This window comes from Erithacus rubecula, assembly GCF_903797595.1.
Source record: "Erithacus rubecula genome assembly, chromosome: 1".
Classification (NCBI taxonomy): domain Eukaryota; kingdom Metazoa; phylum Chordata; class Aves; order Passeriformes; family Muscicapidae; genus Erithacus; species Erithacus rubecula.
The window spans coordinates 104210902-104355080 of record NC_136658.1 but is presented as its reverse complement, the minus strand read 5'-3'; the positions used below and the strand labels follow the sequence as shown (position 1 = coordinate 104355080).

At 40.3% G+C, this 144179-nt stretch overlaps 3 protein-coding genes across 9 annotated transcripts; 2 read left to right on the top strand and 1 right to left on the bottom strand.

Annotated features, from left to right (window-relative positions):
- Positions 1-29983: 29983 nt before the first annotated feature.
- OTC (ornithine transcarbamylase) lies at positions 29984-68429 on the bottom strand. The gene is made up of 10 exons (XM_079327259.1): positions 68372-68429; positions 65638-65776; positions 65023-65104; positions 57349-57436; positions 41843-41996; positions 34181-34303; positions 33349-33402; positions 33088-33237; positions 32438-32575; positions 29984-30257 (listed from the first exon to the last, which is right to left on the bottom strand). The coding sequence occupies exons 2-10, from the start codon at positions 65755-65757 to the stop codon at positions 30198-30200; spliced, it is 969 nt and encodes a 322-aa protein (XP_079183385.1). The 5' UTR covers positions 65758-65776; positions 68372-68429; the 3' UTR covers positions 29984-30197.
- Positions 68430-72821: 4392 nt separating this feature from the next.
- LOC306812027 (X-linked retinitis pigmentosa GTPase regulator-like) lies at positions 72822-125808 on the top strand. Of its 7 annotated transcripts, none has more exons than XR_013776780.1 (18): positions 72822-72894; positions 75021-75146; positions 82004-82096; positions 84631-84693; positions 86228-86386; positions 87794-87943; positions 92826-92984; positions 99978-100133; positions 100664-100788; positions 101917-102096; positions 102949-103114; positions 104415-104521; positions 105966-106031; positions 120380-120652; positions 120875-120941; positions 121315-121396; positions 122206-122294; positions 123237-123284. XR_013776780.1 is itself a non-coding variant. In XM_079326239.1 (18 exons), the coding sequence occupies exons 1-18, from the start codon at positions 72855-72857 to the stop codon at positions 125787-125789; spliced, it is 2223 nt and encodes a 740-aa protein (XP_079182365.1). In that variant the 5' UTR covers positions 72822-72854; the 3' UTR covers positions 125790-125808. The 7 variants fall into 7 exon arrangements, 5 of the variants coding, with proteins under 5 accessions (XP_079182365.1, XP_079182364.1, XP_079182367.1 ...); XM_079326239.1 differs by lacking the exon at positions 121315-121396 and adding an exon at positions 125710-125808 and having other exon boundaries at positions 123237-123360; XR_013776779.1 differs by lacking the exons at positions 121315-121396; positions 122206-122294 and adding an exon at positions 125710-125794 and having other exon boundaries at positions 123237-123360.
- Positions 106576-112358, top strand: LOC306806967 (uncharacterized protein; the record flags this gene model as incomplete). Its single annotated transcript, XM_079316138.1, has 2 exons — positions 106576-106608; positions 106866-112358. 2 exons carry the CDS (start codon positions 106576-106578, stop codon positions 109512-109514), a joined length of 2682 nt encoding a protein of 893 aa, XP_079172264.1. The 3' UTR covers positions 109515-112358.
- Positions 125809-144179: the final 18371 nt, after the last annotated feature.

Below are 144179 nucleotides of genomic sequence, written 5' to 3'. Positions count from 1 at the left end.
GTGGCATTAGCTCATGTTTTTCTTCATCTTCCATCTCACCATGTAATAAGACTAGGGGGTGGAAAATGTGCCTTGAATGAAAACAGCTTTGGCTCTGTGCATTCCTCAGCCCCAGAAGATCTGGTTTTGTCTGATATGAGAGGATGCCAACCTCAGCATGGAGGGGAGCCAGGGAGGGAGCATGGGGAATCCTCTGTCCCTCCTGTTGGCAGGGGATGCTTTGCAACCCTTAAAGGGGTCTAGCTCCCAAAGCTCACAGGAAAGTCAGCAAGAGGGAGTCTGAGTCTCATCTGGGAAGCAGCAGAGGCTCAGTTCCCTGCAGGGTGTCAGTAATAACAAAAGCAGTCACTGAGCAGGACTCAGTGTTTTGGGACAAGTCACTGGCTGCCCTTTACTGGGGCAGTTTTGCTCTTGCCCTTTCTGATTCTTCTTCCATCACTCACCTTCCAACCAGAGGCTGCTCAGGGTAATCAGAGACATTCTTTGCATGTTCAGGTGTCTATCAGAGCAGGTCCCAGGGTTGTACTCTTCCTGCTCAGGTGAGCACCAGAAAAGCCCCAGTCTGCAGATCTCCTTAAGAGCAAGCACAAGAAAGCTTGGAAAAACACCACCCCTGCACTGAGACTGACTGAAAAGGGAAAGCACAAAAGAAAAAGCACTAGGACTGGGTCCTGGTTTCAGCCACAGAAGTTCTGGAGCAATGCTGGCCCACAGAAGAAATTTACCACATATTCCTTCCATTTCTTTTGTGCTTTAGCAGATGATATTAACATCTGTATTTCTCAAGTTAGCATATACAGTTTAATTGCAAAGGGTTTTGTCAGATGGTAACCCTTGCTGTGGCAGTTTAAGATGTTATTGCCTCCAGCTGTCTGCTCTACCCCTCTGTTCAATGTTTTAAGAGTCAGCAGAAGGAGACGTGCACCCACCTACATCTGCTCCTATTCCAAATCCTGCACATTAAAGCCTTCAACTAATGCCATGGATCAAAATTTGGAGCCACCAAAGAAGTGACATTTCTTTCACCTCACATTGCTAAGGGGGTGATAACCTTTGCAACTGGGAGTGAGTGACAGCTGATCTGGTCACACATTAAAGCAGTTGCTCAAGTTACTCCTGTGTGGCAGTCGGAAGCTGTGCTGGCCCTAGAAGGACTTTTCTTGCGCAGTAATTCAGGTACAATGATTTAAACAACTCAGATTGTTCTTGGGTGTGTAGCTGTTTCACCATTTCTACTCTTTGGGCTCCTAAAGAAAGCAAAGCTATATTTTATGAGCAAGCCAAACTATCCCAGAAAACACAAACTCTCACCAGCATAGCTGGATCTGCACCAGAGGCATCTGCTGACACGCTTTAAGACAGTCAAGGATTATTCTGCTTTTCTCTCCTATCAACCCAACAGGCTGGAAAAATATCTGTTGTAGGGAGTGGAATAAAAGAAATCACAACAGATTGTCTTGTCTGTGGTGCTCCAATTTAAACAGGATCACATGGGCAGCATCCGTGGGTGCAGCTTTACTGCAGAGATCGATTTCAGCACCCTGAAGAATTTGACCAGTGGTAATGTAGTGTGGCTTTAAAATTAGAAAGCCCGATTACAGCCAGGCTCTGTCTGCACAGCTTCTGCTTTGATGGTTGGGGCTACCAGCCTGTTCACATGAGGGTGGGAACCTGCCACAGATGTCCCATGCCAACCTCTGAAAACAAAATATTGGGCGTGCACATGAAGGGGAGCACCCAGTTACACGTAGCTGCTGTGCTGTCTGCTTGTACAACCATTTTTTACTCACAGAGAAATGAGTCTGGCAGAGTATTAATGCTGCCATAACAGTTCTGAGAGCACTGCTGAAGGAGAAATATGTGGTTTAGCAAGGATGGCTAGTGGAGCACTTATGTCACCTCCTCACAGGCTGATGGAAATATTGTATCATTACCAACCTATCCTAGGAAATGGAAGCTCTCCATCATTTTCCTTGTCCCTGTGCTTTAATAAGAAGAGTGGTGGACCATATGGTGTCCTCTACAGGCTAAGAATCTTTGGACAAATTACTAAATTCATTAAAGCCAAGCAGATAAAATCTTTATCCTACTGCCTTCAGTGGGGCCTGGATTCTACTTTATATTCACAAACTTTTCCCTGTGCATGAAGTCCTTTTGTACTATGTTCTGATCTTGTGTAATAGTTAACTTATTTCCCAGTATTAATGTTTAACATAGATTCTTTTCCCCCAAAAAAAGTATTTTTTAACATAGAGCTAATTGACTCCAGCTCTGCCTGAGTTGCTGGTAACTGAACCATACTTCCTTTGCAGAGGGGTGATGCATGGGGATCTTATTATCTGACCCTGGGACTGGGGGGCGAAGAATCCACTGTGTCACTGCCCACCATTCCTGCAGCAGTGGAATGTTCCCCTCTCCCCACTGCTGACAGGCTGTGCCCACCTCCCAGTGGAGTGCAGAAAGCCCATTCTGCTGGCCAGTGGAGATGTTCAAAGACAGCCACTTTCTCATCTTGCTCCTTCTGTAATTCCTCAGTAGCCTTGGGCACTTCACTTATTGTCCCTCCCCCTTTTCGTTTATATATTTATAAATGAGGGATATTCATACAGTCTTTCAGCTGTTGTGATGGCTATTAATTACTGTTCAGGCACTGCCCTGAAACTAATGTATGGTGCAAGTGCTATGTGTAATTTAATTATTGAATTTCAAGATTGACTCTATGGGTTATTTTTAACTCTTGATTCTTAATCTGTCTAGAAAGCAGGCCTATTTCTTTCAGTCTGCAAAAGTCTGTGTTAATGGCAAAAGGTACCTATGGCTTGAAACTGGATGTTACAGAAATATGAGACTTTTTGGGTAGAAACCAGAGTAATGTTTGCACCATCTTCTATACCCACTACTGCACCTTCTTTCTTCCTGTCTCTTCTCTTCCTTTCTTTGCATTGAATGGTGTGGTTTTCCCACCAGTTGCTACATTAAACCTACCTGGAGGTTCTGCCTATCTGGAAACAGCTTGATTTTAAGATTGAACTGCCCCTAATCTTACCTTCAAAACTCATTCAATTCCTGTCTTCTAAACTCTTGACAATTTCTTAATTTCTTTTCAAGCTAAGAAAAATAAATTCTGGGTTTTTTAATGATTTATGACTGAAAATCTTTGGGGATTTGGCTGAACTCCATGTGGAGGGCTCAAATAGAGGATTTGTATATTGTCAGATATGTCAGTCATGGTTGAATTGAATGAATGTTGCTTGGTCTGTGTCTGTCTTCACTGATTCATGGTATGGATTTTTTTGTGTGTGGGTGCTTGTGGCAAGAGGCAGAGAGCAGAACTTCTCTCAGTTTTGCCCTGGTCCCTCAGGAGCGTGCAGGAAAAGCAGTGCCTGTGCTGCAGGGACCATGGGGACCTGTATTTGCTGGATTCCCCATGAATTTGCTGTATTCCCCATTGTCATTATCATACATCCTCTGCCTGATGTGTGCTGGGTTGTTTCCATAGTCTAGAGAAGAGCAGCCCTTATTCTGTGCAGAATTCAAAAGGATCTCATTCCCAATGTCTCCAGCAGACAGAGACAACAAGATCCTAATATTTGCAGCCAACTAAAAGAAAAAAAAATCCCAACAAACCAACAAAAAACCAACTCATATTCCAAAAGCCATAGCAAGGATTTAAGGGAATGGATGAGAGTTGCATGCTCAGCTGCTCATCTTTAAAACCTGATGGGATCAATGTTCAGACAGCAAAAGGTTGCAATAAATTTCTCTACTGGATATTTCTCTTCTACAAACAGTTTTGGTGAGTCTATAGAGGCTAACTCAAGAAATGCCCACAATTTCTCAAATTCTCAAATCTGTGCACTGCCAATAACTATTCGGGGAGCACTGGGTAATATCTGAAAGGTTCAGTGAGCACCCTCTGACACACAAATAGCACAGGAAAAGGAGACCAGTGTGTTTATAGCAGAGTGGAGGAGGAGTAGGAGTCTCCTCAGGCTCTCTCCTAACCCAGCTGCTGCCCCTGAGATCCCCCTGCCTCAGGGGAGGAACAATTCAGGGTGCCATAAAGCCATGGCCCCAGGCAGTATCTTTTTCCAGAGGAGCTGTAGGAAGAAAATATAAATGTAGAAACTTAGGGAGCAGAGCTGTCAACCAGTTCCTCTGATCTAGTCCTTGAGGAAGAGGTCAGAGAGGCAGACCCAGACAAATGACAAATTGCTCCACCCTTGTCTTGATTTATGCAAAGCCAATAGTTAGTTATTTTCCTGTGAAAAAAAAAAAAATAATAATCTGTACAATATTGTTCCAGAAAAGCCAAAATACCTGGAAAGGGTTTTCTTCTCTCCACTAGAAGGGTGGTTCTGAGCAGGCTGAGAATGGCAAGACTGGGGAGAAGAAAAGCCTTCAACTATATAGGAGTAAAAATGAGAACTGATGGCAGCCAGCATGGCTCTAAGCTTGTCAAGAGAAATGTGTGGAAAAGACAAGAACAAAATAGGAAACAAAAATAGCTGTACACTGTACCCAGTAGCTGCAGAAAAAAACTCCAATACTTTGAAACAGTAAAGCTTCTGTCTTGCTGGCAAGATAAAACCAAGCAAAAGGGTTTTATACCAGAAAATGAAGGGATGACCAGTTGAGAAGAGAGTGTCTTGGATGCCATCATGTTTTTTTCTTGGTATGACAGTTACTGTGTTGAGCCTTGAGGTATGAATCAGGCTGCAGCAGGACAAATAGTTAAATGGGTCTGAATAATTAAGCAAATCTGAACAGAAAGGATGGAGTGCTGGAGACTGAAAAATGGGAAATTGTCATTCCACAGAGAAAAGGGTTTGAGTAACAGTGAGAGTGACTCTTTATACATTCCCAGCATGTCCATGCAGCAGCTTCAGCAGTAATGTAGTAATCAGTTAGAGTCAGGGTGCATTTGAGCTGTTACAAAATACATGGTTTGATTTGGTTCCATACCACAGCTCTTCTATTGCTGTTATGGTTTTCCATCAGTATATAATATTCTGTCTAACTGTATTTTAATAGCACACTATGGGCAGCTCTGTGCTGTGCTGAAAGCAAAATATTTAAACAAAGGACTGTGAATTTTTAACCCATTCATATTTAATGGCTAAGTTTATTGAATTTTTTATAGCACTCCAATAGTTTTCTGCAGAGGTCACAGTGGCCTTTTGCTAATGAGCAGTATAACAAGTTGATCCCAACTTGTAATATGGCCACATCTTCCAAAGTCTGAAATATGGGAGCTGAGAAGTAGAAAGGTAGGCAACACCAGGGATTTTCCCAGAGACTTTTTGAGGGGTCAGACATTAATTATTTGTAACACAGGCAGGAATATGCAGAGGTTATTGCTTCAGCTTCATACTGGTACCTGAGTGGACTCATTCACTGTTTGGCCTCAGCCCCAGCAGAGTTCAGCACCACACAGAGATGAATTAATGGGTCATTCCAGCTGGAGCACACTGTCCAACCCACTTCCCACACACCTCTGAGCTGCCTTCCAGCTCTGAGCTTGTAGAGGCTACACTTGAAGAAAAATAAAGCCATTCATAGCTGGCATGCTGAGGAAGCTTGGAAGACAAGAACTCTGTCTCTGGCTGCTGTGCCACTGCCATGGCAGAGCCACGAGCCTGCTCCAGCTCCTGCAGAGCTGCTGTGCAAATGCCCAGCAAGGTACCCAAAGCTATCATTAGCAGCACTTAAACACAGCAGTTGGGAAGCAGCACAGGGAAACATCAAACCTCTGATTGCAGGAAGCTCGGGTAAAGTCCTAGCACCCTGGGAGAAAGCAAAACCTGTGTTCTAATATCCCCTTTCAGCTCAAATCAGGCTTTCAGCCACTGTGGTGACACGGCTAAGGATGCCATTAATAGAGAGGGGGTGACACCTCACTGCAGTGTCATCTCCAGGTGAGCAGAGCTGGATGAGCATGTCAGCTAAACAGGACACAAGCAGGAGTCTATGTCAGAGTGTGTTCCTGGATGGCACAGTCAGGGAAGTGACCATCTGTCAGCTGTGCACATTTTGGGAATGTTGAGAGGGCACGTGACAGCATCAAACTGTGATGCTGCAGACATGCCTTAGCATGACTAAGAAGGGATGTCCATTGACAAACTTGGCACAATCTAATTCAGGACAGGGCCAGACTTGAATCTAATCATGTGATGCCCCATTTAAGATAATTTTAAACCAATTTTTTAGGTCTTCTGATTTATGTGGATGTAGCTATATTTTTGCAAGACAGCAATTGTTCCTTCTATCTTCTTTGGGCTTTCCATTTTGTACTGATAAATGCAAAGCAAAATCTCATTAGTGCCTTCTGAAAATAGTTCACGGAGTTGCAGTTTCCATCAGAGCAGCTGATTTTGCATTCCAGGCTCGGTGAGCATCACACAAACCAGCACAGGGGCTTGGCACAGCAATACTCACCACTTCCAAGATGATTTGCCTGTCAGGCACCCATGTAAATGGCATAGTGCTCATGATAAGAAACTCTGTCCTCATTATCCTCTCTTAAAAGCCTAAACCACTTCCTGATTAATTCAGGAGGAGCAGATAAGGGCCCTGTCATTTTACATTGCTTAATGCTTTCCATGACAAAAGACCATCATGAGGTTTCACCAGAAGCTTTCATATATTCACTGTTTTGCCATGGGGTGAGGGGAGCTGGATTTTCAGCAGCAGCAAAGCCTTTTGGCTGAAAGAGTGAAATTCTTGTTAGGTTTTTGTGAAGAAATATATTGTCCCCAAAATATCACCCTTAATTTTAATCTTTGGGAAAGACTTGCTTCCTTGCCAGCCATCAGCTTTCTGAGGATAGGCTGTGGCTGTAGCAAAACCACTCATCTTATTCCTCTTGGGATGCCTCAGTATCTCTGCTGAAGCAATCAGTGATGAAAAGAGAAACAGGCCAGGGGCCTATACAATCATACATTATTCTGAACCCTGTGCACAGCAGCAGAATACCTTCTTTTCTGAGGCACCATGTTAAACAGCAGCATTCCCCCAACTCCCTCCCCACACTGCAGGGACCTCCTGTGTCCAGAGGTAAGCAAGGAGCAAGTTGGGCATGGCAGTCCTGGGGGTATCCATTCTCCAGCCTGGAGGGGACACTTGAGACTCAGTTCTGCTCTCCAAAGACAACTTGTGCTGTTTCAGACACCTTCTTCTATCTGGTTTGAAAGACAGGTGTTTGTTAAAAAAGGCAGGAGCCTCCCTTGAAATGGAAAATGTGAATCCCCTCCCTCCAAATTATTGTAATTTTGAAATTAAGGAGCTCTCAGGCAAAGACATTGGAATAGGAATAACAGTTCTTTACTGGGAAAATTAAAATAGAAATACAGTATTACAAAACAACAAAAAAACTGACAGAGTCCAAGCTGACACAGTCAGTCAGTCAGGGTGTTGTTGCAGTCCCATTCAATGGTGGCTGCATCCTCCTGCAGTGGCAGATGTGGTTCAGCTGGAGCAGTGCTGCTGTAGAAGGTGCAGTTTTCCTCTGAAGGTCCAGTAATGATGTAGAAGGGCCTGGTTATCCTCTGGAATCCAGAGGAAAAAGGCTGTTGTGATGTTCCAAGTCTCTGATTTTATTTAGTGTGTTGGGTTGATGGGGCAACTGGGTGGGGTAGTGATTCCTTATCTCTGTGGCACATACTTTCTGCTAATGAGCCAACTTTAAAAGCAGCTGGGGCAATCATCTTTATCTTTTCCACAACCCATCCTCCCTCCAGGAAGATATTATCTGCTGCTGGACCATTGAGTCCCACTGCATGACTGATAAAATTACATCATCCCACTGGGAGATGCTCCACCCAGGGGGAGGAGCCAAGCCTTTCCTACCTAGATAAAAACTGAAATTTTGGACAGCAAGATCCCTTCTTTCCACTGGATTCCAGAGGAAAGCCAGACCTTTCCACATCATCCCTGGACCTTCAGAGGAAAACTGCACCTTCTACAGGAGCACTGCTCCATCTGAACCACATCTGCCACTGCAGGAGGATGCAGCCACCATTGAATGGGACTGCTGCCAACATCTTGACTGACTGACGGGGTGTCAGGTAGGATTCTGACTCTGTCAGGGTTGGGATTGTTCTTTGTGTTACTGTATTTCTATTTTAATTTTCCTAGTAAAGAATTGCTATTCCTAATTCCCCTATCTTTGCCTGACAGTCCCTTAATTTCAAAATTATAATAATTTGGAGAGAGGGGGTTTACATTCTTCATTTCAAAGAGAAGCTCCTGCTTTTATTGGCAGACACCTGTCCTTCAAACCAGGACATCCAGGTAGGAAATATTTGGCTCCTCCCCCTGGCTGGAGCATCTCTCAGTGGGAAGATTTTCAGTCACACAGTGGGACTCAGTGGCCCATTAACAGAAGATATCTCCCTGGAAGAAGGATGGGTTGTGGAAGAGATAAGGATCACTGCCTCACCTGGTTTCAACAGATGGTGATAGAATACATACTTTTGGTCACATCTTGCTTTGGTCACATCTTCTCTCCTGCAGATCTCCCTGGGGCTGAAGAAAAAACAGGAGACCCACAATCTTCTGGAGAGGTGGCTGGAGAGTAAATGGGGTTTTCTAGAGTATGTAATACAGCACCAGAAGTCCATGGTTAGGGAGCAGATTCAGATGCTCCTCTTTATCTCCACTCTCAGACGTTTAAACACACCTGTCCCCACTACAGGTACCTGCAGGTGGAGCAAATGTCTCAGCTCCTGGAGCTGTCACTGGACAGCTATCTCGTAGGACCTGGGGAGCTGTGAATTCCCATTTTAGGGAAGTCCTGTACACCCCAGTGACTACAGTGGCAGGATAGGTAAGTGTTTCTCATGTAGACAGGTATTCCAGCAGCACCCAAATTTTGGGGTCTGGAGGCAAGTCCCATGCTCTGTGTCTGTGTCTGTGTCTGGAGTTCAAGTCCTTCTCACAATGACAGCAGGTTGCTACAGTTACATATTGTACATTGTTCATAATTTTCCACTCCAGGGGAAAAAACAGAAAATTACATTTAAAAACAGAAGCATGCAAAAAATTATGTTACAAAACAAGTTGCAAAGTCAGACACTTGAAAATTAAAAGTTCCATATGTAGAAGTCATTCTGCAAAGCCTAATTCAGTTACCTTGTGAATATATTGCAATTTTCTACATTTTACAGCATTATAATTTTTTTGGTATCCACCTCTCTCTTCATTTTGCATTTCAAATTACTTTCTTCCAATGTTTAATGATATATTATTAATCTAAATATAGCAATACAAATGTATTACAAATATCTCAGTACAAAACCTGCATTTATTTAGGCTGCATAGTCAAGCACTTGAAAGCCAGGAAATGCCAGATGTATGCACTGCAAGCACAGTGAGATACATTCTCCATCCCAGAAATCTTATGAATCAAATTAACACAAGGTGAACCATCTGCCACAGGGATAGGATGGGAAGACAAAAATTATAGTGACTGGGACATGTTATATAACCCAGGTATGAGCACTGAGAGAAAATGAGTGATTCCCTTTGTTTTCTTCTAAGTGGTTTCAGGAGGCCTCTTGGCCCTGGTGCTGTTGACATTCCTGGAATAATGTTCTGCATATTGCACATATCCCTGGCTCTTCTGAAATGGCATCATCAGGAGCAGTGTGCCTGTGGGGGCTCAGAGATGCTTTTCTCCAATACTTGTTAACAGACAAACTCCTGGTGTTAGGAATTTGCAGTACTAAGTGGGAGTTCATCTAGCAAAAGTGCTGCAAGTTAAAAAAAAAAAAAAAAAAGGATATTTAATGTTACAGGACATGACTGTGGGCACCAGGGTAAGGGTAGCTCACCCTGAGCCCACTGTCCTGAAAAGCCAAGGCCTTGCAGTGCCAGCCCTGCCCTGAGTGGCCTCACATCACTGGGAGCTGGCACATACTTGGATTAACCTTCCCCATGTTCACTGTTATTTTCAGTGGATATCTGAGCATGGGTGTGTGCACTCCAGTGTTGTGTGCAGAGCTGTGATCCCATTCTTGGGGTCTTTGTGTCTGGTACCTCCTGCTGGCTCTAGCAACAGAGAATGACACTGACACTGCCTGTTGTCCCCACATGGAATACTTGAGACATGGGGGACAGAAAAACAAGGAGATAAAATAGAATTAGGTTCTCAATTTGATCTCCTTGCCAGTTGTTCCACCAGATCATTACCTCTGATGCAATTCCTGGTCTCTGTGTGATGCCTCTGTTTTTATGCTCATGTAAAAATACCTCAGCAATGTAGAAAGAGGCAGTAATGTGATTCCATGCCCCTTCTGCCACTCCTTTGCCACAAATTAATCTTTCTCCAGCAGGCTCTGTAGAGCATCCCAAGCTGGTCTGTGCTGCAGATTCCTGATGAAGGTACTGGTGGAAAAAATAGGCTCCTGAAGAGCACTGGCTTTTCAAAAACTGTCTGGACTACTGGCTCACCAATCCATCTGCTAATTTCAGATTCAGATTCCTGCCTTTTCTGTGGGATCCAGGGATTTCCCAGCTTCTGGATCCGTGTGTGTGCCTTCCTCCCACTTCCAGACCCAAATCACGACTTGGATGTTTGTCAGCCCCGTCCCCACATTCCAAAAGCCTGTGTGAGCTCCCAGAGAAGGAGCAGTGACACACTTTCCTGTACTTCTGTCTGAAAGGAGAGGAGAGCCAGCCTGCAGAGCTCACACAGGGCAGCATGCCCTGTGCCACCCGAGTAGCACCCTGTCACGGGCACTTCAAACTCTGCACAATCTGTTCTCAGCTTCTGGTGTGTCAGATGATTCATAACACAGAGGAGAATAGCTAAATATAAATGGCAGCTCTCACCATGCTGCTATTAATCATCTCAGAGTGTTGTTGTCCCACCACACTCCTCCCATGGGCTGATACCCCTGCAGAGTGTTTGTGTCTCATGGGTTTGTGCAGCAAGGGGGCTAAACATGTGGAAGCCTTGTCCCTGCACATTTGCAGCTCTAACAACTAGTGTTCTCCCTTGTTACTCCTGCAAACTCCACAATCCACTCCCCACCCACGTGCCTGCCATCTGCTTCAGGCTTTTTGGTGGTGTTGCAGTGCCCATGTGAGAACAACTGCACACAGCTCACCCTCAGAGATGTGACAAATGCTGCTTTCTTTCCAGTCTAGGAGGAGGAACTGTGGGAAGGCTGTGGAGATCTCCCCTTAACTGATTTCTGAGACTTCTGAAAGAGTGTTTTTTCTGTAATGATCACAACAAAATGCTCTTTTTTCTTCTCTTTCATGCACACTTAAAAGCACACCCCTTGCCCTGATCTTTCTTTGGAGCATGCAGTTTGTTCCTAGTACTCTTTGCTGTTAGTATTGATCATTTTAATGTTTCCCAAGTTTCCTTGTTCCGGTAGGTGGAAAAAACCCACCACTTCTCTGACCTTGAGAAATGTTTTTTTTTAGCTCTCAGCATAACTCAATGTGCAAGATGTAAAAAGGGGTGGAAGAAGATACATCTGTGCTGGTTTGTAAAAGTGGGGTCAAGTGTGTGGAAGGAAGAAATTATATGGACAGAGAGGTGTGAATTTATCTTCTTTTTGCTGTTTGTTGTATGCATTCCACCCTGTCTCTTGGCCTGCACAGGAACAGGCAGGTCTACACTTACCCTGCATGGTGCCATTAGCACTAGAATATTCTCTGAAAACTTTAATTACACTAATGACTTCAACCCAAGCTGCCAAACAGAGAGTTCTGTAACTGCAGGATTTTTGTCTAACTTAATTGGCACTACTTTTAATACCACCCCTAGGCCACCCCAAAATGTCATTAGTTAAAAATGGGATTTTTCTGTGTTTGGCACAAGAATGGAGGAAGGCATGTTCTCACTGCAGGTGTGTTGGAGCTCCCCTGTGGTACCTTCCATTACATCACTCACCAGGAAACTGCACATTTCCACAGCAAAAGGCTACATCAGTGTCAGTGCTGAAGCAGGATGAGAAGGGAAGGAAGAAACAGCTTTCTTTTTAAACATGTGTGTAGCTCAACTGGCTAAAATGGCTTTAGAAAAAAAATGCAGGCAAATTCCCTTCTTTGTGAGGCTGAGTCAGCGGAATTGCTAAGATAATTAGTCTGAAAGTTCAGAATTAAAATTACAAATTGAATAGAATATATCCTGGAGACTTCACAATGGAAATATTGTCCTGTAAGTGCTAATAACATATTTACCATTGCTTTCTATCCAGGCCAAAGAAAAGTGAAGGGAAAAAAAAGAGTGTGAGAATAGAAGGCTAAATTCTTCTGTGTGATGCAATGTTGTGATGTCTTTCTTAGCTGCCAACAAAAGCAACACTTTGAGTTTTGGCTGATAATTCAACTGGGAGAATTTCAAAGCCATTTACTGATTAGCAGAAGAGCAACTGTAACATAATTACTAACACAGACTAAGCAGAACAATAGAGGGAGAAAACACAAGATCTCAATTAAAAAACACTGTGCATCTCACTGGAAGCCAATTGAGAGTCTGGAGTACAAAAGTCTGTCACTTACCTTTGCACCCACATCACCCAAGAGACACAAGATTCACGAAATGAGACAAGATGTGAACTGGGCAGATCATTCACATCCCATCTTTTCCGGGGCTGCTTGGAAGGGGAGCTGTCTCTGCATCCTGAGCTGATGTTGGAAAGCAGCAAAGAATGTTGTTATCCTTTTGTGATGTCCCCTCATCATACATTTGTGCTGCCTCACATCTCTGTTGAGATATCCTTCTGTATTAATTAATTTATACCTGTATTTTTTTGCTCACATCATCCTTGATCATTTTTACCTACAAACATTTTGTGCCCATGGCTCCCTGCCTAAAACTCTTCAGGTGCAATTGTTTGTGAGAAATGCTTTTGTGGAGAAAACCCACCCTGCATGGGAGGGGAGGAGGGAGGAAGGACAATGTCATATATTTCCTCTTTTGTTGCTCTTGCAACCCACTGATCATTGTTAAGATAAGTGATTTTGTTTCCCTTGATACAAGCTGACAGTGTCCAGGATTGAATGTGTGTTTTTCATAAACTTGGAGTTGCTGGAGACATGAGGGGCTAAGTGGTCTCTAAGACTGTCTCTTGAGACAGCATTCTTAAAAATCCATTACTCTTTCCAGGTATCTGGAACAGCTAGTGAGCCTTCTGCTCTTTTAAAAGAAAAAGAAAAAAAAAAAAAAAGGAAAAAAAAAGAAAAAAAAAAAAACCTTAATAAAAACTCTGTGATTTTCTTTACTTCCCTTCCTAGAAGTAAAAGTGGCAATGGGAGACCCAGGCTGCTTTCAGCTTGTGCCTAATATGGGAAAAATCAGACAGCTCCAGAGGATTCACCAGAGCAGTTTTCTCTCAGCTCTAATCAGTAAGAATGAGAAAATAAGATATTTGCTGTTGCCTGCTGGGTCCATCGTTTTTCTTTGTTAGTGGGCTACAATATCTGTGTTCATAGCACAAGAATGCAGCCAACAGATCCTAGACATGCCATATATTTCTGGGGTTTAGCAACCCATAAAAGTGGAGCATAGCATCTGATTTATCTCAGCAAATGGCTCCAACTGTTCTCAGAACATATTTTTTTCATCAAAGGAGGTGTTCCCTAGTTTAAGCTTTGATTTGAATCTCCTTGCCCAGAGATATATTTACAGACTAGTTATAAAATATTACCCACTTCATAAAAGCATTTTGAGTGCTTTGTTCATGCAGTGACTCTCCCAAAATCATTGTTTCTTCCCAAAGGAAACTAGCAGGATTATTAGTAATTGCTGGATTATCAAACAACACACAACCTCATTTTCTGTCCTAAACAAGTTATTGGAGTTTCATAAATGCTCAGTCACATGCATTATTCTACTGTGCTGACCTGAAGAGAAGAACAAGGGGAAGGAAAATGACCCACAGAGGGACAGAAGAATATTCACATTCCTGAATGGTCTGTGACTTTACTTGCTGCCTGTGATGCTGCTTCTTACATGTGTGAATGCAAGGGACACCTGACCCCTGTGTCCCACAACTTATTGATAACAGAATGGTGACAAGCAATGATGTTATAAATACCTAATATTTATCTTTGATTCATTTTAAAAACTGGATTTAACCTTTACTCATCTGCATCCACTGAGCATGGCTGTTTTATGGTTCCTCCCTTCTTCCTCTCCCACTTTCTCTATTTTGCCTCTGAAGCCTAAATCATGTATGACACAGAGATGAAAACCTTCAGGCTGGTCTTCATAAAAATAAAAAATTCTATTGGTCTTCATAAGCCTCCATAAATCACTGTGTGGCCTTCTTCCTTCCAGAAAGGAAATCAAAAGAGGAGTGTGGCAGATACATGTTTTTGATTGTTTAACACTTAATTTTAGCCATTAGGTGAATGTGCTGGAAAGAGAAGGCAGAGATACATTAGAGGGATTCTTTTTCTGCAGGTGAGAATGCTGATTTGACAAAACTGATTTTTTTACTGATACATATATCTTTCATTAAAATATTTGCAAAATATGTTGAAATATTCAGTTCTTACCTTTTTACTGCAGCTTTTATATTTCGCTGCTATTTTACATAAATGCAAAGTGGAGTCTAATTTAATGAGCCCAAAGGAAACAATTTGACTTTGGTGTTTGAATGTTTGGCCCCATAAAAGAACAGTAAAATCAGTGCAAGTCACTTTTATTTATGATTCAGAATGAAACCAAATTGTGAAGCCCTGCAGGTTTCCTGAGGATGGGACTTGTGGTTTCTGCCCCTGGTCCTGGTGCAGCTGAGAAACAGCAGTGCTGATCATGGCACAGAAATGGGGCTGAAGGGATGCAGCACAGGCCATGCCTGAGCTCTCTGCTCTGTACCACAGCACCCAAGTGCCACAAAAGCTTCATCCAGCAGCAGCCCTGGAAAACTTTTTAACTCACTTTAGTTGCTTTTTCTTTTCTTATTTGCTGGTGGTGGGGGGTTTTTCCTTCTATTTTTTCCTCTTTTTCTCTTCCAGGGACTTTTTCCACAGCCTTGGCTTGCTTTTTGTTTTTTCTCTCTTAAATGTTTTGTTAAGTGTGATGGTCTCTGTTGGCAGTCCATGTGTGGGTTAAAGAATGAGGAGAGATGCTTTGCTCATGCCTAGGGGTGGGTAAACTGCCTAAAATTTCTTCCTGGGAGACTGACTTGAATCCCTGCAGGAAGGTGGAAACATGGATGATATATGACTAAACTATTTCATGGCCTGTGACTTTTACCAGCATATAAATGAAAGGCAGTGAGTGGCTCTTTCAAACATTCACAGTGAAAGTGTCCATTTGAATACATTATCAAAAAATGAGCAATGAGAAAGGGATGGGAACATGGCAGAGAGAGGCAGAGGCTGGGATGTGACCAGTGTAGGAATGAGTCATTTGAAGCTTCACCAAGGGATGTGGTACAGACTCACTTTGTGACCTAGGGAAAGCAATTTATACACTTTCAAAGCAGCCATTAACTCCAGGAGACCAAATTGAAAGAGTGTTAGAGGAATTTCTCTCACTGGAGATGTCCATGTGGGCTGGTCACAAATCCCCTGCCTACAGCCAGCAGAAAGCAGTAGCTGGGTTTAAGATATTTGCCTCTTGGATTGCTTTGGATGTTCACACCAGGACAAAATGCATCTCTCAGAAATGCCTGTTTCTACCCCAGCCTACACAGGGAGCCAGCCTGGCTCACCCAGCTATCAGCACTGCAGGTGATGCTTTGGGTTTTAGATTTTATATTTTTCAGAATCTCTGCTGCTTAGTGTGTAACTCTGAAACTTCATATTAGGTGTTGGTAAGGTCTCTTCACAAGGTGGTTGGACAAAACAATTTCTTTCTAACTAGAGAATCAAGGACAGCTTGTACCCAAAAAAGCAAAAACAACGGTGAGGGAAAGGGGGCAAGGCAGGGGACTGAGATTTCATAGCCTGGGGATGTGTTTGGACAATTGACCCCAATATGTAAATGAACAAAAACTTATAAAAGTGTAAAAACTCATGAGCAGGATTCATCTTGGATTTGATTTGGGTTTAGCCCTGACCAGGCTCTTGCACTGCCCAAAGTGTGTCTTTTCAATAAACACCTATTTTATCCCTTTTTCTCTGTCTTGTCTGTTCCAGCTCAGCCTTTCCAGGCAGCACAGGGTCTGGAGTTAGGTAAGAACTCAGCACCTGCCCTGCAGCATCTTGTTTGATGCAGCTGCTGAGTGGTTGCAAACCCCCTAACCTCAGCTGACACCTGTAAAATGGGTGTTTTGGAAACAAAATAATTTTCTTGTGATCTAGTACATGTATCTTGTAAAAAAATCTAAGAGTCTGGATTTTTTTTTTTCTTAAGGGAAAATATGCTCTCAGGATTGTGCTGCTTCAAGATTCTTGAGTGTCAGATCCAAATTTAAAAAAAAAAATGGAAGTGAGAAATGTGCTATTAGGAAATCACAGATACTGTTAAGGGCCTCAGCCATTCTGCTGTTCCTTTCAAAACATAATTCCTTAATCAAAAACTGCCTGTTTTTTAGAATTACAGCAAGGGAAAGGTAAGATCAGCATCTAATGGGTGTGTTCAGTCTGGCAGTTTCTGTGTTGTTTCTTATACTCATGCATAGCCATAAAACTGTTACAGGTCTTAAATAAGAAACAAGAATCCCTAGAACATTATAAGGTGTCAGAACAGAGAAATAGAGGACAGAGAAAATTCAGACTAAGTTCCCTACCCATTCTACTTATCTTTCCTGGAATATAAGAATCTTGAAAAGATTTAAGAGAAACTTCTTCATTTTCAAACAGCAACCCAGTGTCCTAATGTTCATCCCAGGCCACATTCAGCTTTCATGTGAGTGATTGGATAACTCCTGAAGTCAGGAAATTCTTGGAGTCAGGCTTATGCCTGAATTTGGCTTCCTGCGTTATATGGGGGAGCTCATATTGGTTTTTTTCCCTAGGAGTGAAAATGCAGTTTACAAGCAAGATGTGATACATCTCTTCACAAATAATAAACAAATTCCCTGTGACAGAAGCTCAGCCTCACCAAACTGAGCTCTGTGCAGCTCTCAGAAGAAAAAGAATAAAGAACTGCTACAGCATTACTTGAGCTGGGATGAACACAATGTGTACCTGACTTCTGGTTTGAATTCAGCAGGCTCCTCTCTTCTAACAGAACAAACAGATCTTGCTTCCCCAAGCATATGGTAGCAGCACATGCAATTTATATCCCATATGGATCTTTTTCAGGCAATGTCCGACTATAAAATGTCACAAGAAGTCACTTTAGATCCCCATTATTGAGTGCAGACACTTAGCATTCCCTTTTGTGGCACTGTCCAGAGCTCCAGGAGAGGTGTTTTTATTATAATCTTTATTTGTGCTTCAAGTTAGAGAACACTGCAACGCCTCTGCCATCATTGTGAAAAATGAAAAATGTGGGATTCCTTCAGATGCCCACAGACTAATTTAGCCCCAGATGAAACCAGTTGGATTGACACATAATGAGAAAGAATGTGACAGGAAAAACAACAGTGCATGGTTATTGCATAGCATATTTTATCACTTGGTCTCAAAGCACTTGGAAAACAGGGTAAGCAAAATTATCCATTTCAAAGGTGGGGAAACAGAGGCCTGAGCAGGTGACTTGTCAGAGCATGCCAAAGCAGTGACAGAGCTGGCAGCAAAACCCCAGGCACAGGCCAGCCCTTCACACTGCCTCCTCCTCTCCTGCTGGGTCCCATTTACAGAGAGCACGTCATGCCTGTGAATAGCTCAGCCACACACGTGTCATGTGGGGGCTAAACTCCACTCAGAATAGGCCTTTTCATCCCCCTGGCTGCTGTGCCAGCCTGCTAAACTGGCACTGCTCTGGAGGCAGCACAGTGGAAATGCCTGCAAAATGCAGATTTTAAAGTCTGGTGTCAGAAGGGCCCCTCTTCCTTCCAGGGTGAGGAGAGCATGTGTGCACTCAGTGGGAAACTGGGTATCCAGGCAAAGGGGGCTGGGATTCCTGGCATTGCAGAGGATGGAAATCAACAGGGCATCAAAGTAAACAAATGGACAGAAGTCTGGAATGGGAAAAGAGAATGTTTGTGCTTGATATATTTATAAGGAAGGCAGAAGCAGAAAGGGATAGAGCAAGGAAGGAAATTGCTTTATCAGTGCACTTGCATTAGATTTAATGGTTTTCATGCTAGGAAGGCCAAGAGGGAAAGGGTTCAGAAATTCCCCTTACAGTGCACCATTACAAATACCATGTTGGGCACAGCAAGTGACTCAGAGTGTGGAAATTCATTTTACAGTGGACCTGAAAGACAGGGAAAGTGGTCAATGAGAGACTTCTGAGGTCAAGAAGAATGGTGATGACTAAGAGAAGGGAAGGAAGATGCAAAGGATGTTGATGTTCTAGCCTAGAAGTATTATTTCCAGGTTAGTGAATGGCTCTTATAAGCTCATAAGAGTTTGTAGCTGGAATGCAGACAGGGTGAGCAATGTACTGTGGGTTTCTTGTTTCAAAGGAAGCAAGAAGAACACAGGAAGCCACTGATGAGAAGCATTGAAAGAATAAACAGAAAAGTAAAAAGAGCTCTTGAGAAGGACAGAACTGTCAAAGCCACAGAAAGAAAATATTTCAGCAAGGGGATAAAACTACTGTCCCCAAAGCCAGTAAGGAGGATTAGGACCTAAAGATATGGACTAGCTGGGAAAGAAGAGATGACACAATGGTGTATGTGCCACCACCAAAATGCACAAGCAGTGGACCACTGTTCATCCCATTTCCCTTACCCTTGCCAAGAACATGTGAGAGAATTTTAGTTGTGTGGCAAAAATCTCATCTTGAAGGATCTTACCTATTTTCACTGACCTACCTTACACCATGTTCTTCATCCATCCTGACAGTGCCACCACTGTTAACACACTGGCTTGGCATGGCAGTGCCATGAAATCCAGATAATTCTACCATGAAAATCCAAGTATTTCACAGCACATCACATAGCAGTCTCCAGCCAGTAAATTGCCTGCAATATTGTCCTCTTAGTAAGAATGTGAAAAATTCAGAAAACTTGGTCTGGACAAGAAAATGTTCAGTGTAACCCTTAAATTTCCTGCAGTCATTAATCTGATGTTTTTCTTTTATCTCTTCTAGTTATCCTGGTCCTTTTTAATAAGACTGTATATTAAGTCATCCTATGCTTTACCTTTAAGTTTGCATGCAGCAATATTTTGATGAATGTTTTTAATAAAATTTCTTTGGTTTAGTCAGGCAACAACTTCCCCACTGCTAAACACCTACGCCCAGCCTGCTGCCTTTCCATTTAGTCCAGTGAACCAGGTCAAGCCCCAGTCAAAGCCTCATTCCTGGGAGGCTCACACTGGGCTATAAAACTGATAATGACACGAGGACAGTGAGCCCAGTGCTCAGACACAGTAATTGCTCAACAGTCCATAAGAGAAATAATCACAGTATATAGATAGCAGCCAGCACAGGGAGACCAGAGAGTCCAGAAAAACAAACATATTGTTCTCCAAATAAGACCTCTAGTTAACTCCTCTCTGCCTTTGTCTAGACTGGAATTAACCTTATGAATTCAGGTAATTATTCTCTGCCCTGACTTTTGTGTGAGTGGCTTCAGAGCCATCTCCCTGCTGCCTGCAGAAGCAGCAGTCCACAAGGACATTTCAGATATTAATTGGAAGGGAAATGTTTGCCAAAGGTCAGTTCAAGCGGAAGAAAAGCCCCTTACATTGTGGCTGGGGGAAGAGCAGAAAAAATAAGGATCTCAAGGGAGGCACAGCCAGCCTTTGTGATTTATTTGGTAGAAGGCAGGTGAGAATCAGTGAATCACTCCCCTCTTATTTATTTTTGCCCAGCCTTTACCAACTTAACACATTTCTAGCCAGGACATAGATCACCTCAGCACAGTTCTCAAGACTGTCCTTTTTTTCCCCTACACTTATGCACACACATGATAAATCACTCTGTTTATGCCTTTGTGTGGATTAATTCACAGGAATGTTTAAATCAATGTTTGGAGTGGCTCATCTCACTTGCTGATGGCCAGCACCCAGTTTAATGCAAAATGGCATTCAGAGACCAGAAGGGCATTGTCCTTGTACTTCCCATGAGATCCCAATGCCATTGGGGATGCAGGGACTGAAGTTTAAGAAGAAGAAGGATGGGAAATTATGAAGGACACATGGAAGATCTCCTGACAGTTCAAGGCAGATGCAGGAAATGCATCATAAATTATTTCAGCAAGGTCTTCTGCCACACTGGACATCTACCTTTGCTGTGCAGGCATTTCTCTGTAGATCCAGACATCTCTGGCAGCTCTCATTCTGTTCCAGAATTTTTCCTCTCTGACAAATACAGGATTGCTTTGCTCTTATTTTTGTGTTTACATACAATATATGACATAAATGGAGCATCACATTGCATTCATTATTTAAGAGTGGGTGTGTCTTTTTATAAAAAAATTTCTCATTTCAGTCCTTTGTTCCTTACTGCCTTACATTCCTGGGTAAGCTGGGGGATGCATTGGGGATTCTAGGACTGAGAGAAGGGAATGGGCAGCTGAATTTGACAATTCTGACTGTGCTGAAAGTCTCTGAAAAACAGAATAAAGATCCTGGCTACAGAACAGTCACCTGCCAAGCACCTCAGTGCCAAACACTGGAGGTGGCTCCAGGGTGTTCAGATAATAAGCCCAGGTTTTCAGGAGTCAGAGGCTTGGGATAGGAGGATCCCCAAAGCTGCTAGGCACTTGGGTCTCTGTCTCCTCACCAGGTAGACACCTGGGTTAAAGGACACATATTCTCTTCAGCAGCCTGTGGAAAAACTCAAAGACAAGTAAAATTTCCTGGAAAAAAGCAGAGCTCTACTGTGAAAAACTGTTTTAGCAAAGTTTTTTAATACTGTCACAACTGGAGCTGGAGAAACTGCCCCCAGTTTTTGTAGAAGTTTTGCTGCAAACAGTATTCTCCTGCTTAAGCATTTGCTTAAGCATGTCCTGTGTTTGCTTCTGCAAACAGTCCCTGTAATACAATTTCTGCATCTTCATCCTGGTATCAGACAACCAGGAATCTGTGAGCAATAGCTCTCCAACAGCTGGCTGGCAAAGAGGGCTGCTGCAAGGAAAGGCACTGGATACCTCATTTGGAGACAGTCCAGACATTTAGGATGTAGAGGCTAATCCAGTTAAGCCATGTAAGGCAAATACCCTGCAGATTACCTTTTTAGCTTCTTAGCTAACAACCTGCAGGGACTGCCTTTATTTTTTGTGTAACAGCCTCTGACACCTGTTTCTCACAGGCAGCAGTAATCTTCAGAAAGGCAGTGTGAGCTTGCTGTCAGAGATACTGAGTGTTTAAGGTCCATGCAATTCCTGTGAATTTATTTCTCCCAAGGGTTAGGGCCCATGTCTATTAATTAAACTTGCTAGTCAGCAGGACCCTGGTTATTGTTATTTGCAATATACAGTGTTCAGAACAGACATGTTTGTGATCCTTCTTCTGTCCACCTCAGCAATGGGGAGGAGTAGGAAAATGCACTGTGGCTCTGAGCATCAGCAGTGAGCACTGGGGAACAGCTTTGTCCCTTTGCAGAATGGGGCAAGTCCTAAAAGTTACAGGTGAAACAACTGCCCTGCCTAATTATGGTAATCTCAGAGAGCAACCTCTGTGGGAGGGAGGCTCCCACAGTCACCCACAGTGAAACAGTGAAATTCTGTCCAGCTGCAGAGACAAGAACAAGAAACTGGTGACTTTTTCCTACAGTCAGAGCTAAATCCCTCCAAGTGCCAATAACTGACTGTCCCACAATTCAGAATCCATCCTGCCTTTAGAAATCTCTAATACAGGATGGATATACTGTCCTCTTAGAACATCAGAAAAGCTTTTCCTTGGCAGACCCACTTATTCCTGCTGTATGGACACCTAGAAGCAATTTGTGCATAGTCACTACAGTAGTCTTTCAGAGGAATTTATTTAACAGGCTTTCCTGAGTCCTTAATTGTAGTCTTGTGAATCCTAGTAACTACCCTGAGCAAATCAACAGTATTGCTGGGAGAATAACTATAATCTCCTGGTTTCCTTTTCCCAGGAAGACAACTAGTAAAATAGATAGTTCTGCTGTACTGCAACTTCCTATAGCTGTTTTTGATTGCATTGTCCTCCCTAGTGTTACAATAAGAATTAAACTTTTCTCTCTGGTGTAGTTTTTGGATTCTCTCTTGCTGGGAAGATGCTCTATAATGCCTAGTGATTCACAGCTCTGATATTTCATGTCTAATGGAATTATTTCTGGATGGAATTGTTACCTGTCCTGAGAGAGAGACATTCATAAAGCTGGTAGGAGACAAATTATACACATCTTCCCCATCTCCTCCGCAGTGCTTCTCAAAATCAAATTATTTGGCTACACTTTTAAAAGTTCCTCCCATTGCAAGAATATGTGAGAAATTTAAAGAAAAATATGGGGCATTGAAATTACACAAAACACAGGAAATTCAGGGTTACAAATGGACTTAAGAAAGACCCAGCTGTGCCACAGCACAGAGGATTAAGACAGGGGGATCTGAAAGCTCTCTATTCTTTCTCTGTAGACCATATTATCAATAGCTCTCCATTATAGGATTATATGCCTATAAGGCATGTATATAGATCACCACATGAGGTGTGTTGTGTAATTGTTGGATTTGGATTAAGACACTTCATTGCCTGAAATCAGTGTGAGTTTAAAGTGTTTTAGACATCCTGCCTGTGCTCCCTTCAGAGGTGGCTGTGTCTTGTCACAGGTGGCAGTGCCCAGAGGAGCCCACAGGGCTCTGCCACAAGGGAAATGTCCTGGAAAGGTGCTTATGCCATTCCCAACACAGCACCCTGTCCTCAGGAATCCCCCAAAGCTGCTCTGGGACTGAAGTCAGAAATCTGAGCTGTGGGTGGGTCTCATAAGCCTGCTTGTGAATCATGCAGGGATCCTGTGGTGCTGGCAGACATTTCTTTTCAATTAGTTGAATTCCAAAAGTAAGCAGATATATTTCAAGTGATATCAGTTACAAACATTCCAGTCTGCCCCAGGACAAGAGCAGTGCAACATGTGTGGGGCTCCAGTCTTGGGGTTTGCAGGACAGGGACAAACCTGCCCCACTGAGGCTGCAGTTCATCCCCAGGGCACAGGGCAGGGAGGGCACAGGATGTGATCACCCATCCTTGGGACAGTGCTTTGCAGAATCCCCAAGGGCTCTGCTGTGGCTGCAGCCCCTCCATGGGGAGAGCACAGCCCAGACAAGCAGGAGAGCCTTTTGTGCAACCAGAGCAGTGCAGACCCCATCCTTGCACCACCAGAGAGCACAGCAGTCTGCCCTGCAGCAGGGACATGCCAGGAGAGAACTCTGACACCCTCATTTATATCCTGAGCCAAGGATTCTGTGCAGCTGCCTGTACCTGGGCTCAGCAGGGCGCTATTTCTGTGTGTGCACTGCAGTGTTTCTTGACTCAGGTGCTCAAGGTTTTCTTTCTCTGTTACCCAAACAAGAACAGCAGCCACAGGCACAGTGTGTGGCACAGAACCCTGGCATCTGTGGCTGGTGGTCTGGCTAACACAGCCCTTTGGCACAGAGACACCCAGGCCACGTTCACCTAGGCACAGCATCAGGAACAGGAAGAGGTGTTTTAACACCAGAGCTGGCATTAGTGCCATCAGCCTGGTCTTTACCTTCCTGCCCTGGGGCTGCAGAGGGGCTGTGGAGCACATGGGACAAACCTGAGGCCATGGGAGGGTGTCCTGATTTGAAGGACAGGTGTCTGCCAATAAAGGCAGGAGCTGCTCTTTGAAATGGAGAATGTAAACCCCCTTCCTACAAATTATTAAAATTTTGAAATTAAGGGGCTCTCAGGAAAAGATATGGGAATTAGGAATAACAGTTTTTACTAGGAAAATTAAAATAGAAACACAGTATTACAAAGAACAGTCCCAAAACACTGACAGAGTCAGAATCCAACCTGACACCCTGTCAGTCAGTCAGGGTGTTGTTGCAGTCCCATTCAATTGTGGCTGCATCCTCCTGCAGTGGCAGATGTGGTTCAGCTGGAGCAGTGCTCCTGGAGAAGGTGCAGTTTCCTCTAAAAGTCCAGGGATGATGTGGGAAGGTCTGGCTTTCCTCTGGAATCCAGTGGAAAGAAGGTACCTTGGTGTTCCAAATCTCAGTTTTTATTTAGGTAGGAAAGGCTTGGCTCCTCCCCCTGGGTGGAGCATCTCCCAGTGGGATGATGTAATTTTATCAGTCACACAGTGGGACTCAATGGCCCAGCAGCAGATGATATCTTCCTGGAGGGAGGATGGGTTGTGGAAAAGATAAAGATGATTGCCCCAGCTGGTTTTAAAGTTGGCCCATTAGCAGATAGTATGTGCCACAGAGATAAGGAATCACTGCCCCACCCAGCTTCAGCAGATGGTGGCAGAATTCACATTTCTGGCCACATCCTCTATTGCAACCCAACACAGGGCTCCCCAGCTCTCAGGGCTCACACCCCACACAGACACCAGCAGGGAATTGGCCACATGAGCAGCAAGGGAGCCAAGAAGGCTCCTCCAAGAGTCCAAACTGGCCAGGAGTGGGACCAGGGAGAACATTGACCTCATCTGTGGGTGGCAGGGACATTGGTCTGCCTGACTGTGGGATGGAGAGGGACCTGTGAAATCTCACAGCGTCAGGGAAGCTGGGGCATGGGAACAGGTTGTCCAGGGAACCTCTGGGTGCCCCATCCCTGGTAGAGTTCAAGGCCAGGTTGGATCAGGCTTTGGGCAGCCTGGCCTAGGGGAAGGAGTCCCTGCCTGAGGCAGGATGGTTGGAACAAGAGGCACTTTAAGGTCTCTTCCACTCCAAATCATTCTGTGATTCTATAATCTGTGTGGGTAGTTTAGCTTTATCCCTTAAATGAATATTATTTTGCACTTAAATCACTAAGTATGACCTGCATTTGCCCTGCCAACTCTTGAGCTGTTCTCCAGCTATCACTGTTGTTTCTTACAGCTGGAATTAAGTTTTGGCTCAACTAAGTTAACTGATCAGCAAAGATTGAGGATCTTGATGCTTGTCCCTCCTTCTAGATATATTATACTTGTGTTGGAGCCTGCTTTGCATGAGTGCCAATCCCCTGAAAATAGGCCCATTAAAGAGCAACAGCATTCATTAATCCTCTAGCATATAATGCAGACCACAAGGAACTTTCCAAGGGATTTGGCAAGGGCAGGCAATGCTTTGACTGTGGCTGTGAAGGATCTGTTGTCTGAATGGAGGCACCTCAGATTTCCTGCCCCTAGAGAAAATCTTCAGTATACATACACATGGAAGGGATCATCAGCCTTTACAGAGGCCACAAAGGTTTGGGATTTCTTCAAAAAGCTGGTAACAAGATTGTGTAAGAATCAAATAACCTTGCAAATAGCTGTATCCCATTAGTCATGAGAGCAAATGCTGGGCTGAATTAAATGTTGATTGTGGCTTATGAAGTGTCTCTGTACACATAACCTTGGGCAAGACCCAGAAATTCTGGGCTTTGCATTTGAAAGGCATCTGGCTAAATAGCCATGGCAAAATAATCCAAAAAAGCACTGTTTATTTTCTCAATACATTAACCAAGTGATTAGATGAGGAATGGGAGACACAGAAGAAAGAAAAAACTTTTCTCTTTGTGTGAAATCTGTTTTTCAGGCTTTCCACCAGTATTACACTCTCTTGGAAAACAAAACTAAGCTCAATATATCTCAGCTCAGCCATGAAATCTTTCCCCAGACTGAATGATCAGTTCAGTGCATTGCTCAGACCTTCGTGCAGCTCTTGTTCCTTCTCTCACAAAATTTGAAAGGCACCAAGATAATTATGCATTACTTACAGCCCTGTCTTATGAAAGGCAAACATTAATTCAGGAGTTCTAGAGGACTTCAGGCAACCAAACATTGGTGCTTCCTTGCTATTTAGTTATTCCTGTATTTCTCTTTTAGCAGCTTAGACTTTCACAGGTGACTGCTTCTGCTACAAGACAATGAGTAAATCTGCTCTACGTGGTGTCATTCCTGGTGTAAGCTGGCTCAAATAAAATATTTAATTCTGTTTGCGAATTTTTACTTCATTCTCTCTTGGTTGTCAAGGCTTCCCTCTCAGTCCTTCCTAAATTACACTAATCATTTGCAAATTCTTTCTGCAGGCCTCTTACCTTCTGTGGTTACTGTGCTCTCTTCCTGTAGCCCACAGGAAAAAATGCTGTTCTTTCTCCTTGAGAAAATTATAAAGAAGCTTTCTGCCCCTCTTTGTCTACCAAATCTCTAGTTAATGTTAGATAATTTTTGGAAAATCATGCACAGATAATCAAAGAATCCCCCCTCTGCTGTTAACGTCCTGCAGAACAAGTATTTACAGAGTCTGTGAACTGCTAATAAGCATTGCTGCACTTTTCTTTCTAGGAGTAGAATAGAAGTAATCCTCTAGTGGCCATGAATACAGTGAGGGAGTGATTGCCAAAGCACTGGATTTGGGGCCATCTGATGTGCTGTAGGATGTCCTTGCTGGCCACCAGTTTCTGCTTTCAGTGCCTCATCATCTGTGTCACATCTGCCAGATCTGTGCAGATGTTTCCAAGACTCCCAGCTGTCTAAAATGACATTAAGGTAACAGATTTAGTACTGACTTTGCATCTGCATCTGGGCTTTGGACACCAAATTCAGCATGAATCTTCCCTCTTGGGACACAGCATAACCTCTGTGCCTGCCTGTGTGTGAGGTCTGGATGTGTTGCACAAGCAGGAGCACAGCCAGCCCTGCAGGGAAGAGGAGCAGGACAGGGGTCAGTCCACCCCTTGTGCCTCTGAGCAGGGGATGGATGAGGCTGGGCAACTGCCCCCACCACTGCAGGGTCCTGGAGAGGGCAGAGCACAGCCATGTGCAGATGTGTGGGGTGAGATATTGGACCAGGGGATTATTGAATGGGTCAGATTTAGGTAAGACTTGATAGACCTGAACTGACCCAGGGCTATTCTCTGGGTCAAACAGAAGAGCAGGACTTCTGTGGAAAGAAAGGTCTAGATCATCAGGAGCCAGGCAGGAGAATTTCCGTAAAAACACAGAGAAAACAACACCCTCTCCTTCAAATACACTCAGCAACGAAAACAGCACTCCTACTGATTAAAGCAAATAAATGTAGTGAAAAACATGGTAAGTTATTAGTGACTGCTACCTGTTATGCATTTGGTTTAAGCCCTTTGAATGCTGATAAACTGTTCTCCCCCGTAGAAAATCTCCCTCCATTAATGCTATTTCCCTTATTCATCACATTTGCAGTCATCACTAGTAAATTCAAGCAATGAATTAATGAGAAGTCTGGGTGACATCATAATGATGTCTTGCACACTAGCACAGCTACCACCCAGCAATCCCAGGATGCTTGACCTGCCCAAGTGTTTTAATCCTTGCAGTGCTGTTCTGCTGTATGTCAAGGCAGTGAAAGTCCCTACAGGCACAACAGAAACCCTTCAGGGCACCATATTTCAGGGTCCACAGGGCAGAAAGTCTATTTGGTACAGATCCAATGCCTCTAGGAAGTGTCAGATCTGCTCTGTGATTGCTGTGCAGACAGTCTGCACATGTTCCATAAATCTGCCTGCTGGGATGTTTCTGGCTCCCAGCACACAGCCTGAATACTGCACATGCAGGAGGGTGTAGGAGGCTTGGTGATTCCACACGTGGAATCCAGTGCTCAGGATATGTAAAGTCCACCCAGTATTTGTATGAAGCACCAGAACAGCTCGTGGTGTGAGCAGCTTGTGCAAGACACAGCAGGGACTGTCATCCTCTGCTGCATGTGCTCACAGAGGAATAGAATGGGGTGAAATTACCCTCCTGGAAAAGCTGGAGCCTCTTACACACTGTGCAGCAGCTCTATGCATGTGTTATAAAAATGTCAAGGGGATTCAGCTGTCTGGCATCCTGCTCAGATTCCTGAGTGCAAAAAGGGTCAGCAATAACCAAAATTCACATTAGCTCTAATCAGAGCACTGAGAATCAAAAGAGGAGCAGGATTGTTAAACTGTTCACCATGAAACATTTCACAACACTGCTTTGGTGTTATAAATGTGTGTGACTTTACTGACAGTACATTGAGCAACACCATAAAACTGATATTAATGTGGTTTTTATGAAAGGACTAGCAAAGTGAGATGTCTTATTCTCAGCACTAAAATCAGGTCAATAAGGACATCTTCAATTCTGAGCACATGAGCAGCTCACCAGGTCCAAGAGGACTAATCATACTTCTACATAGCTTGCTGAACTGGAACCTAATTCGAAAAAACGGGACTTAGTGCAACCAGAAATAAACTGTATTCCATGCATTTCCCTCCACATGCTCAACTGGGAAGTGAAACATTGATTTCTAGCACATATCCTATCCCTGCATCATTGATGCAGCTACATCTCTGCTGAAGTGTAAATGTCCACTGAATTATTGAAACCCTTGTAATGTTGTAAAAGAAAATGTTAATCTTAACAAGACATACACAAATGCCTGCAAAACAAAGAAATCAATTGTAAATAGATAGATAGAAAAAAAAAGTATCTTTATTTTCATTTCAGTGATGTGTGGCCCTGCAATGAACTCCAATTTAGAAAGGAATTGAATAATGCTTTGCAGCTGGCCAGAAAATGCAAACATATTTGTAGATTTTCTTTTTTAAATATTGCAGACGTTGTCCCAGTATTACAGTGGAAAAAAAAAAATAAACTATTTAGAAACAGCAAAGAAGGTGTTTGTTAATAGTTAACTCAAAGCTTTACTCAAAATTTGAAATGCACATACCCAGATATCACAAAAACTACAAATGTCATTAATTTGTTTACTACTAAGAAGGATTAGCTGAAATGTATGCTGTGTTACAGTGCAAGGAAAAATGCAGAAATTTCTGCAAAGAAGCTGTGCAAGTTTCATCATGTTTGCTTAGGAAAAAAAAAAAAAAAAAGAGAGAGAAAAAAGAAAAAAAAGAATATTCACTTCTTTAGCCAAAATTCTGTTTGAAGAATGAAGGTCCTGGGGAGATAAGCACATAATTAACCAGTTCCTTCTGGCTGTCCCTCTTTGCTGCATCCAACTCTGTGGAAATGTCTCTATTCCAATTCCACAGCAAATCCCCCTGTGCCAGCACACAGCAATGCCATGGAGGAGGATAATGCTCACAAGGTCTCTGTATTTTTGGTGTCAAACAGGAGTGGGATTTGGAGAACAGAAACAGGAGCCAGGGTGCCCAGAAGTGCAGGCAGCCAAGGCAAAATGCAGCACTGCTTCTCCATGCACACTTCCCAAAATCAGCAATTTAAGGGACAGTTTATGTCTATCACATTCCTGCCTGGAACCAAAAGACAAAACTTTCCAAACAGTGTTAAGAGTGGTAAGATAAAAAACAGTTCTTTAATGGAAGCTTTCAAGGGTGCAAATATGGCTCTGCTCATGCATGATACAGGATTTCTACAATTTTTATAAAGTTAATTTGTTAGTATATCTAGCAGGTACATCCACTCAGAGATCAATTGCCCCAGTAATTCACCCTTGGGTCTGCCCCTCTGGAGCTGCTCCAGGGGTTGTTTGTCCTATTGTTGTTATGTCTCTAAAATTCTGGTGAAAAACAAGGTGTCCTTGTTAGGAATTCCCTTCTTGAGAATAAGACTAAACACAATTTCAAGAATGTGTTAGAAAGGGTTAGCTCATTGTTCTAAAATGTGAGTGAGGGCAGGAAAAACACTAGAAATTATGGAACCATATATTAAAATCTACAATGCTACAAATACATGAAAAAGCTAAAAATCCTTAGGTGTCAGTATCAATATCAATATCAATATCAGTATCAATATCAAGCCCCACCACAGCCACATGTAGATTATACCATACCTATGCTACTGGCAGACCCAAACATTAAGGTACAACCTTGGAATGTTTTCCATGATGCTCATCCCTAAACAGGAGTGCCAGCTTGGAGCATCCAGATGAAAAGCAGCTTCTGCAATGGTGTTTATTGTCTTAAACATTTTCACAAGTGTAATGCAATATTATACAGCTAACTATATGGTTTTATTAAAAAATCACTCATTGCCATGGTCCTTTCTGAAGAAGATCTATGTGTTTGCAGACCAGAATGTTCTGCTGATGAGGAATATTTTTCTTCTGGCAGGAATCCAAGCATTAAAATGTGGGTTTTTGTAGCTGTGGTGAGTAATCAGTCAGCAGGGAAACCATGACAGCCTAGAGGAGGAAGAGAAGAAAAAATCCAATCACACTGGAAACAGATACTCCATAAAAATAAATAAGGGGGAAATATTTTCCAGTTCTGAAGCTTTGTGTTGAAAGTTATTATCCTGACAAAAAAATGGCACACTTAGATTTATTTGCTAGAATTTCTGATGATGAATCAGGCTAGAGCTGAAAATCAGTTAGGATGTTCTATATTGTAGCTGATAGATTTTCTCAGTGTGGACAAAATATATTAATGGACAGCTTAGGAGCAATTCACACAAGCATTTAGATCAAATGCTGAGGCCTTTTTTGCACATTGTGATGTATTCTCAGCTACTTCTAGGAGATGCTGAAGGTACCCAGGCATCACATGGGCTTGTGGATTCCAGCAGTTTCCATCAGCCCCAGCTGGCCTGGCCCTGGCAAGGTTTACCTGGCTCACACTGCTGTGATTTTGGTTATTTTGGCCAGCACTGAATTTATGAGGTTTCCCCAGGGCTGTGATCTTGCTGCCTGTCCTTTGTCCCCCATCAGTGCCCAGGGTGACAGGGTCACCCCAGGCACACAGAGGTGGCTGAATTCCAGATGTGCAGCCCCTCAGTGCTGCCCATTCGTGGCTGCACTCAGCCATAGCTGGATCTAGAGCTGAGCAAATGATCTATTATTCAGAACATTTTCTCTCTGTGCTGAAAGTGATAGAAAATACTATTTAAACAAGACCTATACATTAATTATTTTTATGGCTTGATAAAATATAAACATGGCATTTTCCTTTCCCCCCCCCCAGCCCTCCCAAAAAGTCTGGAACCCAAAGTAAAGGATTCCTTTCCTTTCCTTTCCTTTCCTTTCCTTTCCTTTCCTTTCCTTTCCTTTCCTTTCCTTTCCTTTCCTTTCCTTTCCTTTCCTTTCCTTTCCTTTCCTTTCCTTTCCTTTCCTTTCCTTTTCCTTTCCTTTCCTTTCTTCCTTTCCTTCCTTTCCTTTCCTTTCCTTCCCTTTCCTTTCCTTCTTTCCTTTCCTTTCCTTTCCTTTCCTTTCCTTTCCTTTCCTTTCCTTTCCTTTCCTTTCCTTCTCCTTTCCTTTCCTTTCCTTTCCTTTCCTTTCCTTTCCTTTCCTTTCCTTTCCTTTCCTTTCCTTCCTTTCCTTTCCTTTCCTTTTTTCTTTTTTAATATTTTGGCAATTAGAAAGCATTGTAAAATTAAAACTAAAAAATCAGATAATTTTGTTGAATTTTAAGAATAAAACTATGAATTCAACACAAATTTGTTAGTAATTTTGACTGTCCCCAGTATCTGAGGTTTTAGGAAACACAACACTCAATCCCTTATTTATTCATTTGGAACACACCTAAACTTCATCTCAGAACTATAACAATGTCATCTCTGTTTTTCTTTTCACCTCTGAAAATTTTCTCTAGCTTTTTTCCACTTGGTAGATCTCAAGCCAAAAATAAATAACAGGCTACTGAGATCTGACAGTAATTTTTGAAATTCTAGGAATGCTGAGAGGGCAGTTATGGTTTATGTTAAATGCCAAGTGTCCCCTCATGGTTCCCATGGATTGTTCCATGGATCCAGTGTTACCCACACCATAACTTTTCAGGATCTTTCAAATCTTTGCTCTTCGAGGATTTTCCTAGGGAAAGCTCCCATGTGTGTCAGCAGCAGCTTTTCTTGAGAGAAAATAACTGGTTTTAAGTGTTTGGGAAATGATATGTTCTAAGACCAGACCCTGGGACCTCAGCATTTAACAAGTTTTAATTGAGAAGCTGAGTTAATCATTAGAGCAAATCCAGTGATTTAATTACCAAAAAAAAAAAAAACCCAACCAAACAAACAAAAAACCAAACAAACAAACAAAAAAAAAACAACCCCAAAACAAACAGTTTATATCATAGATTTCACTTAGTGATAAAACCTGGGTCAAGCAACAGCAGATTATCACCAAACAAATCACATTTGTGTCCAGAAGTATTCATGTTACAATGTTATATAGTCAAAATTGTGATGTAATCTGGGGTAAATTTGAAACATATGCTGTAACATTCACTATTTATTGTGGAACCAGGTTGAATTCAAGTCTGTTATATATGGCAGAACACAATTGACCCTAACCTCCAAATGCTATTATCTTCTTTTTTTTTTTTTTTTTTTTTTTTTTTTTTTTTTTTTTTTTTTTTTTTTTTCCCTTACCATAATTGTCCATTTTCTGTTTTCAGCCTCCTGGAAAACCAATGACTGTGGAGAATAAAAAACTTCATCATCAACTTCTTCAGGTTTTCTGGGTAAACAATGCAAAAAAGTCCAGTTGGAAGCAGCAGATTTTGCAGTCTGTAGATTAAAAAGCATAGAAAATAAAGACATATGTGAGGACATTAGTAAAATCCTTAACTAGTAAAAAGGTTAACAAATTTTATATTAACTCCCACTCTGGTTACTTGGATGATGAACTCACAAGAATTCCACAGACTTCAAAAGAATTCCTCATCTGTGAATAAGATGGGAATATCTCCATGCAAGTCTGTAAGAGTTCAATGCTGACTTCACAAAAGTCACGAAGTCACTCCAATTTCTCTGACTTTAGAAGGGGAGTGAAAACCCTTCTGCTGCACATGTTCTGGAGCTGGATCTCATTGGGAAGCTCTGAAAGAGGCCAAGCCATGTGGAGTTCATGACATAACTCAAACTTTATTATCTCTGTGAGTTTTTTAAGCTGGAGGGAGGTTTGCATGTGGCTTTTCCATGGCCTCACTAAACCCCCCCCAACTTATATTTTGTTGATGTTGATTCTTATAAATACAAACTGCAAAAACATAAATAACCCCCAAAATCTCATTTTTTACCTGCATTGTAATCTGATAGCCTTGAAAGGCCTTCAGTCTTTCTTTCTTCTCCTCTTCTTGTCCCATGCTTACCCATGTGTCTGTGACTAAGACATTGGCACTGTCTGCAGCTTCCAGAGGATCTGTTGTGAGAAGGAACTTGGTACCATACTAATGTGAATAAAATAAGGAAGATCAGTAAGACAAGGAACTTCAATTTCATTTATAATGATAATAAACTCTATTGAAACTATTCTACTAGGCTGACTCTTAGGCTCCTACCTCTTTGGAGTTCTGTTCAGTTATTTTAGTTATCCTGAGGTCTGGCTCAAAGCCCTGACAAAAGAGATGATAGGTAAGACATCATGGAACTTGTATGAGATCTTCACTAATAATAAGAATGGTTAGAAAAATACTTATTGAATCATTGGCCATAGAAGAAGAATATCTTTCAGAACTTTAAAATTTGAGGAAACTATGTTGATTGTGTTGAAAGTTTATTTTGGAGTTAAAGTGGTGGAAAATGTTCTAAAAACATAAGGAAAATGCATTTTGACATCTACAGAATTAAATGCATATACAACATTTAATTTTTTTGTTCTAAACTGATTTTAAAAAATATTTTATATTGTATTACAATGCAACATTCTAAAATGCTGTACCACCAATTTAAACAAAATGAGATGCAACACTTCCACTCATCCGAAACAGGCTTAATTTTTTTGTCTTTTTTTTTTCTTTTTTTCTTTTTTTTTTTTTTTTTTTTTTTTTTTTTTTTTTTTTTTTTTAATGGGGACAGTGCATTGGATGACTTTGTAAGGCTTTATCTAATGGAACTGTGATCCTCCATGAGTTATACTCTTGTCACGTGCTCCCATTTCTGATGTTGGACTCAGTGGAATCACTCCTGCTTTGTATCCAAATAACTGGATGGGGATTTTGTATCCAGATAACTGGATGGGGATTTTGTATCCAGATAACTGGATGGGGATTTTGTTCCTTGGTTCTGAAAGCAGGCACTCAGGGTAGATGCAGCTGGGCCCTTGCCCCATGCCTGAGTGTTTGAGACAAGCCTGCTGAGGTTTGCCTTGCTCCCCTCGCTGGTTTCTCTTACCCTGGGAGTGGCAATCCTCAGGTGCACCCCCAGCTTGGCAGAGCTCTCCATGAAGGACTGCAGGACGTTGTTGCCATCCCCAATCCAGGCCATGGTGAGCCCCTTCAGCCCTCCATAGTGCTCCTGCCAAGGCAAGCACAGCCTCTGGGGTTACATTTCCCCTGATGGACGAGAGGGAATGATCAGGAGGGTCTGTGCAAAGGCAGCTGGCTGCCTTCAAATGCTGCCTGCATGGACCACACCTGGAATTACCTCTCCTACAGGATGGTCACTGAGGGAATGCCTCATGTCATACAAGAATGCCCAGGTGCTGCTGCTTCCCCTGGAGAAGGACACCTTGGCACAGGTGCCATGTGGTGAGGCTCAGGCTGAGAGATTCAGCACCAGACACAAAGTGGTTTTGACATCATTGATGTGCAGCTGTTCTTTGGGCCTCACAAGCATCAGTGAATGTTAGAAATCCTTAATTTAGAAACAGTCCCAGTGCCTGGAATAGAACTCCTTCCAGCTCTCCCCCAAATTGTGAAAAGATCCCTACTGAGATCTGGCTTGTTGCCCACATGGCTGTGGGGCTCTTTCTGACCCCTGGTGCTCTAAGGCACCAAACTCCAGAGCTCTAAGCTCCTACACTGAGCCCTGAGCCCTGGGCTCTTACCCCATTGGGTTATCTTAAATAAGCAAAGCAGCTAACAGTTAAAAAGGTTATTTATTACAGAGCACATCTTATTACAAAGCACAGCAGTCTCAGCAGGCAAGCAGACAAGCAATGGCAAAAAGCAGTGGCAAAGCAGCAGCAATAAGTGAATGGCTTGAAGCCCTGGCAGAAGCCAATGGCTAAAAGCCACAATGACTAAAGTAACAACTCTCCCCAATACATACTCTTATATAGGACTTTCCCAGCAAGCTAAGATGCAAGCACAGACCACCATTCCTTAACCTATTAGAATTCTAGTTTCTTAGCACTCTAGGTTATGTATAACACTATGCATACACTCTATCTTGTTCTATTTAAGAAATCTGAGCAATAGCCTTACTATGGCTCTGTTATGTCTAAGTCCTGTCCACAACTGTGGTCCTGGAGCCTCTACTGAAGATATCAGTATGTTTGTAACCTTCACTAGAACACTCACTGCTACTGTGGCACTTGAGACCCCTTTTACTTACTAAAAGCACTAGAACTCACTCTAAAACTTATTCAATCCCTGCACTCTGATATCTCTGTGAAGAATTCAGAGAGACCCCTAACTCACTAACTCCCATGGCAGTGGCCCTGTCCTGGGAGCATCTTCACCCACAGCTGCCCAGGACACAAAGAGCAGCACTCTGAAACAGCTGTGCCACTCATGGCCTGCAGCATTTGTTCTCCATTGTTCACACAAAGAGGACAAGGATTTTTTTTTTTTTAATGTGGATTACCCAGACTTGAAACAGCATTACAGAACTAACTGTGGCTTTGCCTGATGGCACTTTCAGCCTGGCCATGTGCAGTTACTCTGTCCTTCCACCCCAGCAGATAAGGCCTAAGGAGGAACAAAGAGGAATATTTCCAGAGCAGGGCAATCTGAAGCTCCTTAATGAGACTTGTTTTAAATATACATATTTGTAGGTACTCAAACTGATACCAAAATTTTTACAAAGACATAGCCAAATTCTCCTACAAGCTGCTCTGTAAAACTCTGCCTCATGACTTGAAACAGTTTCTGGAGAGCCTTTTATTCTTAGTTCAAATCTGGGCCATGCTACAATTGCACTGTAGTAGCTGGAAGCCAGACAGTGTTTCAACACTTTGTGTGACATGATACAATGCTTGTCAGAGAGGATAAGCATCCACATTGTACTAAGTGGCAACCTTGCAGGCAGTTGCAGAAAAGATGCCAAAAGACTGAACAGGGAAAGGGCTGGGACTACCCCCTCCTCTCTTGGCAGCAGCTTCTCCTAAACAAATAGTTTGTGAAGTTGATCCAGAGCAAAGTTATTAGCATTTCTTCCAGTGACCACAGTTTTGAGTCAAAAATAGTAGTAATATTGAAAGACATTCAAGTGCTGTAAACATCTAAATCTGATGGAGTCCCAGACTGTTCAGGTTTAAGGGCTAAAACTTCAGTATTGCAAAAATACTTTTTCAGCCAAAGTTTGTTAACAACAGGCTCATTGGCAGAGGTTGGATGCAAGGGCATTTACAGGAGAACAAATCAGGACTTGGTGGACATGGAAGTTATTTCAGTATAACCATTTTGCAAGTCTCCAAGGATCTTTCAAAGTACTTCCACATCTCCTAGCAATGCTGCTCCTAGGAGAAGGCCAAACTGAAGCATTTATTTAAGTTGTTGTTTCCATTTAGGGCTTAGTGATAGCTGAGACCAGAACCCACAGCCAGAAGCGAGGCAGTCCTGAGTTCTTTTCATCTCACTGTTTAAAAATAGACATCTCAGCCTTAATACTCAGAGTATTGACTAGAGTCACAAATATACTGCTATGTTAAACAACTTCACCTTATTGCCAGCTGCTACTCTGCATTTAAAGAAGCTCAGGGCATACTAAGTGCTTTCCTCTATTTTCCCAAGCTACAAGCTGTTACAGATAAAATATGGAGTACTGGATGTGTCTGCATAATGATCCCTGTTACACACTTCAAATTGCAAACCACGTCTGCAGTGACTACTGCATAGAGTGGACATAGCTGAACTGATTTTAATGAAGATGTTTTGCTAATGGAGGGAGTCACAGCAAGGCAGAATCAAGCTGTGTGTGTGCTAGTGGAGCCTGTTTTGTATCCTGTGCTGGGCTTTATGCTGCCTCTGGTGCACTGCTGCTGTAATTCAAACCTCTTCATCTAAAGCCAGACCACTGTGACTGTGACTGTACTGCTTATAAGCAAACACACATGCTCAGCTTCCAGCAAAGATGAGGTGCCTGTTACTCAGAGCCAGACAGCTTGGAGGAGATAAAAAAGCCACAGTAAATGAGATACACTTCCCCTCCTGCCCACTCCCTCTTTTATAGTATGTGCTTATGCAATCACACAGGTGAAGTACTGCTAGAAGTATTTTGCCATGACAGTAACACTAAATTAAATGAGAGACTTTACAATACCTGCTGATCACCAGAACCCCTGAAGATATTTCCTCTTTGCATCTCACCCCAGTTTTTACAAATTATGTTATATTGATGTAGGCTTTACTCCTGCATGGATGTTCTGCAGTTTCACTCTGCATTTGGAACACGACTCTGAGTAAAGCCACACATAAAAACCAATGTATTTAGAAAGTCAAGCCCTTCTCCCTTATGAAACCTCTTTGGCAAACTAGAAATTGCTGCTGTAGTACCATAAAACTTGCCTGTGCTATTATCATGGAAAGATCCCAGCTAAACAAGTAATACCAATTTTACATTCTATTTTCTCACCCTCATATTACTTTTACAGGATTTCATTCTGTTCTTATCCATGGCTGCAGTGTATCAGGGTAGGCAATCCAGGATAAAAATAAGTATGCTCAGTGATTTGACCCTGCTGGATGTGTGGAGAAGACTGAGCTAACTAATTAGGGACATTTGTGTCTGCCTCTGCCTGGACTTGCTTCCAGTGAGACTGAAACTCTGACACCATTATAGATTAATTCTGAAATGTTTGACCACAACTGTCATAACAGCCCTCAATTAAAACAAGCTTTTGAATAATGAATCAATAATCTGTCAAATTTTAAAATCAAATGCCAGGGACTAATCAAAGCTTTAGCCCTTTGGGAAACAGTGCTATCCAATAAATGAAAAACTGGGCAAACTTGGATCTTCTGGCTCTCAAACTGGGCTTAAAGCAGATGCTGGGCCAGTTATCTTTCTTACTCCCATGCTGGTTGTTGCTGTCATGGTTATTGATACAGTATATTTTAGAGGATCAGGGCAGGTCATAGTTGGGATTTCTAATTGTTAGAATAATAAAGATTACAATGGTGATGAATTTGAAAATTGTAATAATTTGAGGTCTTGGGGTAACACAGCCAGCAGAAGTTGAGAATATATTGCAGCCCTTTTCAAGTTGGGCAACATTATTTGTTATGCTGTTTAAAAAGAAATCACCAATGTACTTCTTATGCCAACCATTGCTTTCTCAAAAAGAAAATTCCCCCCAGAGCAGTGACATAAAAAGCTAGTGGCATATGGATCCACTCTAATTACCAGCCTGGCCATCCTGCAGTCAGCTACAAGTGAGCTGATTTGGCCAGTGACATTAATATCAATTGAATCAATGTCAATACCCAGGCTGTCTCTGGAATACAAACTGTGTGATGCTGCCCTCCAGCCACGCTGAGCAGAGCAGAGCTGAGCACAGCTCCTGCCCAGGACACTGACAGGCACTGGCTGGACTCAGCACAAGGCTGTCCCTGCACAGGCTGGGCAGTAAAGGGGCTCAGTGTGTGCTCACAAACTCACAGTCCACAAAGGCCAAATCCCCAAATCCCCCAAATCAGGGTTCTGTATATGTTTGCAGACATTTTGAGTGGGTTATGGCTCAAGCACACTCAATTCTACACCACTTTTAAGAAGGAAGGTAGTGTATATATATGTTAAGAAAAATGTTTATCATGGCATAATAGAGGGGATTAACCCTGAGCACAATATTAAAGGACAGAGCCAGCTTAGACTTCAAACATGTGAGAGGATCCAGGAAGAAAGCACTGGGCAGGAGGATGCTGGACCTGAGGAATCCCATCCCAATATTCATAGCAAGAGCACACTGCATAATCTGAAAATAACACCCTGAACATTTCCAGGATGAGAATTTGCCCTGAATACAGAATGAGAATTGACAGCCCTGAAAATAAACCAGATGCATTGTTTGGTGGATAGAACGGACTATACTAAAATAACAGTGAAATAAAACAACAGTAAAAGGCACCTGTGAAAAGGGAAACAGAAGCTATAAGAAAGAAAATGTTTTTCCAAAACAAACCATGCAATTATGTGGTTTCAGACCAAAGAGAAAGTACTTGAGGAGAGTTCAAGAAGGCACTCAAAAAAATTAATAGGATATAGAAAATGGAAGAAGAAAAATATGCTAAGCATGAAGAAGGCCAGAGTGCATGTAGAGCTCCACTGGAAAAAAGAGAAGGAGAAAAAAAAGAAAACAAAAAAAGACACATTTCGGGTATGTACTGACAGCAGGGAGAAACAGATCCAAGTAGGAAAATATTAATGGGTATAGGGAAGAGACATTTTTTAAAGAGAAATAAGCTGAAAAAATCTTTAGTTACATTTAAATATTAGGCTAGCAGTCTGTGCCACTACTGTAGTTTGCATATACATATAAATCCTACATATAATTGCCTTTGCACTGCACAGAAACAGTCTAAATGTTATATATGGACTTTCAACTCACTTAAAGAATCAGTGGCATCATTCCATATCCCTGTATTAATCTTCTTGTAGGCAGCACTTGGATGACATCTTGCTGAGAATGGCATGAGAAGCTTGATTTGGGTAAGCAGCACCTAGACCCTGTGGCTCACAGCTCTTCAAGAGTTAATCTCACCTCTGTGTCCTGGTAAAGTTCACTGCATGATTAAGATGTTTTATTACATGCCACTCCAGCCTTCTCCAACTCACTGTACAGTGCCAAGAGGAAGACAAGGGAGCAGAGGAGCAGGTCAGAAAGGGAGAGTTCAGGCAGTGCCTCAGGGGCTGCTGAGAACTCCCCTGCCTGCCCCTCTCTCCTGGATAAGAAAGCAGGTATAGAAAGTGAGTCAGCAACCAGCAGTGCAACCTGCCCTTGGCATAACAGGGTGGCCACCCAGCTGCCCTATAAAGATCTCACAAATGAGCTAAGGAACATGTTGGGAAGAGTCATGGAGAGATGGCCAGATGGAGGAAATGGTGCTCTGTCTATTGGGCTGAGTGTGAAAATGCTGCAAATTTTAAAAACCTTCCATATCTGTCTGAAAGCTGAGCCATTCCTGTGATCTCTGTGAGTGCTCACTTTGCCATGACAGCTCTCCATGTCAAATACTGTTTGAGCACCAACTGCTCTGGACCTGTTTCTCCATCACCAAAGACATCCTCCCTGGTGTTTGGTGCTGCAAGGACAGCCACAGCTGTTGGTGCTGCCCTTGGTATTCTAGCCAGGGAAGAGAGCAGCCTGTGGGCTCATTCAGTGGAGCCTCTGGAGCAGCTGCCCTACAGGAGGAGGAGCAGAGGGTGATGAGCAGGGCATGTTCTCACCCTGCTGTGTTCCATAGGCTTCCCCCTAAGGTCAGTGCAGAAAGAGGTGCATCTGCAGAAGGTGACTGAGATGCTCATTGATCACTTTTCATTAACTGGAGGTGGAGTAGAGGGCAACAGCACTGAGAGCCTGGGTGCTGGAGTCAGTGACCTGGATAAAACCAGGCTTAGGGGCAGAGATATCCATGGTTGTGTGGGCTGGGAATCAGATTGTTCCTGAAGAGTGCTACTCATAACTGATAAAATGCTAATTAATAAGGTGTTTGCAAGACAGAACACTGCACAAAACACAACCAGAAGTTTCTCCTGACTTATATTTGCACACAGTGTTTACAACAAAATGATGACATTCTCATTACAGCTTACTGTCTAATGCAATTTGAGCATTGAAGCTGGCTCAATGTGATCTCACAAATCTCCCTTATCCTGAGGTCTGTAACCATTTTAGTCTGATGTTCATCAGTTTTTGCTGGTCTCTTCACTGTGAATATAAAAAATTTACAAAAAAATACTTAAAATAAAAAGGTGATTTTCACCAAACACATAAGTTTTTCAGTATTTAAGGTTTAAAGCATGACTCATTTAATACTACTCTCACTAGATCTTTCCCACACACTGAATGTCCCATAGCAAAGTCCCCAACAGCTGAGAAACATATTTGAATGAATCAGGAAATTATTCTGCCCTACCGTTTTCAAGCAGTGTGGTTTTTATTCATTCAGAAAATAAACAAGGTCACAGGAGTTCATCATAGCTGTCAACCAGCCCTGCAGTATAATAATATTTTTTATAAGCTAGATCCTCAACCAATTGTAAAACTACATAGTTCTTCTGTTCACAGATAAACATCTGGTATTCTGTGTGTAAAATGTTATCCTGCTCTCAGATCCACTATTACATTAGATAAAAATAAAAAATACAATCTTTTTAACTGTTCTTTATGTGAGCAAAAGTTTAAACTGGTTGAAGTGCCTGAATACTAAGCATTTGGACTGGCAACATTAAATGACTTTTCAAAACAAATTTGTTCAACCAATTTCCTAATATATAAATAGTGATTCCTTTTAATTCATAGATTAGGGAGGAATGAAGAGCAAACTGCTGAGTGTTTTTAAGTCAGTGGACAAACTTCTGCTAGCTTTGCCTGAGCCACATCTTCATCTTTGTCTTAATATGTACAGCCCTCTGTACATTCTTTGAGTAGCAGACCAATCCCAATGAAATACTTAATTTTATGCTTAACTTCAGTCCCACTACAGCTGATAGGACTATGTAATTGTTTGAAATTAAACAGATCCTTAATTATATTGCTGGATGACGATCTTTAAACAACAAGTGCCATATAATTAACACTTTGAAAAACCTAGAGATAAATAAATGGTTTTGAAGCTGACTTCCCCAAATACTTATTAAGAATTAGCAAAAACAAATTGTTTATATTTTTACCTGAAGAGTTAGGTAATCAGCTAAAATCTGAAGAGGATGGTATAAATCAGACAATCCATTGATTATTGGGATGGTGGCTTCTTTTGCCATTAGGTCCAGATCATTATGGCTATAAACTCGAGCCAAGATTGCATTTGTCATGCTGGACAGCACCCTAGAGATGGCAGAAAATACTCAAGTCAAACATAATAAATACACCCCTATTGCACTCTTCACCACGCAACACATAAATATTAATGAGAAATGGTAATGAATCAATATTTCTCAGCTATCTGAATAATTTATCATGCCTGCAGAACAGACTCAAATGTTGTCATTTAACAAGCTGCTAATAAGTAAGAAGTTTCACTTTCTAACACTACTATAGTAAGTAATTGAAAACTGCTGCTCTATTTTATATTCTTTTCTCTTTAGCATTTCACAGTAGATGGAACATCAATATATGTTAAGCTCTCTGAACTAAGATAAGAGATTGTGTGATAGGGTAACAGTTGAAGAATTTGATAACCTCAGAAGAGATAAGGTGTATGATTGTTTTCAGTCTTTTAACAAAGAACAAATGTAGCATTGACGGAATTATAGACTCTGTGTGGTAGCCTGACATTGTGAGGGTCAGCAAGGCAGATCTGTCTTAGATTGCCACAATTGTTTACTGATCTTAATAAACACAGAAACAGGACAGGCAGGGGTTGTTGGTCTGCTTTCTCCTCCCTACACACCTGTGTATTGACTCCCATGGTATCAGCATTCAACTAATGCCCCAATTTCAAACTCAGTGCAAGGGGAGGTACTGCAGGAGCCCCTGTACCACTCTGGCATTAACCTCATTTGCTGAAGTGTGAAAGACACAGAGATTAGCATAGTGGATTAGCATAGTATACTCTGAATTTTTTAGATAAATTAAATATGGATTGGAGCTCTTAATTTCTCTGCATTTCTGTGTTTTAATCAGGCCCTGAAGCCTGACTTTGAAGTAACATTTTGTGTGTTTTCACGTTATCTGAAATAAGACCTTAAAACAAAACAAGGGAGGACTGAATTAGAAATATGTGGAAAAAAAATCCTTGCAGTATCTGCATTCCTGATTAACCATGACAAATTCTTGCATCTCCTTTTGTGGAAATAAGGCTGTTAATACCATCATCAGCAAGGTCTCCTGGCAAAGTCAGTAACCAGTATTTTCTACTGACACCAGACATTCCTCACACAAGCAAAGCTCTTATAAAATGTTACAAGATTGCCTGTAGAGCTCTCTCTGCAGAAAACACTGTCAATAGCACCTACAAATGAAAAGGAGGAACTGAGCAAGGTATTTACTGATTTCAAAGTACTGGAACAATTACTTTTGGTGCCATTATTTCTTCTTAGCTCACCAGTTCTTTCTCTGGGGGAAACCTGTTCTGGTCATCAGGGATGTGATGCATGGTTCCTTTTTTTACCCATCTCACTGGCTAATTCACCCCAAACAAGGCACAGCCAGTCCCCATCAGTCAAGGGAAAGGGGCAATCACACTGGGAAATTGCTCATTTTCCTTACAGCACTTTTTTCCTTTAGGATGTCAGGACAGCTGATTTCTATTTGACACAGCTGATCAAGAAATTAAAGAAGATGGTTCCTCCATAGGGTATGCCATTAGGGAAAATTCAGTCATAATCACCAGCTAGTGAAAACTGCTGGACTTTCATCTTTAGTCTGTTGAAAGAAGATATCAGGCTCATTAGACACCTACCAGCAGGGCATCAGACAGTTCTCCTGCCAGCATTTCTAGATGTCATATTTTACAGTAGGAAAATCAGCTGTAAACTGGCTTTTTTCTTTCTGAAATCAAAATAAAACTAAACTTGGGAAGGGGGGAGCAAACACAAATAGCCCTTATCTAGAGGTCTCTGATTACAGGGGAATTATTAAGTGTCCAGTAACTGTATCAGTTTAAAGGAAACCATGGACTAAAATTGCATAGAAAAAAAAGGTCTTGAATATGTGAGTCTTATCAAAAGTGGTGTTTTGGAAGCTGAGGGGCTGTGAGCACAGGTTCATCAGGTGACTACATTTCAGGTTCTTATTTTATCAACCACTAGGTTTTTCTCTCTCTTCATTCTTTTCCAAAACTGTGAAACTTTGAACTTCCAAATCCCAAAGCCTGGAAATGTGTTATATTGGAACACTGAGTTCATTGGAATGCTACATATCTCTCTTTTTGAAGTAATTTTTATTTCTACAGAGAAAACCTGAATTTGTTTTTCCTCAACTGTGTCCTCTGAGGAATCCAAAATGAAACACAGAAAATGCCTTTTTGGTGTGGCAGACGTCTGAATTTGAAAATGGGGCATTTGCATGTATTTTGTATAGAATACTGCTATGTAAGCTAATTTTGCTTTTGTTTTGAAGGTTTATATCCATTCAAAAGCTTCAAACTTCTGACAAGACCACTTTCACTCATGGTCCCACAGGGACAGGCAGTGGATGTGTTCTCAGCAAAGTAAACCTGTTCCCCATAAAGGCAGAGATTAATGCCCTAAAATTTCCAGTGGACTGGTAAAATCACCCTCTGAGTTCTTCAAGGCTGCCACTGAACCTGATGGCCACTGAGCTTTAGTGATGCCAAGTGGAACTGCTCTACAGTGGCAAATACAGAGTACTTCTATTTCATTCCAGGTAATATATCAGACATGTTAAACAGCTCTGAAAGGCTTAGAGCTCCTTAATGGGTGGTAACTTTTTGCCACTGTGTCAGTGTAAATGTAAATGTCTTGTGAAGCATGGAGGAACTGATTTATGAGCAGGTAATAAGTCACTAAAAATATATTCACAGCAGCAGTGCTTTCAACCCTTACCTGCAGCACTTCTAATAAAAACTGTGATTTTTATGGATCTGTGCCCCTTTCACTTCAAGTCTCAATCTCAAGTACTTCAAAGGCCTTCAGAGCCCCAGACACATGGCTGTAAATATTTGAAATACCCTCTGGGTCTACTACAGGCATTCTGTTTTTGTTCTTACATTAATTGAATGAGGTTGGGATGTCATCTTTCATTCACAAGAAGCACCAAGGAATTAACACTCCAGTTGTTCTTTTGGGTAAACTGCTCAGCACTGATTATGCAGTCAGTAGTATTTCTGCTAATGAGAGCAGGAGTGCAGCAGAGCACGTGGGACTCTGTAAGGATTTGGGAAAAACCCCTGCCCACTGTAACAGGTGAGAGCTGTGATTCAGCAGAGGAGCAAAATCCCCAGGGAAGAGTCATAAATAGGGACTTGTGCTGGAAGAGCAAGAAGTGACAAAGAAAAGGGTTTGAAGGTTTGCTTGGGAAGTGGCTATTGAAGGAACTTTATCCACAGAATGGGGATGCCTGCAGAACAGCTGGAAGATTTATGGCCTTGTTTCTTGTTGTTTATTGTCTGCCTTTTTAATTTTTTGATTCTGCAAAAAAAGGCCATTAAGGACACTGTAAACAATACAAAATATTTAATGTCCCTTTACTGTCACATTCGGGAAGAAGAAATGAAAACCAGCCTATATTAAGCATATCTGGATTTGTGTCAGATTTGCTCAGGGCTGGCATCTGAATGGCTCCAGGTGACAGTCCTGCATGGCTGGTGGGACAGTGCTTGCAGAGATTATTGCAGGGAAGCTCTTTGGAAGGACCCTGACTTCATCCTCCCCCTTCCTGAAGCTGCTGGGGCTCAGCCAGCTTTGCAGTAGTGCAGATGAGGGCTGCAGGGTGATCAGAGGGAAGGAGCACCTTGCCTGCAAGGAAAGGCTGAGAGAACTGGCATTATTCAGCCTGAAAAGAGAAGGCTCCAGACTGACCTAATTGCAGCCCTCCACTACCTGAACAAAACCTACACAAAAGATGGAGAGGAACTGTGGTAAAAAGTCTTAGCTGAAAACCATAAAACAACATTGCTAGAAGAGTTAAAAAGATTGTTGCTTACCTTATCGTTCTATCCACTCATTCGTTTGTTGGTTCTTTGATCAAGTTGTTATGTTCTTTTCCCCAGTTAAATGTAGTCCCTATGTAATTCAAACCCTGGTTTATTGTATTTCCCCTATCCCAGTTACTTCCTCCTTCCGCCCTTCCCCTTACCTCATTTCCGGCCTTACCATTTCCGCCCTTTCCCTTACCTCATTTCCGGCCTGCTGCTGCCTGCCTATCAAGTTAGCCACACCCTATATGTAAATCTCCAGAAGTTTCCCAGTACCACCATTACTGGAAGTTGTTGTTGAAGAAAAGATTCACAAAAATAGTCAACCAACACCAAACCCAAGTTCACAGATCATCTCAACTAACAAGCCAAGTCACCTGCAATATGTCCTTTGTAACTGTTTAATCACCACAACCTTAAGGGCAGTTAAGAAGAATGACACCCCCAGACCAATGAGCCACTATTGAGATCTCGGACGTGTCCATGAGGCTGAGACTCCCATCCCTACGTTCGTCGGGATCGGCAGGACCTCCTCCCGGCGTTGCCTGGCAGCAGCAGCAGCAGGCGTAGGGCCTACTCCCTGTGACCCCCCATTAATAAAGAGCTGTTTAATAAAGGCCTTGGCCCTGCTACATTCATTACAACTTGGGGGCTCGTCCGGGATAGGCCACGCCCAGAAGAGGACGTCGGAGGGGGAGGCACCACCCCGAAGAGGCCCTCTGGGACAGCTGGCCACCCCGGACCCGGAGCTGCGCGGAACCAGGACAACGCCTGGAGCACCGGTAAGTAGACCGGTGGCGGGCACGGGAGGCGAGCGAGTGTGGTGTGGATGAGACGGGGGCTGGCAGCTCAGACCCCCGAAGCGAGTGTGGACCCCTGAGTACCGCGGTTCCGGACTCCCGCGAGGGGGCCGGCCGGGAAAAGGGGGAAGCGAGTGAGGCCTACCAAGGCCTACAGCGTGAAAGAGGCGCCTCCTTGGGGCCTAGGCCCAAGCTTGGGGAAGAAGGAGAACCTTCGCTAGGACCCAGCTTTCTGTCGGTTGGGGAAGGAGGGGAACCTTCGCTAGGACCCAGCTTTCTCTTGCTTGGGGAAGAAGGAGAACCTTCGCTAGGACCCAGCTTTCTCTTGCTTGGAGAAGAAGGAGAACCTTCGCTAGGACCCAGGTTTCTGTCGGTTGGGAAAGAGGAGAGAACCTCACTAGGACCCACCACTGTGTTTATTTTCAAAGAAGGGGGGGTGCAGGAAGGGGCAGCCGGCGCCCCGCTGGGACCGAGCCCCCCAGGGACGAGGGTTTAGGAAGGGGTATCCGGGCCCCGCTGGGACCTTACCTGACTCCCACCGGTGGAACTGAGAAGAGTAGAGGGAGGGGGCGACCGGGGCCCCGTTAGAGACCGGCTCTATCTCAGTTTAACTGTGGGCCAGGAAGGAGCATAGGGAGGGGGATATAGGTAAACCCCAGTAGTGACCAGCTCTTTCCTTTGCCCTGTTTTAGTTGCCCGTCATTAAATTTGCTTTGAAGTAGGGGCACCGTATATTTTTTTTTTTTTAAAGAAAGAAATTATACGTTAAGTTAGAAAGGGCCAAATTTTTTGTTGAGTGTGTCTTTGGTTGCCTGTCAGTTGTTTCCTTTCGAGTAGAGGCACAGTAAGTTTCTGTTAGGCCCGTTTGAAAAATCACTATGGGGTCTTGTATGAGTCAAAAGAGTAGAGCGAAAGAGAACAAAAATGTAAAGAACATCCCTCCTGATAGCCCTTTGGCGATAATGTTAAATAAGTGGGATACTTGTGAAGCTACTAAAAAGTTAGATAAAATAAAAATGATCCATTATTGTGTTGAAGTATGGCCAAAGTTAGATTTACCAGGAGCATGGCCATGGTTCGGTACCCAAGATCCATGGATGTGTACAATGCTGAATCAATATTTAAAGACTTGGGGAGGATCAAATGTGGAACAACTTGAATACGCAGCTTGTTGGAGAGGGAGTAGAGCAAAAGAAGAACCAATAAAGATATGTAAAGTAGTAGAGAAAAAGGGACAAAGGAACGAGGAAGAGAAAAATAAAAGTAAATGGGACCCCCTTGATTATCTTCCCCCTCTTCCCCCGCCTGTCAATAACCCCGATTACCCACTTCCTCCTCCTCCGACCGTCACTCCCCTTCAACCTCCTCTTCCTCCTCTTCCGTCCATTACTTCCTTCGAACCCCCTGCTGTTTCTCTACCCACCAATGCTTCCAATAACCTTCCTTCTGCTCCATTTGTCAATTCTCCTCCTACCTCCTCTCCACCCACCAACACCCCCACTTACTTTCCTTCTTCTGTTCCACTTGTCAATTCTCCTCCTCCTCCTCCTCAAGCATCTAGCATAACTCCCCTGTCACCACCTTCCCTTAGTACCCCTATTCCAAATCAGCTTTTTTTACCTATGTGCCCACTTCCCAACCTGCCTTCACCCCTAGTATCTCCACAAACCCCAATTCCTCCTGCCTTGGTTCAGGCCCCTCCACCAATAGGTGTCCCTTCACCTCCTTCCAATTGGGAACTGAGTCTATCTCCATCCAACAGTAGCTCTTCCTCCAGTAATCAACAGAACCCTGTACCGGCACAAGCAGAGGGACCATATTATAATACGAGGTCAAGGGCAGCAAAAGCAGAAAGGATGTTTCCACTCAGGGAAGTCCCTATGGGAGGAATAGAGGGCAGACTTGGGTTTGTAGACGCACCGTTGACGGCCTCAGAAGTGAGAGGATTTAAAAAAGAAATTGGGAATTTAGTGGAAGATCCCGTAGGCATTGCCGAACAGGTAGATCAGTTCTTAGGACCTAGCATTTATACTTGGAGAGAAATGAATTCAGTTATAAATATACTATTCAACCCAGAGGAAGCTAGGATGATTAGAGAAGCCGGCCTACGCATATGGGAGAGGGAAAACCGGCAAGGACCACCGGGTGACTATAAACTACCTCTCACAGACCCGGGATGGAACCCAAACCAAGAAGAGGGGAGGCGGAATATGATTGACTATCGAGCTTTAATAGTGAGAGGAATAAGAGAGTCTGTTCCTCGCCAAAGTAACACCAAATTGGCCTTTGGAGCAGTACAAGAAAAAGATGAAACCCCATCCGCGTGGTTAAATCGGTTAAGGAAGAACTTTCAGCTGTACTCTAGTATAGATCCTGATAGTCCGGATGGCCAAGCAGTATTAAGAGTACATTTTGTCACCAAATCTTGGCCTGACATCCGAAGGAAATTAGAAAAGATGGAAGACTGGCAGGAAAAAGGGATAAATGAACTACTTAAAGAGGCTCTAAGGGTGTATCTGAGAAGGGAAGAGGAGAAAGCGAAATCGAACGCCCGAGTGATGGTAGCGATAGCTAGAGAATGTATAAATGCAACTGGAAATAAGCTAGAGAAGCCATGTGGATCTAGAGAAGGAGAACCTAAGATTGCGCCAGGCGCAGGAGGTTCTAATGCCAACCCTTGGCAGAAGGTCGGAAAATTTCAGGGCAGATGTTATTACTGTGGTGAAGTGGGTCATCTCAAAAGGTACTGTAAAAAGATTGCCATCGATGAAGCAATTGAAAAAGAACAGGAAAATTTAGAAAAGATTCTGAGAGGGGAAGATTAGGGGTGTCAGGGGCTCTTCCCTTTAGGGGACCCAATGAAACATCTAGATGAGCCCTTGATAAACCTCAATGTTGGTCCCCAGAATTTAAGTTTTGAGTTCTTAGTTGACACGGGAGCTGATCGGTCCAGTTTGAAAGATCTTCCAGTAGGAGTCCATATTAGTAATCGAACGTGCGAAGTAATAGGAGCTGAAGGGACACCCTTCAAAGCACCAATAATTGAAGGAGTAGAGTTAAAAGGAAACTTTAAACAGTGTGTGGCAGAGATGATTTATTTACCACATTTAGAAAAGAATTTGTTAGGGAGAGATTTACAAGTTAAGTTAGGAATAGCAGTTATTCCAGAAAATGGGAGGATGTTTGTGCGTATTATGAAATTGACCGAAAAAGATATAAGTGAAATCAATCCCCAAGTATGGGCAGAAGAAGGGAAAACTGGCTTTTTAGACATAACGCCAATAAAAGTGCAAATGCAAGAAGGAACTACCCCAGTCAAGGTAAAACAGTACCCAATATCAGAAAAGGGTAGAGAAGGACTAGCCCCAATTATAGACCACCTTCTGGCGGAAGGTGTGTTAGAACCATGCATGTCCCCCCATAACACCCCAATTTTAGCAGTCAAAAAGGCAGAGGGAAAATATAGATTAGTCCAGGATTTGAGAGAAATTAATAAAAAAAATCATCGCTAGACATCCTGTGGTGTCTAACCCTTACACTCTGTTGAGTAAAATTCCCAGGGAACATGCATGGTTCACCACCATAGATTTGAAAGATGCCTTTTGGGCGTGTCCGCTAGCAGAAGAATGCCGTGACTGGTTTGCATTCGAGTGGGAGTACCCAGGAGGGAAGAGAAAACAACAATTAAGGTGGACCCGTCTACCTCAAGGATTTACTGAGTCCCCCAATCTTTTCGGACAGGCTCTAGAAGAACTATTAGACCAGTTCACCCCTGAAAATGAGACACGAATCCTCCAATATGTAGATGATTTGTTAATATCTGGAAAAGAACAACAGCTAGTTAGAACAACTAGTATAAAACTCCTTAACTTTCTGGGAGAAAAGGGTCTAAAAGTATCCCGGAACAAATTGCAGTTCGTTGAACCAGAAGTGACATACCTTGGTCATATAATTGGAAATGGATACAAAAAGTTAAGCCCCGAAAGAATTTCGGGCATACTAGCCATTTCGACCCCAAAAACTAAACATGACATTCGAAAACTTTTAGGCTTGTTTGGATACTGTAAATTATGGTTAGACAAATATACTCAAAGTGTAAAATTTCTTTATGAAAAATTAGTAAACCCTGAACCCATAAATTGGACTGCACAAGACGAAAAACAATTAGAAGAATTAAAAGAGAAATTATCTTCGGCCCCAGTCCTAAGTTTACCAGATCTCACAAAGGAGTTTGAACTATTCACGAACACTGAAAGGGGAGTAGCTTACGGTGTACTAACTCAGGAATGGGGGGGTTGTCGAAAGCCAATAGCTTACCTCTCTAAATTATTAGATCCAGTAGCAAAAGGATGGCCACTATGTCTCCAAGCAATTGCGGCTGCAGTAATTTTGATAGAGGACGCACAAAAACTGACATTTCAGGGAAAACTTAAAGTATATACTCCACATGATATTAAGACTATCCTCAGCCAAGGGGCCCAGCAATGGCTAACAGAAGCCAGAATACTAAAATATGAAATTATATTAATGAATGCAAGTAATTTAGAATTGGCCACCTCTAAAAGTATTAATCCGGCTCAATTTCTCTCAGGGGAACCCTTGCCAGAGCTAGAGCACAATTGCCTGGAGCTTATAAATTTCCAAACCAAAGTAAGGGAAGATCTACAAAGTACACCGTTGCCATATGGAGAAGTATTGTTTACCGATGGTTCATCTAGAGTAGTAGATGGAAAAAGGGTATCTGGGTATGCAGTAGTAAAAAGAGCAGAAGGAAAAGAGCTAGAAGTGATAGAAAAGGGGAAGCTACCATCCAATTGGTCTGCACAATGTTGTGAGATCTATGCGTTAAAAAGAGGTCTAGACTCATTAGAAGGAAAACCAGGAACCATTTACACTGATTCAAAATATGCATTTGGAATAGTCCACACATTTGGAAAAATCTGGGCAGAACGCGGGTATTTAAACTCAAAGGGGAAATATTTGGTACATAAAACCTTAATAAAATCCGTATTAGAATCCTTGTTCAAACCAACAGAAATTGCAGTTGTGCACATAAGAGGGCACCAAAAGGGAAATACCTTAGAAGAAAGAGGAAATCGGTATGCTGACAAAATAGCCAAAGAAGTCTCATTAAGTTCCGAAGGGCCTATAGAAGTCTTTAAATTAAATGAGATACCAGAGAAATCAGAAATTACAAAGCCCATTTTTAGTGAAGAAGAGTTAAAGATAATAAAAAAGTTAGAAATACATCAAGGAAATCAAGGAGAGTGGGTAATGAAAGATGGGCGCAAATTTTTAAACAAAAGTCTAGCCAGAAAGGTATTGGCAGAAATCCATGAACTGACCCACTGGGGTGTTCAAGGATTATGTGACCACTTCCTCAGAGAAAATTTTTGTATTGGGATATATAATCTGGCTAAATCAATAACTAAAGGGTGTTTAATCTGCCAAAAAGCTAATCAAAAAGTTATGCGAAAAATTGAATATGGGGGAAGGGAATTAGCATTAAGACCATTTCAAAGTGTTCAAATTGACTTCACCGAAATGCCCCCAGTTCAAAAATATAAACATTTATTAGTTATTGTGGACCATCTTACCCATTGGGTGGAGGCCTTCCCCACTATTAAAGAAACCTCAGAAGTGGTCATAAAAATAATCCTTGAACAAATTATTCCTAGATATGGATTAATTAATCACATCGATTCTGATAGAGGCCCACATTTTACGTCACATATATTACATCGAGTCATTGAAGCACTGGGAATGAAATGGAGGTTGCATACTCCATGGCATCCCCAAAGTTCCGGCCGAGTAGAAAGAATGAACAAAACCTTGAAAAATGTATTAACAAAATTAATTGAAGAGACCCAAATGAATTGGCTCAAATGCCTACCTCTTGCCCTATTACGCATTAGAACCAGACCGCGTGCAGACATAGGAGTTTCACCCTATGAAATGATGTTTGGGCTTCCCTTTTTAATTACCCCTTTTAGCTCTGCAAACTATCTAGAAGGAGAAGCTGCCACCCAAGAGTATTTAAGAATCATTGGAAGAACAATAGAGCAACTAAAGAAAAAAGGATACCTGCCCCAAACCTCTCCCTTAGATTCAAATGCTCATCAGATCAACCCTGGGGACTGGGTTCTTGTTAAATCCTTAAGTCACACATCTCTGTCTCCTAGGTATGAAGGCCCCTTCCTAGTCCTCCTAACTACACACACTGCTGTAAGAACAAAAGAAAAAGTTTGGACTCATATATCACAAATTAAAGGACCAATTCCACCTCCCCCTGGTGAATCGGACTCCACAGTATTTCAGCCAAAGGCACCTGAATGGACCATTACAAAAGGAACTACAGACCTCCAACTTAAGTTTAAGCGAAAAGAAAAAGACAGCTGAAAAGACTTAGACAGTTCCAATTTGAAAGCAAAGTGTTACTGTACGCAGTTTATGTTAACTCTAGTTGTTGTTATAACGTTGTTGTTGCACACCTGCAGTAGTCTTTCAAGTTCCCAGTAGTTCACTAAAGTTCTTGTTGTTACAAAATTGTTGTATCATACATCCTTCTCCGATTGTAAGTATCATTCAATCCTCTGTCGAAATCCTCAAATTAGAAGTTTGCCAAACCATAAAGACCAATTCCCCTACAGAACACTTTCTAAAAACACCTAAATTAGTATAAAAAGGGGATGAGAGAACTCTGGGAAAGTAAAATCTTACCTAAGGGGACCCCCACCTCCAAGAGGCAAGCCCGGGTGAGACTGAAAGCAGTTCATACCGGACTCTTGAGAGGAGTGTTGCTGGCCTTGCTAACAAATAACCTGATAAGCAGCGAAGAGGTTAAATGCAGCAAGTGTTACCATCGGATATATGATGGGGAGACCCAAGAGTCCCTAATAAGAATTCACACCAACGTGAATCCCAGCTGTTTCAATCATTCCCAGATCTCCACTTGTCAAGAAAGTGGAAAAACGTATTGGATTGCTAAGAATACTGCCACTTTTCGGCAGCGGTTGCTCGGAGAATGTCCTATAGGGGAAGCCTGGTTTTGCTTTGAACATGAGAATAATCAAGGAGAATTAATAGATTTGATCAAAGAAAAACAATTAGTAATAAATACCAAAAAGGAAAACGAATTGGAAATACCTTTAGGGAAAAATTTATTCATAGATTTAGTTGAAAGAATTAGTAAAGAATTAAATATAACCAATTGCTGGGTATGCGGTAATACACAAATGTCTGAGATTTGGCCATGGGAAGGGATCAGTTTAAGCCCATTGGAAATTCTAAAATGGAAGCAAACTAACCAAACATCTCAATTACCTAAGCAAAAACGAAAGAAAGAACAATGGAATTTAAAATATAAACCTATTGGAGAAGAATGTATTAAAAGAGTTGGAAACCCATATAGAACATTTGTAGGAACTATGCCCTGCAAAAGGTACCTAACTATAAAAAAGTCAATTATAAGGTGGATACCTAAGGAGCCAAACAAATATTGGACAATACACCAAAAGGAAAAAGGATGTGTTTATCACGAAGGATATGATTTACATGAATGTGCTGGAAAGAAAATAAATCCCTTTTGGGGATTAGAGGAATTATCCAAGTATTGGTCATGTCCCACCGAAACCAACCAAACCTTTTGGACAGCACCCGAGTATCTATTCTGGATATGCGGAGACACTGCATATACCAATCTTCCAGGAGATTGGGCCGGGAGCTGTACAATTGGGATTATAAAACCTTCATTCTTCCTACTTCCCAAAAATTCGGGGTCTAAATTAGGAATTCCCTTGTACGATGATTTGAAAAGGGCTAACCGAAAGAAAAGGAGTATGATTAATTTAAGAAGTACTCAAAAATGGAAGGGACAAGTGTGGACACCTGAACGCATCATGGAAGTATATGGGCCAGCTACGTGGGCACAGGATGGGTCGTGGGGATACCGTACTCCCATTTATATGCTGAACCGAATCATCAGACTCCAAGCAGTATTAGAAATAATATCTAATCGAACAGCCCTCGCATTAGACCACATTACCGAACAGTTAACTCAGACCCGAGCAGTGGTCTATCAAATTCGGCTTGCAGTAGATTATTTATTGGCCGATGAAGGAGGTATTTGTGGAAAATTTAATACATCCGAATGCTGCCTGGAAATTGATGATAAAAGCGAAGTAATACGAAACATATCTAAAGAAATCCGAAAAATAGCATATGTAGGAAACCAACAATGGACCCCTCTAATGGACACTAGCTGGTGGGATGACTTCTGGTCCCTAAAAAATAAATGGTGGAAAAAAGTAGTCTTTTTAGTTGCAAGTGCAGTCATAAGCTTTTTATTTTTACCATGCCTACTCCCATGCCTAATTAGGCTTATAAATACCACTATACAAACCAGTATAAGGAATATGACTGATCAAACGAGAGCTAAAATTTTGATGATCGGAACCCAAAACCCAGAACATGATTCAGCTAAAGAAATTTTAAACCAATTTCTAGAACTACAAAAATTATACCCCCAAGAAACCGAAAATTGTGATTTGATGCGGGTCAAAGACCCGATCAAAGAGAAAGAGGGGGGATTGTGGTAAAAAGTCTTAGCTGAAAACCATAAAACAACATTGCTAGAAGAGTTAAAAAGATTGTTGCTTACCTTATCGTTCTATCCACTCATTCGTTTGTTGGTTCTTTGATCAAGTTGTTATGTTCTTTTCCCCAGTTAAATGTAGTCCCTATGTAATTCAAACCCTGGTTTATTGTATTTCCCCTATCCCAGTTACTTCCTCCTTCCGCCCTTCCCCTTACCTCATTTCCGGCCTTACCATTTCCGCCCTTTCCCTTACCTCATTTCCGGCCTGCTGCTGCCTGCCTATCAAGTTAGCCACACCCTATATGTAAATCTCCAGAAGTTTCCCAGTACCACCATTACTGGAAGTTGTTGTTGAAGAAAAGATTCACAAAAATAGTCAACCAACACCAAACCCAAGTTCACAGATCATCTCAACTAACAAGCCAAGTCACCTGCAATATGTCCTTTGTAACTGTTTAATCACCACAACCTTAAGGGCAGTTAAGAAGAATGACACCCCCAGACCAATGAGCCACTATTGAGATCTCGGACGTGTCCATGAGGCTGAGACTCCCATCCCTACGTTCGTCGGGATCGGCAGGACCTCCTCCCGGCGTTGCCTGGCAGCAGCAGCAGCAGGCGTAGGGCCTACTCCCTGTGACCCCCCATTAATAAAGAGCTGTTTAATAAAGGCCTTGGCCCTGCTACATTCATTACAGGAACTATCTACAAGAGTGACAGGGCAAGGGGAATGGCTTCAAACTGAAAGAGGGTAGATTTAGATTGGATATTAGGAGGAAATTCTTTACCGTGAGGTTGTGAGGCCCTGGCACAGGTTGCCAGAGGAGCTGTGGATGCCCCATCCCTGGCTCTGTTCAAGGCCAGGCTGGATTGGACTCTGAACATCCTGATCTAATGGAAAATATCCCTGTCCATGATACAAAATGATATTTAAAGTTTCTTCCAACCCAAAACACTCTATGATACTATTGTTGTAGCTCACTTTGATTCTGACAGAGTTATGAAACTAGTAGAGTGAGAGTTAAATACTTTCAAACCTCAAGAGATGAAGATTTTTAATTTCTACTATCGACACCCATATGTCTTCCATTTCAATAGTAAAAACAAGGAAGGAAAATTTAATATGTTCAAGTGTTTGATCTTTTTTCTTAAATTTTCATTGGATTTCATCACAGAGAACAGCAACACAGTTCTCAAACAGTCTCTCCCACTGACAGAACTGTGGTATTCAGCAGAGGCAGTAGCACTCATCTGCCTGATTGCACATTTTGAATTGAGCCTGATGAGCTTGACACTGCATATCTTTCACCAGAACAAAAGGGACCACTCAGACAGTGCTAACCTTCCAGCAGCTGGGCCTGCCTGAACCCACCTCAGGCTGCAAAAGGGCTGCCTAGAAAGCAGGATAAAGCTAAGGCTGGATGAAGCTTCAGTAGTTGGAGTGGAAGGGAAAACAGCAGGAGCACCTGCAAAACATGAGCTCATGTTCTGCAACAGCAGAGGCAATCCACTGTAGAAAAGCTCTGAGCTCAGGTGCCCCCTGCCACAGCAGTGGGGACAGACTGCTGCCCATCCCTGCCTGTGGGACTGGGCAGGGCTGAGACCTTCCAGGAATGCCAGGAAGGGAAGGGAGCCACAGCCCACAGCAGTGGGGACACTGGGAAGGGGGTGCAGGAAATCTGAAACTGGCTGCAAAGTGTTGGTCCAGTTTTGTGCTGCTGAAATAGGGGTATCAGAAAGGCCCTCAGTGCCACCCTGTCACTGCAGGGATGCTACTACAGCAGGCTAAGGATCACCAGCAGCTGGTCTGACTGACATAAATTGTGTCTTTGCTTTCTGATTTTGCTCCAAGGGCAACAGAACCAGAAAGTTTGAGTCTTGTTAGAATATATGTGCTGTCATCAGTGGAGTTACAAGACTACTGAGGTTCATAAAACGGTTCCATAACCCTAATTAACACTCTGTATGCCAAAATAATTCTCAGTGTGGGAAGTGTAGGATAGCTTGAGAGGATGGAATGAAGGTTTACTGAGCTACAGATTCTTTGAGCTGATCTATAAATATTTAAGAAATTTGGACTACCTTCTGACATTTTCCAGAAAGAAAATATCAGCTTCCAAAATTCTGCAAGACAGCCCAATCAATTACCAAATGCAGTGATCAATCAAGTGACATTTTACCAACCTTGCTGTATCTGTGAGACTCTCACTAGTGCCCAGATGTATGTCTTGTGTTGTAAGGAAGGAAGGGTGTCCTCCAAGGAGAGCAAATCCTACAGTGAGGAAAAATTTAAAAGAAAAAAGAAATTAAACACCAGCACCTCATATTTACAGCCAAGATTCAAAATCTTCTTATTGACAAAAATAAAAGTAGAACTCAGCAGGAGACCCGAATGTTAAAATGATTAGCATTTGACACACCAAATCTCAAATAAATGTGCTTTGGGATAAATCCACTCAATGTATGCCTTACTGAAATCCTTAGCCATGAGTTCTGGTCTGTGATCACAGGAACAATCATTCTAGCTCCAAGGCTACAGATTGTCACAAGCATCATTGTAGCTCCTTGTTAAGAGCCAGGTAATCCATTCATCATGCTGCATTTATACTTGATGGGAAGTATTACATGCCAGAAGAGCCACCCAAGTCACCTGGTGTACTTCCACATCCTTGCAAGGATCAACATTGTCTTTCATGTAAAGACAGACAGAAAACCCTAAGCCTCCTCATCCACTGCAGCAAACTTGAATTTGGTCTCAAATGACCAAGTGCCTTAAAAATGATAATGTGAGAGAGAGAAAAGGGAAGGTCTCAGGTCCTGCCAGCATCCCTCTACCCTGCAGTAGTTAGGGATTTGCAAGGAGGTCCAAAGAACTGGATGGATTAGTTATGAAGAGTAAAATCCATTCCTGAGCAGGAAATCATGGAAGGACTTGAGCATAATTTAAGAATAGAAAACACTTTCAGGAACTTCTAAGGTGTCTGAACAGTGTTTTGGATGAAGACAAATTGCATGTTAAGGGCAACTCTCAGGTTCTCTGCTTCTTTATTTTAATTGCACCAGCAGTAAAAAGTTATCACAAGCAAGCATCCAACAGAGGCAGGGAAGAGAGCATCTTCTTTTCACCACATCTGACTCTCTCTGCCTTTGCCTGGTTTAAGTCTGAAGTCTCTTTCTACTGAATCCAAGTGAAAAGTCCCTCATGGACACACACTGGGAGGATGGTTCCTGATGGGGCTGTTTCATGAGCTGTCATAGCTGGTTTAGCACAACCCTAGCATGGGACACAGGGTCCCACAGCTGGGATGTACAAATGTAGGACTTGAACTGGGCTGTACATGGTCCTGAAAGGCATTTTCTGTGTGATAAGAACAGCTCCCTCCCAGTACAGGAATTTTCTGCAGGCAGATCCTACACTAGCATTTCTGATGGAGGAAATTTCCAGATGACCTTAGTATGGACAAACCAGCCTTGTTGAGACAACATTGTGGGGGCATGAGTCTTTTATTGTGACAAAAATCTAGAAAAAGCCCATCTTTATATTTATACTGCCAGGAAGAGAAAGGCTGTATACAGCACAGAAGAGCAGAGATCCCCCACTTTGTTTACCAAACTGTGATATGTTAGATATGCTGATGAATTCCATGCTGTTTGGAAAAAAAAATAAAAAGAGAGAGAAAAAAGAAGTGGAAAAGGAAGAAAAAACTAGAAGCAAAGGTCAAAAGCTGCTCAGGCTGGCTGTTTCCATTAGATGGCACTGCTGGCAGGTTCAGCACTGCAGCTTCAGCACGGTGGCTGTACAGGTCTGCCATAAATTAAAAACTTTGTCCTACAGCTACTATTTAAAAGAGGATTAAACCAGGATTGAACACTGAAACCTTTCACAGGTAAAACCAGCAGGTACAAGCAATAGGTCTGGGCCCCACAACTGGGCTCAGCACAGAGCAACCCTTATTAACTTCCACCTCCTGCTGGCAGCAGAGTTGAGGACAGGTTTTTTTTCTCTCCATCAGCTCAACTAGTCTCTAGAGTTTAAAAGAAAATGGATAAAAACAATACTGGAAAAGAATTGTCTTTGGACTGCTTCAATCTACTTAAATGTCAGCTTAAAAGTAATGGTGCTTCAGGTCCCACCTGAAGGGCAAATTTCTGCTCCCTCTAGCCAGTGTACACTCATTTCATTGAATGGGCCCTTTTCAATTGTTTGTTGTTTTCATTAAGGGCTACTCCAACTCTCAACAATATTGCAAGTCACACAGAGAAAACTTTTAAGAATGAAGCATCATTTATTCTACTATTACTTTTTTCATCTCCCCGCTGCAGTTCAGATACAAACATTATTTACAGGAAAATGTCTGCAAACTTCACATTACAACCTGTTTATTCAGTGCAAATTTTAAAGTCAAGACCTCAAGGATGAATTATTGTTGGCAGTAACTTTTCTTTTCCAAATTCTTGTGGATTTTTTTTTGACTCATATACAATTATGTCAGTGATTTATTCCTGCAAGTTCCACACAATACAGCAGCTCTGCATTTTAAGATTCTAAATGCATACATTCTAGTAAATGATTCACAGTCCAAGCAGGCTCCAATGGATATGTTCTGTTTTTCTATAAATGATGCCCAGGTAAAAAAAATGGGAATCTGAACATTTATTCAGAAATGCCAGATGTCAGGCACCCAGACAGAGCTGCCACCTGGAGTCTGTGTGCAGAGCAGAGCCCTGATGTGTTGGGCTTTCTGCTCATGAACTGGCCATCTGAGCAGGGCCTGGGAACATATTTCCATCCAAAACTTTCCATCTGGAAATATAGGAGCTCTGTGCTCTAGCTTTGTATACAGTTGCAGAGACAGAATAATTTTCAGATTCTTTCATCCAGACTACCAGTAGAAAGTGAAAAAAATGACAACTTTTGAAGTTATGCAGGCAGCAATTCAGCAAATAAACATTGCAGTGCTGTGTTAAACAGAGAGATCTAATCCTCTTTGCTGTCACAACCTGGTCATATCCAAAGCCACATGCTAAATATTTATAGGAACATGGTATCTTCAACAAACTACTAAATGTTCATACTGCAAATCCAGGATAGATTATTACCTCATGTCCACACTTCTCACCACTGTTAGTTTTCAAAATACAGAGTTTCATGCCTCATGCTGACATTATTGACCCCATTTTTGTAGACTCTTCAGACAGGACATGAGTGAAATCTTCATCCCAGGCTGCCCCTGCTGCATGGGGCAAGGGGGCAAAATGAATCCTGCAGTTCACAGGTAGGTTACTGTCAACTGTGAACTCTCCTGGGGCTGTCACCAGGAGACACACACAGTCGTCTTCTTAGGCTCAAAGGAAGGATCTTTTTTAGAATTTCAAGACATATGGATTTGCATTTATTAATTTCCTCATTGCCTGTCCAGACTTACAAAATAGAAAGTATTTTTCCATTTAGACTGATTACAAAGAAGTCTCCTAGACAGCAATTGCAGAATATTCCTAAAGCAGAAGCTAAAAACTGATAAGCAGTTTTATAAAGTTATTTTTAGGCTACCTTTTTAAATGGAGAGTAAACTAAGGCTGCATTTGGTGGGCACTCCATAATGAGGCCAAGCTACATAACACTTAGCCACTCCAACAGAAAACAGACCCTGTACCCCTGCCATGTCATAACATCCCCACTTCTTTAGTACACATGCTATATGCAATTATTCCTGTGGCTGTGTAGTAGTCTTCAGGCATGGCCATCATGTTCTTGTCACCCCACTGCATAGGAGGAGTGAGTTGGGAGTAATTCCACTAAAGCCAGTGGCACTGAACCCTGTAAGGCTGTTAAGATCTTGTCTATACCAGTGCACAGCAAAAGGTAGGCTGAGCTTTCCTACCTGCACTTCTTCCTCTCTATTTCTACCCTGTGAAATATTGTCTGCATTCAGTATCTGTGAAATCGTTGGATTTATTTATGACTTACTCACTAAAACATAACTGCAGCTGTATATTTTAAGAGCAACAGTGACAATCAGAATATTTTACACCAAAGCTATAGCAAAAACAGGGCATTTACTTTTGTGCAAAGCCTGAGGATGTTTATTTTACAAGTAATATATGACCATGTGAATAGTTCTGTTTTCAAAAAGTACACAAGGTTTTATGCAGAATGGGTATGGGGTTCTGGCTGTGAAGAGGTGACATTTTCTAGTGTAATAGCAGATATGTCACATTTTCCAATAAAATAGCCAGTGATAGAAATAAATCTACCAGGCTCACAGAACTGGAGTCACTTTGCCACTACTCTATGGAAGCTACTTCTAGTTATGCAGTAAACTTACAGCATCACTACTTATCTTAGAAATGGTAAAATTATATGGGTTTCAGAAATACATATTAGGACAAGATTAAAGAGGCAATGAATTATATCCCAAGGAGCATTATATTATTCAGCACAGTTGCAATGTTGTTAGAACAGAACAGGATGTTGGAAAACCTTAAATATAAACCGATCTATTACAATGCATCATAAATTAATGTTTTGATAATCTTCAGTTGATCTGGACAACAAGGAGAGAGGCAAAAAGGTCACCCCTTCTGTTAAAGAATGGCAAGAAGGAGGAGCCAGAGAGAACACAGGCTAAGCTGCCTCACCTCAATCCATGGGAACGTGATGAAGCACCTAAACTTGAAACCATTTCTAGGCAGATTGAGGAGAAGAAAATCCTCAGGAGTAGTCAGCATGGCTTCACCAAGAGGAAGGCATGCTTGAGCAGCCTGATCTGCCTCTGGTTCTATGACTGGGCTGGTAGATGAGGGGAGGGCAGTGGGTTTTGCCTGCCTGGACTTCACTGTGTGCACTGACAGTGCATCCCATGAGGTCCTGCTAGCCAAGCTGTGGATGCCTGGGTTGGATGAGCAGAGTGTGGAATGGGTTAAGAACTGCCCAAAAGGCCAGGCCTGAGAGTGGTGACCACCAGCACAAAGTCCAGTGGGAGGCCAGTGACAGCAGTGCCCTAAGGGTCCATTTGTGTCCAGTCCTGTTTAACACCGTGTCAAGGGTCTCAATGACCGAGTGTGGTTTCAGCAAATCTGCTGATGACATAAAACTGGAGGAGTGGCTGGTACATCATGGGGTCATGCTGCTGTCCAGAGGGATTTTGACAGGCTGGGAAAATATGGTTTGACAGGAGTGCCTTGAAGTTCAGCAAGGAGAGATGCAAATTCCTGCAGCTGAGGAAAAACAACCCCATGTACCAGGACATGATGGGAGCCCCCCCAGCTGACAAGAATCTTGGCAGAAAAGGACTTGGGAGTCCTGGTGGACAGCAAATTGAACATGGTCCAGCAGTGTGTCCACTTTTCCAGCAAGGGTGATGAATGCAACAGACAAATACTGCCAGGAGGTGGAGGAGGGTGATCCTTTATACAGCACTAACCAAACCTCGAGAGTCTGGATTTGGGGTCCTCAGTATGAGAAACATGGACATATTGGATACAGTTGGTATGTCTATATTAACAAAGGGTCACAAGGATGGCTGAGGGACTGAACCATATTTCATATGAGAAGAAAAGCTGAGAGCTGAAAGAGCACAGCCTTGAGAACAGAAGGCTCAGGGGGAATATTGCTAATGTATGTAATAAACACCTGAAGGGAAGGGGCAAAGAAGAGAGAGCCAGGTGTTTTTCAGTAGTGCAATGGGCACAAACTGGAAAGATCCCTCTGGATAGTAAATTCAATTTACTGAAAAGCTGATTGAGCAATGGCATAGGTTGCCACAGAAGATTGTGGAATCTTCATCCTTGGAGGTATTCAAAGGATTTCTGGACATGTTCCTGGACAACTGGCTCTAGAAGACCCTGCTTGAGCAGGGGATTGGACCAGATGACCTCCAGAGATTACTTCCAACTTCAACCATTCTGTTTGTTTATTTTTGAATAATCTTGTTCTTTATAGGTGCAGGGAAAGTAGGAATCCTGTAAAAATTTCCATGGTGTTAATACGTCCCAACAAACTCTCAGACACTGGACAGAGAAGATTTTGTAAACAGTGCTTTCCAAGTCTCTACTCTGTAATGAAATCCACTGATCTAGCTGTTCCTGAGAGTTTCAAAGTTTGTTTAGATTAATCTCATCCCCACAACCTTGTCCTACAAGTGACCTCTCTCAAGTTATTGAAGGGGCAACTCTTGTTAAGTGCTATTTGAGACGACTCAGGAACTTTATAAATAAACACTTCAATCCACTGCAGTTGTCCACTTTCACTAGGCATTAGAAAATCGGTATTAAATTATCTTGTTTAGCTAAAAGGAACACATGTGGCTCCACATTTGTTTTGAGTTAGAAATTCCAAGGAGGGAATCATTTATGTTTAAAAAGCAGCTGAAATGTATAGAGTTTTTGTGAACAGAAAAAACTTGCGTCTGCCTTTGAAGCAAAGTTTTAAGCTTAACAGGCTTAAGACCAATTAACTGAAGGTGTAAAGTTAATGCACAGGAGCTAAACTGCATTAAACTCCCTGTGCAAGCTCTCACTCAGAAATAAATTTATTTTATTTCACTGGAGCTTAATTCTCCCTTGGATGAATTTATGTGCATTCACTCCCATCCTTAAGTTAATTCATTTGAACTTTCCTGAGCTTCCCCCTTCCATAAGCCTTCAAAAGCCAAGGACTAAGCAGTGTTTCCCTCAGAATACAGAAGGAAGGATAAACAGATCCAGAGAATTCATTACCTGGCCATATACCAGGATGGCAGGCAACAAGAAACTGGACTAAAAACTCAGGAATTAAAAGATGGGTGGTCTTCACAGAGAGGGGATGCACATTAGTTAGTCCTCATTATCTGGAGAAAACAGCAACAACAAGTCTGCTTAAAGAGCAGGATCAGCAGGCAAATGGATGTGCCAGACAATACAAAGGCAAATTCAGAAATGCTTGGAGTTAATGTATCTGCTTCTTCCTTCCATTATTTCTACCTTCTCTCTTACAGCTTGCATGAAATTCACAGAAATGTGAATACTCAACAGGTTTGCTGTTCCTTTACTAGGAAAAGTGAGGCATGCTGGGTCAACTTAAATGAAAGAAGAGAGAAGATGAGAGAAATGAAGAAGATGCTTCCTTAATACATCACCAGCTCAGAGTTATTTCTTGCCATAAATGATTGATTGATTGATTGATTGATTGATGAGTGATTTATTTCAGCAATGGCATTGAATTCAAAACAACTACCATGTAAATAAAGATACCACATGGACATGTTTCAGTGTTTGCAGGACTTTAACCTAAAAGAAAAATGTTCCAGTGCCTGATATTATTTGGCTAATACCCTTGTGTCTCCATCAAGTTATCTCCCCTTGTAGGTAATCATGTTAATTTTCCCCTGAATTTATATCAGGGCACTACAGCGATTCCCAGCCTAAACACACACTTTGAAATGCAACAATGGTAATGCATATTACATTAGAAAAATATTTATTTCAGCTTGCACAAAATTAGATTTTTGTTGCTTACTGAAATAGAGATTTAAAAATGTGCATCTTGCCAGTACAGCTAGGAGCTTACACCAGAAATTCTTACTTCTGCCTGTTACTTTATTTCTGATCTACCATGGTTTGGAAGATTTTGACAAAATTTCAGTAACCAAAGCCATGTGCTTGTGAAATTAATATGTAAGGTGAAACACAAATAGCTTTCCTTTTTTTTTTTTTTCATTTTCTTTATTTTTGCTTTCTTATTTTTTTATTTTTGCTTTCAAAGTTCAGGTCTCTCCTGAGTAGAAATTGCTAAATGCAAAATCATGCAGTGTTTTTCAGTCCATATTCAATGTATACAGTTTCATATCAAGTCATTATAGTGCCATTGCTCTGGCCTACCTGTTTCTGCAGATAATCTTGTTCTTGTGCTTCTCTTCTCAAAAATCATGGCCAAAGATTTGCCTTGCATCAAAGGCAAATACTGAAACATGAAACATGAAGGTATTTCAATTTTACAATCATTATACACTTTAAAGTACAAAATACTTCTTGCACATTTTAATTCACTATTAGAAAAGTTGCAAAAGTGGGGTTTTTTACCTGTGGTTTTGTTCTGTCCAACAAATTGGTAAGCAGTGGAAAGCTTAAAGGAAAAGAAGTAATTCTAAGCCCAAAAGCAACTGCATTTTGCACCCAATTTGAGCCAGCACTAAGGAGAATTCAGATAGTGATTTAATCCCATGCAGGGAAGTGTTTTCCATTTCCTACATTTCGTGCTACATGTACACTGTCTGTGGATGGATGGGGTTAGCTGTCAGCAGGGAGCCAGCTCCACAAACCTGTTTAACTTTTCCACTCACAAAATCCTCTGAAGTGTTCACAGAATATCTCTGAACACTTTCCAATGTCTTTTTTGTTCAGGACAAGACAGCTGAAAGGCTTTTTCACAATACCCTTCAGAACAGTATTTCATTCAACATCTGAGGGACCTAAATGACAGTTATGTCATTTTACCTCTCCTTTGTGCTTTATCCTTTGTTTCAAATCTGATGCCATCCACAGCAAGTACTTCAGTTCATCAGCTGTGTAGTTCTGTAGAGTGAGCAGGTCCCGACCTTTCAGATGAACATTCATTTGAGCTGATGTCCCATACCTGTATCAAAAGAACAAAAAATGTGTATTTTTTGCCATTCAATGCTAAATTGAATTGCTAAAGCCAGTGAGAAAGCACCTGAAATCTCTCCCACTCCCCTCACATGACCCAGCTGGATCATTCTGATAGATTTTGTTAATTAGTTTAAATAACTCCTTTTGTCAGACAGGCACAGCATGCCACTGTAGGGCCACTGTAATAATGTTTCAAATTGTATTATAAAATGCACATTAGATGTATTTTCTTCTGTCTTCTGAGATGCATATGGAAACTGCATGCTGCCTGTCAAATAAAGCCATCCAGAACCTGGTAAAATGACTTAGGTCTAGATCCCAAAGCTGCCCTTTCAGGGGACAGAATAACAGAAATGGATCTCAGTGTTGTTTCTCCCTTCTTTTTGCTTTGTGCATGAGAAGACACTTGCCACATTCCAGCCCCACTCTCAAAAAAGGTGGCATTTCTAAAAATGTGTATGAAGCCTCTTCATTACACCGGGGAAAAGGGTAAAAAAACCCCAACAAAACAGCCTTACTGTACCACACAAGAGACATTCTGGGCATGTGGTGTTTATTCAGTGTATTCTGGCCTCCATCCAGATTTAGGACTTCAGAATCACATGAAATTGGATGTTGATAATCACCCACAGAAGTTACATGATCAAATTTCCTCTAGCTTAGATGAGGCATCCTAATGAAAGTCTTGTCCAAGCCCATGTTTCACAGGCTAAGATTAACAGGGAAGTGTGGCAGTTCAGCCTTTTCTCTGGCTCTGTACTTACAGCCCTCCTCTGCACTACACAGCCCACGCTGTACTCTTGCTAAGGTTTTGATGGGTATGAGCTAAACATGTCTTTTTATTTAAAGTGGAATAAAGCATTTTTAGACTAATCTAATGAAATGAAGAGCAAAGCAGTGCAAAGAAGTGGACTGAGTGCAGTTAATACTTTTCTATTTCCAATTGTATTCGTGTTTTATATTTCCCTTTAGCTCACCATTGAGACTAGGTTCAGATGCAGTGCCTACTAATTGCCAAACCCTGAAGTCCACAGCTAGGAAAATATGCCCAGATCTACCCCTGTGAGGCTTTGGACACAGTCCCACGAGACAGCCTGAGCCCCACTCTGCAGAGCCCTGGCTTTGGAGGGTGGGCTAGACAGGGCTCAAACCACTGGCCAGATGACACAGCCAGGGACTTGTGGGCAGAGGCTCCATGTGAGCTGATGTGCAGACCAGGGATGAGGGCTCTTGCTCCACTTGGGTTTAAGCCATTTTGAACCTTTCCAAATTCTCTATTTCTGTCCCATTCCTTTCCAGGAAGTTCCACTTTGGTTTTCAGAGTGCCACCTCCTCAGCTCAGTGCTCTTTCTGTCCTCCTTTCTTTTCTGCCTTTCTTTGCCTGCTCTGTTTCTTTCCTGGTGTCCATCTGTAGCTGTGGCAGCTCCAGCCAAAGAGCCTCACCACATCATTTTCCCAGCCCATGTACTAAAACAGCCCTTGAGAATGTTATGGAGGCTGGTTGTGAAATGTCATTGTAAGATCTTGCTGTGCTTGGGTTTCAGAGCTTTGCCTTAGAGAGCAGGAGCATCTTTTCCTTGCTGGAAACTGGAATTCCAGACCATTGCAGTGTGTGCCATGGATCACAGAGAGGAATCACTGAGGCTCCTGGGCTGCTGGTTCTGCTGTGCCTCCCAAGGGAGCTGAGCAGGTGACAGGGTGACAAGATCCCAAAGCCATGTGAGCTCCCAGAGCAGAGAGCAAGGTTTCTCTGCTGAACATTTTCAAGCACATTCACAGCTCAAAGCAGAGGGAAGAAGAACAGGGAAACAAGTGCATGGGCATTGATGGGTGAGGTAGTTTCTACCACACCATGGTAAACAGCCCACAAAGGTAAGCTACTGAAATCCAATACCAAGTTTATAATCACAGGGTTGGCTTTAATTTGCATTGTGTATAATCTGAAGGAAAAGGGTTTTATAACTGTGACTTCTTTAATTACTTTAAGTTTTCAGAACGGGGATTTGCTTTTCTAACTTGCTTGTGTGAAAAAAAAAAAAAAAACAAAACCAAAAAAACTTTAAATTGCTTTAAAATCTATCCAATTGCTTGCTGCTCCCCACTCTCCTTTGCCTCTTTGTTTCCAGAACAGTTTTTGGGCTGCTCCTTGTTTTTCTCATTTCAGCCTGCAATTCCTTCCAGGGATTTAGAGATTATCTAATCTCAATTTGCCAAACAGCAACTTCTGTTCATTGGTCTTGTTCCACCATCTGGCATGATTTAGAAATGGATTGAGAAATATTCACCACTGTTTTCTCCACTGGCAGATAGTGAAGCACTGAAATTGGTTATGTGAAGAGGATTTGGAATTACCATCCTTAAGTATTTTCAAGATGTGGCTAAGCAAAGGCATAGCTGCTGTCATATGGTGTTTGATAGGCTGCAAGCAGAAAGCTGGACCAGAGATCTGCTCCTGACCTCTTGAAGATTCTGTTTTATTGATATGACCTCCAAGAAATTTGCTCCCTTCTCTGTTATCCATATCTGAAGAGGGGCAGAAATGGAAAAATTAATTCCAGAGAAGGAGCATGAGACAACATACCAAAGTTAAATTATAACAGGCAGAATTGCAAGGTCAAGCAATTTCAGCTTCTTCCTTTCTGAGCAGGGACAGCACAACTTTGGACTATTAACACAGACATTAGCACAGACATCCTGTAGTATCAAGCACAGTGTGCTTAGCTGGTAATACTCAGAGACAGTGGTGATAGCTCATGCCAACATTATGCTATAAAGTTAAAAAAACCACCAAAAACAACAATGCTGTGTGAGGAACTTAACAAATTGGATTACTTCCTTGGAAAACCAGCTTTACTACAGTTGTTTTCCAAACTTGTTTTTCCATCATCTCTGTTAACTGCAGAAATTTCCCAATTGGCTCCAGTAAAAATCCAAAATTCATAAATCCAGCCTTTAGGACCACTCCAAAACAGTAACAAATAAATCATAGAACTTGAAAAACATTTGGTTTTCTTACAATGTAATGTAGAAATTACAAACAAAATTACTTATTGCATATCAGGATTCCTGTGAATGTGAAACTTCTACATATCGTTTTCTAGAACTAATCACTTGTTATGTAACAAGTGTTAATTCTATTCTTATTAAAGCTGACAGAAAACCACTAGAAAACATGGAATGAAGTTTCAGCTCTAAAATTTTAAGCTGATTCTGGAGATGTGACAAACTTGAGAAGCAGCCTAGTGAAACCCTGACATACAGGCACTTTCCTGAAATCAGGGGGGACAGGCACAGTTATGTGGGTGCAGAAAGATCCCAAAGCCAGGTCACAGAGGCAGGTCTGCCTGCTTGACTTGGAATCTCCCATCACATCATGCTTTTCCTGCATGCCTCCAGGATATACAGAGGCACAAAACAATGAGGCAGAGATTCACCTTGCAGCTTCAAGGAGAGAATTCCCCACCCAAACTGGGGATGATATATGTCTGCATGCAGAAACATTAGCTGTACTTTATTCAGATAGTGATTTACTGGTTACAGTACCTGCAGCACATACTGATCTCAAGAATAAATAAGGAATAATTCCTTATTATCCTTATATCCTGAATATATATATATATATATATATACATATATATATGTATATAAAATCCTCATATCCTAAATAATTCCTCCTTAATTAGTAGGAATAAACATTCCTCCTTTGCAGCTAAATCCCACAGAACAAATTAATGGTATTCCACAAACACTAAAAACATATCATCCTCCAGTCTCCTGAAGTCACAGAACTTCCTGCCTGGTGAGGTAAAAGGACACTAAAATTGCAGAGAAAACTCCCTCAGAGCCTTTCTCAAAAACACTCACTCCTTCACAGGATCCCACTGCTTTTGACTCCAGGTTTCTGACCAAACACCACACACCAGATAAAATTAAAGGATAAGCTCACCAAAAGTGCTGCAGCAGCTGCTTGCTGGTCCCTGCCAGTTTTGCAATGCTGATGAAATTCCTCCCATTAAACAGCATCTTCTCTTTGCATTAGGACTTCTCTTAACCAGCAAATAAAGTTATGGAAAGGAAGGTGTAGAAAGCAGAGAGTGAGTACAAATGAGGGAAAACCAAGAAGCAAAGTCCTTGTTTTGGCTGTCCCAGCAGGGCTGGGCCAGGCTGGGGCTGACCCTGAACCTTTTCTTTGGTCAAACCCTAGAGATACAGAGATTTCTCCCAGGGCCCATTGCACCACTCACAGTTTGTGCTCTTCTGTGTGAGCTCATCATGTCATATCACACCTGTGTCAATCCTGCTTAGTGTTAAATATTTGTACAGGAGCATGTGCTGATAGAGAAAGGCAAAATAAGACTTGCAGGATCAGCATGAGCAGGGTGGCCCCCCTAGGGATGGGACTGTGGCCATGGGGGCTCTACCACAGCCCTGAGCTGAGCCAAAATGAGGTTTCTGGGCCAATGGTATAGAACTGGGCAGGGCATAAAGACTTATTCATGCTTTTGGGGCCCTGACAATAATGAAGTAGTCTGCACTAAATAAATCATTTTCCTGGGCTTTGGGGTGGGTGTTTTGGTTTCCATTTTGTTTCTTTTTTTTTTTTTTTAACCAACTTTTCAATTATGCTGTGGTAGTGTGTTAAATAGTGTGGGGCCCAGAAAGTGAAATATTGCAGTCTGCCTACCTCCTTAGGCTAAGCTGCTTGCTGTATAATCTGAAGTAGGTCAATTGCTAAACACTAAAGTGATTTCATTTAAGTTTCCACCTTCAAATATAATTGTCAGATAAGTTTTTATGCCACCTGCACTGTAGGTGGTTTTGAAATATGACCATTACTTTCTCATTTCCTCCTCCCTCTAAGGAGAGACACACTAGTGTAAATCAAGGTGATGGCATATCTGTCAGAGAGGGTGAGACGTTGAAATTACAATGCAAGGAACTTATAATTAAAACATTCAGAGAGAAAGTTTGACTCCCTGGGAAAGACAGACAGCTGTGAAAAAGTCATGCAGAGTGATAGCTCCTGGTGGGATTTGTTCAGGACCCCTCATGCTGAACCAAGCCTGAGATGCTTGGGAAATTAATCAGTTGTCAGGGGAAATGTCAAACAGAAGAAAAATCCAAAAGAAATTAATAGTAAAGGAATGGAAGAGAAGAAAGGGAAGAAAGAGAAGAAAGAAAAGAAAGTGAGGAAAGAGAAGAATGCCAGGCTGTGGTTTCCCTCTTGGTTTCTTCTGGCAAATTACTCCCAAGACCTTCCAGCCCCTGGAGGCTGAGCCTGCACCATTAGTGATGCCCAGGAGAAAAGAGCAAATGTGTTCTAGGTGCCAAGGCCACCAGTGTCATCCTGCAGCCTCACAGGGAGGGGACAGGGCCAGTGTCTCTTTGTCAGGTCACACCTTGTCACTGTGCCCTGGTAGCCAGAAAGGTGTTGATACCACACCAAGATTTTTGGGTACTGCTGAGCAGCACTGGCACAGCATCAATGCTGTCTCTCCAACATCCCACCACCCATCAGCTGGGGGTTGGCAAAATCTTGGGAGGGGACACAGCTAGGACAGCTGACCCAAGCTCACCAAAGGGATATTTTATATCATATGATGCCAGCTCAGATATAAAAGCTAAGGAAAGGAGGAGGAAGGGGGAGCATTCATTATTTTACAATATGTCCCTTCTGGAGCAAAGATGAGGTGCTTTAGTCCTGCTTCCTGGTAATTGGATGGACATCACTTGCTGATGGAAGAAGATAAAAACTTTGGTTTTTTGCTTTGCTTTTGTGCATGCAACCTTTCATTTTTGCTTTAGCAAACTGCCTTTTCTCCATCTATTTGCTTCCTTCTTATTTTCTCTCTCCTGTCCAACTGAGAACAGGTAGAGATGAAGTGGCACCTGGTGTCCAGTGAAGGCTAATCCATCACATTCCTGTACAGAGGCTGCCTGATCCCAATTCCCACATGGACCAGTGTCATAGCAAGCTGCTGGGAGCAAGTGTCACCTAAGAGGAATGGAGCAGCCAAGATTTACAGATGCACACAGTAAAAAAGGAACAGCAAATACCAGAGGGTCCAAAAAAAAAACTGTATTACAAAGTTTTAATAGTAAATTACACACATAGCATGTAAATTGGTATAAGTTAGCTCATTATCTCCTAGTAGTAAGAGAAATAAATGAATAATAATATTAAAAAAAAAAAGATGGGAAGAGAGAGAAGATGAGATTGGTCCTGGGTCCAGGATCCATCTGGCTAACAGGAGGCCCAGGGATCCTCAGGGGCACCACCTGGGCACTGTGGGGGTCGATTTTATGGAGAAGTTTCCCCAGCAGCTCAGGGTGCTGTGTCAGACCTGGTGCCAGTCCACCACCAGTGCCAGGGACGGGGTGGAACCACCATTCCTGGAGGTGTTTAAGGAAATATTGGATGGGGCATTGAGTGCCATGGTGGTACCGGCTACAGGTTGGACCCAGTGATCCCAGAGGTCATTTCCAGCGCTGCCCATCCTTTGATGCCATGCTCACATCCCTGTCTGTCCCAGGCCTTGCCCTTGCCCTTGCCCTTTCCCTTTCCCTTTCCCTTGCCCTTGCCCTTGCCCTTGCCCTTGCCCTTGCCCTTTCCCTTGCCCTTGCCCTTTCCCTTGCCCATTGACGCCATGCCCGTATCTCTGTCCCAGGCTTTCCCGTTCCCTTGCCCAGCCCGTCCATTGACGCCATGCCCGTATCTCTGTCCCAGGCTTTCCCTTTCCCTTGCCCAGCCCGTCCATTGACGCCATGCCCGTATCTCTGTCCCGGGCTTTCCCTTTCCCTTGCCCAGCCCGTCCATTGACGCCATGCCCGTATCTCTGTCCCGGGCTTTCCCTTTCCCTTGCCCAGCCCGTCCATTGACGCCATGCCCGTATCTCTGTCCCGGGCTTTCCCTTTCCCTTGCCCAGCCCGTCCATTGACGCCATGCCCGTATCTCTGTCCCGGGCCTCCCCCGCCGCCCTCAGTCCGGCCCGTGCCGCCCCCGCCGGCCGCCAGGCGGCGCTGCCCGCGGCCCGGCCCGCCCGGCGCGGCTGCTCCCGGCCGCCATGGCCGCGCCCGCCGCGGGGACCGAGCTGCCCGTGCCCGGTGAGTGCGGCCGCTCCTGCAGCACCCGGGGGCAGTGAGCCTGCCCGTGCCGGGCCCTGCCCGCCTCACCCCCGCCGCTCTCCCGGCTCTCTCCCGCTGCCGGGCCGGTGCCTTGCGGCGTGTGGGGACGAGCGCGTCCGCTGCAGAGCTCGAGGGGCAGCGCCGGGCACTGGGGGGGCGCGGGTAATGCAGAGCGTTAATGGTTACCGAGTGTCGCGGTTCGGCCCGCGGTAAGGCTCTAAGAGTGCTCGTTGCTGCGACAACAGACGCCTCCTGTGTGTCCTGTGGTATTTAATTTTCGGAGTTGGTGGGTTTCGGTTTCCGAACGGATGGCAGCGCTGAGGCGCGGTGAGGGTCAGGTGAAGGGACGGCAGCGGGTTATCCGGACCCAGCTCCCTGCTCGAGCAGGGCCATCCCACAGCGCACGGCGCACGGATGTGTCCAGACATTCCTGGGATATCTCTGCACCACGCGCGGTCACTGCACAGCAAAGAATTTCTTCTCTTGTTCAGGTGGAACTTCCCGAGCATCAGTTTCTGCCCGCTGCCTCTTGCCCTGTTGCGCAGCATCACCGAGCACCGCTGGCTGCATCTTCCTGGCACCCACCCGCTGGGTTTAGATCGTTAGAAAGGTTCCCTGAAGCCCCAACCCCTCAGCCTTTCCTCACCAGAGATGCTCCAAGTCCCCCGGTCATCCTTGTTCCCCCTCCCCAGTCCCGCTTTGCGAGCTCCGTGTCTCACTTGAACTGAGGAGCCCAGAACCTGCACAGTCCTTGTGTCCAGCTGTGAAATGTTGTGGCTTAGGTGAATGAGATGCAAAAAACATCGGGAAATTTGCCAGCTTTTTGTATATATTGAATGAAGAACGTAACATGTTTTCGTGCTAACCCTTCTGAAGAGAAAATAAATGAACCAGAGAGCTCTCCAAGTGCCAAAGAGGTCACTAACAAAGTTCAGAAGTGCGTGGCTGTCCGGCTGGAGATGAAAACTTTGAGTTTTCAGATGCTGTTTAGCTTTTCTGTAGTTGTAGTTGTGTCTAGCTAAAATAAGGAAAAAACTCAACCCTGTCTTTTAAAAAGCTTGCTTGCACAAAGCTTGTTTAGCAAGTGAAAGTGAAAAACACATCTGTTGAGATAATAAGTACAATTTATGCATATCTGCTCCATCTGATACACAAAATAACATCTTTGGAAATAGGGGAAGCTTTTTAATCAATAATTATTTTAAATGAAAATACAGTTTAAGAAAGAACTTTTAGGTTTTGGAGCTGGGGTGCATATTGTTGAGATTGTTTTCCTTGAAAGTAATGTGCTAAGATGACTCAATGTAATTTTCAGAAACAGTCTACTGCTATTGTGTGTATTTCATAACATTTGTTACATGCTAACAAAATTTACAAGGAAAAGATTTGGTTTATTCTTGGCTTTGTTTTTAAAAAGTTATTTTATAGCACAGGCTTTGACATTTTAAAATAGGGGGTCTAATTGAGCTTTTATATCTGAGCTGACATTGTCTGCAAGGATTTTCTGTAAGTCTGTAAGTTCATTTATTTTTCTGTAGAATTAGTATTTTTTTTGTCAAAACATATGCCTAACCAAAAGCTGAACAAATAGTTAACATTCTGTGTTTTGAAACAATGTTGCTAACACTTTTGAGAGTGTGAAGAATTGAGAAAACCAGGCAGACTACAAAGCTTGAAGAGCTGCTTGGACTTTATTATAGGGTGGTTTTGTTTGGATTTTTTAGATCATGGTCTTATCACTGAATCACAGAATGGTTGGGCTTGGAAGAAACCTCTGCAGACCATCTGGTCCAACCCCCTTGCTAAAGCAGATTCACCCACAGGATTGTGTCCAGGCAGGTTTTGAATATCTCCAGAGATGGAGACTCCACAGCTTCTCTGGGCAGCCTGTTCCACTGCTCTGCCACTCACACAGGAAAGAAATTCTTCCTCCTGTTTGGATAAAATGAGAGTTTTGCCAACCTATGTTTTGAAGGCTGAGAGGAGAAAGAAGAGAAAGATAAGGAAATAAAACATGCCAATGAGTTGATAGAACATGTCTATTTCAAAATACATGAGGTGAAATTTACTTTCTTTAAAATTGACATTATCTTTTTGTGTTTCAGAATCAGGTGCTGTTTTCACATTCGGGAAAAGCAAATTTGCAGAAGATATTCCTAGCAAGTTCTGGTTCAAAAATGACAAACCTGTCCTTATATCATGTGGAGATGAACATACAGCTATTATTACAGGTCAGTATTGGAAATGGAGGGTATGGAATCAGAATTGTTTAGATTGGAAGAGACCTCTAAGATTATAAAGTCCAAGTGTTAACCCAGTACTGCCAAGTCCACCACCAAACCATGTCCCCAAGTGCCACATCTTTTAAAAACTTCTAGGGATGGTGACTCAGCCACTTCCCTGGACATCCTGTTCCAATAAGTTTTTCCCAATCTCTGGTCTAAAGCTTCCCTGGCACAGCTTGAGGCCACTTCCTCTCATCCTCTTGCTTGTTGCCTGAGAGAAGAGGCTGATCCCCACCTGGATACATCCTCCTTCTCTGGGCCCCCTTTTCTTCCACAGCTTCCCTGACAGGACTTGTGCTCCAGACCCTTCTGTGGACACACTCCAGCCCCTCAAATGTCTTTCTTGTAGTGAAGCTGACTTACATGCTAAAGGGTGATATATTTGGACACCTTTGAAAGTTAGGAATCTTACTTGCATTCTGAGGTAATGCATTAATTGAGGCTGGGGAGAGGAGAGAGGGATGCTTTGTAGGAACTCTTGGATGCCTTTGGAACTCAAGGTTTTCACAGGACATGCCCAAGAACTGTCTGAAGGAGGTTTGTAATAACTGAGTGGATGACAGGATTTAAACTAAGCAAAACTTAGTTCAGGCCGAATGTTTCTCAGGAATCTGAAAATGTTTAATATGTTACATGTATTGTATCATGCAAGTAACAGGAACTGCTGAACACCACAAGTTCACTAGAAATCTTCTTGAAACAATAAATACAATTGTGTCTCTCCACAGAAGCTTGGAATTACTGTTAACTGTCAGATGAAAATAACCCTTGAATGAGCAATTCTGTAAAGGATTTCAGAAAATCCTACAAAAACCAGAAATAAATGGCAAAGGCATTTAAAGAAACTCCAGTGTAATAGAGAGAGCATTATTAATGGTTTGTTTTCTTTTCTTTGAAATGATGGAAACAATGCTCATTAAGGAATTTGTTTGTTTTATTTTATATGGAAGGGACTAGTCTTCTGAGGATGATCATATGTGAGGATTGTGTTGACAATCAACTGCTGACAGATAATAGGACTGTGTTGTTGGGAAAAAAAAGTGTATTTTCAGGACTTTTTAAATTGGAATGTAGTTAATGCTTATCAATATCCAATTGGTCATTGTTTATTAAATAATTTCCTGAGGGTTTCTTGCAGTGTTCACAAGCAATATTGAAGATGTTGAATTTTTAGAAAGAACTATTCCAGGCAAGATAAAAAAGCCTCTAGACTTCATGGGCTACAGAACACCCTGAGGTGAAATTACATGATGAATTTTTCAAGCCTAACTTCACAGAAGATGAATTATACATTAATAGTTTATTTTGAGCAAAGCTTGACACTTTTTCTTGGATCGTACCAATAATATTAAATTACCTGTTGCATTAAATTAATCCAGATGTAACCTGGGGCACTGTGGCATTTTCCTTTTGCATTTTCTTTTTGCATATACTTTTTTATGTTCACACCCAGTTTGAAATAAGACAGGTATAGTTCTGTGTTTAAACCAGTCAATTTAAATTTCCTCCCAGCATGTGCCTGGGCCAGCACTGTTAATCCCAATCAGCAACAATCCCCTGATTCCCACATCACTGCAATAGTGACCACTTAGATAAAGCTTTTGAAAAAGTCATCTTGCAGAGATTTTTCATGCAGCACTATTTCTGTACAATTTCCCCTTCTCTCCATTATTTTAGTATGTTCAGCTTGTTTTAAACATACAGTGTCTCTGTAGGTTGCCTTAGCAGTTGTACTGGGCAGGTGCATCACCAGGGGGACTTCTAGATTATCAGATCTTTATTTCCTCAAAGCTTTTGCAGGCAAGGAATTGTAGAAACATGAGAAAAAGACTTCTTTGGTTTCAAAAGGTTTCCTGGGTCATTGTAAATTAAAGGCAAAAGTGAGGTAAAATGTGGATCAACAACAAGCAAAGGTAGAGAAACTACAAGAGTCGTACAAAAAAGTCAAGAAGAGAAAGAAAAAGCTCTTCTCCCTCATTTGTTCTTCACACCAGTGCATGCCCATGTGCACCTCACATTTCTGCAGTTAGATGGAATTGGATGATACAGTGGAATTAAGCCTTTGGGAATGACCCTGAGCTGCAGTAACACCTGGAATAAATGCCCCAGAAGTACATGCTGATTGTGAGTTTATTGAGAAGGGTACAGACCTTGTGGGAGCTTCTTCAGCTGAACCTGAAGTGGAAGAAATGAAAGACAAGCATCACTGAGGAAGGAAAAGTGTCTCAAGCAGGTGTGTGTTAATGCATGCTTCATTTTACTTTCAGTCTTTATTGACAGGTCACAAAATTTTCCCCCTCCAATTTTTTTTTCCATACCTTGAAAGATGGAGTGAGAGCTATATTTGTAGAGGACAGTGGGAATTTGAGATAGATTAAAATTTAGAAATTTGTTAATTTTGCACTTAACATGGCTCAACAGTAGTATATAAAACAATCACTCAAACTGATACAAATCATTCCTTAATGCTGGATTTGGGCAGGAGAGACAGCTACATCTAGCACCAAATCTTGACTGAATACTAATGAAGAAAATGTACAAGAACTGATATTTAGCATTCAAACAAAATATTCAGAACCTTTCAAATACTTCCTTCATCTAATCCAGCATCAGTATTCCCATATGACTTTATAAAGACAAGTATAAAGTAAATATTAAACACTCCATTCTTTGCCTTTCTAGGTCAGGAGTGAAGAGTCCAAAATTTTATTTACATGTTGTGGCTGCATCTTGGAATGGAAGGGACCAGGGATAGTTACTTGCTGACTTTTAGTCGGCTTGCTGAGCTAGTTGAAGAAATGTTTTCTTCTCCAGGAAGGAAGTTTGGGATTGAAATCTGTGTTTCTTTATTCTTTTGCTGTCTACCATTGGCATAACCTTGATTAAAATGTCCCAGCAGGAATTTTTCTAAGCAACTGTCTTCTTTAGGTTTTCAATCCAGTCATGAACAATATATATTCCAGGGATAATTTGTAACATGTTTCATGATGGCTCTTGCCTCATTTTTGTATTTTTTGGTCCAAGAATACTGATAGTCCATTCCCTACATCTTCTATAACTGCAGACTTTGGAAAGCAATTAATTCATCCTCGTGGGAGCTGGTATGAAGAAGTATGAATGTGCTTCAGAATCTTCTTCTTTATTCCTGTGTATTAAATTTTCTTTCCTACAAAACTCTTAAATTTAACAGCTGTCTTATTGTTTATTTGCCTTAATTAGAGTATCCTAGGCAGCTTTACCACATTTAATCAAAGAGACCAATCCTGTTTACATGGTGGAAAGTGCTTATGAAAGAAGACACCTTTTCTGAACTCAATACTCTGGAGAGAATTGAAGCCCCCAACACAAGAAGGCAGAGGAAAAGAGAGAAGTGTCAATTGTAAAAGTGGGAATGAGAAGAGGTGCATATGGAACCACATGAAGATAGTATACTCATAATTTCATGTTTTGTAAGGCATTAAACATTCAACAAAGAGACCTTGGAATCTCTCCAAGGTGTTTTGTCACCAGTGTTCCTGCATTTTTTTTGCTTACCAGTGGGTCATCAGAACATGGCACAGCACATGGCACCTTTTGCATCAACTGCAAGAAGAAGATGAGAAAGATCAGTACACATTTGGGTTGATGTATATGAGCAAGCAACATACTGTACTGGTTTTGCTTGTGTGATACCAAATGTCCTAAGCATGCCTGTTCTTGTTTGCACAATAAAGTTTCTGAGAATATCTTGACTTGTCTAACAAAACTGATGCCACTCCTATTTTCCTGGGATCTATTTGACTTCTATATGAGTTTTAAATCAACAGTTAATATAATTTATTCATTAAATAGCTCAAATAAAAATAATAAAAAAATAATTCTGGTGCCTTGGCATTTGCTGCTCTGTAGAAAATGCTACTTTTTATGTTTTATTCAGATACAATTTCTCAGAAGGATCTTGTAGTAAATATTCAAAGTCTCTACATTGCCTCCCCATCTTATTTCTCTCCCACACTCATATAATTTAAAAAGAAAAGGGGGGAATGTATGAAACACACCTTTAAACATAGGTGATTAGAGTACTTGGCTGCCTGCTATGACAAAGCACATGGGATTTCAGCTGGTATTTCCCAGCTGTCCAATGAATGCCTTTAAAAGCACTTCATGAACCAGAAGTGCACATGACTGATGGGATTGCCAAGAATCACAGTTGTGAAAGCACCTATTCATGAGAAATGAGGTAGGAGACAATCTCTCACTGAAGTGTCCCACAAAACCTCTGTTGTTACACATGGATTGTCTTGTGGCTTCCATGGTAGCCCTGAATTGCTGTTGGTGAAACATCTGCTGGTGTACCTACCAGTGAATACATACTTGGGAGAAATACTCTAGTTTTTATTCAGGATAAAGGTGGAAACTACTGTTGGATCACCAAAACAAGGCCTTTTCCTTATATTCTTATATATCCTTATATGTTTCCCTCCTGCCCAGAGTCACAGTCTTACTGTGCTGGATCTGTCTTGTGCCAGCCATTCCACCTGGCACATGGCCACAGTCTGGATGACAGCACCAAAGTAGAAACAAAAACCCAAGAGCAATTTGAGTTTAAGAAATTTTGAAATTTGATCCTTTCCTATTTGTCTGCTGTTGGATTCAGTGCATCTGGGTGATGGCTGGGTTATCTCAGTATGCAGTTGTGAAAATTGTGCCTTTTGCATACAAAATTGTATTGAATTTCTTGGCCAGCTTAGATTGAATCATATCTCTTCCAAAACTTGATTTGCTGTACAGACTGAGAAACATTGTTTCATTACAGGTATTTGTTTAGGTTCCTCTGTAGTGCCTATTAATTCTCATTATCTTTCTAAATTAACTGCTTCCCAGATTTTTTTTTTCTACTCCTAGGATACCTGAAATTATAAAAGGCTGTCACTCAGTTGTAAAAGAATGTGAAAAAATTCCTCTCATCTATTAAGCTCCTTGACTTGCAAAGCAATGCCTGAGAATTTAAAGACTGATATAAAACCCAGCAGATTATAGGATGAAAAGCATGACCTTGTTTGAATTTTGCATGGATAAAAGAGAATGTGCTTAAATTGAATTAGGGCAGCTTGGCATCATACTCCCACAGAAGTACTGCTGTCTTAGAAAAGCAGTTGGAAAGTGTAAAGCAAGGATACAAGGAAGTCATACCAATATAGGATAGATGTCATTTGCTGATAAAAATCCTTTCTGTTAAGGTGTGTTTGCTGTCAGGGACAGCTCTGCATATGTTTGACATGATTGCATTGTCAAAATTAGGAAGGAGATATAAATGCTGTTAGTAGAACACTGTGAGCATGAACTTGAGTTCTGTCTTTCTTCCCTTCCAGCTTTCTTTGAAAGACATAATGTTGACGCCTAGCCCCACGTGCCAAGAATTGTAAAATTAACAATTTGATCTGGATTTTAGTTACCAGTTATAGTTAAGCATTTGTGCATATTTTATTTCTTTTTAACTGTGTGGTTATATTTAAGAAAATTAATGGATATTTTTATTAGAATAGGATTTTTTTGGTAATGTTCAAAACATTGCAGTGTCTTATTTCAAAGTCTCTGTAAATCACAATCAGAACTTTCACTGAGAACAGTCATACTAATTTGGCAGCATTATATGGAATTGCTATTATGGATTGTGGTTGTGGTTGTTGTAGATGATCAGGGTGGCAAGCCTTATGACCAAATTACTGTTGAGGATGACAATATATGATGGAGTCAAATCACAAAGCTCTGCAGACCTTCAGAAGTAAACAAAGTCCTTTGAATTCTTGTAAAAGGGTAGGGGTTTCGGGAGAGGATGTTGTTTTGTTGTGGGGTTTTTGATACATTAGTTTCTATTGTTTTGCAAAGATTTCTGTTGGAACAAGGATTTTGTTTTCCAGGGAGATCTTTACAGCTTTAGAAGATGTGATAGTTTAAAAAGTGAAATTAAATGAATTCATTTTAAGGTATTGTCAGTAGTCAGTTTTGGCTAGTTTTCATCCCAGATGACAAAATTCTCTGTTCATATACCATCCTCAGAAATAGCACTGATTGTTCAGAATTATAACAGTTCATTGTTTGCAATCATCAAATGTGCAAGTCCAATGACACATCATAAGAATTTCTGAAAGGTGATTCTGACACTGGCCCTGTTGAACATTTGTAACTAATGTTTTCATTTAGGTTTTCAAAACTCTCTGACTGCATGGTGGATTTATGCATTCTGTCTTTATATTCAGAATACCAAATTACGGTTTGTGAAAATTTATCAGAAATGGCATTTGATAGAAATGCATATTTTAAAATTATTTTAAGAGAAGACATTTAGCAGTAAAAGAAATATCCCACCCTAAACAGTATAATAAGCCAAATATTATGATTTTGTGCTTGTATTTATCAAGTAGCTGCATTATTCATTTGTGTCTTTGGGATAAAAGATGTGGGTGCTCAGTTAGATGTGCTGTTATTTTTAAGGAGGACTATAGGTACTGTGGTCTGCCCAAAAGTACATCTTGTTTTCTGTGCTGTAATTAAAGATGAGGGTGTTTATTCTGGCTGGGGATTTCTTATTTAAACAATGCAATTACTATTTTTGAACTGTAAAATCACAAGGATTTTAATTATTGCTAATTATTTGTGTATTAAAATCACAATTAATTATTGTTTCCACTTACGTATTGAATTGCCTAAACTTAAACTTTACATCAAAAAGGAAATAATAAGTGCATTGTGAGTGAATGACCATCTTGTCTTGAATGAGATATTCAAACCCTTGTATGGATTCTGTCTGTGATTTTTTTCAGGAAAAGGCAAACTATATATGTTTGGCAGTAATGACTGGGGCCAGTTAGGACTAGGATCGAAGAACACTGTCAGCAAACCAACGTGTGTTAAAGGTTTGTGTGTTTTTTCCTTTTTACCTTTCTTTTGTTTGCTTTTTTGAAAGGAGACCCTTGCAAAAAAAGGACTTTGTAGGATGCAATTCCAAAATAAGTGATTCTTTCTTTATCATGTGTACACATTACTGCACAAGATCATGAAGGTAGCTCAAAGGGATCCCTTGTTGATTTTCCATTACTTCGGAATCTGAGTCCTTTTGCATCTGAGGATTACTTCAGATACATGGGATCCTGTCATTTTTGAGGCTCTGACTTTATGTAGTGTTTTCCTATTCTGACAATCCACACCTTCATGTTTTACTGCAGACAATAATCAGATGCTTGGTCTCTACATTGTCTGTGTGTCAGAAACTATAGTTCCAACAGTCTTGTGTAACCTCTGTGTCATTATTTTCTTAGCAGCTTTTTAAATGAAAAAAATTTGTCCAAAACTTTTCACAAGTACTGCTACATTTTAACAAGTATAAGAAATGCCCAAAGGGGCATAAATGTTAATACATTTTTATGAGGCAGAAAAATAAATTCTTGTATTCTTTCACGTGTTGGAAAATATGCTTTCATTGCACTGTGATCTTCTTGATCTTTCCTAGCTTTTTTTATCTTGTCAAACAAAGCTAAGTCAATACTTTTCCCTATCCCTTTACTTATGTCAAGTCAGATCTATCCCATTAACACATTTCTTTTCACTATTAAATGTTTATCTTCACTCTTTTTGCCAGCAGATCGATCTGTTAGCTTATTGTTAAAAACAAATTATCCTGCTTGTTCAAACTCTGTTCTTCCTGATTTAGTTTATTCTACCATCCTTTGTTTGCTCCTGCCTCCATCTCTTTTTAGATGGAGAATGCAGCTACTCTCAGGTACACATCTTCTGTCAGGCATGTGAGAGATTGATTCTTACCTTGGCTTAAATAGATTTGGTGTCAAGTTTTGGGTTGCTGTCAAATTGCAATGGAGAATAAAAGATGAAGAGAAGATGACAGGAATTCAAACCAGAGCTGGCATCCATTGAAAAAAGTCACAAGGGGGTGTCTTTTTTTCTCTTGGTAGTAGACAGCAGGAGGAACTCCTGGAGTTTTCTCACTAGCCTTTGGTTATCACTTGGCCTTGGGAATGGGGTTACAATCCCACTTTTCATTTTATGCTTGGAGCCAACAGCTTGTGTCTGCATGTTTTCTGAGAAACTATTTTATAAGACTTGATTAGAGAATAAGGAAATTGGTTATGAAAAATCACCAGCAACATTGCAAATATGGCACGTCTCATAATGTACTATTGGTTAGCCTAAGTGGGAGGAAGTTTAGGGAGGATAGGCTCTGAAGAGCTTATTAAGATCATCTCTGAAGTTGAAGGGTGTTGGGATGTAAAAATTGTAGGAAGAAGCCACCATTGGAAATGTTATGGTTCTAGCCTGATGGTAGTTGTTGGTGTTGGATAGAAGAGGCAGGAGCCTGAATTTGGACAAACTAAGTTTGTATCTGTGTGATAGACCAGGGACAGTTCATGCTTAAGTTGATAGGTTTGTTTGGTGACTTGGTAAAAGGGACCTTAATCTGGATGTTGTAGAGCTGATGAAAGTTGATCTGGAAGGACTGAAAAAGGATGTGTGAAAGGGATGATTGCTGTTGGCTTTGTTATGGACTAGTGCAGTGGAAAAGCAATTAAATATTTATTATGTAAAAATAATCCTGGTTTAGAGCATTGTGTAGGGTGCATGGACATGACTGAAAGAAGATAATTTTTTGACAATGAACAGTAACTGGAGCAAGGATGGAAAAGTCAGGAGACATTTTTCCTCTCTATTTCTGAAGTGGAGTGCACGTGTCACAGGAGAAGAGGAACCTCTTCTATTCTCTCTTTACTACCAAAATAACTCCTGACTCCCCTCACATACATTCCCAGTCTTTCAAAGTGACCAGGCTGCAGGGAAGTGCATGCCATGGCACTCTCATTGGTGGTAAGTCAGCTGAAATTGAGACAGGATGACACATGCAAAAAATGTAGGCACTAGTCCAGGTAGGGCTGCCCTTGGCAACTGAGGTCAGTGATCAGGAAGTGATAAGAACAAAACAGAAGAGGAATGTGAGCACAACAAAGGGAGGTAGGGATGGTAAGAAAAGGAGCAGGATGGTTTCAAAGATTTACAGTAGTGGGAAAACTCTAAGAGGGAAGTAACATTACCATTGTTAATGAAAACTGAAGATAGCCTAAATCATTAATTTTATCCTGCAATTTAATGTATGCTTTGAGGCACTTCCCATAAATGGCAAATTCCAGGGACTATGGCATTGGGATGAAGTAACCATCATTAAGTTAAGTTTTTTAAGGTTTGACCTATTTTCTTATCTTGAGGGAATACTGATTTTATAAGTCGTGCTAGATTCAAATGGGCAACAAATCTTGTAATAATTCTGTGGGTAAAAATGTGAAAAGAAGATATCAGAGCTCCCTCTAGAGCACAGAACATTTTGTTGTTGAACCAGATATCAGCCTGTTTGTAACTTTCCCTTCTCTTTGGTTTTAATTCTTAGCTTTAAAACCAGAAAAACCCAAACTTGCTGTTTGTGGAAGAAACCACACTTTAGTTTACACAGGTATGTAACCTCTATTTCATACACATTCAAGATACTTTTCTTCCTTTACTTTTATGAAAAATTGCATTCGGAACTCCAGAAGTGTTGAAGAAGAAAAAAAATTAAGATGGGTCATCTAAAACTTAGGAGTTTAACACCCAATTTTTAGAATTCAGAATTGTTTAGAATTTTTTAATTTATTCTGTGCAAATACATTTATAAACTAATGTTAGATAGTTTCCTTGTAATAGAAATATGGAAAAATTTCTTGCTGGCATTTGAGGTGTGGTTAACAATTATGAATATTTCCTTTAAGCCCTCTGAAGATTTATTGTTATTTTTATATGCATCTGTACTCAAATTTACCTTTGATAAATTATCTTTATTTGTGTGGAGTTATATATTTGAATAAATATAATAGAAGTGAATGTTTTCAAGTCTTCAAATTTTGTTGCATTTTTGGTTATACAACATAGTCTGCTATTTCAGTGACAAGTTGCTTTATTAAGCTATAAATAAATAAACTGTAAATTTAAACTTAAAAATAAATTTGTAGAGACACAGTATACAGAGAATTTATGAAGGTTCTTGTCATGCTTCTATAATTTATCTAATGGAATAGCCACATTTGTGGTTGCAATCTTTTAGCTTTCAGTAATGTTGTGAAGAGGATTGTTTGATTATTAGGAGGTTTATATACGTGGAGACCCTGAACACTGTAAATAAGATTGTTAGAATAAAACAGAGCATATTAATGACAATCAAGTATGTAAGACTGCACAGGGTAAATATTAGTCACCTTTGGTGCACATGCTGGCTAGATAATTTGTGGCCTTTTATGAATTATATGTCAGTTTATTTATCACATTTCTGTTTGGGTTTTGTTTATTAACAGGCTGTATCTGTTTGTTCATAGATGAGCACTTTAGATGTGAAGCATACTAAAATTAAAAATATAAATCTTAAAATTCTCTGAAATTGAAGGTATCTGTCATCAGAGTTAAATTCAAGAATCTAAAAGAATACCTCATTAATTAAATTGGAAGTTATTTCAATATTAAAATAAGTAAAATATTTCTAATAAAAAATAAGTAGAATTATATTTTATTCACAGTACTCAAAGCTATCAAATTATTAATTTCTTTAATTAACATACTGATACAGCTTCAGTTTTTCTTTTGTGTGACATAATCCACCCTTTTCTTCCCACTTTAACTCAAAATATACATTGTTTGTGGAAGGAGCTCTTCTAGCTGCCAGGGCTACTGGCAGTCATTTTCTCAGAGCTCTTGCAGGACTTCCAATCACATTTATTTTTACATCAGTCTCCAGATAGTGGGAAATGCAGTCTAAATCCATATAAGGCCTTTAGGAAGTTGTGCTCCAAGTGTGTGCAGGAAAACCTTGCAAGCCACAACAAAAACTGCTAATTTCAGCTGGAGGGTGTTTCAGCACAACAGACCCTAACGTTTTTGTGATGTTTTCTCCATTGAAAAATAAATTACTTGCTCTGGTTTCTTCTTTCTGTGTATTACCTGTGCTTTTCTGTACTCAGAAAAAGGAAATGTCTATGCTGCTGGAGGAAACAGTGAAGGCCAGTTGGGATTAGGTGACACAGAGGAAAGGACCACATTTCATTTAATTAGTTTTTTTACCAACCAGCACAAGATCAAGCAACTATCAGCTGGATCATACACCTCAGCAGCAGTAACTGGTGAGAACTGCTAATAAAATCTATTTATGTGTGTCCAACCTGGTTCCAGGAAGACATTTAATCCAGAATTCTGTCTGCATATGTTGGTGCATTTTCTATCGTCACTCTCCTTTTTCCTTGGTAGCCACAGTCATTTTTTGACAGTCAATTGCCTATTTTAAGTCTGGTAAGGGGTGTGAGTCTCATTAACTTTTTAGAGTTACTGTGAAACTTTAGTAGAGATACTAGAAGTTTATTTCCAGAGAAAAGCAGCTATAAAGCATGAATCCTATGAAAAGTAAGCATCTCTAATTCCACTTGTTACTGCAACTATTGTGGTCCATTGGCACAGACTGCACAGCTGTGTCATTCCTTACTAATTCTGGGAAAGGCTGAGCCTCTCAGCTGTTCCTCAGGTGGCAGAATTATACCAATCACATATCCCAGCCTGCTAAAATCCACACAGTCACAATACTTCCAGTCACTGGGTGGGTGGTCCTTTATTGCCCTATAATGCAATTTTTCAAGTCTTGCTGTAAAGCAGTTTTTTCTGTACCTGTTTAGGGTAAGTTATTGAGGCCGTAATTTCAGAACTTGAGAGAGATGCTAGCCTGCTTGTTTGGTTTTTGGTGTATATTATGCCAATTGCTGACATTCTTCTGAGATTTTTCGGATAATTTTGAATTATTTTAGCTCCTAACAGCAGCTCAGTAGCACTGTAGGTGACACCTTTTTCTTCAAAACTTATCTACTAATAAGAAATACACATAGAGAAGACCTTATCTCTTCTAGAAGACTTTTCATGCTGTTCATTGCCTGTTTTGGTTGTTTTGTTTGTGTTTTTTGATTTGTTGTTGGTTTTTGTTTTGGTTTTTTTACTGTTGCCTTTGGTCTTTGTTTCAGTAGAAGTTTGTCTTAGTAAACCTGGAACATCTACTGGTTTAAGGAAAGCAAAATGAATCAATACCTGTGAGGAGAACTGAAAGATAAGGCATGAATAAGTGGGATGCCTACCAAAGTCAGAACAGAGCATAAGTTAGGAAAAATGAGAAAGGGGTGACTTGCACCTAGAAATGAGAAGATGCCTTAAATTCACTGTAGTATTTTCATATTGACCTCTAGCAACTGAATTCTCTCAGTCTTCCTCTCTCTGAAGGAATGTTTTTTACATAGTACTTTTTTAGTTGGTATTTATGGACTTGCACTGGTTTGTGTGTAAGTGTTTTGGGTCACTTTTGACAAGCTTAAGGAAAACCCTCTTATTTCCAACTTCTTTTTTTCATTATGCTAAATGATCATTTTATATCCTTGACATCATGACATCCAGTGGTATCATATACAGAGTTTCTGAAATACTCTTCAATAAATACATTAACTTTCAATTAGTTTTTGTTATAATTCTAATAACTATCCATGTCTTCATTGTAGAGGATGGGCAGCTCTTTGTGTGGGGTGATAATTCAGAAGGTCAGATTGGCCTGGCCAGTGAAGCCTCTGTCAGTATCCCCTGTAAAGTGGATATTGGAAAACCTATTTCCTTTGTATCCTGTGGATATTATCATTCTGCCTTGATTACAGGTAAGAGAATGGGAATAGAGGTTAGAGGAGACAAGACAGTGGTTTTCAAATAGTTCTTTGAGACTTGATACCCTGTAGTTGTTAAAAACTGCCTTGTGACAGAAAGCCTCCTAGTAGTTTTATATCACACAGAGAGAAAAAATTGCAGTAAATTTTCTGCATTTGCACATTGTTGTATGAAAGTATATCAGAAAGAATGAAATATCTGATCATTGTTTTCATAGAGTTTATTGCATGTATCATGGATTAAAACTATGGTTTCAAAAATCCAACTTTTTTTGAGGTTATTTTTCTTATGATCAAATAATAAGCTTCATCTTCTCTAGAAATATCAATATTGAACTGAGTTGCTATGTTATGAGAACAAATTAATCTTGTTAGAAGTAAAAGATTGTTGTCCAAGTTGGTTGTTCAATCTCAAAATTTCAGTTTTGAAGTCAGTTAAACTGGTAATATGTGATATGAGGAGAAGGAATGTTACAGTGAGCTGTTGTCTAATCTCCAAACCACCTCCCTGTTGCTTTCCACCTCTCTCTTCCCAGCTCTCTGTTGGTTTCCAAAGTGAAGATTCCACTCATCTTTTAATAATTCCAATATGGATGAATTATCAGCCAGTATTGATGGCATTATGTATGAGCAGCTATGAATTCCTCTCAGCCATATAGATTTGCATTATTAAACTTTACTGTTTGGTCCCCTAAGACTAGTTAAAGATTTCAAAAGATCAATAGTTTTGATTGTAAAGCTTTTAATGGGTACCCAGGAGCTATTCCATCAGATACCTTTCCCAGATTACTTGATAAATGTTGTTTTTCCACATACAATATCTATATTGCTCTCTGAGAACATGCTGTTAACAGAATGAGAGTTTGCTACAGTGGACAAATATTAATTAGGTGTTATGCTATTAGTTGTGCAACTTTTATTACAAATGCTTTATTACAGTAAATGGATTAAGTGTCTGGGGCTGTTCAGGGCCTCAGCACCTGTTAGGAAAAATACAGCTTCCTGGATTCAGAATAAATGGTGGGGGGGGAAGATACTTGCTTCAAGGATGTAGTAGTAATGTGTGTATCTCTGCCTTCGAGCCAAGAGCTGTATGTCCAGGAGTGCAGCAGGATGTCACAAAAATTCTCTTTAGTAGAAGGCTGGGGACAAACATCTAAGAGTAAAGAGAGAACACTGTGTGCCAAGTGCTTAAGGAAACTTTTAATGGAAGGGGATAAGAAAAAAAGGCTTAGGTTTGTACCTGGTTAAGAAAAATGTAGCTCTTTAAAATATTAATAGGAAGAATGAACTGGTTATCACCTGTGAAAATTAGGTTTGGAACCTGTTACTACTTAAGCAGGCCTGAGTATAAGATGGCAAATCTTAAATTTCAGTCTTAATATCTGCAAGTCCTGCATGAATTAGGTTCAGTCTGTGTCACTGAAGCTACTGACACACACATGGCCTTCTTTGTGGCCATTTACATCTTTTGCCCCTTGCCAACAGTTTTATTTGACTATACTTCAACTACTGTAAAAATTTAGTATTGAACGTCCGAGTACTTTTGCAGAATCTGTTTTCTGTTACACTACTGTCAGTGTGTATGCACACAGGGATTAAAAATTAACTTTATGCATTTATTCTGAGTATACCATAGTCATGGGATGTGTTACTTACCAGTTATTAGAATCCTGTAGAATTACCACATTTTGATTTTTAGACATCAAACAATACACAGTCTGTAATACTGTTACATACTTGCAGGATTTAAGACTTGGTAAATGCTGTCAGACTGAACTGATGAGCATGGCACCACATGGCTCTCTTTCTTAATATGTTTAAGTTTGGCATAAGGTGTGCACTGGCTGAAAAACCTGTTGGGAGCACAGGCATTTCTGAGTTAAAACTAAAAGGTGGCTCATGAGAACACTAGAAAACATTGTGTGGGCACAGAGTGCCCTCTCCAGGGCAGGATGTTCATTAGTAAGAGAGTACTGAATAAAAAAGTGGTGAAGTATAGATTCCAGGTTTGGTTGGTTTTTTTTCTTTTTTTTTTTTTTTTCTTTTTAAACTGGAGTTCTTATTTCTTTGATCTTGCTGGGTTTTAGAAGATTTTTTTTAGTAGGCTTTTATCTTTAAGGTGTTTAACTGATATAAAGCCAAGAGCAATGCCTCTTATAGTTCCAAAAGGATGATGTCACCCTTCTTCCTTCTGCTTTCTAGAAGGCCTTCTTTGCAGCCAATAGTTTAACTGCTGAACATGTGTCACCTGTATTCTGCCATGTACAAAGTGGCTGTAGAATAGAAGAACAGAATAAATCCTGAATATTTTAAATTAAAAAACCCCACTTCTGAAATTTAGACTAGGCACATGCACAGACAATGGCTAACTCAATTCCATGTTCAAATTAGGAACTAGTCTGATTACTCAGTTCATATTTGAAAGATGGTTGTTTGCTCCTTTTCCCTCTCCTTTGCATTTGTCAAAGAGTTTCACTGAAAATAAGTTCTTAGTCTGTAGCTTCCAGCTCTCTTTAGGATTTTTCACAGTGTATAACCTTTCCTCTCTTTTTGCAGGCTTTGGACATTTAATCCTAGTGTTAGGGTTATGTCTCAAGCAATCAACACAGAAATAAACTGTTGGGAGAGTGTAGTAACAATTTTGAGCACTTATAGAGATCTTTACTTGTCTTTCCTTTGACCACACACTCAGGAGGGGGCAATTTTTCAGGAAGCATTAAGCTTGGCAAGCATGTACAGCTCATTTTTCCACTGCAGGAGATGGAGAGCAGAAAAGCTGACATATCTCACCACTGCTCTGGGTTCTAGAGCAGAATTACATTTGTGGAAACAGAAAGGAATTGAATATATTAGACCCCTTCAAGTGTTTCCCCTGCCTGAACTGTAACTGTAATCAAGATAGGTTATTATTGAAAAGATGTCTTTTCATACAGAGCTTTGCAGGTTCCTTGAATTTTTTTTATATATTTTGTCATTATTTTTAAGAGCTGGTTTAAGCATCATTCATCCCACAAACACTTCCAAGCTCTGATTTTCAGTGTTTGAGACAGTTAAAACCAATTTGGCTTAATAAATATTTATTTTCTTCTTTATTTATTCAAGAAATCTTAGAGTTCTTTTGACCACTCACTTTTGTCCCTCATTTGCCACCAGACAGGTGTCTTACCTACTCCCAAATGCATGTTTTCCTTTGAGGGACATTTTCCATTCACTTGTCCATTTTCTTGATCTGCTCCTGTGATTCTAAATTTAGTGAAACAAAAATGTGCCACATTAGGCAAAGTTCAACATGTGAGTGTGACTCATAAGAGAGAAGAAAATTAAATAACCAGGTTTTGTTGTGAACAGAATGTCCTTAAAATTCAGGTGTGCTGCACACAGTACATTATGTCCTCAGCATGCAGATGTACTGCACACATACTGCACTAAAAATTTATCTCAGTTTGACTGGGTGGTGTTTATGCTTGATTGCGATTTTTCATCATTTTTAGACCACTATTTGCCTAAAAGGGATGTGTAATGTATTCAAAAATTGCTTTGGTAAATGGTTTTATCTTTGTTAGCTGGATTATTAAGTGGAAAAAATGTAATAAACTTGATTAGTTTGGGAGGCTTGGCCGTTTGAATCTCTAATCCTCTTAATTAGATAGTGATTGGATTAATTTTTTCAGTGCAATAGTGTTTAAAAAGGACTGCTGGTCTCTTCAAAGAGAACTGCATAAGTAGTTATCTCCCAAGTGCTTTTGGGGTTTTTTGAACTTGTTTTTAGAAATATATGGCTGATCTAAGAGTATTGAAAAAATACAAACATTCCAAATTAACCAGGATTCTTTTTGTTGTATGTTTTTTTCTTTCTTTCCACTTAGAATGCTTAATAAAATCTCTTTTTGTCAGCAGAATTTTGGTTACAGAAAACCTCATGCTGTAGTTGATTTTTATCTTTTTAATTGGGCTACTGTTCTAGAACAGAGAATTGATGCTGATGCAAATAACAGCAACGTGTCAGCCTGTTCAGAGTATTTCTGCACATAGATATAAGAACAAAATCAGAATTGAAACAGGAAATCAAACTGAGCAGAGAAGTCTAAATATGGTCCATAGGTTTGAAATTAAATGAAATTTAACTTTTTTGCAGCTGAGGTAATTTGCTGGTTCTTAAGAAGTGCAGACATTGAAATAACTGCAAAAAACTCTTAGAAAAGAGGTGTAGGAGAATGTAAGAAAATCTTGGGAAAATGAGGCTGAGGGAGGATCTCATCCCTGTCAGTGTCTGCAGGAGGGCAGAGCACGGACCAGGCTCTGCTCCCTGGGCCAGCAACGGGACAGGAGGAACCGGCAGGAGCTGATGGAAGTTCCACCTGAACATGAGGAAGAATTTCTTCATTGTGCAGAGACCAAACACTGGGGCAGCATTCAGAGAGGTTGTGGAGCCTCCATCACTGGAGATATTCCAGATATGTCTGGACACAATCCTGTGCCCTGTGCTCTGGGATGACCCTGCTTGATTCTCCATCAAAATAATTTTCTGTTGCAGTTCAGATTCTTATAAGCAACTTCCGTTGACTTAAATACTGATTACAGAGGGCATTACCACCTCTCAGAAGCAGGATGTATATGGTTTTGTTTTTCCCACGGCTACATTCCTTTCAGGCAAAATACTGTGATTCTGAATATGGAGGGGAGTAAAATCTAGCACCTTTGTGTCCCAACAAAGCAGAGTGCTTTCCTCTGTTGGGCCACTATGCAAAAATGTTCAGCTATCCTGTAATGTTCATATACTTTTCTGTCTTTATAATTTGTGTCTGAAGCAGTCTTGGCATTCCATCCTTGCTCCTGAGTGTGTGCTGGAGACCATGCTCTGTTCATTTCACAGGAGATGGTGAGCTCTATACTTTTGGAGAACCTGTGAATGGGAAACTGGGATTATTCCCTGAACAGTTGAAGAACAACAGAGTCCCACAGCCTGTACTGGGAATTATGGAAAAGGTTAAAAAGGTTGCTTGTGGTGGAGAACACACTGTGGTGATGACAGGTATGCAATTTAACTGTCTTTTCTTACAGCCCTGTAATTTAAACTCCATTCTAAAGAATTTACATCCCACTGAAATGCTGGATGCTGATCCTAACTGGAAGACCATTGTACACCAAGGAGGTAGAAATCCATGTACCACCCAGCTAAGGCAGATCTGTGCTGCACTGCCCATGTCCCTTGGCTGCAGGATGAACTTGGCTAGGTGATTTTAACAGAGGGGCTTCCAGACAGCTCCTGGATAACCCCCCTTGCCTGTCCTTGCTTTTATCTGAAAGTTCAGCAACAAGTTCCCATGTATTCAGTATAAAATGCTGAATTTATCAGTATAAATGATGTATAGAGTTGTTTTGGATGTAAGAAAGTATTGTAAGAGCTCGAGCTGAGGTAACCTTCCATGGATAGGATCTGCACAGCATGCTGGGATCCTTTTAAATTCCACACAGCTCAGGATTCCCAGCCTCAGAAGGGACAGAAAGTTATTGATCCTGTCTTTTTCTTTATAGTCTTAGTTCCAATAAATAGCTTTTTAAGAGAACTTTACATAGGCTGAGTGCCTTTCTTACTGAAATTGCAATAAACCTGCACCACCTGGTACAACACAGATGATTGATGTTTCTTTCCTCTAAGGAGCTTGAAATTGTTATTGCAGTGAGGGGGAAATTCTTGAGCAAAACTTCCATTCTGTAATAAATTTACATGCACTTGCATATTTAGGAAGGTATATTGGAAGTCACTTTTCAAATGGCTTCACTATCTACTGCATGCCTGAATGGATTAAATATCTCTTATTGTGATACAGAATTTGCTTGTGCCTTTGAGCAGAATCTTTAGCATAAATATGAAACTAGTACAGACATATACATTTGACATATTGTATAGGTTATGAAAATGTCAACAAATATGACTGTTACATATTAGTTCACAGGGCCACACATACAATACTTGGAAAATGCTGTGTGTTACTGAACTGTTAAACAGTTGTCTCTCAGTGGTGACTGAGCTTTTCCAAGACATACATGCAAAGCAGTGCCAGCCATTTCTTTCCACAAATCCTGTCCTCACCTAGAAGGGTGTAGAAGCAGGAAAGGTAAGTTTGACTTTACCTGAAGATAGTTCAAAATTATCAACTTCAGCTTGTAATGAATATAATATGTGTAAAACTGTATACCCTTTAATTTTTTTTTCTGCCAAAATGAAAAAGTTGGAAAACCAAGTTGGATGTATAGATATCAGTCCTTAAATCTGTATTCTGCAGGTTCTCTGTAGTTGTCTCTTGACAATCTTGTGATATGCCTTCAAGGTTATGTAGCCAAACTTTTTAAAATATAAACTGAAAATCTGACTGAGGGAGATTGTGACTAATATGATGTGGTGGTGTGCTGCAAGCCATTGGGAAGTGAAATGCTGGGAAAAATCATGTGTAGTAAGTCAAGCTGCAAGATTCTGGGTAGGCTAGAATTTCTTTGGGAAAACTATGAAGAGGAAATAGCAGTAGCCAATCCAGGAAATAATGTAAGCATTTGTCTACATTTCAATGCCTTTTTCTCCCTTCTTCCACTTACAGACAGTCTTACCCGGGCTGTATTCTATATCACAAACTAAATTTCTTTATGTGAAATCAGATTATCATTATCAGTAAAAAAACTGCCATAAATTAGGGACAAACAAATGTTTAAATCATAACATTATTGTATAAGTTATAAGGTAAAGTTTTGAAGAAAGAACTTGATTATTATAATTGATTTTTTTAAAACCATAAATCTGAATTCAACCAATAGATATTTTGACTTAATGGTATTTCATGTAATAAAAAAATCATTATAACCAATGACTGCTAGAGATTTAGAAGAAAGATACAGACCTGGATGCCATCATCATTATAGTGAAATCTGTACAAGAGCTAGAACAAAGAGGGAAATATGAATGCCATAGGAAAAATGCAGTGAAGAAAATACAATAAGTATGCATGTATGTAAGATTTACTTGCTTATGGAAATAAATTCTTTAGTAGAAGGTAAATAAGAAAATTAGTGCTGGCTGAGCTGGCAGCTGGTGATCAAAATGTTGAGTAACAGATGACCTAGTCATCTAGTTGAGTCACAAAAAGAGGAGAACTATATCCCCCCCAAAATACATTTCCTAAAGATTAATAGTTGTGATAAGAGTGAAAAGTCAAATAGATTTTTTTTAATGTGATTCAGCTGCTATTAAGTAGATAACATATTAGTTATTAAGTAGATGTGAACTGACTAAGACCCTTTGAGTGAAAGAGAAGAGCTTAGTGGAAATACTGTCTCAAATGAAAGATACTTAGTCAGTAGTGTTGACATAGAGAAAATTTTCTGACTCAAAGCAAAATTTGAGGAAAAAGTTGTGAAAATAGGTAGATATGGATACTAAAAATTTGAAGTGAATGTGACATACATACATTAATGACTTTGCACCAGAAACTTCACTTGAAATTAGTCCTAAATTGCATCTTGAAGTGGTGTGACCAGAAACTGAGAATTCTGATTATATATATTTAAAGAGGAGCAGAACCATTTACATTTAATTTACATGAAAATGAGCTTTTAAGGTCATTTTTGTGAATTAAGAACATAATGCATTTTTGAAGAAACTCTGAATTTCAGATGTCATCCTCCATGAAAATGGCTGCTGCTTGCCTTTAGTAACACAATATATACTGATGTGGTTTACATCCTTTCAGCATCTTTCCAGATTTTATGCATGTGATGTTTCGGTCTCAGGAAATGAAAATTGAGTGTGTGACTATTAAATATTCTCTTGCTTCATCTATCTCATTTGACATAGGAAAAACACAAGAGAAAATGTCATATGTCACAATAGCAGAAAACTATTGCACATCTTGGCTCATTTCTTGACATCATTTCTACTTAGAGTTTATCAAATTAGAAGAAAACATAATTCAGTTATCTTACAAAGTACAAGGCAAGTTTCTTCCTGCCTCTCACATGTAATTAGTCTATTCCAAAGCACTTCATTTGATTTCTTTGCTATGGCTGTTATCTATTCTATTGGCAATTTTGTGATATGAACCATTTTATATGGGTTATTAAATCAAAGTACTGTTTGGAATCCCTACAAAAACTATCAGAGTAAAAGGTAGAAAGTATATATATTAAAATAATTCTTCAGGATTTTTTGCTCCAAAATTCCAAAATGAGAAACTCAGGTTTTTTTTTCCCCAGAAAACAAGAATTAAATTGTGGAGAACAATAATTTAGAAAAAAACTCAATTTTTTAAAGATTGGTTTTAGAAATGTTGAGTGTGGTATTGGAGACCATGTTCTTCACAAGCTCTGTTGTTACCTCTGCCTTTAACATTTGCAATTGTTCTAGACAATAAACAGAATTGCATTTAAAAATTCTATCATGCAAAATCTTGATAGCACAGAATTATTAATTTCATGGCAGTCAGTCAGCCAGTCCAAGAAGATTCTGTCTTCATCCCAGAGACTGAAAAAAATGCACCAACTACCCCCAGTGCTTGCAGGTACTTTCTGCTGCAAATGAAAGCTGCAGGTGTCATCACTTTCAGATGAGATATGCAGGAGCAGCAATCCCAATTTGCATACCTTTTTTCAAGAAGGTGTTTTAAAAGGTAGAGAAATAATAAATTTGAATCTAGAAATTGGAGAAGAAGAAACAGATTATTTGGAGTGGCCTTAATATCTTGCAGTTTTTTTCAGATGAGGAGAGATCCTCTGGGAATAATTTTTTCTATAGTGGGATATATTACTTCCTTTCTTTCTCTGAAAGGAAGGAAAGCAAAGATAACTCTTCAAAGAAAAAAGTGAAGCAGACCTTTGAGAATAGAACATTTGACATAAGAACATTAGTGTATTAGTATATAAAATGTTGGATTTTTCATCTTCTGTCTCAAAGGTTTTTAAAAAGAAAAGAAAGCCAAGGCACTCTTTTGAAAGAGGACAAAAAAGATGTAAAACTCTACCTTTTCCTGGCAGAACTCATGATTCAGACCATATAGGATTATTAGACTTTTCAAACCATTGTTAAATCTGTATACTATTTATACTGAAATCCCCAAATCCAGTTACTAAGTCTGATAATTCTGAACATTGTGTTGACAGTTGATTTTTTACAGTAATATTTTTCAGCATAAGCTTTTTAAAAATAAAGCTATTTGTGAAAGTGAATAGTTCATTGGCATAATAGTTATAGTAGTAGTAGTAATAATAATGATAATGTTCAAGGGAAATGAATTTATGTGGACAGGCCACCAGGATGATTAGAGGGATGCAGCACCTCCCCTGTGAGGAAAGGCTGAGAGAAATGGGGTTGTTCTGCCTGGAAAAGAGAAGGTTCTGGGCTGATGTCATGGCAGCCTTCCAGTACCTGAACAGAGCCTACAAGAAATAATATTTACCAGAGCCTGGAGTGACAGGATGGGGGAATGGCTTCAAACTGAAAGAGGGTAGGTTTAGATTGGATATTAGGAGGAAATTCTTTACTGTGAGGGTGTGAGGCCCTGGCACAGGTTGCCAGAGGAGCTGTGGATGCCCCATCCCTGGCTGTGTTCAAGGCCTGGTCTAAGGAAAAATATCCCTGCCCATAGCAAGAGGTTGGAACCAGGTGATCTTTAAGGTCTTTTCCAACCCAAACCATTCTATGTTTCTATGATATAAGCTTACCTGTCTGCTTCCTTTTTAGTTCTGTGGACTTTTAAACTTAATCTGTAGCCTTAGCATGGAATACATAATTCTGAAAAACATTCTTTGGGCTCACACAGTTCTGTCAGCAAATGGCACTTTCTAGAAAATACAAAAGCTATATTGCTTTTTGCCTAGGATGGTTTTATTGATAGTGCTAATGGTCACAGAGATTACAAAAGATTCCTGCAAAGCTGGAAGATAACACAGCTAAATGTCCCTGTTCTTCCAAAAAGGGAAGCAGCTCTTCCAGCAGTCAAGTACTGAAGGTCACGTAGAAGAGCAAAGCCACTGTCTTCTGTGCAAGCTCTGAAACCATTGCTCTTGATCCTTCAAGGGCCCTCTCATGGGTTGCTGCTGTGTTCAGAATGATGAAATTCACCTCTGTCATTTTACCAATAAGTGTGTGAGGTTGCTTTTCCATACTCTTCTTTTTCTGTGCATTTATAAAGACAGATTATAGTAAATATCTCATTTCTAAAGAGGGTTATTAATGAGGTTGGACCTCACTTCTGTACCAGAGGGGTGAATCATTTAAGAAAGGCGCAAGGTTTCTTCTTCCTCTACCCTGATAATTCACTAAGAAACAAATTTAGGAGAAGCAACATTTAGGTGCCCTTGTATATAAGGGCAGAAGAAATTATTCATCATATAAAGGCACTCTAACCTGGTTTGGGATTGGCCTTTGTCCTCATTTTCGGTAGAAACAGAGGAAAGAAAAAATTCCCTGCACTTTTAAAGTTAACATTTGAGAACATCTCCCTCTCAACACAAATGTAGAAGATGTTGCATGTTTCATGCTAGGATGAAAGAAAAAAACTTTGTAGTTCACTCAAAGTAATTATGTTAATCTGATAAAGCCATGTAGTTACAAGACCTGCCAGTTTCCAAAGAATTGTTAAAACAAATGCAATTCTAAACAGAATGTTTGGAATCAGCCATTCCAAGACAGCGATTAACTAAAATAAAGATGAGACTTTTGTTTGCTTAGAGAAAGCTTTAGTTTCTTGAGAGAGCAAGGTTTCTTCTAGAGAAAGGTTTAGTTTCTTGATTCTTTTGCAGGAAGTCTAAATATTACAGGAGGAATCTTATTACTTCTTTTACTTTATAAAGCTCCTGAGAAGTTTTTATTCTCTTGCACTAAAATTTCCAGCAGAGGGAGCTTTACTATTACATTTAGTAAAAACCACGGGTTTACCAATATTTTTCACCTATAATTTTTTTTTTAAAAAGTGAGAGCATTGGGCTTTTTTTTAATGATGAATTTATGACATCTTAGTATGGACCAACTTATAAGGAACAGAAAGGAAAATACTTTCCTAGAAAGACCATTTCCATATGTAGTGTTAATATTTCATGACAGCTCCTTTGAAATTGTAAAGTTCTTTTAATTTAACATGGAATATTATTTGTTAATTCATAATCTTTCCTGTTTTTTTCCTAATAATTTTTCAAGCACCTTAAGTAGAATTTCTCTCACTTTTCCTTTGTTGCCTACATGCAAAAGAAAATTCTAGGAAAACTTCTCCTTTTTCCCCATAAAACTTTTCTGTTCAAGCATGACCTCATCAAGATTTCCAAGCTTCACAATCTTCCCCTGTTGTGATGGTGTGCCAGGGATGGACACACTAAGAATCTTTATTGCTTTGGAGAAGCTCTTATTCTTTTTCCTGGCACAGACAGTCCATTAAACAGACAAAATATAAATGTGGAAAGATGATTATGCTGTCACAAGATAACACAATTATAGTGTTCTCTGTATTTATTGCAGGGCTGATTTGGTAGCTGTACAGAATACTGAAACCTATTCTGTTACTGTTCCAGTCTCTTCTTAGATACAAATTATCAGGTCTTGTCTATTAAATTTAGGGTCATACCATGTTCATGGAGCTAATGAGAAATTAAGATGAGGCTATTGTGAAAATGCATATATGTATATATACAAACATTGTGGTCTTGAACTGATTGCAGTATGTAAATTTCCATAAATTTTTTTAAGTTTGTGCATATATGATCAGTAGATTATTTTTGCATTTATGTTAGAAAATATGTGGCATATTGACCCATCTAAAATTCTTTTCTGTGTATACTTTACTGCTTCAATTCCTGTTTTTTCATTTTGTTTTATATTAATAGTTGATAAATGCAATTAAAGAGTTGGTACATTTTTTAATTGATTAACCATTTTTAATGACTTTTATGTCAGTGACCTTCCATTTGGTGAACAGAACCTAATTATTATAAATAAATAAAGACACATATCAGTGTATTTATTGTTGACTTTGCCTTATAATTTCAGAGAAAGCTGTTTATACCTTTGGCCTTGGACAATATGGGCAGCTGGGACATGGAACTTTTGTGTTTGAAAGTTCAGTACCGAAGCCTGTGAAACATTTGAAGAGGCATAAAATACATAACATTGCATGTGGGGAAAATCACACTGCTGTGATAGCAGGTATGGGAGTGCAAAATTCTGGAACCACATCTAGAACTCTCTATTATATTGTGAAAGCTTTCCTTGTACAATGAGCAGCAGCAGACATTTCCATTGTTGGTTCTAAAGGTGAAATGAGCCAGTGAAAAAGGCGAATTCAATAGGAATTTCTGACTCATGGCCATGCCATGCATAACTCTGTATCTCCTGGGGAATTATAACTTCCTAATCATGCCTTGCTAACAAGTGTTCTTGTTTAGAAACCTTTGTTTTTCTGTAAAGTTTAAATTTTATTATTTTACTGGGATTTTTTTTTTTTTTTTTTTTTTTACAAATTGTCTAGACCAACATCTCAGACAGTATTTGTCTGGAAAAAAAAGCGTATTTTTAAATAATACTCATCTGTTGAAGATCTAAAAATAATTGTTCGGGTTTTGCTTTTGGAAGGGAAGTATTCCTTAATTTCATGGCCTGTTACTGTGTTTGTAATGATTCTATCCTAGTTTTGTGTTGAATCTCTGTTTTAACATCCTTTCTATTCCCGCATGCAGAGAATGGCCTCATGTTTACTTTTGGAGATGGACGACATGGCAAGTTAGGATTTGGAGAAGAGACTTTTACGAATTTGTTTGATCCCACTCTGTGTTACAATTTCTTGAAGTTCACAGTCCTTTTGGTAAAACTTTTCTTCATTCTTTTTAAACACCAGATATTTATCTTTTTATGAAACACATTATTAATGACAGCTGAAATTATTTCTGTCTATAACATTTAAATAGTGGACAACACAAACTGAAGGAAAGAGGAAATTATATATGCTTAGCACAGTGTTCATTTAGTTAAAATGTCTTTGACTTGGGCTACATATAGAGATTACTATTTAGGGTTTTATTCAGTACCATGTTGTTTTGGTCTTCAGAACTGTGGTAGCTAATAACATGAATTATATATTGCTCTTGGATGGTTAGAAATATTGGGAAATTCCTTTTTTGTGAGCACCAGAGAGTCAGCTTTTAAATTTTGGCAATTTTTATACAGTAGGATATCTTTAAATCTATAGAAAATTTGAGATGTTAGGTTTTTTGATGCAAACTGGACAAAAAGCCAGGAATAGTCTTTTCTTTTGAAAATTGTGTAAGGGAAGTTTTTTCATCTCCTTCTTGAGGTGTGGAAGAAATAATTGTCAGAGAATTGTCAGCATCAAAAATGCTTACAAAACTCAGGATTGAACAAAATTTGGAACAAATGTTTATTGATCAATTCTGTTTGTTTACTGGAATTACAGATGGAGGAAGTTTTATTGGAAGCAGTGAAATGTTTTAAACCTTTTAAAAAGTGAAACCTCTGATCTTTATGTAGTAATATTGTGTTACTGTAGGGTATTGAATTTGTTTTACATTGTGCTGATTTTGGGATAAAACATTTAGGTTTGAGTCACTGAAACTGTCAGTATTGCTCTCATTTGACTTGTATCAAAATAATTAGCTAAAATCTCTCAAAAATCAGTGGAAATATTTTTGTTATCTTCTATATCAAAAATTTGATAGACCTGTCTTTTTTTTTCTGTTCAATACAAGTAAGTTGTATTTAACTAACTGGAAGTGAACATGGATCACTAGTCATTAATAAACATAATGAGGTACTTTTATTTTGCTGGTGTAATTAGGGACTAAATTTGAAGCCATTTGAGATGTCTTAATTTACTACCTCTTTTCTTATCATCTAAACCCCTAGAGATAATTGTAACAAAAGTGAATCCTTGATACTTGCAAATGCAGTAATGAGACCTTTTATTGAGCTGTAGGTTGCTTGTGGTGGTTGTCACATGCTGGTTTTTGCTGCTCCAAGACCTAAAGGATCTGAAGTACTCTTGGAAGATTTATTTGAGCCTCGTTTGGCTGCTACAATCCCTCAAACCAGTGGGGATTTTGTACTAGCAAACACTTTGCAATTATCAGCAGCACGAATGCGGCGTCGAGAGAGGGTGAGTTCAGAGATTTTAGAGTTGCCACTCTTCTTTCAGGAAACAAACTCACTTTTAAAGCTAAAATCACAGCATATGCCAAGCAGATAAATATATCTTCTTAAACTAAGTGTTTCATTTGAATGTATAATATGAAAAATATGCATTTACTCTGGTCCTGAAAATTGATGCAGGAACAAAAAAAAAAAAATAGATATTGGTCAGATTTTGCTTAATTATTTATGTGAAAGAGATTCCAATCAGGTTTGTAAATTTTTTTGCTAAAATGTAGAACCTGTTCCTTTGCATTTTTTAAACTACCTTAGAAATCATTTTTTTAAAATAGCAAGAATCTGACTCTTTTAGTGTTCCCTCTGAATCCTTGAGGATATGAAACAATTTCATGGTTTATAAAATATCAAAGGAGAATATTAGATGTAGCTACTTAAAATATTACTTTCAGCTTTTTTATCTCCACTACACATTCCTTGTGATTTCCTTAAACAGCATAATGAGTTGGATCATTTCACTCACCTCTCTGAGAATTAACTCTACCAAAAACTGAATTTATTCTGTAAAAAAGTATGGATTTTGTGACTAAAATACCTTGATGTTATTTGAGAGACTAGTTTTTAATTTTAAATAAAAAAAAAAAAGAAGTTATTTTTCTCCTTTGTTTGTAAATCCCACTATGTACCTGCCCTATTTTTAGGACTATAAATAATTAAAATATCAAAAATATTTGTTTATGCTTATTAAGTTGCAACACTGTATGATCAACTAAAATGTAATACCACTGATAAGTATGAGAGATTGCTTACATTTTTTTCTCCTACCATTTTTCTCAATCTATTGTTTTTCAATCTTCTAAAGGAAAGATCACCAGAGCAATTTGCTAGAATGGCACAAACTCTGCCTCCAATGGGGGAAGGTTTCTTTAAATCTTCATTGCCTGTGACAAGCAACACCAGCCCGTTCTGGTTTTCTGCAGCAACTCGTCCTAAAGCTGAATCTGGGAGGGATGGAGACCATGAAAAAGGTGAAGTGTCCCCACATCCCACTGCTGTTTACTGATAAGAATGGTTTGACTGTCATCATTCATAAATAAATGTGCAGTTTGAACCTGAAAGAAGATTCAAGTTCAGTGTTACCTCAGGAGGATCTGGCAGCATACAGTCATGAATGCTGAGAAATGCAGACAAAAATTGCCTCACACTGTTCATGCTTCCAAAACAAGTTTAAAGATTAAGAGGAAGTTTGAGTGAAAGAAAAACAATTTATAAATTGTACCTGTGGTTCCTTAAGCCTTTACAAATAAGATTTCACAAAAATACTATGAGAACATTAAATACTTAGTTTGTTTTCACACACATTAAAAAAATGAAATTGCAGAAAAAAATTAGGAACAGTCTTAAGGAAATTGATAAGTCTACAAGGAACTTGGATAAGAAAAGATAAGAAAAGAGGTCTACTAGTTCTTACAGGACCTTTTTTCTTCAGTTGGAAATGCAGAAGTACTCTTCACTCTTTAATAATGATTTACAATATTCTACTTGATGGAAAATTCTGGATAACCATAATACAGCCCTGGACTTTGGCACAGATTCCTTAGAGCAGTTCTGGACATGTCTGAAATCCTGGGCCACTGTGATTTCCTAGAAAGAACAATGCTGAAGAGTGCAGAATGCAGAGCTTCTGTGTAAGAGTTAGCTCAGATTTACTGGACAGACAAATCTAATTTGAAAGTAATTCATTCATATAATGAAGATGATTTTTTAAAAATCTGCCAGCTTGTCCATTAGCATTTCTGGTTCCAGGAAATCAATGCAGTGAAATTTTAATTTCCTTTAGAGTCTTAGGCCTAAAACCTCAGGTTTTTCTGCTGTACAAAATAGTCATAAATCTGATGAGCTTAATGATGTAGGGACATTTTTATAATGCTTCTTTATATTCACTATCTCTCCATCCATTGCATAGATAATGTACAATGGAGATAACATGACTGCAGCTAATTTGATCTAATTGTTTCCCTGTTATTAAAGAGATTATCCAAAAGAATGTTTGTCCCAGGTAACATTTAGGCTTTGAAAAACTGCAGAAATTGTCAGAAACCTACAGGGAACTGGGACCAGATTGCTGAGCTACCTCTTGTTAACGATGAAAGGAGATGGAAGTGTTTCTGCTGTGCCTTGGGCTGGGGGAATGAAGATTTTGAGGACTTCACTTCTATTTTAGTAAAATAGGAACAGTCTCTATTTTATAAGAGTGAGGTGTTCTGTTTGCTATATAGTTCTCCTTCCTATGACATTTGTTTATTTCCCCTCTATTTTACCTTCCAGAAAACAATCATCAAAAAGATAAACCTGGTGAAGTCTCTTCAGAACAAGATTCAGATAATGAAAATACTGACAGAAACCTTGGGGATACAACTGACATCCTAAATATGGTAATATATTCCAGTAATGGATCTGTAATTCAGTAATTTTTTTGCAGGAGGAGATCAAGAAGCTAAATTGTGTTTCATGTTCTCTATCTCTGCCCTTGCTTTTCTTGATGATTTCCAACAGAGCATTGCAGGAAATGAAGCAGAAGAGCATCTTTTCCTGTTTTGAGAAGAGGTTTTTTTTTAATACAGGTGGATCACATTAAAGAGAAGGCCAAAATCCAGACATTCTAATTATTTGGTGATCCTCCAGCTTGTTCCTACATATTTTTTTTTATTTAAAAAACATGTTCACCCTATCACTTGTACAACTTTGACATTTTGTTATGTCAGCAGAAGAGACATGTCCTGGCCATAAAGTAGCCACAGTTATACTGGAGGAACTGAACATCTTAGAGGAATTATTATTTGATTCCATTTAAAAGTACTTAGTAATCTAACAGTCTGTTTGTGCATGCCATTTATTTAACGTTTTAAAACTTTATTTTGATTTACAAGAAAAAAATGTGATCAGATCCAATGCAGAGCATGGCCTTCATTAATTTACTGAAGCATTATTTACATATTGAGCACTTTATGTGCGAGACTTCCTTCTCCTTTTTGTTTTTTACCTACCACAAATCAATTTAAAAATATGTAAAAAAATTTTTAAACATAAATTTGAAGAAAAGCCCATCAGGCGAACTTGTCAAAATACAAAATAAATGATTGCTCTTCTTGGATCTGAATGAAAACAATCTGTTACAGCATAGGTTTTTTTTCAATTTTTTCTAAACTGTGGCAACATACATCTTAGTGACAAGAGGAGGAAAAACCTTTAGTGTCATATTGGTGATACAAATTATCAGGAGTCTGAAAGAACTGTCCATGCTCACAGGGTTGAAAAACAATATAGTGGTTAAACCATGAGCAGTTAACAATCAGCAACAGAGAATATTATCTTGTCATTTGGAATATCTGGCAAGGGATGAGCAAAATTTCATTATATATTCCCACCTAGTAGTATTCTGTGTTGTCTTTTGGTTTCTGCTTTATGTGGAAGTGATGGTGGCATTAGATTGCAAGGAAAATTTCAGCTCTGTGACATTTCTTTGAAGATGTGCTTTCAAGTTTGTGATGGTGATGTTTGTGAAGGTTCTGTTTGTAACCTCCCAGTGAGTGGAAGGATCTCAAACATGCCTGTGGCTCTAAGGAAGGTCAGGGTCATGTTCAGTCTCTGCAGTTTAGGTGTTGACATCTGAGCTGGTCACCACTCTCTTTATAAGCAGTAAATGACAGACTGGAAGTGAAATAGGTGAGCTGAATGATCATACAGGTTTGTCTCATCCTGGCTGTGCAATGATATTAAAATGTTAATAAAATAGTTCTATTTAGTAAAACTGGGCTTTTATGCTGCTTTCTGTATTAAATATATTTATTTTTTTAATAGAGATCTTATTTTTTGCAGACACATGCAATGAAGTTGAATCCTGGTGACTGGTCCTTAAAATTATCACCACTCCAAAAACAGAAGGTACTGTAACTAATTACATATTTGTATTTTGATATTGATGATTAAAAAATCTTCAATTCTTGTATTGTCCTAGTACTTCATTATTTTGCTTTGAGTTTTTAAAAAGTCAGACAAATGTTATAGACCTCCTTTTGCTAATTTTGTGAATATTCATGGCCTAAAATTCTAAGAAGCTGCATAAAGGCAGAGATAATTTGGGCAGGCACCTAGAACTTCACATATCCAGTACAATTTGAGATGAGTCCATAATATTCCACCAGTTTAAGAATTATATTGGTGTTAATTATGAAATTAAAGTACTTTGTAATAGCTTCCTGTTTCACTCCTAAAGTGATCCCAGCTTTTCAGCAATTTCTTATATTTTATTAAAGTTTTATTCTAGATTTTTGTTGTTCATAATTTGTTAAATAAGTGTAAAATTTAAAGCAGAAAGACAACAGATTTTCAAACTTCTTAGAAAGGGCATAACAGTGAGTGCATCAGAAGGTTTCCAGAGGAGGAAAGTGTAAGAACTGTATTCATTTCCTTCTGCTTACACAGCCTCATGCATTGCCCCTGCTCTGGTTTATGGGATGTGGTACTGCCTGCACAATTCTTACTGTAATTCCTTGGGTAGTGAGAAAGGTGTAGCACTGCACAGGATGTTAAATTTTTCTAATATGTGCACTTCTAAATTCATTTCATGTTAAATATTCTACCTTTTATGCTATCCTTTAATCCCCTCTCACAAATTGTTTCTTGTTCAGATGCTTTTGTAACCTTTTTCTTTTGCTGCCATTTGTCTTTAATGCTTTTTTTCTTTCTTTTTAATTTTCTGCTTCTCATGTGGAATAGAAGAACAATAAAAATGTGAAACTGAAAAAAGATGGTAAGGGTGGGCTGAAAAACAAGGATTCTGATTTCACAAAGAAGGGCTCAGAATTCAAGTCTGGCTCTTTACAAAAGCAGTCCTCAATTTCAGAGTCACCTGGACAAGATTTAGAAAAGAGGAGTGCCTTTGTAGGGAAGCCTGTGGCCAAAAAAAGTATAAAGAAAGGTAAATCTGAGCATGTACAAAGAGATACTACTTTGAAAAGTCATGCTCAAGAAATTACTGGGGACAAAAGCATTATAGTGAAAAGGGAGAAAGAATATGTGGAAAATCCTGATTTTTTTAGACAGGATGCAACTTATAATCTTCCCACTGAAAATCAAATTCTGACTGAAAAAATAAGTTCTTCTAATAAAAAGCCAAAAGCTGTTAAACCTAAGCAATCCCTTAAAATAGAGGTACTTCCTTCTGCTCCCAGGGATCAGCCCCAGACAGATTCATTAACTGTGCAAGAATACAATCCTGTTAAAAAGCAAGGGAGTCAAAAAACAACAGAAAGTCAAAACAAAATAAAGGATGGTGTTGAAAAATCTGACAAGTGTGAAAAAATAAGTGTCACAGGACAAGAAAGTAGTGCAGAACAGAAGGAGCTTAAAAAAAAGCATCAGTTTTTGAAACAAATATCTGTAACTTCATCATCATCATCTTCAACTGAGAAAAGTACTAATGATCTCCAAAAATATATACTTAAGGAAGAGATCCACTATGAACACAGAGTTCTCCATAGGACAAGGAGAACAGTGACACATCTGGACTTAGAAAAAGACAGTGAGATTGAGAAGATGCAAGCTACAAACAATGAGAAAGAAAGTATAGAACAGACTGATGTAAAAAGCCTGAATGAGGAAGAAACAAGCTCTGATGCTAAATCTAATGTAGACAGGCCATTAGAAATTAAGAATGAGGAGGAATCTGAGCAGGAGCAGGAGAATGAGGACAGTGAAAAGGGTGAAATTGAAAAACTGGATGAAACAATTGACAGTGAAGGTAAACTAGGGGAGGAAGAAGAAGAGGGTGAAGTTGAAAAAGATAGAGATGAAGTTTCAGTAGAAAAAGATGAAGAGGGAAAAGATAATGAGGAAGAAACTGAAAAAGAATCACAGGCTGAAAGAGACAGTGGGAATGAGGGTGCAGAGGAGACTGAGGAGGTGAGCCAGAGAGATGGCAAAGATCAAGGAGATGAGCAAGACAGGTTGATGGAGGAAGAAGAAATGGTGAGTGAGGGAGAAAAGGAGGATATGGAGGAGAAGTATGAGAAAGAGGAAGGCACTGAAAAAGAGAAAGAGCAGGCTAAAAGTGAGGGAAGAGATGAGAGTGAGGAAGAAGAGGAAGATACAGAGGAAAAGGAAGAAAAAGAGATAGAGGCAGAAGAGGAAGGAGCAGATGAAAAGGAAGATGAAAAAGAAAAAGAAAGGGAGAATGAAAAAGACAAAGAAGGTGAAGAGGAAGAGTTGGGAGAATCATTGGCAGGGAGAGAAGAAGAGGTATCTGAAGAAAAACAGGATGAGGAAGATGAAAATACAAAAACTAAGGAAGTGGGTGAGGATGGAGTGGAAGAAAAAAGAGAAGATGAGAAAGAGGAAGGAACAGAGGCAGAGGCAGAAGGGGAGGAGTGGGGAGAAGATGAAAAGGAAGAAGAGGAGGGGGGAAATGAAGAGAAAGGGGAAGGTAAAGGAGAGGGAGAAGGAGTGGAAGAAGATGAGGGAGTAGGGGAGGAAGAAGAGAGTGTTGGAGATGAGGGAAAAGAGGGAGTGGAAGAAGAGGAAAATGAGGAGGAAGAAAAAGGAGTGGAAGCAGGGGGGGATGAGGAAACAGGAGAGAAAGGAGGAGTGGAAGCAGAGGGAGATGAGGAAAGAGGAGAGGAAGAAGAAGAAGTAGAGGAGGGAGAAGAGGGAGGGCAGGAAGAAAAAGGAGAAAGGGAAGAGGGGGAAGAAGAAAAAGAAGAAGAGGAAGAAGAAGAAGAAGAGGTAGAAGAAGAGGAAGAAGAAGAAGAAGAAGAAGAAGAAGAAGAAGAAGAAGAAGGAGAAGAAGAAGAAGGAGAAGAAGAAGAAGAAGAAGAAGAAGAAGAAGAAGAAGAAGAAGAGGAGGAAGAAGGGGAAGAAGAAGGGGAAGAAGAAGAAGAAAAAGAAGAAGAGGAAGAAGAAGGGGAAGAAGAAGAAGAGGAAGAGGAAGAAGAGGGGGAAGAAGAAAAAGGGGAAAAGGACGAGGAGGAAGGAGAAGAGGGAGAGGGGGAAGAAGAAAAAGAGGAAGAGGGTGAGGAGGAAGAAGAAGAACGGGGAGTGGGGAGAGAAGGTGAAGAGGAAGAGGAGGAAGAAGAAAACGAGGAGGAAGGGGATGTAGGAGATGAGGAAGAAGAGGATGAGGGAGAAGAAGATAAGGGTGAGGAAGAAGAAGCAGAGGAAGAGGAAAAAGCAAAAGATAAAAGGAAAAATTATAGTAGGAAACTTCCAGGAAAGAAAAACAAACCCAGGAAGCCAGAAAAGACAGAAAGTTCTGCTTTACCAAACAGCTCTAAACAAAACATGAAATCCAAACGTCACTTAGCAAATGGTTTCCATAATTCAGAACAATTTTGGAACAATGTGCTACCTCATTATTTAACACTAAAGTAGCATAGACTACTGGACAGACATTTTAAGCCTATTCAGGAAACAAATTGATTTTTATTACTTAAAAGAAACTTTTCAAGGAATCAAAGCATACTATTATGCATATAATGCAAGTGCCAATTTCTTAAAAAAGATCGAAGAAAATATTTATATTTAGGATTTTTTTATGAGAGAAATCACATTGTTGATACAATCATTTTCACAATCATGTTTATCATGTATGATATATAAAGAAAATTAATTGCTGAGGAGGTAAACTGTGTTTGCCTCTTAATCAGTGTAATCTTTGCCTTTGAATCAGCAATACACCAATTTTAGCTGCAGGACAGTTTACTTGATAATGTGCCTTACATGGAAAGACTTTCAGTAAATTAGGAAATGTACCTGTTTTAAAATTTTAGTATCACTCCATCATTTATTCCCCCTACTTTTAATCTGTTCATACATTGGTAAAATATTCAAGTACCTAAATTAAAGAAAGGACAAGTTGCCAAATTTACAGAGGTCAGCGAATGGCAGGTAAATGGAAATGCAGACTTGGGTAAATGATGGCCTAGGACTTCTCAAGGGCCTTAAGGCTGACTTCTAATTTTAGTGTCAGCACAGAATTCTGTGCAAAAATATACACACAGATCTTAGAATCTGGTTTAGATTACATTAGAGTTCAGAATAATTTTTTAATATCACACTTGGTGATAAGATAGAACTTAAAATTTGAAATATACACCTCTAAAACATTATTTTATTTGTTTATACTGTACAATACACAAAAGATTCTGTATCTGCCTACAAAAGACTCCATCACATTAGTCCTCTAACTCTGAGGTGTTCCATGAGGGGGAATATATGTTGTTGCTGTGTGAAACACATCTGTTTTCAGGATCAGAGCAAAACATTTTCCTCATTGGAGGAGATTTATGATTTTTCCTCCTAAAAAATCCTATCTGTAATCTCCAAAAAGAGGAAAACCAACAAGTCAGATGGAATAGTAAAGAAAGTGGCAAGAAAGTCTGAATTTTTTTCAAAAAGACAAAGGTAATACTTTTAGAATTTCTTTAAAATACACAAAGAAATCTTGCAAATTATTTTTGTAAGATAATGCATCACTCTTTCAACCATCAGGGACTGAACTGGCAAAGGAAGAGATAGGGACTCATCATGCAGCATTGTTACTTGAATATTATGCCAATGGGTGGTCTGAGAAATTTTTGTAAACAGATCTCAGTATTGACATTCTCTAGAAAACTAGTTATTTAAAGCCTACTTGAAAATGAGGAGAGAAGAAGAAAGGAATCAAAATGAGTAAATGTCATTCAATAAAAATGTGAATTGAATCAATACGTGTTGAGCTTATGAAACATTTTAATATTGTTTTGTAAGATACTGGCATTAAATGATCTTTGACATGATGTCTCCAGAATTTATTTTCTAAGAAGCCTGTAGCAGATCAGTAGTTTGCCAGTAAATCCTACTCCAGGTCCAACCTTCCTGCCTCACTCACCCCTTCCATATACTGCATTTGAAGATGAGATCACTTCAGTCACATGCTGTGCCTAACTACAGCAAAAAGTTACCCCAGTGACTGTATTTTGAAAATACAAAATGAAATTTGTGAAATTTGTTTCAAACTTTGGGATTCGGTGGAACACATTCTCTTAATATCAGCATGTGTCTTTGGGGCAGGGTAAGTATCCTCATATTCTGTTTGAGAATATTTTATCAGTTAAATGCCCTTCCCAAGAAATCAGCTCTCTCTAACAATTGTATATTTTGTCAGTGTGCTGTCACTGAACTCCTCTGAAAACACTTCCCTTTGAAACTAAGTGGAGTTGTGCTGTGTTATTTTATCTTTCTTAGGAAAGATTAGGGTGTTACTGTGATTAAACTTATTTTGAAAAGTATTTTTATAGGCCTAAAACTGGGTTTCTTGGATTTGACATCCACTTTGTGGTTTTAAAATTCATTGCTGGGAGAGAACTGGGCTGTGAAAAATGGAACAACCCTGTTATTTCTAGTTTAAAATATTTCCTAGAGAGAGGGAGAAAGGAAAATAGAGAGCATTTTAAAGCAAGTGATTTCCAATTCCACATAGGAATGGCCCTTCATTTACTGTTTGATTGCAGCATTTAATATCAATTCTTAGGCAGATGAGGACTATTTGTTGTTTCCCTCTTAACACATGCTGATAGCAGAAAGCTTTCCAAGAGAGTGAAGGAAGCCAACTTATGGGCATCTCTTCTTGTTTTGTCTGGCTGAAAATTCATTGATTGGAGAACTGATTTGATGTAGTTTTGTGGATCATTTCTGTGGTAGGGGGAAAGCAGAGCTTTACTCCAGCACTTCTAAGGGTTTTCCACAAACTCGTTACATAAATTGTGCTCTGTGCCAGCATTTCTGGGCTTTGAGGGGACTTTGGAACTCCATTAGCATAACGACTGGAATTTTATTGAGTTTGACTCATTCTGGTTTGTAAAGTTTGCTACTTGTGGTTTTGTGAAAATTCAGTATATCCTTGGTATTCATTATGGCATACAAAGAGATTTATATGCAGTACTGAAGAAACATGGCAGAAATAGTACTGAGTTAGTTTTTAATAGTGAAAAAAATCCTGCATTAGAGAGAGAAAAGAGCAGACCAGACAATTGCCCAGCCCAAGTATCTGTCCATCTTTTTTCTACCACTGTCTACTTGTGAGTGCCTGAAAAAAAAAAAAAAAAAAATTAGAATATTAGAGTAGCACAAACAGGTTACTTCATCCCTGTAATCATTCAGTATAATGAATATATTCAGCATTTTCAATAATTTGTGGTTCAGCAGATATACGTATTATATTTAACATCCATTTTCTTCTCATTAATTTCTTTCAATCAATTTAGCATGTTTTGGAAAGTAATTCTTAGATTTCTTTACACAATGTTCGAAGAAGTATCTCCTTATTTACATCATTTGATATCTTTGTATTCTTGTAGCAGAAAAATCTCTTCATGATTTATTCCCTAATGATTGTCACAAGAAAAAACTGTTCAGTTCTGAAGTTTAAATCTACAATAAGTAGTTTATTGATTTATTAATTACAGTTAACCAGCAATCAACCACCTACCTGTTTAATTCAAGAGCAGCAACACAGCAGCTGACAGAAACACTGGACATCTTTGAAGTGTTAATAAGCACCTGTGAATTTCTAGGCACTCCCTGCAGCTGGTCTCAGAAGCTTTAATCCCCTGCACAGCCTCACAGACACATTCACAGAATTACAGGGCACTGCTGCCTTTTCCAGTGGGTATCCAACACCTCTGGCACTTCCAGAGGGCTGGGTGCAGGTCTGAGCGTCTGCTTACAGGTGAGGATGCTCTGGGTGACTTTGGAATATTCTGTAGCACAGCTCTTGTCTTGTGCCTGCAGAATGTCAGTAGATACATCTCTCCATTTTAACTGAACATATCAAACCATTTATTCAGATTGTAGAACTCTTTGCATAACTGATGCTAAATAACAAAACCATCCTTCTCCAAACTACATAGAATGTCCAGGTTTCACTCATTATTTTTTGTTCCAGTTTCTTATCTGGATGAGTACATGGATATTTTTTAGAACAAGGCCTTTTAGAATTATGCAGAAAGGACATCTAGTTTTTGTTTCTATTGCTCTTACATTTTTTTTCCTCCTAGTTTTTCTTGCCTTTAGACATCTATTAATATAAATTTTAGCTTATTTTCTCTCTTCTACATCCTATCTCTCACGTAGCATTAAGGATCTGTAAAAAGGCCAAAAAAGGGCAAAGTAAATGTGAAAGGGTAATTTTTCATCTAATTTCTAATTGTGGAAGTGATAGTGTCTAGTACTCTAGCAACCTATGAGCAACTGAGCAAATTTCTTGCTTGCACAAATTGCAAACCCATAGTATTGTGCTCAGTAAAGTTCTGAACTTGTTTGGGATCCAAAGTCACTCACTGAGCTGTAACATTCTTATACACTTATTTATGTTTTAATGGAGACAGGAGAGGTTAACTTATTGCATATTGAAAGGAGCTTTGGCATCAGAAAATTGCAGTGCAGAGAGCAGCAAATATTTTATTTTTCTGTCGCCAAAAAGAAGAAGCAAGTACACTTAATCACTCTTTTTTTTTAAGGATTTATGATAGTGCTCATTGCTTTTTTGCTTGTCAACCTCATACTATAATAATTTAAACAAATATTAATACTTTTATCTCAAACCCCCCTGCTTAGTTATGAAAATAATTCTTATAAGGGCCCTGAAATGGTTAGTGTAAAAATACTGACCATTCTGGTTTTATTTCTCCAGCATTGAAATATCAGAAATTACTCTTTTGGTCTGTAGTGGGTTGCAGGGCTGTCTGCTGGAGTATCACAGGTTCAATGGTATGGGTTTTGTGCTTTATAATTTGTCATGACCTTTCTCACAGAGTCTCAGTTGTGGTTTGTGTGAAATGTAAAGTATTTGTGCTGTCACATGAAGAGCATGAGAGAGAGAAACAAACATGGCTTTAAAATAATTTTATATTAAACAAAGCTTTTATCTGCACCTTTTTTGTAAGGATATAGATCACAGTAGTATTGAAGAGTAATATTTCAAACCGCCTGTGTACTGTTAGTACAAGAGCCTGTGCTGTTTGACTGGAAAGTGAACAATAAATACCAAGCTAAAAGGAGCTTGTGAGCCACCCTGGCAGAGCCTGGCTTTCTTACAGGAAGTGTAAAATACTTCACTCTCATTCTATCCAGCATCTATCCAAGGCACAAAACTTCTTTCCTAATTAGAAACACAGCAGCAGAACTGCTGCAAAATTTAACCTCTTTTACAAGGCACTTCATTATTATCTGTGAGCAGAAAAAGAGCAAAACACACCTGAATGTGTTCTGTATCAAGAGTACAGAAAGAAGTCAAGCTGTGCTTTAAATCCAGCCTTGCAGAGGCTGAGGGAGAACTGCCACAAGTGCTGGAGAGAAATTCCATGGGGAAGCTGCTGGCACTTGCATTACTGACTTGGATGTGCCTTGAAAAATCTGTGACATGAGAATGGGCTTAAAGATTAGTGATGGTTGTGTAAAAATTGCCACTTTTACATCAGAGTATTTTGAATTGGGGGCCGTGCCCTGAGACCCAGTCTTGCAGTCTGTGGAGGTTTCAGCAGTGACTCATGGACCAGCTCTTTGAGGAATGTACAGAGTTAAAAAATCTCAAAAAATCTTCCTGCCTGCTTTGGTGCTTTGGCAAAAATTTGCCTTTGCCAGTGTTTTTATCGAAGCACTGAATGAAAACCAGCATGATTAAGGCAGGATTTGGAAGAGACATGCAGTACTCTAAGCTATGTGCACAATAAAAGCAGAAAGTAGTGACTATCCTCATTCACTTGCAAATATACAGGAGCTGCATGACAAACTCCAGACACTAAAATTTTTTTCTATAAGGATTTGGAAAATATGCACAATCTGCATCCAAGTGTGAGCCAATATTCCTAAGTAATTTTTTTTTTCTCTGTGTCTCTTAGCATTAAAGATACATTTTATACAATGTAATATCTTCCAGAGACACAGTAAGTTTTTTCAGATAACACCAACATATTCTGGAGCTGCCCATTGTACTTCTCCTGTTTTGCTTAAGTACCCATGAGTTATTTTGGTATGCTATTTCTGAGTGACTGAATATTAGAGGGTATTTATGTTACTATGTAAAATACTTCATAAGACTTTATACTTGATGTAAACAGTCTGTAACTTGTTTTATGGTTTTCACAAAACATTTAAAAAATTCTTTCTAGATCTATTGAAGTTTTTTTCCCCCTTTTTGCTTGGAAATTTATATTTTCTATTTGTTCCCCAAAGAAAGAAAACTTTTATAAGAAGGTAACTGTTTTGTATATGAAAGGTGTAGTATATCTGAGCTATTTCAGATGTGACTTATCTTGGGGACTAAACAAAAGATGTGTTCTGTGTTGCTGAGAGGAGAAACCTTTAGATAACTCTATTTAAACTTGTAGTGAAAACCTGAAAGTACAAATACTTCTTCAGAATGTAGTTTTAAATTGCAGTGTTATACCTTGGTAAGTAGTTATTTTTATTCACAGAAGAATGCAGAGATATATCTTTCTCCATGTACACCTACAGCAGCAAACTGGGAAACCATAGAATAATTACACTAAATCCAACTGATATAATCTTTATGAGAACATCCTCAAAAATTACTGGCTACTCTGTGTAATAAAGGCCAGTGTGGAATCTCAGGATGATATCTAAAGCCTTGGTTAATAAATGTAATCTGTTTAATCTTCTTAATGCAAAGTATATGCACTGCCAGCCTATGACAAAAGTGCACAGGTCTGTGGAGACTTGCAGGTTGTTGTGTTCAACTTTTAGTAAATAAAATATGTTGTGTAGCAAAATATGGGCCAAAAGAAATTTAATGGAGGGTGAGTCTGTTCAGTCAGTCTCTCTTTTTTCCCAGGGTGATGCCATCCTGTTGGAGGGCACGGTTGTGGTAATTAGTCACATGTCCAGGGTAATCAGTGTATCACTATGTGGCAACTGCTACTTCAGAATGTTTTCTTCCATATTTACAAGCAAGCATAACTATTTTAAAGTTCCGGTTTTGACATTTAACAATGGAAACTCCCATCTGACATAAAACTGGTTTCCAGTGGTTTCATTGCACAGTGTGTCTGAAATTACAAGTGCAGCATTGCCTTAGTTTTCCAGAACACTTACACAACAGCAGTGTTAAGGGACTGTAATAAGTATCAGGTAATCCATGTTAGGTGCTCTGAACATAAAATTGTGTAATTAGGAAACCAATATAACCTAGTAGAAGTCTAGGTATTAACTTCTAGACAAGTTATGGTGGCAGGCTCAGCTTCTCATTGGAAATTCTTCTATGTGTATTCAGCTGAGTTTTTATGTTTGTCTCCATGACAATATATAAGGAAAGCTTAGTTTGGCTGCTTTATCACTTGTAAGTTGAAGGATAAGCTGCTAAATCTCTCATTTGAGTGCTCATGTCTTTGAATTTTGTCAGTCTTTAAATTGGACAGCTTTCTTTAATAATCATTAAAGTGAAGGATATTTCTCTAAGGCTTAGAGTAACTGAGCTAATAACTTCTTTATATTAATAGCTACAAAATAAAAGGCAGTTCAAGTACCTGATGACAACTGGCTAACACTGTGGACTTCCAGGTGTTAAGCTGTCTCTGGCACAGCTTGGTAAGAAACTACATGGTGTGGATCTTAGCTTTGCTAACAGTTTTGTCAGGCAGTATTTCCAGTCACTTCCCATCAGATGCCTTGACACCCTGATCAGTATCAAGAAAATGTTACATGTCTACCCATCCATGTACCTCCAATCCACAAATGGTAAACTGAATTGTTTGGTTTTGGGGATGTTTTCACTCATCTGTATGTAAGATCAGGGTTGGTATTGCTACTTTCAATGCTGTTTTAGTAAAATGTTAACCCAGTGTGTTTTCCCAGCATGGACAGTTCAGGAGTGACATGGATGTGCACGAGGTTTATGGACAGCAGAATGACAGCTAGCATAGGATGTGATTCTTCTCCTATTCCTGTTTTTTCCTGCTTCAAAGCAAGAAGATAGTCTGTAGAATGAGTTTTGTGTTTATCAGTGCTCCAGAAAGGGAGCAGTGCTCAGGCCATATGAAGCACTGTGCCCAGTGCCCGACCTTGGACCTAACACCCATCTACTCAGTCTTCTACTTCATAGGGAAATTCATACTTGGTATTTATTTACTATTCATTTATGCTGTACACATGCAAAATGGCCATGAGAATGCTTTTGGGCATGTCAAGCTAATGAGCTGGGCAGGTAATGGAGAAATATGCTCCTCAAATGAGTAAAAACTCTGCTAAGCAATTGCTCGTTTCGGGCTCTTGGCAGAGCACCACACAGGAACAGACATGCAGCTACCTACTTCATTCTCAACTCTTTAATAACCTTCTCTGTGGATTTTTAACAGTTTCCAAGGCAACTGCAAACAGAAACATGTCTATAAACCAGAACTTCCTAGAACTCTCCACTTCGAGCTGTGCACATAGTAATTACAGCTTTCTCTTCATCACTGAGTTTTCACCAGATTTTTAAAAGATCTGCAACTAAATTTGTCCCATCAGTGTCTTTGAGATTTTCTTCCCTAAAAATATAAAATGGTGGTGACAAACGTTATTTTGACTTTTTTAGGAGATGTGGAAAGATACCATAAGCCATTCATTCTAAAATGCCAATAATGAGCAGCCCATCTGCCAGAGCTGTTTCCATAAATTAAGCAGGAGGGGTTCACAATGAAACAATTACAGAAATACAGAGAAACCTTGTTTGCAGCTGTCATTTGAGTAAGGTCTACCATGAGATGTGTCTCAGTCTTCGGTGAGACTTTTAGCCAGGGCATGGCATCAGGTGAGACAACAGTACAGAACAGAGCAATGTTTTTTTCCCTCTCTCATGTGGAATAGGACTGCATTTTTATAGAGCATTATGTAAAGAAATGCCCTTATTCTGTATTAATCTGCCCAAAGAAAAGCCAGCTACAGCCATTTTAGCAAAAGAGTTATACCCACTGAGTTATAACCACTAAGGCAGTACTTTTGCCAAAAGTGTCTCCATAAGCTTGTGTTATGGGCTGATGTTTAGACTGGCTCCTCTCCTTGCTTCCCCCATGCAGCTGCCGGCCCCTCCCTCGGGCTGTTTTATCTAGGCTCGGCGAAGGAAGGAATTGTAGAAGAAAAGGGGGCGGGGGGGAGGGGGGCCTTTGGAGCTCTTTTTTTCCCCAAATTTGTCCTAAACTTGGACAGCTTGGAAACAGCAGATTTATGTTTAAGAATATCTAGTTATGAAGGTCTGGATTTACAGGAAAACCAGAATAAATGCATGAAAAAAAATCAGCGAAGACAGCTCTACAAAAATCTGTGTAGTGGGTTAAATCTGCAAGGTTATATTTTCTAGACTGCAGTTGTCCTGTACTGATGTATTATACTAGAGGTACAAAATGTTTAAGGCTGTTTCATAGTAACAACCACGGTTTTGTCCTTGAAGAAACTGGAATCTCAAGCCTAAATGAAACCAGTTTGAAATATTTCATTTGTATGCTCTCTACTACTTTTGGCTTTGTCTGTGTGACCTTGGCCTAGACAGCTTCTCTGTGGCTCAACTTTATAGATATTACAGGTATTCTTTCAGGAGTATCTTTCTATGAAAAAGGACTTTAGAGTGAAATAAGAAAATAAACCCCCTAAAGCTGGCAAAAGAGAAAATGGAAGAGATTGTAGATACATATAACATTTGCATATAACTTACACATGTAATACATATATATACACATATATGTACTTTAATTAGTAGCCTGGATTCTTAAATTCTTCAGGTACACGTTTGAATGGCCAGATGATTCATCCTTTAAGGTAAAAGCCTTAAAGCCATCTGTAGTATGACATCCTCAGATCATTCCCTACCATTGGTAAAATCTCCAAAACATGCCTGTAAGTGGACAAGCAGAAGTAACAGTAATAGAACTGTGCTATCAGAGTTATGATGCAAAGTGTGCTATTTTGGGAGTTGAGCAGGTGAGGTGACAGCCAGAGACACCTGTGAAAAGCTGCAGTAAATGGGAATGGGGTCAGTCTGGGAAGTTAAACAAGTGTCTTCCTTAGAGTAAAAGGAGTGAGGATGAGGAGTATGGCTCAGTTGCTGAAATAAATTCATCTAGTGTGGTTTTAGGTGCTGTAGGCTGTGAGCTGGGGTCCAGAATGATGCAGGTCTCCATAAGTCCCCTGTAAGGATGTCTCAGATTCCTGGGATGTGTGAGTTGTGCTTAGCAAAGGAGTTCCACCAAAGGTCCCTGTGCTCCAGCTTCTGGAAACATTCACTGGTGGTCTCCTCCTCAGCAGCACCTTCTAATGACCATGAGAATAGCTGGGCAAGCAACAGGCAAAACTCCAGAGAACAGAGAAAACATTAACAAAAGATAGGAGACAACATTTGGAACTGAGTGCAGGGAGTTCAGTGTAACAATCATTCCTCCACCACACTTCCAAAGGGTGTGCAGGCACTTCCCACCAGTTACCCCTGTGACATTGGCTGCAGTGGAACACAAGTGTTCCCCTTCTGGGCAGTGATGAGCCTTCACTTGATTTCACCTTGGAAGCCCTTGGTTTAGGCCTTTATATTTCTGCAATGGGAAGGAGAATGTTTCTTACTTAAATTTTGTATTTTATGCTGTTATAAGGACATACTGGCATAATAATGACAATCTGGTTGAAGGGAGTAAGAAGAATATAATTGGTTCATTTTTTTAACACATTTTGCAAAAATATTTATGCTTTAAAATAGTTATTTTATAATGCCCTTGGCCATTTTATTTTTACTATATTGAAGTTTTATCTTAGGCTGAAAATAACTTAAATTCAAATTATAATGTCTGTTTTGAATCACACGAATCAAAGCATTTCTTCATTAAATTTTCTTGAGAATTAGATTAGGGTTTTTTGTGTGTGTGTTGGAATTACTAATGTGTCAATTATGCTTATTTCAAACATTTAAAATAAATATTTTCTTTCCAAAAAGAAATTGTTTTCATTGCTTTTCCTTTAAGGAGGCACAGGTTGGCAAAACATAAGTCAGCTGCACTCCTAATGTTCCCTGGAGGGCAGTTTTTTAAAAATACATTAAAATTAGCAAACTTTGATTGAGATCTCCTGTGCCTGTTCTTCTGTCTACTCCTTAGAACATTCCCTTCTGAGTTTTCTTGTTCTTAGTCAAATTCTGATGTGTGATGAACTGCTGTAGGATGAGGATCATGATCATTGTACAGCTTGAGTTTCAAAATTATGTTTTGGCAATTTTGTCTAAGGAACAAAACTTGTCTGGAGATGAAGAAATAGATGATGATGACGATGAGGAGGAGGAGGAAGAAGAAGAAGAAGAAACAGAAGAAGAAGAAGAAAACGTAGAAGAAGACATAGAAGAAGAAATAGAAGAAAAAGAAGAAACAGAAGGAGATGAAGCAGGAAAAGAAACAGAGAAAGAAGAGAAAAAAGAGGACAAAAATGGAAAAGAAAAGGATCGTAAATCACCCGAGGGAGAGACAAACAGTAGTAATAGTAGCACTGTGGAAACTGGAGAGGTAAAGGCATTTACTCCTATAAAGTTGCTGGTCTCTAAAAGAATTTGGTTCTACAACTTCAGTTTGATACATGTGTAGCCATCCTGTAAATGCATGGTTGTTGTTTGGGGTGGTTTTGGTAGAGGGAGAAACACATGTAGGTGTTAATAGTTAGACATCTCTTTTTAAAAACAATTTTGAAATAGGGTTTGTGGGTTTTGGTGTTGTTTTTTTGGTCTACAGACAGAGGAGATGACTCAGAAAGAGACCACAGAGGAGACTACTCAGGAAGAGACCATCATTCATCAGGGTAAGAGTACAATTCCTAAGAACTGGACATTCTAAAGACAGATAAAAGTTTTCTAAACAATATTCTAAAAATACTGGACAGCACAGCTCTTATTTATAGTTGGTAAAGCAGTTCTTGAGAGATAATGAAATTTGAGGGGCAATCCCCATTACTAATTGTTGGTGATTTGAAAGAAATAAATACTTTTCCCAGTTATGTGATGGAGCAAGTCCATGAGAAGGATTTCTCTTAGGACTGTATCCTTCTAATAGCAGTTCTGGCTGTGCAGTGCCAGAATCATGGTAGTTTTATTATCTCTCAGGCAACTTCTTTAGGTGCCCTGTGCCTCACTTCAATCAAGAAGCTTCTCAGAATTCTTCCCCATCTTTTTCAGCTGACATTTCCTCGTTCCATTCACAGAGATTATTTTAGGTGAAGTGTGATAATTGCTGAACACTGTTCAGGATGCTGAAGATGTAAGTCTAAAAGCTCCTTGCAGCTTTGATGGCAGTTTATAAGAACTGTATATTCCTTTAGAAAAGCTGGGGAACATGAAGTTGGGTGCCCTGTATGTGTAGGACTTCTTTTATTTTAGAAATTTTGGAATAATCTAGAATGGTTCTCTTGAAAGAAGATAACAAGTGTGATATAAAACAGACCACAGCCTTTATAATGAAGAAGCTATGCCATTTATTTTCAATATTATAATGGAAATAGCTTGTACAGAAGGGATGCTTAAATATTTTCCACTATCCAGTGATCTGGAAGTTTTGATATTAAGTTTTAAATTTATATGATTCATACAGGGAGTATAGGAAAATTTAAACACAGGAACATCAACTGAGATAGAAAGTTTTTCCTTTCCCAGAATTGTTTCTGTGGAATAAACTTCATGCTGAACTGTAACTCCTGCCCTAAAAGTCAGCTTTACCAAATTAGAATATACTTGCAAATAAGTGTGCAAGACATTGTCTCCTGTCAGCAAGGGGAAACTGTGTCAAGTAAAAATCTTTTATATATTGTCACTGCTGTAAATGTTCTGTTCTGAAAAATCAAGCATCTGGAGAGTAGTATCAGGACATTATATGGAGAGATTAAAAAATAAAAATAAACTTTTCAGGCTAGGCATCAAGTTTTACTGAATAGTCTGATTGATTTTTAAGTTTTATTTAGTGACCTCTACTTCAAAAATAATCTGAAGAGTAATTTTTTCTGCTTTTCTGTACTATTTTTCTGATTTGCATGAATCAGAAGAAAGTTAATATAAACATTTATATTATTGTAGAGAAGGCAAGCACTGACAATAACACTGTGAACAGTTCTTCAGAGAACACTGATGATCAAAAAACTGGAGGAATTGTGGGGAGAAAAAAGGTTTGTAGCCTTATGTTTCTTTCTAGCTTTGCCAGTGGCCAAGAAACCATTGAGCAGTTACCAAAGTAAATACCTTAACTCACATGATCTGCATAGATTATTAAACTGATGAGCAACCTGTTCCTTCTGTTTAAGACTTGATTTTAATTTTTGATAAAAGAACTTTAAGTTGTCCAAATAACAGAAATGAGGTAAAGCCTATTATGGCCTCTTCATGGATGGCATGTCCCTGAAAGAGAGATTGTTTATCACATCATGTAGTGGTAAGGTGAAAACTTAGGACTTGATTCCTAAGGGACATTATCTAGAAAGATTTCCTCCCTTATTTGTCTCTGAAAGCAGCAGCTGAGCTCATTGACCTTGCATTTAGTTGTATCAAGCACTGATTGTCATACATATATATCTCTATATGTATATGAGCATGCTGAGGAGTCCCTGATACAGAATTTCCTGCAGGTTTTAGGATCCAGAGGCTCCTGCAGAGGCTGCTGGGTTTCCTGTTGACAAAAGACTTTAAGCAGCATTTGATGTGTGTGGCCTCACTGAGCACAAGCACTGTCATTAATGGCAGCACACACATTTATCAGGAGGCATTGCAAGCACTGAATGCTCTGGGGCTTTATTTTTGGACCTTGCCTCAGGCTCTTATTTGAAAGAAACACAAATAAATGCACCACTTACAGAATTGTGTACAAACTGTGCGATGTGCAATCACTTTGACTTTTCTGATTTCCCATGTGCTATTTCGCCACATTTCAAATATTGCAAATGTTTCTTGTTAACATTTTTCAGTAATTTTGTTTTGAAAAAAAAAAAATTGCCAAGGAGAAATCTGTCAACCTCATTTAACTTTAGTATATACAAAGAAAGGTTTTTGTGTTTTTTTATCTTGAATTTCACTGCTGTTTCAGTCATATAATTGACCTGTTTTTTTCACTTCAGTTTTCCCTGTTTAAGCGAAAGCCACTGACAAGCCAGAAGGATGTATGTAGCAAAAAGGAAGACAGCTCTGAAAAGCCATTACAGAGTGAAGAAAAAGAAAAGGAAGATGTACCTGATGAAGACAGTAAGGATGAAAATCAGAATACACTGGAGAATTCCAGTGAAACTGTGACTAATCAGGACAGAAGGGTGAAAACATGTGTATTGCTGTAACACTGTTAAACTATATGAAAATGTGACAGTCTTAAAGCACATAATGCAATTTTTACTTGAAAACAGTAATGACTCGAGGTATTGATGGCTGCTTTTTTGATTGATTGGATTGCTGTAATTTTAAATAGGCAGATAATTTTCTTGGTATTTATTGATAATTTTACTACTTCAAAATGATATGCTTATCAGCACCTTGCTGGAGTTCTGTGGCCTTACCTGTTGATGTTCTAAAACAAAATATGGGGGGATTTTATGCGAAAAGTTAAATACAGGCATCTTATGTTTTTTGCTAAATAATTTTATTCTGGATCAGTCTACAGAGTACCACTTTCAGCATGATACTCCTACAAAATTATAATATCTGATGTAAGATATTATTTGGTTTAACAACCAGTTAAGAATATTGAAGGTACTCAGAAATATACATGTTATTTTCTGTTTTGACATAGAAAAAATAGCAGTAAAACTTTCAAGTTAACTTGTAGGGCATTATGGAAGAAGTTACTTGAGTATGTGCCTAATTTCATGCATGGCAGCAGTCCCAGTAGAAACAGTGTAAGCACAGAATTATCCTGCCAAGCTGGGATGGGGAGAAAGCTTTTATTTCTGAGAGGTGCTGAAAACCTCTGCTCCTGCTGAAATTGGCATAGGCTGATGGGCCTCTCCTCATTGAATCAGGCCCAGGGAAAACTGGACACCCTCCTGTTTCACTTGGATTCTAATCCTGTATTCTCTGAACATCCACACTTTAATGAGTCTCCAGTGACGATTTTCTTACAGAAAAATAATGTAACCAGAGGTACTGTGGCATCAGTACAACAAACTGATCATTATGGGGTAAATATTCATGTTTTTCTCAGGCAGACTGGCTTTTCTTCAGATGGACACTTAGAAGGAAGAGCCAAAAATCAATACAAATAAAAACTGCTTAACACCACTTTAGCATTGAGAAGCAGAAATTCTTTATTCAGCCAGATGCTCATGGGGATATCTCCTCAAAAATATTGTGCAGGCTGAGTACAGAAAAAAGGTCCTGTTTATATATTGTATTTTACATACATAATCACTGATTTTCCCAGAATAAACATACATGCTAAATATTTTTCCTGAAATCATTAATATATTTTCCCTCCCCTTTACATGCACCCTTCTGCCCTGGAGGACTCTTTGCTGGTCCCTGGTGGTTGGTGACCCCAAAGTGATTCCTGACCACACAGTGAACTGGTGGACAGCTGGGCTGGTTGCTTCCCAGTTTTTCCTTCCATTTTTTTAGTTTCAGAGTTGCTTAAATTTTATATAAAAGATCAGAAGTGTCCAGAGTTGATTTCCTCCCAGGAGTTGGTTCACCTGAATGCTTTGACCTTGTAAATATGGCCCAGATTCTTTCTCAGGGCCTCCTCTGTGCTTCCTTAATCATCATACTAAAAACCTGGGTGCTTGGGCCATCTTTTGCCAGGGTTACTCAGGATCCTTTTGTGTCTTTTGTTTTTGTTTGGGCTACTCCTGTGTTTTGCAGTGAGCCTTACTTGAGGGGGTTTTCTCCTCTATTATATTTATGTATATTTTTCTGAATGCACATGTGGTTTCTGTTCTACTTGGATATTGTTGAGAAGAGTGAAGTGGAAAAGGAGAAATAAAGTGAAGGGTGCCCCCATTAATTTAAATAAGCTTTAATTATTTTTTTAAGGGGAGATAAGGAGTCATAGAAATTTTTACTGTAAGGTCAATTTCTTTTTTTAAAGGTGAATGAATTTAGTGAGAAATATTACTTTAAAATGGGAATTACCCTCAAATCTAATGCTACAGAAGTTTGCATCATGGACTGTAAATTGCTGTATGTCTGAGCAGTTTCAGAGACTGGTATATTTATCTTGTCCACACACTTTGCTCAACAAGAAGCAGGAATATATTAACCCATTCCAATGTATTTTTTCATGTTTTCATTTTTAATAAAAAAGATTAAACAAATAATGTGCATGTGTATTAATTTACAGGGGTTTTTAACAAGTTCACAACACTTACGATAAAAATGTGAAAATTTTTTATTACTGAAATGTTTTCATAAAAAGATGAGCAGCAAAAAAATCTAGAAACATTTATAGTACATCTTTCTCTGTTTTTTTTTTTTTTTTTACTTTCCCAAAGATTAATTGTATCAACTTAAGTCTTTATTTCTCTTTTTTATAGTCCTGCCATACAAGTGAGATTGTGCTTTAGAATTGTTTGGTTTCTAAAATTTTACCACTAAATTTATCACTAGGTGGAGTTTGTGCTCTTCAAAGGTGTAACCAGGCCCTGGAGCCTGAAATTCTCCTTCTCATGGCCCCTGGAAGAAGTTAAAGATACTCATTCTGGATCAAATTTTCTGTTTCCAAATCATCAGAAAACTTTATGTTTTCTGGCATATTGCTTTTAGCATAAAGTACCTCAGTGTATTTATTTAGTGCATTTTGAAAGTCCTAAACTGTGTGTATTTGTAAAAATATAAAGATAAAAAATATACAATTACCCATTTATTTCTAAGTATATATAGATGGACAGTGGTCAAGTTCTGATAAATAAATGTAAGTCTAAATGTATATGTTTGATTTAAACTGAAGTGGTATTTGCACCTTGCATACACAGGGATGCATGTATGTGCACTGAGACATATATGTGTGCATTTATAGACAGATTACAGAATATGTGTGTATGTGTGTGTGCACATGGATGATCAAACATCTGCCTGACCTCCTGAAATTTCCATTTAATCCATATATTTACCTATGCAGTTTTACTGCATTCCAGGATTCATGTATGCAGCTGCTGTTCCTATGCAAGTTTGTGGTGACTGAAATTAAAAAAGGAGAGAACATGCTGTTTAGACACTATTTTATATGGCCAAAGTTAATAATCATAATCATAATCAACTTTGTGCAACTTCTTCCTTTTTCTTCCAGGTATTACTTGTACAATATGCAAAATACATCCAGTGTTTGTTCCTGAGGAATATTTTAAGTCATTCTGTTGACATTAAGGTAGTTGAAAGGAACTGAATTCATATCATGATGGTAAACCACTGTAAATCCTGATATTCAAGAATACAGAAGCTAATCTTGCATGGCTATTGAGAGACTAAGTATGGGTTCACTTAAAATGTATTCATGTACTTGAGCTACTTCAGCTCTTTAAAATATAAATATAAATATAAATATAAATATAAATATAAATATAAATATAAATATAAATATAAATATAAATATAAATATAAATTCTAAATACAAATATGCTATCTCTTAATTCCCTCAGTGCTTTTAGGAGCTATATTATTTATACTACTCTCTAATTAAAGGAGTTTGCTACATTTTCACACTCTGTTATGTCTAAATTCCTTTAAGGACCTAAACAATGTTTTGATTAAGTGTAATGAGACCACCATCAGTGCCAAGAACTGGAGACATTAATGCTTTGGTAGTAAATCTGCTTTGCTTAGTATCTCAAAGTGATGAGCTCTAAAGTTCACACCTATTTGCCTTTCAAGACTGTTTTGGGATTACATTTTATTCGTGCTATGTAATTACAATTTTCTTTTTCAGAACCACATTGTAATGACTCAGCAAAAGCCTTGCAAAATCTAAAACTGGCTAAACTGTAGTTCTTTTATTTGTACACAAAGAAGTCTTTTATTTTTGAGACCATTCCCATTTAATGTCAAAACAGTTTAGACACAGCTGTTTCCAATCACACTCATCAAAAACTGAAGATATATTAACAGTTAGAATTTTAAGGGATTTTAACAGCATTAAAAAAATTAAAATACCGAGTTTTGTTTTTCAGTACATCTGTTAAACATGAGGCCATGTATCTGCTGATTTCCCATATACTGATGCATCAGTCAGTGTCTAACTGGGAATGCAGTATTGTCTTCCCCCCAAAATCCTCTGTTTTGCTCCAAGAACTTGCTCCATGTATGTGCTTTCTGTGTGCCTGACTCATACTGTCATGGTGAAATTTTCCATAGCAAGGGTTTTGGTAGTGGAGCAAGTGAGGGAAAGTTGCTCCTTTGTGCCATTGCAGGGAGTAAGGGCAGGAGGCACCTTTGACTGGAAGAGCCAGGGAGGTTTCTTCAGATCATTGGTGAAGGGAGCAGGAAAGTGCTCAGGGATGGGACACACAGCCAGAGGCTGAAGAACATTTCACTTCCCAACAATACACTGGTTTTACAGTCAGGGAAATATCTTTTATGTTTTTGATGAGGAGTGTGCCACTGAGGTTTAGGTGTGACCTAGTAAATAAATTTATTAGGATAGAACTTAAGTTTATTATTTCCCACAAGAATCTATGTGATCATCATCTGTTATTTAAGCTTAAAGAACAAGAATTTCCATTGGTGTACATCTTCTTGACATTTTTAGTTAATGCTGTCCTCTCATAGACTGGTCTCTAGTGTTTCTTTCCTGTCGTTTTAGGAAAAGCAGCTTTCTATTAGGAATCATGAATATACCATTTAAAAATGCAAAATGAGCCAAGTGCCTTTGACAGGCATAGCACGTGCAGGGGAGATGATTTTTGAAAACTGCCAGTGTTGCTGCCATAAACATCATGAGAAAGTAATAATAACCCCCAAGATTCTAGGAATTGTACAGAAGAAATGCATGATGATGATGATGATTATTTTATTTTAGGACTGTCTATTTCTGCAGCTGTTTACAAGAGTAATTCTAAGTATCAGAGCATTTGCATTCAGTCAGGCAATTCACTGGGCTAAAACTGTGTGGTTTGGATTTGGGCCATATTTGTCATCCTCCTATGGCTAATTAGACTTTACTGGAGGATTCAAAAAACTTCATTACACACATATCGGTTGCCTGGGTATTGTTTTTATTTCCTTATCATTAGTTTACTGTTTGGAAAAAAATACTAGACTGTTAAACATTATTTAAATTTGATTTTAATTAATTTTTCCTCTCCATCAAAAGCTGTATTTTTATTATAATTGCAATTGTTACTGCTAATCTGGCATAGAGTAATAAATTTATGCTTCTGAACTGCTATTGAGAAAAGCAGAAAAGAAAAATGATGTCTTTAGACTAACTCTTTGACATAAAAAGAATATTTTTTTAAGTCTCCAAGAGCATTTAACCTTGCTTTGGGCTTTATTTTTCTATTCAACCATGATATTTTCACACATTTCAGTTCTCTAGTGTTGCTTGATTTCAGTCTTGAAAATTTTCTTTTACCTCTCAACAGTCAAAACCTGAATTTTCCATGAAAAGCAGACTGGTTAATTCTTGTGTAATGCTAGGAGTGCCAGGAACTCCAGCTAACCACAGCTTAAGTAGTTGGAATTTTTTTATAAAAATTAAAAGCTGAACTCAGAGAAAATAAATGGACTGTGCCTTCTAATTCAATATAGGTGACTTTTTAAAAATTCATTCGTAGTTCCACATGTTCCTCCTATTAAAAGGTCCCTTAAGAAAACTACAAAAATCAAATTTGTTATTAGGAATTCAATATTTTTTTAAAAGCTGCCTTGAATCTGCCTTTCAAGCCCCAGTCTTTTGGGTGATTTCACATTGCTGTCATCCTATCAAACACAAAGAATGAGTGTTACCTGCACAGAGAAACTCCAGAGCAAACTGGAGCCTGGCTGAGTGCACACCTGGGCACTGGGGCTTTTCCAAGGATCATTTCAACTGGACATGGAGGATGCATTCCCACTGCTATTTATGCTCACACTTGTGTCTAAATTGGAGCTGTAAGTTGCAGAGTGTGTGAGCTGTTAAATCTCTTGCCTTTCTCAGGGCAGTTTGGACACTCCAGGAGCAGCATGTCAGAGGAAAAGCAGCACGGCAGGCACGCCTGCTCACTGCAAGAAACCCATGCAGTGGACAGGCAAGACAAAGTGAAAATTCTGCAAACACCAGTGGTTATGTTGTTTGAGCAGATGGAATTTCACATGCACCATCAGGAACAACAGGAGAGCAGTTTGAGGTCCCACTGATTCCAGGGAGCCAAAGAGGATTCTTGTCTGCACTAACTCAGACACCACAGCTGCAGTCAGCGATGGCACCGACTGACACCTTCAACTCTCACGCTGAACAGACAACCCAGCAAGGAGGATTTGTCACCACAATCACCACATTTCTGCCCTGTGCCATGCAGTTTGAAATGGCTCCAAAAGGCTGCCCAGGACAGAGGCTGTGACCATGGGCAGGGTGGTGTTGGGACAGCGGATGGAGAAGCTGCAGTCACACTTCTGCTGGCAGGGGTACAGACCTGATATTCACAGAAATACCTAAATGAAGGCCAGTGTTTTGGAAATGAGCAGCTACAAGGATAATGCACAAAGGGAAAGAAAGAGATACCTGACCTATTAAAATTGCTTCAGGTCTCTTTATTGTTCCAGTACATTGGAATGCTGAACTCTTACCGTAGCCTTGCAGCACAAATAAAATGCAGCAATTATCACTGTCAGATTAAAACACTCCTTTTCCTGATGTTCTTTAAATAGAGTAATGTTAGTATTTTAATTTCTTCACCCATGGAAATCTAAGAATTCCTTAGGCTGCTAAACTGCAGTTGCTCTGATGAAACTGCCATTGTTTTTGTTACCATCTTTTTCATGTTTTGGCAAAACAGATTATTGAGCTCAAGCATACTCAGACTCCAACTGCACTGGGCAGAGCAATTTGGAGTTTGTTTGCTCAATTTGTGCTGAGGTCCCACTGCTAACCCAACCCCAGTAGGTATTTTACTCCAGAGAAGCTCTAGCCTGGCCCCAGGGATGCACTCGTTCTTGTGCACATCTCAGTCTCAGACAGCAAATTAGGGGATCCAAGTGGGGTGGCATCCATGGGCATTCCTGATCCAAAGGAAAAGTCAGATGATAAGAAAATGCTTTGGAGAAAGCTCCCAAAGACACCACCCATGCAGATTATTCTTTTAATTACCAGCAAGATCACATTTTTCTTAGACCAGTTTGGTATAGCCAGCCTCAAATTGTGGCAGAATTGTCACCTTCTTCTGTTTCCAGACCATTTACCCTTGAGATGACTCTCCTTCCTCTGCAATTCTGTGCGCCTTATTTCTAAAGACGTATTCCTTTCCTGACAAATTTCCCTATTTGTCCAGGAAACAGCACAGAATGTGGGAGGGACCCTCGGAACGCCCTGGGCTCACTCCCCTGTACTACCCCAGCACACAAACTCTGGCTGGGTCTATGGCATTTCCCACACCTTCACCAGTTTAAACTGCACATTAAATGCTCGTGGTAGGAAATGCAAAAAGAAAGAAATCCCAAGTCTACCTGTAGTCAAGTTGCAGAGTTGATAGATGTCAAATCCACAGTGTTGGAGCATTTGATGCTTTGCCTGAAGCTTCCACTTCCATAGGCTTGGAGTGTCTGGGGAATTTGCTTTCATGTGAAAGGCAGGGAAAAAAGCCTCTAGTCTTGTGGTTATGGAACAAAGCCTGAATATGTAACTCCACAACACCGTTATGGAACAAAGCCTGAATATGTAATTCCACAACACCCTGGCAGCTCAAAAAGTTAATGAGAAATGTGATGACTCCAAACTTTCTTTTCTTACTCTCATGACTTAGGCATTCTTTTAACATTTAAAGCTGGCCATCTGCAAACTGCTGAGCAACCAGAGCAGCTCACCTGGAGAAATGCAGGGTGTTTCCCTGCACGGCTGCCTGCGTGGGCAAGCGGGATGGGATGGGATGGGATGGGATGGGATGGGATGGGATGGGATGGGATGGGATGGGATGGGATGGGATGGGATGGGATGGGATGGGATGGGATGGGATGGGATGGGATGGGATGGGATGGGATGGGATGGGATGGGATGGGATGGGATGGGATGGGATGGGAGCCGGCAGCATGGCACTTGCCCAGAGAGGAAAGTCACCGGAGGGAGCACGAGGGGCTCATCCTGCCCATCCTGCCCTTGTCCACGGGAGCCTCCCTGCCTCGCTCCCCGCCTGGGAGGGACAGACGGGAGGACACTGCGATCCGCTCTGTCCCGGCGGCTCGGTGCTGCTCCGGGCTGCCCCAGCAGCGAGCCCAGGGAGGGGATTCCGCCCCAGCCGGAACGGAGCATCCAGCTCTGGGCACCCCAGCACAGAATGAGATGCTGCAGCGAGTCCAGAGGCGGTGGGCGTGCAACGAGGTGATCTTTATGGTCCTTTTCAGTACAAACCATCCTGATCCTATGATTCTATGGCCCCTCTCCGTGCCAGGACACCACCGGCCGATTCCCGGAGGCCCCGTCGGAGAGCAGCGGGCCCAGGAGCCCCTGGGGGGACAGCACAGGGGACAGGCGACACCGCACCCCGGCACAGCACCCCAAACCCCCGAGGCGAGGCGGGGCCGGGCAGCGGGAGGAGGAGACTGGGGCGGCGGGAGCCGCTCGCAGAATGTCCCCGTCCCACTCTTCCTCCTCCTCCTCCTCCTCCTCCTCCTCCTCCTCCTCCTCCTCCTCCTCCTCCTCCTCCTTCTGCCCGTCCCGCCGCCCCCTGGCCGGGCAGAGCGGCCGTGTGGAGCATGGGGAGCTGCTGGCTGCGCCTCGCCGCGCTGCTCGCCCTGGGCGCCCGGGCCAGCCTGGAGTACGAGGGTGAGGAGGGAGCGGGGAGCGGGGAGCGGGGCCGGGCCGGGGCGGCGGGAGCGCCGCGGGGTCCGCGGCAGCCTGAGGGGCCGGGCCCGAGCCACCCGCCCTGTGCCGCTTCCTGTGCCGCTCCAGCGCCGCCTGAATCCTCATGCTGCGTGTGGAGTGCCGGGTTATCGCTGCCGTGTGTGAAGCCAGTGCAGTTGCGGCCGTGCGGGTTTGAGCGCTGCCGGTGCGGGTTGCCGGCAGCCCGGCGCGATCTCCACGCCTGACCCGCGTCCCCTCCGCGCCGCCAGCTCGGCCGGCGCACGGAGCAGGCGACAGCCTCCAAGGGGAGGGAGAGGCTCTGTGTTGTCCCCAAGTGCAAAATGCAATTCCGATGGGCCAGCCCTGCCTCTTGAACCGTTGGCATTTCGGAGCCTTTCAGCAGTTTTTGGTGCCCGGGTGAGAGTGTGCGTGCAGCAAGGTGATCTCAGTTTTTAGTGTGAAAAATGAATGGGTGAGTCTGCCTGGTTTCCAGTAGGTTAAAAAAAAAAAATGCATGCTGATGCTGTTTCTCTTTTAACTGTTTGTACTTCCCGTAGCAAAATTTGAAATGAGCTCAAATGTAGGTCCCGTTTCCATGCTAAAGGAATGGGTATGTGGGTTCTGCCTGTTGTAAAGCAGCTGCATCCCACCTGGTTAAACACTTCTGACTCGGCAGCCTTGCAGACAAAGCCCGTGCAAACTGGCATGCCCTGCTGGTGGCTTAACAGGTGCAGTCTGTGACAATCTGTGGCTTCAAAGGTGCATTTCTGGGTTGAAAGGGAAGGGTGGCAGCGAACAGGAGAGAAAAGTGTCTAATACAACTCACAGCTGCATGTTGGTGATACCCATTTGTTGTTTCCTGGAGCTATCCCTACTTAATATGTAGTTCTGTCCATGGAGGGGTGTAAAATGGCATAATGTTGGTATTTGTGAGTTGAAGCTTAGCTTTCCTTATTTTCCTTGGCGGGTTCCGAGTGGCTTCTTTCCAAGATGAAAGATACTGGAACACACAGTTATGTTTTTTCTTTACCAAACACTAAGGTATTGGACACATCAGCTGCTAAATCAACAAAGACAACAGAAGTTCCTGTCCTGGCATTTCTCTGAAGATTACTGCACTCCAAATTCTCTTTATTTTCATAGGAAGATGAGTGAATGCTTTAGTTTGTGGTTCATGAGAATGCTACAGTCTTCAAGTAGTTTACAGAGGATGCTAATATCCTATCCTCTGTTTTCCTAAAAGGCCAAATGTAACCTCTCTAATCTCAAAAGTGTAATTTTTGCATGTAATCTTCAAGTTGGCTGCACAAAAGCCTTCTTGTTTCATCTTTCACTCATTTGAAAGTCCAATTTCCTCCTTATGCTTAGTGTCAGAGGTCCAAGGCACTTAAATCATCAGCAACTGTAATTGTAAACCCTAATATTAACTTAATGTTTCATGTTACTTTTCTTCTGTTTTAGTAGAGAAATGTGATACTCTTTCAGATCTTTACTCCTAGTATGAAATCTAGTGAAATTGTTAATAGATACTTTCTCTATTATCAGTAGTGTGTTGGTATGTAACTGTGCACATTAGGTACAGAATACCATTAAGTAAACTAAAATAGACTTTTTACAAAGAAAAATCTCTACAGCATCAGTGTTTGGGGGCCTCTTGATTATACAGGCACAAGCTTATTGAACCCTTACCAAGATATTGACACTACTTTGTAGACAGAGCCAAGCAGTCTGTTTGGATTCATGCAAAATGCTTGATTGTTCTTTAAACATCAGGAATAGTCTAATCAGCTCTTAAACTCATAATTTGGTTACACTGAAGTTTTTAGTGTAGGACATTTCTGCTCCATAAAAGACTTGTGTTAAACACCACACTAAATAGGTGGAATTTTCATCCCCTAAGAGTTCTGCTATCAATTTTCTGATGGTAGGCAAGTACAATTCAAGCCAGTATTCCACCTCTGAAAATGTAATTGAACTAATTATCTGCTCAGAAGAAGGAAGAAAACTGAAAAATACCCAAATAATGAAAATTCTTAAAATACTCAAAAGCCTCAGAAGCACCAGCTGTTTGAACTGTAACTGTATTTTCACGTTTTGAAGGGATGCTGTGGTATTCTCATGTTGGTACACTCAAAGCTAATGAAGCACTGACAAAATCTCTCTGGTGGCACTACTCAGAGGAAAGTCTGTTTTCTCTTCAAGAACAGTTCAGACATGCACATTTTGAAAGTTAAAACAAATGTAAAACCTTTTCCTGAAGGACTGAAGAGGGAGATGTGATCTTGGAGCTCTTCAGTGACTTCCTGTGGTGTTGGGGAGGGTACAGCTGTCCACATTTTCATATACACATATGGAGATCCCTTGTTCAGTATTTGGGGGATGTGAAGGTGAAATCAAGTTGCACTGTGTGATATAAGGCTGTGGTACTTGTGTCTTAAACTTCTGGTAGATGAAGAGAAAATCTGATCTATGGTAGAATGAATGGGAACTGTGCACTGGAGCAGGGTACTGGAGTGAAGGGGCCATGAACCTTGAGAGAGATGTCACTAAAATCACTTGAAGACCATATAATATTATGGAACTGTTTTCAAAAGCTGTATGAGATTTAATTCAAAGAAAACAATATATGCAGAAGTGTTGTATGCTTATAACCTATGTATATTATGGATTAAATATGAGTAGATGAAAGTAAGGTTGTGTAAAAGGTAGTTCTTCTCAAGATTAAGGTGTGCAGCTTTGACTGAGACTTCTCAGTGCTTCAGCCATTTAGAGAGAGGCAGTTCTTGCCCAACAGAGTTTCTACTATAAATAGACAAAGGATAGGAGGACAAAACTGAAGGAAGAAAGTATTTAAGATTGCTTAAAGTCAAATGGCAGGCTTTAAAAAAATCTGGCATCACAATAATTTAATTCCTACTCATAGCTGCTCTCCATCAGACCAAGCTGCAGAATGGTCATGAAGCAATCTCCAGAGCCCTGAGCAGCTGGTGCTCTGCAGTGCCAAGGGTGGGGCCTCTTGTGCCAGCTGAGAGTTCTTTTGTTGTGTTTCTCTTTTAAACACAGTTTACTGGCTGCCTTGTCAATCCGGGGTGACAATTTGTAAGTACAGGATCCACGTGGGGAGCTGTGGGTGCCACTCGTGACCCGTGGTGGGCACAGACCTGGGGGAGTTGTGTGCTGCCAAATACAGCACAAACCCAGCATGGGAATGGATTTTCCAAGGAAACGTGTCCCTGTCCACAGCAGGGGGCTTGGAACAGCTTTAGGATCCCTTCCAATCCAAGCCATTCTATGGTTCTGTGATGTTCTGAATGCAAGCAGGTAAGTGTGTTCTGAGCACAGCTTTATCCACAGTTGTGCTTTGGATGGGCTGACTCTGAACAAGCTCCAGATATCTGGATATTTGCATGTGAGTAAGACTTGCAGCAGCAGAGAAGCCTAATAGAAATTACATTCTCAGTGACCTCAGGCATAACAGATATGTCATGTTAATATCAATCAATAATGTTAACCCATCTCCTGACACTGATTTCCTATATTCCTGTGTGAAATGGACCATTTTCATGAGCTGTAGTAATTCCCTACTGAAAATTCCTTGTGGCTTTATAAGCATTACCAAAGCAGCACATTTCTTCCTGAGTGGGCCTTAAATAATCAGGTCCTTGCATCCTCTCTGCTCAGCCTGCTCACTCTTCAGCAGCACCGGGCTTCGGGGCAGCTGAAATCTCCAGGGTGAGATCACATAAACAGAGTGAAATTAAGGATATTTCAATGAGTTGTTGAACTGTCCTTTCTCTCACAATGATGTACACCTTGCCAGACAGCACAGATTGACTAACTACATTTAATTCCTTGGGTAGCTGAGCCTAGGCAAGCATTGGAAGTGGTACAGGAGGTGCCATAGAACCATCAATGGCTGTTTTTTCTCATACCTGCAAGCTGCTGTACCCCCCTTATCTTCTTGATCCACTGCAGCAGTAAGTGCTGGCATGACAAGGGCTTGCCAAACATCTGTAGAGTAAAAACCAGAGTGTTTATATAAGTTTGTACTTGAGATAGCCATCAGCATGTGTGAGATTCTTTCTGTGAAAAGTATAAATGTGCTTATAATTTCGTTTATCAAAAACATTGATTCTAAAAGTAATTTGGAAATGCTGACTTGTGTTTTACTTTTGTCTCCTTGTCTGACAGTTGAAATAAGTATTTAGAAATGAGCATCCCTGAAATACAGTTTTATTCTCAGTTCAGCATTGTGATTGGAGTGGAAAGCAGTGAAGAGGCAACCAAAACCTATCCCTCCCTCCCTCCTGGCACCCCTATCACACTCTCATTTTTTGTCCAAAAACCATATCTGCAATCTAATAATTCATGAAATTCTAGCATGTAGTGCATTGTAATACTGACTCAAATTTAATATTGCCAATCTTTCCTGGTACCTATGTGAAACTTTTGAAACTGTGTTTTTTCCCTACATGTTCCTCTAAATACTTGGATAATTTTTCAGCTTCCAAAATGGCTGTGTTTTGGTTGGTTTGAGGTTTTTTTTCTTTTAAGTTGCTGCTTCAAGTTATATGAAAAATAACAATGTTTTTTTATCAACCATTTCACAAGGCATTCACTTAATTTTTTTTTAATGCAGTAAACCCATTGATTTGCCTGAACAATCTTGACAAGAATCCACTGTGCCTGGGGAAATAAATTGTATCTTTGGCATGTACATAACACAGGAATGTGGAAGGAGTAGTTACACAGAGAGTAAAGCTCTGTCAAATTCAGCTTCAGGATGATAAGAAATCCTTCCCCAACCTACCATTACCTCTAAAGGGTATTTCTTGGCAGCTGCAGAAATTTTGCCTGGGAGAAATGCCTAAAATTAGACTTCTTAATTTCTCTGAGGATGAAGGGAGAATGCATTTGGCATGGGAGCACATTTAGACCCTGCTAGTAGCTTGGAAAAATGAGGCTGTCTCAATACCTTGGTGCTGGACTACTGTTAAAATGAATTTTTGTGCTGAAAGGCTTATTTGGAGAGAAAGTGTCACTCATGAGTTTTGGTTTGTTTCCTTAACACAAGTTACTGCACTGGCTGGCCAGTCCTTATCATCAGCCCTCTTGATTTTATTTCTAGTGCTGTTTTTGAGCTTTTCCTCTAGCACTTAGCAAATGCTACCTTGGAAAAGCAGCTATTTTTCCTTCCTCCAGCCTGTCATTCTTCCAGCAGTATCTCTGTTTTGATTGCTTTTGGGAGCTGTGCATTTCCTCCAGGAAGCATTAGGCAGCTGTGGCCTGTTGCTGATCCTGGTGGACTCTGTGTTGTCCCCATGGCTGTCCTGGTCCTCTGACCCATCCCTGCTGCCCCATTCCTGGCATCCCAGACCTTGGGCAGGATCCTTTGCCTCAGTCTCTGTTCAGGTGCTGACCCAGCAGGGCCCAGCTCTGGACTCTGGCCAGGGCTCTCAGGCATGTCTGCAGTATGGGGGAGATTTCCAAAATAGCTTTTTCCCAAACCTCTTTTGCACTGCTGGAAACATCTCTTCTTCTTCAGAATGTTATCCAAGAGGATAACATTCTTCTTCCTTCTGTTATCCAAGAGGAGGCAGTCAGAGAACTGCTGAGACACTTGGATGTTCATAAATCTATGGGATCCATCCCAGGGTGATGAGGGAGCTGGGGTTGTTTAGCCTGGAGAAAAGGAGACCCAGAGGTGACCTCATCACTCTCTACAGCTCCCTGCAAGGTGGCTGTGCTCAGGTGGGGCTGGTCTCTTTCTCCAGGCAGCACTGGCACAATGAGAAGACACAGTCTCAAACTGCATCAAGGGAAAATTAGGTTGAAAATTTGAAAAAAAAATTTTCACAGAAAGGGTGCTAAAGTACTGGAATGGTCTGCCTGGGAAGGTGGTGGAGTCACCATCCCTGGATGTGTTGAAAAAAAGACTGGATGTGTCACTTGGTGCCATGGTTTAGTTGAGGTGTCAGGGCATGGGTTGGACTTGATGATCTTGAAGGTCTCTTCCAACCCAGTGATTCTGTGAATTCTCTCACCTTGGCAGCAGTTTCAGCTCTTGGCTACTCTCCTGCTTGTGTAACCCCTGAGTCTGAGGTGGGCTGTCCTGCCTTTCCCTGGTGAGCATCCCTGGCTCCCTGGGTGTGAGTTAACACAGTGTTTTCCATGGGATCACAAGGCTCAGGGGAGAGGGAAGCCTGCTAGCCAGTTCAGGACATGATTCCCATAAATTTTTCTTGGATGTTCTCCTGTGCCCTCTTGTTCTATGTAAGGTGAAATAAGCACTGAGGGTGGGACCCACCTTGCTGCTCTGGATGGTGCTGTCCCTTCCAGCCTTCTGCACGTCTTCACTGCCTTGTTTGGCTGTTGAACATTGGCTCTGTATTTGGGAAGAGCTGGCAGCATGCAGGGCAAATTACAGGCTGGGAGAGTGAAACACCTCCAGCCTGTCAGAGTGCTGAGCCTCTGCCAGCCTGTGCAGCTCAAGCTGGGGATGGCTGGACATTTTTGGCAGAGGTTTTTTGCCATTTGAGCAGATTTGTGCAGTTTGTGCAGCTTTATGCTTTTTTGCTTGCTCAGTGAAAATATGTCTTCAGCTAAGGGCAGATGAAATCTGTGGGGTTCAGATGGGCTGCTCATAAAGGCCAAGTTTTGCTCCTGATGCATAAAACTGAAAAACAAGGAATGCTTGAAATTTTGTGTATTTTGGGTTGTTCTTGTGGGACACTAGCAGGTCATTATGAGCTGGTTTTGAGGGGAGAAGATTCACAGCTGAAACATACAGGATGTGTATCAAAGATTCTTGATTGCATTCGTTTATTTGAAACTGATGAATAAATATCTCCATATGGGTGTATACATCTTTGATTTGTATAGTCTTTGATTTGTGGTGTGCAGCTGTGACCTTCAGGGAGACACAGAAGAGCCTTCTGCATCTTTGCAGTAAGATATATAACATTAAATTTTATGTTAGTGCTATCACTTGCTTCAGATCTTGCAGTAAATAAAAATATGTATGTGTGAGATCATGTACAGATGGGATGATTTAGCAGTTTTATAAGTTAATCTTGTTTTGAAGATTCTGAAATTACTGTGGTGTTGATATAGAAGGAAACTCTTTGTGTCCTGTTGTGTAAAATTTAAAATTTGTCACAACTCTGAATAGACACATTTCCCTATAATTTGAGCAGCATGATTGAAGACATCTGATTTTTTTCCTTCCCTACTTCTCACTCTCGTTCTTTTGAGGCAATGCCATTGTTACTTAGGGTACTGGATTTAGATGTGTTGCACATACAGTCACTAAGAATAGCACTGCAGTTTGGAAGTAGTGCTGCATTCAGGCTTCTGCAGCCATGCTGTGCTGTGATGGTTTACCCAAAACCTACTTAACCAGTGTGGGCTGGCAACATGAGCCACTCAGCAAAGTCTGTCCCTTTTAGGCTGTGTCTTCAGAGTTTTAACCTGCCAGGGTCTGTGGTCCATCCTGGTGTCCCTCAGAGATCTTTTGTCAGGATTCCTGATGCTAACAAATGGGGGAAGATGCTGCTTCCAACTTCTGCCTCAGTTAAATTGTGAGCCTGTGCCTGTTAGAGTTTTCTTTGGAATTGTCAACTTCAAGGCAGTGCACTCAAATGTAATTACTTGATTCCAGTCTGCCTGTCTTGAGTCCATCCATTGTGGCCTTCTACTGTGTGATTTGTTAGCAAAAAAGCCCAAAATTAACATGCCTCTGTACAGCTATTCCTGAAGATTAAAATCATGTTGGCTTGCAGATATTCCCTGTTCTAAACTACCCAGGGACAGATACCAGAAACGTTATACCTGGTGCTGAGTTACAGTCATAGTGAAATGTGTAAATAAGAAAACCATCCCAACAAACAATATGGAAGTCTTTCCCATACTTTTCTGGGAAAGGAGTGGATGTGAGTGCCCTGTGCTGGATGCAGGTACCTTTCCTATTACTGTAGTAAGAAAAAAAATGGATGACTTGCTGAAGGTGTTTCTTGTGAAGACATCTCACTGATAGTTTGCTTCAGCTTTGCAGCACTGATTTCTTTTTTGTCCCATTAAGGCAGCTGTGTCTGCATCCCCTTTGTAATATGGTTTGTCCAGAGAGCTTTGACTGAAAACATTCATTCAGCTGCAGTTATTGCCATTGCATGTGCAGTGCACCACATGGAGTAACACTGTGTGTGTGAATTTGGCTATGGAAATGCTACAGGTGGCTTCTGTGTCTCTTTGGAGGTGAAAAGGGGTGACCTGGACCTGGCTGTGACTCTGGGCATCCCTGTGTGCTCTTCTGGCTTGTCTTTCCATTGCTCTCCTTACTGCTTCAGTTAAAGCTTCTGGATGTGCACCCATTCCGTTGGTTGTTGGGAAACATATTTTGAGTTTCATGTTGGTACTTGACATTTATTACAATGAGGTAGGAAATACATGTCTGGGAGAAACAGGAGATAATCAAAACTGGAAATTTGCTTTGACTTAGAGTTTAGGGAAATTTCCAGTCAAATACATCAAATTCTGAGTGGTTCTTTAATAAGGGAAGGCAGCATTTGCAGGAGTGCCAGCAGTGCTGTTGGTGTGTCACTGCCTCTTTCACCAGCACTCTGGAAGCTTGCAGTGTTTGACTGTCTGACAGCTTGTCATCTTTTTGGAAATTGGAACACCTGAATTGTGTTTTGGCTCTGATTTTAGGAGAAGTACTTCTGACTGGGGATTCTGTACCTCTCTCCAACTGCATGTCAAAACCAAGAATATTAAACTGTACCTTTAGATGTCTTCAAGGCAATTTGATACCAGTAAAGCGTGAGACATGCACTGCAGCCCTTTAAGTTCTTTCATTTTATTCTTTTCCAAACCATTCTTTTGCAATATTTTTGTCTGTCATATTGTAGGCAAATTGTTTTTATGTGTCATACTTAGAAAACCACTCAGACATTTTAGCAATAATATGCATTAAAAGCCATAAATACTGTGTGTGTAATAAAAGGCAAATAATACTGATTTATAGCTCATTTCCCTTTTGGAAGTAAATTGGTTTGCCTAAACAGATGAGTCCAAAGGAATTGAAAGTAAGTCCTCCATCTGATTTGGAAAATATTTCCCTATTTGTAATCCCATTCACAGGGAGTATGGGGTTAGATTTATTTGCAGTGGGTGAATGTTGTCTCTAAAGCACAGCTGTGGTCTGTGTTTACTCCTCTGCCATTAATAAAGCTTCTCTTACTTCACAAAGACCATGAGAAGGCAGAACAGGGAACAGAAAAAAATCATGCTTATAGTACGTGACACGTGAGAGAGAATAAACTAAAGTATTAATAATGAATTTTGTGGTGTAGATGGTGCTCAGGGTTCCACTTCACAGGAAGCCGTGCTCTTCAAAATGTTCTTGGCCTTTCTTGTCTGAAGGCACTATGCTAAGTGGCACTGACAAATGGCAACAGAAGTGCACAGAGAGCAAACAAAAGTAAGACCTAATGTCTGTAAAGATAAATAATTTAAATAAAGTTCAGCTGGCAAGCCCAGTGCACCAGTTCCATTCAACAAACTCCTTGCCCTCCTCCCAAGCCCTTTTCAGAGCCGATGCAGCAACTCATGTTTTGTATTATAAACATTTCTTCTGAAACCATGCCACTGAATTCCCATCACCTCTCATTTCCAATGTGGCAGGAGCTGTCAGGAATCCCTGCCATTGCAGTGAGGTACTTTCTGTGTGAGTTTGAGGAAGGAATGGGAAGGCTTGGCAGGCACCAAGCACAGCAACTCACAAGTTCAGACAGGACTGCAGCTCTTTGGGGCTTTTACTTGCCAGCCACCTGCAATGAGAGTGCTCCAGCCCTGTGACAGGCTCCTGAAAAACTCTGACAGCTGCAGCAAGCTCACATCAGGCACTGGCTGATGGACTGCTCCTGCTGACAGCTCCTTGCCAAGGCACCGGGTTGTCGAGGGATGGTTGAAACAAGCTGTTCTATATCTGCTTTTTCCCAGAAAATGTTTCCTGTGCCCAGAGTCAGCTGGGTTACTGTCAGGTGTTGCTGGAGGTTACCCTTGGCCTGTTTTCTCACTGGCAGATGTTGATTTTGCCTCAGGTTGCTGTTGAATCTTTACAAGTAGGAGCCTGTGACTGCAGAGTGGCGGGAGGCAAGTGACTGAGGATCTGCCATGTGTGGCTGGTCTGACCCTCTGCCTTCTGCCAGGACTTCCTGCCAAACATCCCATTTTCCTTGGTGTAGTGAGGCCAGTACAGGTCTGTGGTAGTGACAGCAAGGGAGTGATGCTGATTGTCCTTTGCACACAACACACACCAACTGTGGAACTGACTGTATGGTATGTTTCTAATTTTTTTGTGTGTTATAGTAAAATTTTGTAAGAGGGAAAGCTTTAAATTATGGAAAGGAATCAACTCAAAAGCACATTTTTAAATAGGCAATTGTGTGTATCCTTTGGCTATTTGGTCTGTCTGCAATGGAAATCCATGTCAAATCCTTGTGCATTTTTAATGACATGGGATCAGATTTGGAAAGGGAAGGTGAGAGCATTACATTCAGAAATGTGAGCACTTGATTTTATGTTTGTGTCTGGGTGGTTGAAATCATGTTTTTTTGCAAAACCTAGGTTCCTCAGCTGAAGAGATTATTTTTCTATGAAACATCATACCTGATTGAGATACTGCAGAACCGATGATTTTCAATTCTTTTTAGAAAAGGAGGGGCATTTAATTTTTGTTTTCTACACAGAAGCCTGCAGGGTTAGGTCTGTGTTGTTCTGTGGGGGCTGGTAGTGGGACAGGGATCTCCCCCAGCAGCCCAGAGGCATCAGCAGAGCTGGGACAGGGATCAGCTCTGGCTGCAGGGATGGGGCACCCCGAGGCCAGGCTCCTCTCAGGGCTGGAGTGTTATGGGTAGTGATATGTCTCACATGTTTGGGTAAAATTCCTCATTATTTACAGTGTATTAACTCTCAGTAACAATATAGGCAGTAGTTTCATTTTTCCATGAGAACTGTTACTAGCTTTGTACTTTTTCTATGGATTGTTTTTCCCCTAGTGTGTTTGACATGCTCCCTTTTTGCATCCATATCTCTGCTCCACATGGCAGATTTGCAGGTTGTCAGTTTGCTTTTAATGGCAAACCCTGAAACCTCCCAAGTCAGTTTCTCAGACTTGGATGCTTCTGTGAGCAGGAAACAGAAATACAATGGCACCTCAATCCTACCACTCTGAGGCAAAAAACTGATTATTGGTGTATGTCTTCAGTGTCTTTGGCTAGTGTAATATTTTGACACTCAGAAGAAACTGGTGTAACAAGGATATCAACAGCTCTATACATCTGTTGTTTAAAATTATCTGTTCTCCTACAAGTTTCTCTTGTTTTGTTTATTTTTGGGTTTTTTTCCTAACAATCTTTAGTTGTTATCTTCAGGATGTTTATGAAACTTGAGAATTTGTTCAGTACCAAACTGATTTTGTGGAAACTAAAATTCATACAACTGATTATTAAAGGATAATATTCTAATTATGTTAAGTGAACCCTGACCTTGGTAATCTGAAGCTGTCTGCCAGCTTTGCTTACTGCAGCTGGCCATTCCTCCAGATGTTCATCAATCCCTACATATCAGCCTGCCCTTAATGAAAGGGACCCAGAGTGTGGCCATCCTTAGGTAATGTAGCTACACCAAATACACATTTCCCTGCTTAGCCATGCAGCTTCCAGCACACTCTATCCTGATGTCAGGAGGCTGGGGCTGGACTGGCCACTGCATTTTTAAAAGCTGAAGGAAACAGGCATCATCATCCTTCTTTCTGAGGAACGTGGTGCTGGCCATACCTTTTGTAAAGCCAACAGGTTGGCTGTGTACATGTTCCTCTTCTTTCCAAACAGTTTTCTTTTAGGATGCCATTTTAAGTGCTTCAGTCACCTCTCCTGTTTCTGCTAGTGGCAATGAATTTTCCATAACCCTTTTCCCTCCTGAAGAAGCTGGGTGTAATTCTGGAAACTTGGCCTTGGCATGTTGAGGTCATTAAGTTTAAGTTATTATATTGTTGTTGCCAGGTCTCCTTTTGCCTTAAACCAGCAGTTAGGGTTCCAAAGGCAGAGGAAAT

Bases quoted from the DNA above. Each gene is read 5' to 3' on its own strand.
- OTC (XM_079327259.1), bottom strand. From the start codon at position 65,757: ATGAATGTTCATCTGAAAGGTCGGGACCTGCTCACTCTACAGAACTAC. The intron at 41,997-57,348 runs GTTGGTAAAATG...TGCCATCTCTAG, and splicing joins AGTCTCACAGATACAGCAAG to GGTGCTGTCCAGCATGACAA. The intron at 34,304-41,842 runs GTAAAAATATAA...TTGCCTTGGCAG, and splicing joins CTGATTACCTAACTCTTCAG to GAGCACTATGGAGGGCTGAA.
- LOC306812027 (XM_079326238.1), top strand. From the start codon at position 72,855: ATGGCCGCGCCCGCCGCGGGGACCGAGCTGCCCGTGCCCG. The intron at 72,895-75,020 runs GTGAGTGCGGCC...TTTGTGTTTCAG, and splicing joins GACCGAGCTGCCCGTGCCCG to AATCAGGTGCTGTTTTCACA. The intron at 84,694-86,227 runs GTATGTAACCTC...TTCTGTACTCAG, and splicing joins CCACACTTTAGTTTACACAG to AAAAAGGAAATGTCTATGCT.